The following is a 144179-nucleotide window of genomic DNA, read 5'->3' as shown; positions in this document are numbered from 1 at the left end:
CGAGTTATCTCCTTTAAGCTGTATAAGATGAGAAGGTTAATTGGTCTCCCAATCCATTTCCCTTCCCCTCCATCGTACACCCTATTTCTCTCTTCCCCATTTTTTCTCATTTTTCCTCTCCCATCTTCCCATCTTTCCTTTCCTCTCTCTTCCCCCTCTTTATTCTTCCATCCTCTCCTTCACCCCCTCCCGTCTCCATTTTTTTTCTCTCCTCTCAGTTGCTCTCCTCTCCTCTCCTCTTTCCCTTTCCTTTTCTTCCCCTCTCCAATATTCCCTTATCCTCTTTTTCTCCTCATACCTTTACCTAATTTTCCCATCCCTTGCCGTTCCTTCCCATCCCTCTTTTCCCTTCTCCTCTCCTCCGTTCCCATCCCTCCCTTCTGTATGACGTCTGCATTATTCTCCGAAGGAAGGAAGTTCATCTGACGCCTTTGATTACAGACCAATAGCTATCACATCTCTTGCTAAAGTATTTGAGATAGTAATAAATAAGCACATAATTAAACATCTTGAATCTATCAACTTAGTGATGGACAGTATGGAGTGATGGACAGTATGGCTTTCACCACGAAAGATCCACTGTTGATATACTCACTCTCCTGACTCATACCATCCATCAGTCAATTGACCAACATGAAGAAACCCTTGATATTTCTAAAGCTTTTGACAGCGTGTGGGACCGTCCCCTGCTATCCAAATTCTTTGCTATGGGCTATCATATTTTGTTCCTCCGATTTCCCCACATCTCAGCGACAGAAAGATAAGAGTAAAAGTAGATGATGTATATTCCAATTCCCACTTGATTAATGCCGGCGCGCCACAAGGATCAGCTCTGGTTCCAACTCTGTTCCTACTTCATATTAATGATCTCTTATCTGTCACCCATAATCCCATTCATTCATATACAGTTGACCCAACATTTCATAGTTCATTCACACTTAAACATCCATCACTAAGTTTAATATTTCTAACTCACAACTCAGTACAGCTATCTCCATAAATCAAGACTTATGTAAGATCACTGAATGGGAACAAAATAACATTTTATCATTTAATGCTAGGAAAACCAAATACAGTAAATACAGTTTACTAATAGACAGATATTGCCCAATTCCTATATTACCTTCAATGCTACTAATATTCCTCTCTTTACAGGTACTGAAATTCTAGGTGTTTCACTTAACAATAAATACCCACAGCTGAACCTTCATGCTAGATCACTTGCTAAACCCGAATCAAAGAAACTTAGATAATTGTACAGAGTCATTAACGTCTTCACTGACGAGCAGTTAGCTATATTCTCCAAAAATCATGTGCACTCGCAGATGGAATATTGCTCACCCTCGAGGAATGGATGTGGAGAGGTTGCACTAAAATAACTGGACAAATTTAGAACAAAGCTGTTAGAATTATTAATAACCCTACTATTGCAAATGAATCGTCCTCCCTACAAGTAAGATGGAATGTTGTCTCCCTTGCATTATTTTGCAGATACTTTTATGGCATATGCTTAAACGAAGTTGTATCCATTATGCAACCTCTCCAAGCCTTCCCCTGCTCTACACGGACATCTGGTAGCGCTCATGGCTGGAATGTTACACTGCCATATTGCAGAACTTCTGCCTATCAGAGTTCTTTTATTCCCCGAACTGCATTCTTTGAAAATCGCTTCCCCAGAGTTGTTTCCCCCCAAACTTCAACCTACAGCTGTTCAAGTCCAACTGTTGCAGTTTTTTTTTTTTTTTTTTTGATGAGTGGAGGACACCTATAATCTGGTGAATGGATTATTTTTTTATTCTTTTGTTTTTGCCTCCTCTGTTCTGTTATTATAAAAAGAAAAAAATATACAAAACTATTAAAACACTTTAATCACAGTCTTTGCTAACATTAGTAATTACGTGATGTGCTATGATAATATCACTTGCATATATTGTGTAGATTGTAGCAGACAGTAAAGCCTTTCTTGTTATGAGTAACTCCTGGACGATACTTAATTTGTTTTTGTTTCTTCGATTTTTTTTTTTTTTTTTTTTTTTAAAGAACAGGAAGACCATTCTTACATGTAGTAAAGGTTAGAAGCAATCACCATTAACCTGTTCAGTAGGATGGCATTTTTAGGGTCTATTCTTGCTACCTTCACATGATTTTATACAACTCAGGAGAGACCTCTGGTGGTGAAAGGTTAAAATAACGCTTTACATAAAAACTACATCGGGTCTTATCATACGCCTACTCAGTGTTTGTGCAAATAGTATTCCACATATGGCGATGTGGAGGAAATTAGGAAAGAAAGGTGGCGATCGGAAAGAGTGTAGAGAAAGAAATGTGGCGGTAGGAAAGAAAGTACGTAAAGAAAAGCGGCGATGAGAAGGAAAGTAAGGAAGGAGTATGGAGACGAAGGAAAGTATGGAAGAAAGATGGAGACAAGAAAGAAAGAAATGTTTAGATTACGATAGAGAAGAGAGTACGCAAAAATGGCTACAAGGACGAGAGTAACGGAGGAGAGATTGCAATAGGGAAGAAAACAGGAAAATTATTGATAAGGCAGGAATCAAGGAAGGAAAAATGGCGATAAAGAATAAAAATAAGGAAAAGACAGATGAAGATAGGGAAGAAAGAAAGAAAAGACAGATAATGATAAGGAAGAATGAAATCGTCTGAAAGTAACAGGAATAAATGATGAATGTCAAAGGGTTGATAGGATTAAAGATGGTACGGATTCACAAAACATACAATTGATTTAATGGTGTAAATTTATGTTTGTTTGTCTGTTTTTGCAGGAAGAACTAAAGACAAGGCAAGGCGACCTCCATGCACTCTCCTTTCCTTTTCATTCCTGCAGAAAACAGATATTCTAAACTCGATTATTTTTTTTGCTCTCGTAGCCTGTACTCTTTTCACCTTTTATTGCTTATTTCACGTAACATATTGGCAGAGAAAGACAATAAAACAACTCTACTGTACATCCATTCCATAATACTTCTTGGCTATCATCATATTCTGTATTGATCTTCTGCCACATCCCAGCTTTTACAATGGAAAGATAGCAATTTTAGGCCAGGGTAAAATGAAAAGGGCTTAAGAAATGTGTTTGTAGGAGGAACAGGGGACGTGGGAAGACACTGCACTCTCCTTTCCTCGTCCTTCCTGCTTAAATAACTCATATACTCTTTTTACTTTAACTGGGTCTAAAATTTATCTTTCCACCTTGAATGCTGAGTTGTAACAGGAGTTTAGCATTATAATCGGATGCTAGTCGTAAAGAAGTGCTATGGAAGGGATGTAGATCCGTAGTATTATCTTCTTCCACTGAGCTACATGAAATAAGGTACAAAAGGACTACAGTCTTGGCTGAGGAGAAAGAATATTAGGCTAGTTACACATGGGAAACGGTCACAAGGTCATTCGTGAATTTGGCTCATGGTGATGTATTGACTGTAAATGAATTATAGGACTTTATCATACTGACAAGGATTCATCTCTCTCTCTCTCTCTCTCTCTCTCTCTCTCTCTCTACTGTATATATACTGTATATATATATATATATATATATATATATATATATATATATATATATATATAGAGATATATATATATATATATATATATATATATATATCCCTCCTTTACATCTCTCCTCCCTTCTTCCCTCCCTCCACCTTCCTTATCACGGCGGCCACCCCCCTTCAAAGCCCCCGCTAATAAATCTTGACTAACCCCCTATGGCAGCTCTGTGTGGTAGCGGCCTGATAACACTGATAAGAAGAAGGGGTGGAGGTGTGCTGATAGCTGGGTGAGACGGGGGGAGGGGAGGGTGGGAGGAAGAGGAGGCGGAGGAGGTGGAGGATGAAGGTGAAAATGAGGAAGGGGAGAAGGTTGTCATGATACGGGAGGAGAAAGCTTGCGGATACAATAGGAATCGGTCAGAACAAACACAATAATATGCATTAACCTGATCTTACTGGACCAAAATTGATCCGACTTGACCTGAACCGATAAAAATATATCTTGATGACTGTGCCTGGGTCTGAACGCAACCGTGTACTGAGTGACTTGAACAGACATGGACTGGCGTGAGGTGGCCTGAAGTGACCTGAAACGACTTTGACTGACGGACGTAGACCTGAAATGACGTACTTGGGACCTAACATGAGTCTGATGGGCGTGAGTGAATCTGAACAAGACTGATGTGACCTAAATGAATGAACGAATGTAAGAGTTTATACTGAGGAGAGAGAGAGAGAGAGAGAGAGAGAGAGAGAGAGAGAGAGAGAGAGAGAGAGATTGGCTGACTGACTGACTGACTGGGTGACTAACTGACTGTGGCTGATTGACTGAAACTGACTCTGTGCACGCTTTTGGCATTTTTTTTTTTTCCCCATAATGACTAAGTGCGTTGAGATGTGTTTGTGTGTGATAGACGCCAGGAGGATATAACAAGTACCACTGGCGATGTGTGTTAGCGTCAAAAAACACACACACACACACATACATACATACATACACATACATATACATACATGCACACACATACACGTGCACACATACATACACACAATCGCATCCACATTCACACATAAACATACATACATACATACACACATACACATATACATACACATACATATATACATGCATACATACATGCAGTACATTCACACACACACACACACACACACACACACACACAAGGGCACCGGGAGTCACTAAACATAACCCACACATACGGCTTCGGCACGTGGACAACTAGTCGGACAATACGGGAAAGGGAGGGAGGGAGGCAGGGCAAGGTAGGGAGGAGACCAGGGTGAGGTAGAGAGGAAGATAGAGGCAGGGAGGACGACAGGGTGAGGCAAGGAGAGAGAGAGGTGAGGCAGGGAGGAAGTCAAGGTTAAGCAAGGAGAACAGAGTGAGGCAGAGACGGGAAAGGGTGAGGCAGGGGTGAGGGTGGGTAGGCCATGGCTGCTGCTCACGTGTGGGAGTTCACCACATACAGAGCTTTTAAGCTGGGTGGAATCAAAGGATTTTCGTTTGATCACCTCCCCGCCCCTTACAGAGTCCTCTCTCTCTCTCTCTCTCTCTCTCTCTCTCTCTCTCACTGACCACTGTTCTTTTGAAATCTCTCCCTACATCCATTACACAACGACGCGTGTGTTGCAACACACTCTTATCTCGTTTCTGTCCATCTCTAATGCAAGAGTTAACCGGTACTCTTGTCTTTCTTGGATTCCCTCATGTCTTTCCCGTTGTCTATGACCCCCAGTCATTTAAACGCAGTGTTTTCGGTTAATACGAAAGGATTTTGAATGGGACATTATCATTTTTTTATAACACAGAAGTATGAGTATTGTTAGCCACAAGTTCAATAAAAAATGGATTTGTGTAATGTTTCTCCGCATGTATTGGTATATCTGCTAATTCCGAGTTGTATCTTACCCCTCAAGATCAAAATGTCACTCCTGAGCAGAATAAAATCGCCTGGCAAGAGCAAGAATATAATGGTATAGACACCATCCTCCTGACTGGGTTAGTACCCACATACTCTACTTTTTTATGTGCTAAAATACATCAGCCAGAGAACCTCGTTTTTATTTTATTCTTGACACCTCCAGACGGTTTTATTTTGCTTAGGAGAGGTTTTTCTGACCATGGGGTTTGATATAGCCCTTCATCAACCATGTCGTTTCTAGAGATGCTTCCAAGGCTGAATGAAGTCGTCTGGTGGGTGACTGATTCATTTCAAAATTACCTCATCGAGTTGAAGGGGTTAACAGATGGCACCCGTAAACGACCGTCATATTACATAATTAACCCCTTCACTACGTCGACAATTTTCATTTGTTACTATCTCCAGATGATTTTATCCAGTCAAGGGAAGTTTCTCAAAGTGACAGGGTTGGAAACAGCCTTCATTAATCCCTTCATTACTACGGAATGAATAACTAAACAAACAACTAAAATTCTATACGACCGTCTTGTGGGATCATTAACTACCCCTTCACTACAATTTTGTCTTTCTTATTTCATTCTTGCTACCCCCAGACGGTTTTATTCTGCTTAGGAGTTAAACTTAGCCTTCATTAACTACGTCATTACCAAAGTGTCCTTTTTAAGGTGTACAGATTCGTAGGACAAGAGAGAGAGAGAGAGAGAGAGAGAGAGAGAGAGAGAATGTGGGAGGGAGGGAGCAAGAGAGTGAGGGGGGATGGCAGAGCCAGGCAGAGCGCGAGATAAGATACTGATTGCGAACTGACAGTGAAAAATGAGAGAGAGAGAGAGAGAGAGAGAGAGAGAGAGAGAGAGAGAGAGCACACACACACACACACACACACACACACATACACACAGAGGAGGGTAACAGCTGGCCACCGCATCTAACACGGCCACAAATTAACCACACAACCTCTTGGCTTTGGTCGGCTAATGTTAGTGTGGTTAATTTGGTGGTGTGGTTGATACGGTGGTGGTGGTGTGGCTAATGTGGTGGTGGTGGTCGTGGTGGTGGTGTGGCTAATGTGGTGGTGGTGGTGTGGTTGATATGGCGAAGTGTTGGGTATGTGGTGGTGGTGTGGTTGATCGGTGGTGGTGTGGGGGTATGTGGTTGTGGTGTGGGTAATGTGATAGTGTGGTTGATACGGTGGTGGTGCGGTTAATGTGGTGGTGTGGTTGATGGAGTGGTGTGCAGTTAATGTGGTGGTGTGGTTGACGGAGTGGTGTGCAGTTAATGTGGTGGTGTGGTTGATGGGGTGGAGGTGTGGGTAATGTGGTGGTGTGGTTGATACGGTGGTGGTGCGGGTAACGTGGTGGTGTGGTTGATACGGTGGTGGTGGTGCGGGTAACGTGATGGTGGTGTGGATAATGTAGTAGTGTGATTGAGACGAAGGTGTTGGAGTTCATGCGGTGGCGGTGTGGTTCATGTAGTGGCGCTGTGGCTAATGTGGTGGTGGTGTGTTTGTGGTGGAAGTGGCGTGGTAATCCTGAGTACGATCTTTTTTTCATTTCCATCATTCCTGCCTCCAAACAATTTTATGGGCCACATGGGGTGTGGGTTTGAAAAATACACATTAATCACTTCAATCTGAGTTCTCTCCCGGGCTTATTAAAATCATAAGCCGGTAGCCAGAATAAAACAGTAGACGTCTCCTGAGTTCTTATTCGGCTACCTCTTTCAAACGTAGCGCTCAGTGTTGAATTAGATATAGATTTAAAGTATCAGTATCAGTTTGTCAGATGTCCTAAGATTATGTTAAAACGTCTCTCTTATTAACACAAAATAACTGCCATATAATATTATGTTAAAGGGGTCCGCTTGTTTCAATAGTATTGGATGTCAGGAGTGTCAGTGTCAACAGAAGTAAATACTGTAATGGTATTGAAAGTATCGCGTCAAGTGCAAAAGCTGGTTTTCTTTCCCCTCGAGTGTCAGTATAACTCATGTTTTCACAGACGTTTCCAAGTAAATTTTTTGCCAAGATGGTATCATTCAATGTGGTCATATAACGAAACCGAGATCATACATAAATACTTCAGAATTAATATCCAAACGTCTGAAAAATGTTGCTATATTGAAACTTACAGTTATTAAATATAACTGGTGATTAATGAGAGTATTTTTGATGGTTTGGATTTCGTTACATCTTTTCTTCTCGACAGTGGAATGTTTATGATACACACACACACACACACACACATATATATATATATATATATATATATATATATATATATATATATATATATATATATATATATATTTAACATCCTCTTGTTGTAATACTGATGTTAAGCACAGTATGTCGAACAGATTTCCTGTCAGTGGACGCATAATTATTTCACTCAAGAGTACAATTAATTCATTTCAACTGTGGAGCTTTAGTGTCGCAAAAGGGTTGAAAACTGTCTCGAGTAGCATTTAGAATGCTCGATTTGTCCTTACATGTAAAAAATAATCGGGATTTAGCCTGAATGAAATACCCAGTTGCGTCCATGGTGGCGAAAAGATGTGAAAAGATGTGAAAAGATGGTTGAAAAGATGTGAATGATGTTCAAGAGGCATAATACATAAAGCAAGAAGTGCTGTGCTACACAAAATACAGTTCAAACTATCTTAATAGGAAGATCTGTCAAACTGGCGCCAAAAATGCACCCCATGTGTGTGAAGAAGGCGGGAGTGTCAGAGTTGTGAGAGTAAATATCCATGTCACGCCGCCATGCCCTCCTTCCTTCCCACACCGCCTCACATTCCTCTATACACTCAGTCCTCGCAAGCTTTCCACGTTTTCATTCACTCTCACCTTTTCTGTGTTCTCGTTCTTGTATTATTATTCAATTTTTCTTTCCCTTGTCATTCAGTACCTCAGTTTCTTTTTCTTTCTCCACTTCACTCCTTTCATTCCCTTTCACTCACTCTCTTTCTCCATCTCTCATTCATTCTTCATTTCTGTCTTCCCTCTTTCATTCACTACATGCAAGTCCTCAACTGCTTTCATATATCTCACATTGACTAGTTTCCCATTATTCTTCCCTGTTTCTTTGGCACATTTTTTTTTTTCGTCTTGTACTTCATTTCGTCTCATTCTTTTCGCCTGGTTCTTCCTATATTCCCTTCATACTTCCTTCACTTCCCATCTAGAGGAATAGCTATTTAATACACACACACTTTTTTTTTTTTTTTGGTCTAAGTTCAGATATTAGAGCATTCAAGATAAAATGCATGCATAGTCTTTACCTTTCCTACAAGTCTCTTTATGTTATAGCCCACACAAAGGTAGCCGTTTCCAGTTTTATTATTAAGAAATTTCCTTCTCTTTTTACTGATACATATGGGCTGCCTCAAAACCCCTTCTCTACGGCGACACCTTTCTAAAGATTGCTCTGCCTTTATCCAGATGATTTTTCAGTTTAGGAGAGCCCTTCGTAGTAAAGAAATTCACGATGCCTACAGCCGTAGTATTCTCTCCTAGGCTGACAAAAAAAAAGTCTGGGAGTAGCAGGAATACAATAAAAATATATTATCCAATTGAAGGAGGTAATAATAAACCCCTTCACTACCAAACGCATCCTCTACGATAAACGTAGATTTACAAATAGGTAAGATTAAATCGCTGTCGTACTGAAGCTCGTTTTTCACATCCATTGTGCCACCTTTCCGTGCCTTCCCCCGTGCTTCAGGGGCATCTACTAGCTCTCATAACTGGACTGTTGACTGCCAAATTGCTGAACTTCTGCCTATTAGAGTCCTTTTATTCCACGAACTGATCCTCTTTGGAACTCGATTGCCCAGAATAGCTTCCTCTCAAACTTCAACCTACAGCTCCTCAAGTCCAACTGTTATAGATTTTTTATGAATGGAGGACGCCTATAATCTGCTGTATGGATTATATAATTTAATTTATTTTTCCTTCCTCAGTTCATCTTATTTAAAGAAAAAAAAGAAGGAAGGGCAGGAAGAAAGTGCATTATCATTCCATGTTCCCTGTTCTTCCTGCTGAAAAATGTTAATTACACGAGGAAAGTCATCGTGTTATTTTATACATCTCTGTTCTAGAGAGGTAGGAAGAATTAGAAAATGTGGTCGTGCGAAAGAGGGCAATAGAAACTAAGATCTTCATAGTGAGAGTTTCCCTAATCCAAAGATAATCGTCCGACGATAACAGGAATGCGTGTATAATATATACTGTACATACATACATATATATATATATATATATATATATATATATATATATATATATATATATATATATATATATATAAAGTCCTTTGGCGCCTTCTCCATTCTTCTCACCCTACCATTTATCCCTCCCTCCTTTATTAGCTTTCGTAACATAGCCTTCATAATCTGTTCAATCATTCTTGCTTCCCCTCCTTCCTTCCCTCTCTGCAACTGTTCTTGCTTTCCTCGTTCTTTCTACCCTCCTGCTCTTTCATCCAACTTCCTCCTCCATTCATCTCACCAAAGTCACCATCCCTGCCTGCCGTCCTCCTCTCAGTTTCCCTCGCATACCTTTCACAGCTCTCTCTCTCTCTCTGTCTCACAAGCGCGCGCTCTACTTCCATTTTCTCGTTTTCTTTCGCACATTCTCTCTCTCTCTCTCTCTCTCTCTGTCTCACAAGCGCGCGCTCTACTTCCATTTTCTCGTTTTCTTTCGCACATTCTCTCTCTCTCTCTCTCTCTCTCTCTCTCTCTCTCACAAGCGCGCGCTCTACTTCCATTTTCTCGTTTTCTTTCGCACATTTTCTCTCTCTCTCTCTCTCTCTCTCTCTCTCTCTCTTTCTCTCTCTCTCTCTCTCTCCAAGCACTTGCCCTTGGGTGGTGTTCCCTCCTTCCCTCCCAATTTACCATAGCAGTCACTTCCTTTCCTTTTCTCCGTCTTCCATTCCTTAGTTTATTCTCGGTTTTCTCTTCACTTCTCCTTTTTTATTTTGTCTGTTCTACATAGCTTTGATTTCCCCTCTTCCGTTCCTTTCCCTTCCCTTCTCCCTCATTCCTTAGGGTAATCACAATTTCCTTCGCTTATCCCCGCCCTCCCCCCCCCTCTCTCTCTCTCATTTTTTTTTCCTGCGAAGCTTTTCCCATTCTCATTACCTTGAACCATATTATAAACCACCCTCCATCCCTTACCATTCACCCACTCTTTAGTTTATTATCTCCTTTTGTCTCAGTTGATCGTTACTTTTTCTTAGTTGATCGTCATTTCCTTCTTTATTCTTTACCATTGGAGTTCTCTTACATTTCGTTTTATTTCCTGATGCCAAAGCAGACACTTATCCCATCCTGTCTCCTCAGCGTATTCAATTTTCCTTTCACTTTCCTTCCTTTTCACTCACCATGGACTTGGTTTTCACTTTCTTCATCACTTGACGCCATTTTCTCCTCGGCACTCCACCTCCTTCAAAAACCCATATTTCTCTCCTCAGTCTCCCGTTTCACCGTTTTCCTTCACGTCTTACTCCCCTTCCGCTTCCCTTAGGGCCTCATTTATTTGCCGCTTGTCTCCTATTACCCTTCCGACTCTCACTCTTTGCTCTCCTCCTCCGCCTCCCCTGCATCGCATTTTTCTTCTTTCCCCTTACACGTCGCTCGTTATCATGGGATTTTTTTCTATTTGTACTCTTTCTCTCCCTCTTATTTACTTGTTTTTACCTCCACTTCCTCTAAATCTCTCTTCCCCTTCCTGCATGGCCTCTGAACCGTGTCATGGGAAACAGTCACAAATCAGCAGGGGAAGGAGGCGTGGCACCCACCTCTCCCTCCTTCCACCCTCTTTCCTTGTCTCCCTTCCCTCCTCTCGTGTAAGGATTAAACTCCTATATTTTTGTGGTCTCCTCGTCCCGGTGGGTGTCGGGTGACGGCGGCGGTGGAGGGAGCCTTAGCGAGGTGTGTGTTTACGCCGTCATAGCTTTTCCCGCCCGCCATCTTTTTTTTTTTTTCTTTAGTTCCGTGTTCATCCGTCACAAAAACTAGATCCAAAACATCTCATGTTTATGAGTCATTACAAAACCACTGAAATATGACCGAAGCGGATTTGTTACTGTGGCGCAAGAGGGATCAATTTAGTTTCAAGGGGATTATGGATTAAAACGGTAAGAGTTGCGTGGCGTGTGAACGAAATGTAGTGGGGAATGAGCGGCAGTGATAGCGGTCGGCGTCACCTTTGTCCAGGGCAAGGCAGTGGGGAGGGGGGGGGCACGTCACCCGACCTATTCGCTCACTTCACTCACTTTCACTTCCTTTCTTTATAAACTCACCCACAATTACACTGCACTTTTGAAAAATCTGTCAAAGGAACATAGTGCATTTTCAGGATACTCGAATGCAATATCATAACGCATACCTTGTGAACTGACAAATCTGAGATTGGCTAGAAAAATTCTGGAGACAAAAAGAAAAAAAAAAAAAAAAGTGGAAGTTTAGCTGCCGGGCCGCTACACGACCCTTGTGGCGGCGAGTCTTTTAAAACTCGCCCGAACACGAGACTGCTCCCTCCGTCCGCACCTTTGTAGATGCCGAATTATACACGCAGAGCATAATACCCCCCAAGTCTGTCGTGTCTGCGTGTTGAGCCTAATTCTGACTTTCGGGGCATCTGGGTACGTATTCACAGACTTTCTTGAGATAAAGCTGTGTATAATCTCTTCAGTCTGATGCAACATATTTTTTTTTATACAGTACTTTATAATAACATTCCACGCCAGATGAATTTAGTCAACTTAGGAAGGATCTCTGTCTGGCTATGGAAGGGTTAATGAAGGCTATATCTGACCTATCCCGTATGAAAAGTCTCTCATACACACCATAAAGTTGTCTAGAGGTAGCATCTGCATCATCATCCAGTCCTGCCCCATAAGGAGCGCAGGAGCTCGGGGCCAGGCAAGTTGGTCATAACATTCAAGATGAGAGTGACCAGCCTCACTCATCCCTGAGTGGCATTACGTGAGCAATAAACCCAACCATCCCTTGGATATAAACCTGCACAGGCTCACTCCGACTGGAGCGCCTACGAAACCACCAGGCGCCATAATTCGGTCATATGGGTACCACCCAGCGTAGTACATTAAATAGTTTACTGGTGTAGCCTGCAGGAAACCATTTGGCTTGTCACTCAGTGTAGAGTCACCCATAGGCAGAAGGAAGAGGAAAGAATGAAGTAAAAAAAAAAAAAAAAAGAGGGAATGTACAGTCGCCCGTAGGCATAAGGAAGAGGAAAGAATGAAGCAAAGAAAGAAGAGGACGGAAGGAAGAAAGGAAAGGACAGTCAACCGAGAGCAGCAATATATACAGTAGATGAGTGGATGGTGAGCGCCCCCACCTATAGCAAGGGTTAAAAATATAGATGACATCCTTGTGATGAAAGGGCTGATCTCCAAGCCAATGGCTTGTTTCATATTTTACGACCAGACGATTTCATTCAGTTTGTCTCCCGGTGAACGCCCCTCTAGTAATGTATAGATAGATAGATAGATAGATAGATATAAATAGATAGATATATGCTTATTTATTTATATATAATGGAACCTGTGATTAACTCCTGTAGTTAATATAGTCTCTTCCAAGCCGAATAAAATCGTCCGTAAGTAACAAGAGCAGTGGGAAAAAAAAAAAAAAACCATACTGAGGGAATAAAGACCATGTTCACACTTATCTTTTATAGTCACCAAGCGCTTAACAGCGAAGCTAGAGTAGTGAACATGAGTGAAAAACAATAAACAGTATGATTTTTTGACAACTCCTTTGGAAACTTGCTGGCAACAGGCCTAGTTATGACCCGTTAAGAATACTTCTTAGGGACCTCGCCTTTGCATCCTTTTTTTTTTTTTTTTTTTTTTTTTTGCTCATTTAGTACGATGGTGTGTTTTTGTATATTTTTTTCATCTTTCATACAATTTATTAATCTTAGAAAAGGTTCTATATACTTAATGTAAAAAAAAAAAAAATGTTTAGCGTGATGACATTTACAAGTTTCGGACATTTTATGCATATAAAAGATTAACAGGTGCCCATTATCTGTTTAGTGTATGTCTGCGTCCTTTTTGAGTAATTTACCCCTACTACTCCAAGGCAACTTTTGCTCACCTTGAAAGACTTCATGTAATGTATGGTTTAATAAAGGGGGTTGTGCATGTAGCCAACCAGTCAGGGCTGGGATTCTGACAGACTATTGTCAGTTTCTAGCCGTAACCAGAATATATATATATATATATATATATATATATATATATATATATATATATATATATATATATATATATATTCATGAACAGTCTACAGTATACTTTTTGTCTCTTGTTCTTTCTGCAAAGAAATTAGTAAGAAATGAATAAACATATGAATAATATAAAATAAGTACAAGCAGAAAGTTATCACTAGGTACTTTTGGTCTGTGCAGTCAAAATAAGAAGAGTATTTTCCATTCCTGTTGTTCCGCATGAACATCGAGTTACGAGGGTTGGTCGTGAATCCGGGTCTTGGTCCCTGGCTTCACTGCTGTACTGTACAGTATGCTTGTGGTTTTATATAGCTTATCAACTTTTCTTACCGAATTGGTTTCCTTATTACACTTTTTTTTTTTTTTATTGCTTCTTTTCTATATTGATGTACTGTTCACAAAGTAGTGTTTAACCTTCCTCAGGTAGACCTACAGTTTCGCTTACAATCTAAGTACACCTGGGTCTGTAAGACCCATCTTTTAAAAAAATGCTGTAGTGTCACACATGTTTTATAAAATGAGTTCCTGAATATCCTGCAGTGTATTAGGTCTTATCAGTTACAGAACTATGCGAATAAGTTTTAATTCATTGAACTCCACACATTTTTTTTTACAAAATTTTGAGAAAAATGCCAAACTAATTTTTTTTTTTTTTTTTTTTGTCACCATACACGAAAACAAAGAACACTATGTGCCTAGTACTTGTGTCACAACTTGAGGGATGGAGGACCTTCATTATGAGCATAACATTAAATCAACTTGCAAACTCATAGTGAAAAATTCTCTCCCCTCCTCAGGTACACCTGGGTCTCACAGACCCGACATGCATTTCTGAGTGATAAAGTGCAAAAACATAGAGGGACTCGAAAGTAACTCCCCCTACATCCTGCATGGACACAAAAAGTTGGGAAGCTATAGAGAAGGACAGGGATGCCAGGCATCTATAAGTTACTGAACCATACCATCAAAAAAATTGTCCGGGTCTGTCAGACCCAGGCCTACCTGAGGAGGGATAAAATGCTGTTTACCACGTTTGGTGGTAACCATATAACCAGCTAATGGATGTCCCGTGGCCTTACCAGATATAGCTCATAAGCGTTCAGGTCTGAGGATGAGCTGTGATTTGATGTGTACAAATGTCGCTCAAGAAGCAACTGATGACCCTCGCCTAAATGAAGGGAATGAAATCCATACTCACACGCCTCTACGCTCCTAATGGGGCAATAAAAATTAATCAATGGCTAAGTTAACGTGCCGTATGTAGGAACAAACTGGTTAGGAGGATGTGCGATATTCTGTCCACATTAACTTCGTCTAAATTTCGATCTCTTCATCTTGAATGTTGAGATATATCACGAGATTAACACTAGAATATGATATTAGTCACGAAGTGCTATGGCAAGTATGTATATTGTATTGGTCTGCCACTGAGTTTTAGGAAATAGGAAAAAAACAAACAAACGAAAATCTCTGCCAGGTGAAGGTGGATGAGCTCAAGTCAGCTGACAAGAATACGATCATCGCTGAGTTGAGAGCGCTACATCTGAAGTCAGTTGGGTATCAGAACCTGAGCTGAGATTCACAAAATACTATATATATATATATATTTTTTTTAATCGAGGCGAAGATGCACTTGACAGGTCGATGATGACTTGCTAACATGTCCAAATAACATCGTTGTATTTCAAATAATTACCGGTCATGTGACTCGAAACTTCGTTACGAACCCAAATACAAAGATGCTATTTGGATATATGACATTCAACCAGTCATCACCAACCTGTCAAGTGCATCTTCGCCTCGATGAAAAAAAAAAAAAAAAATTAATACAATAGGCAATCCCACAAGTACCTTTAAGGTCGGATGCCCAGCCTACTCCCCTTACTGGGATTATACGAGTACATTAGCTAATAACTCCCAGAAATGTTGTCATCTGGAGATCCAACATATTCGCCAAGGTCCAAGGAATGAGCGTAGGAAGACTTCAGTTTTTACTCTTCCTCAAGTAGCTCATATTCATTTTTGTAGGAAGAACATCGAGGGACATTGGAAGTTTTTTTTTTTTTTTTTTGGTTGTCTTGTCCTTCTTGAAAGTAAATAAACAATAATTTTATTCACCTCCCTTTGTGTGTGACGGGGATGGTGACTGCAGTTAGTGTACTATGTCCGTCTATATACCTAGGCTTTTCCCCCCGAAGGAGGGTAGCCGAAACAGGACGACAGATTTAGTGTTAGGCGTGATTAATTGGCACTTGAACTGCAGGTGTGTGTGTGTGTGTGTGCGCCTATTGATTCACTATATTTGGTCGTGGTCCTGGGAAACCGTGATGTCAGTAAGTAATGGAGGGTTTATGCATACCATGCAGTATTCTATCCTGACTGATACTTTTAAAATGGTGATCGAGGAGTGGTTTGTTCAGAGCGAGTTTTTTTTTTTTTTTTCTTCTAAATATACGTGCCCTTTTTTTCGTGCTAAATATACGTGCCCCAGCAAATGCAACGACCGTAGTCTATCCATTTCTGTCGGTGCATTGACGGATACCATGTAGAACAACTGCCGTACTCTTTTCACTTTAACTTGGCCTAAATTTGTCATACCTTGTTTGAACGCTGAGTTGTAGCAATAAATTAAGATTAGATTATAGTGCTAGTCACTAAGTGCTACGGAAAAGATGCATCACCACAACATTGTATTTTTCTGCCAAAGCCAACATCCCTTTGAATGTGACGCTGTAACTAAAACTTCACATTACCTCCCCAGCTCCTATCTTTCACTTTAGGCTCTGTGTTGTGCCGCCAAGCTTGCATCTTGCCATCTGTATGCAACAATCACCTTCTTGTCGTGCACCACATCCTTAATAGCTTGTTTAATATGCTCAGTTTCAAGTGATGTGCGTCTGTCTTTAGTCTAACCTACTGCCTATTCCTATAATTTGTTTTTTTCCAGAGACAGAACACATTCTCTGCTTACTTTATCAGAAGTGTCTGTCTTTCCTTTCTTGTCACTGATCCATCTGGTACAGTCTTTCCTGTCTGATGATGGGCAGCCTACACGTCAACCTCATCAGTGCTGCCGCCTTGCACGATCGACTTCCTGTCATCACAGTCATTTTCCTATCAGTACAGTAACATCCATCTTCCTATCGTCACAATTATCTTCCTGTCATCACGAACACTTTCTTATCACCACAGCCATCCCATCCTCCGATCATCACAATCATCACCCTAATACACTTCTGCTCAATCCATCTTCAGTATTTTTTTTCCCCACAGCAAAGTATTGCAAGAAGTGAAATATCCTGAATATAATGTGGTTCTGCCGAATGGGAAGTGCACAAGAAGTACCTTGATAATACATTACGATAACACTCTAAGCTACTAAGACTGACCTAGCTGAATAAAACCGTTTGAAGTTAGAGGGAATTCAATGCTGGAGATGACTTGATCAGAAGCGGGTTAATGATCATAGTAACATTCACAGGTTCCTAACTCAATAAAAAAAAAGTCAATCTCCAGCTGCAGTACAGTACTAGAGTTGTCCTGACCTTGAGTGGTAAAATGACTCTCCCTTTGATATACAGTGAGCGTACCACGGCAGTCATTCCCTTCGGCATGGGAGCATAATATCTTTAATGATATATTTTAATTCGTGATAGTGATAATCCTATAATTGCCATCTGTCCATCTTTAGTGCTAAGCTATAACAACATATTAATACTAAAAGATGATATTAGTCACGCAGAAATGTTTTGGAAAGGATGTAGAGCTGTAGTTTTTTTTTTTTATCTACCACAGCTACGTGAAATTATCTGCAATATGACAAAAATCTGGGCCACTATAAAGTACAAGAGTTTCATTACCTACACCTGCTCCTTTGCTATGTGGAACATGAGGGAAGAAAATCAATATTTAGCCGTCGTCAGCCAGCTTTGTTATTCATTAAAGTGTTAAGAGGATTTCTGTCTCATCCCTCCTACCCTTTTAGCCTTGTAGCTTGAAATTCTTTTTTTTTTTTTTTTCATTCTCCTCTGTTCTGAAGGCTTTGTTGCTTCTGCCTCTGCTAAAACGGAACCCTTTCTCACTTCATCTTACATTCATCTGCTTCTCCATCCAGGCGTATCATCCCAATTATTTCTCTTTTTCCTCTCTACCTTTCCATCCTCTTCTGTCCTCCTCCTCCTCCTCCGTTTGTCCTTTGATTTCATCACTTCTTACTTCACTTCCCTTCTCAGTACACACTCGCTCGCGCTCGTCCCCCCCTCCGCACACACACACACACACACACACACACACACACACACACACACACACACACACACACACAAGGAATCCTTAAGTCAAGGCAAACTGTCTGATATTTGGAAGAAAGCAAACATTGAAAATAGACAGAATCCACCCACCTACCGACAGTATCCCTGACCAGTATTGTAAGCAAGGTACTAGAAAAGCTAAATAAGAAAAATTTGGGTAAACCATCTGGAAAATACAATATGATAACGGAAAGACAGCTCTGTTTTGGAAAAGGAAAATCATGTGTTACAAACCTATTATGCTACTATGATGGAGTTGCAGAAACACTACAGAAAAGAGGGGGAGGTGTGGACAGTATCTATTTAGATTTTAAGAAAGCATTTGACAGAGTACCACACCACTTTTATGGAAAGTAAACCGTCAAGGAGGAATCCAAGGTAATCTGTACTGCTGGATTTAATATTTCAGAAAAAGGGAAATGAGAACAGTGCCAAGGAGTAATTACTCATCATGGAGGGAAGTGACTAGCGGAGTTCCATAGGGCTCAGTGCTGGCGCCAGTTATGTTTTTAGTGTATATAAATGATACAGACAGGAACATTGGAAATGGAAGCTATTTGAATATGTTTGCTGATGATGTAAAAATACATAGGAGAATTACAAACGTAGACTGTTGCAGACAGCTAGAAGGTGAATTAAATAAGCTTCATGAATGGAGCAACGGATGGCAAATGGAATTCAGTATGGACAAATGCCATGCAGTTAAGCTTGGTTAAAGTGGAAAAAGACCAAACTGGGATTATAAACTGTGAAGTTCAACCTTACACACATGTGAAAAGGAGAAGGACCTAGGAGTGATAATCAGAAACAGACTATCTTTGGCTGACCGCATCAGTGGGAAGGTAGGGAACATGTATACACTGCTTGCTAATATGAGAATAGCATTCGCATTTACATACGAAAACATGCTGAGAAAGATCATAACATCATTCATCAGACCAACCCTGGAATATGCATCATTGGTGTGGAATCCTCAACTCAAAAAACACATAGGTAAGACTGAAAAAGTACAAAGGGCAGCTACAAGATGGTACCAAGCTTAAAGGATTTAAGCTGTGAAGAAAGACTAGAAAAACTGAACCTACCAACATTACAAAAGAGAAGGAGAAGAGGAGATATGATTACGCTGTATAACTGCCTGTCAGGGAAAGAGAAAACAGACGTTAATGAGTATATAACCTATGGGGAAGCATCAGCAAGAGGACACTGCAAAAAAACTGCATGAAAAGAGAGGTGACAAAGACGTAAGGAAATTTAGTTTCCAAACTAGGGCAACTGATCAGCGAAATACACTATCGAATGAAATAGTGTATGACAAAACAACTCATAAATTTAAGGGTATGTATGACTCATTCCTGGAAAGATACAATTAGGTAAGAACACACACACACACACACACACACACACACACACACACACACACACACACACACACACACACACACACACACACACAAAACCGCCATCCCATCTCCACATTTACGTTAAGTCCAGTCCAGCCGTGCAGCACAACTACCACAACAACACACACACAATAACCTACCCTCCTACCCACTCATCTTTCTAACTCACACTGACAACAACCACTCACGCCCACCAGCCGTACCATTTCACACACTCACTGTACAAAATGAAGGGGTGAGAAAGGATTTATGTGTGTCCGTGTTAGTAAACGGGTAGGCTACTATACTTATACCCAGAACTGTATGTATGTATGTATGTGTGTATGTATTTACCTATTTGTATTTACCGATTTGTAGTATACAGGAATTGAGCTAAGCTTGTGTTGTCCTGTCTCCATATCTACATTTATCTAGTCTAGTTTTAAACACATGAATGCTCTTTGCCTGCACCACCACCTCGTCTAAGTCATTCCAAATACTTATGTTTCTATTCGGGAAGCTGAACCTTTTAAGATTACTAAGACATCACTTTTCCTCAACTTGAAGTCATGACCTCTTGTTCTTCCATCATCCAACAAAAAAAGATCCTCTCTATCGACTCTTTTCAATTCTCTTACATTTCTAAATATCGTGATCAAGTCACCTCTTTCTCTTCTCTCACGCAGCGTTGGTAACTTCAGTTTTTCCAGTCTCTCCTCGTAGGTGAGTTCCTTTAAACATGGTATCATCCTTGTTGCCATCCGTTGAACCCTCTCTAGTTTATCAGTATGCTTCTTCAAATGAGGTGACCATACCACAGCCGCATACTCTAGCCTTGATCTTTTCATGGTCACTATCAACTCCTTCAGCATGTCCTCATCCATATAATTAAAAGCCACTCTCATATTGGTCAGTAATCCATAAGTTCCTCCAGTGATTTTGTTTATATGTTTTCTGGTGACAAGTCATCCTAAATAGTCACTCCCAAGTCTCTCATCTGTTCTCTTAGAAATTATCTCACTGCCCATTTTATATGTCCAGTGCGGTCTTTTTCATTCATTCCCATTTCTGATACAAGACACTTCTTGGCATTAAAATCCATTTTCGAAGTCTGGCTCCAGCTGTGGAGTTTGTCCAAGTCCTCTTGCAGTTCTTTACAACTATCAATATCTTCAATATGTTTGATGATTTTAGCTTCATCTGCGAACATACTCATGTAACTATTTAAACCCTCAGGTAAATCATTTACATAAATCAGAAACATTACTGGGGCTAAGACAGAGCCCTGGGGTACTCCACTAGTCACGTTTCTCCACTGTGAAACCTTATCTCTTATAACTGTTCTTATCTGCCTTCCTATCAAATAATCTTCCATCCATTTAATAGTTTCCCATGCACCCCTCCAAAGGTCTTCAACTTCCACAGCAGTCTCCTATGGGGCACCCTGTCAAATGCTTTCTTGAGGTCAAGATAGACGCAATCTGCCCATCCCTCTCTCTCTTGTATGACATCTATTACCCTACTGTAGAAACTTAATAGGTTAGTAACACATGATCGTCCTTCCCTAAAACCAAATTGTCTTGGTGTTATCACTTCATTTTCTTCTAAATACTTTATCCATCTTTTTCTAATAATTTTCTCGCAGATTTTACAAACAATACTAGTAAGTGATACAGGTCTATAAATGAGTGGATCTTCCCTATCTGCTCCCTTGAAGATTGGCACAATACTTGATCTTTTCCAGTCTTTAGGTATCTGTCCATTTTCCAGAGAAGTCTTAATGATGACATAAACAGGTCACATTAACTGGTCTGCACATTCCTTCAGGATCCATCCAGACACACCATCTGGTCCCACTGCTTTTCTTCAATCGGTAGAGAGGTGGCCTGCAGTTCTAACAGACCCAGGTTCAAACCCCGGCTGGGACAGGGAACAGTTTAAGGATTTGAATTTCATTAAATCAGGCTTTACTGATCTACCAGTAGACCAGCCAGCATGTCGTAAAAATATCCCCGTTAATACCAATACACCAGTCCCGTATGAGACAGCCCTAGCATGTATTCAATATGGACGGTGGGTGTTAGTGCCGAAGTGGTGACATGTAGAGGTGTATGGTATGTAGGAGGACTGCTGGGCCTTGACAGCAGGCTGTGAAGCCTATGCCCAGAGTCGAACACACACACACACACACACACACACACACACAAAATTCACATCCACTGTCATTTCTGCCATTCCCGTCACCCTGGGTTCTATTTCAGGTTCCCTAAATTCCTCTTCCAGCACATACTGTAGACTGACTGCAGTTTGTTGTTCATTATTTCACACAATTCTTCTTCTCTTTCATAGGTTGCATCTCCATCCCTCAGTCGTATTATACTGTCCTTAACTTTCATTTTACCATTCACAAACCTATAAAATAATTCGGTTCCTTTTTACATTTAGTTACAATATCTTTTTTTTACATTTCCTTTCTTCTTCTCTCCACACCCTTACATATTCATTTCTTACCTGCTTGTACTCCTCCCAAGCCCTTTCACTATACCTTCTCACTTTATTCCATGCTCTTTTTCTTGCCTCATGTGCCACTCTACATCTGTTGTTAAACCATTCTTTCTTCCTTTCCATAGCTGCGGAAAAATTTGGGACATATTTACTAACTTCTGTTTTATACACTTCTATAAGAAACTCATATTTCTCGTCAACATTTGTGTTCGTATTCATGTTATTCCAGTCTACATTTTGGAAAAAGTTCCTCAGGGAAGGAAAGTCTGCCTTCCCGTAATTGCATCTATTCTTCCCGTGTTTTTCATCCCTTTCTCCTTCCCTTACTCCTACCACTTCCATCTCAATAACCAGATGATCACTTTTACCAAAGGGGCATTGATAGGTTATGTTCCTCACATCATTTGGATCCTTTGTGAATACTAAGTATATATGTATGTATGTATATGTGTAAGACTATGTATGTATGTATGTGTTATGCTGGGTGTTTTTAGGTTGACTTCTCGTCCTAAAGACGCCAGCTACAGAGCGGGGTCCTCTTTCTAGACCGGAACTAGAACACCTTAACAGAGGAACAGGGCATAAAAACTCGGCAGGCTCCCTTAACACATGTATTGCCTTAATTCAACTCCCTTACAATATACATACAATAGTATACAATACAGGGTTTGTGTACAGGGACAGGCTTACTAGTGACAGCATTTACATTAGATTACACATACAATGGGATCACCATTAGTCCGTCACATATATCAATAATACACAGGTTTGGGGAACACAGTCCATAGAGTCGTTTTCCTCTCAGTCCTGCATATTATTCTTAGTTTCTGAACTTAGGTAAATCACACAGTATGACCGGATATTCAGTTTGTAGCCACAGTCACTATTAGCTCTCACTGTATCACTGTTCGGGTTTTAATATATTATATGGGTAGGGTCAGTCTCTGTTTCCCGGGGTAACTTTAACTTACACTAGAGAGTTTCTTGGGCTGCTGAAACCTTGGTCTAGTAGAGACGGCGCCCGGGCTTAGTGCGATGGCCCAAGGGCGTGCCCTCGCGTAGGAGGCATGGAACCACAGTCGGGGGCGTCGTGGCCCGGGCGCAGTCTTGGTCAGGGGTGCAGGGAGGCTCCCTCCTGGCGGAGCCTCGACCTACAGTGAGTGGCCCTCGGGACTAGGGCCAAATAGGATCAGGAGTCGTTGCTGATGCCTCCTGCTCCGGGTGGAGGGCTGGTGTCGGGTGGAGCCTGAGAGGTCCCGCCCTGGGGTCCGGGGGATGTCCCTGTAAGGCTGGGGACTGCGGTCGCCACGAGACCGGGGTCCTGTTAGGGGTTGGCTGCGGTTTCCCCTCCAGGTGGTGTCCATCAAGTCTGGGTGTCGACCAGGGGCGATCCGTAGGGCGTGGATCCCCTCCTCAGCAATTAGGCCCTGCCACCACTCCTCAAACGGCAGCTCCTCCTTGGAACCACACCTGGGGAGAGAGTGGAGAGAACGTTCCGTGCGGCCTCTGGGTGGAGGGCTGGCCGTGCCAGGGACTACCTCCGACGGGGAGGCCCTAGAGGCTGTGGATGAAAGGCGTACAGTGGCCGACCCTTCCTCGACACGCTCGCGGTTCAACAGACCTCAAGGGCAGCAGCAGAAGGGGGTACAGTGGCCGACCCTTCCCCGACATGGACAGTGGCCCATGTCGCAGTTCCGCCTCCCTCTGGTACACAGCCGACGTGTGTATGATGGCCGACACGTCCAACCCGGGGCGTATGGTGGCCGCCACCGCGGGGCTGGTTCCAGATGTGGTTGCAGCGGTGCTGCAGGGGGCACCAGCAGAAGGACGTACGGTGGCAGAGCCTTCCTTGACACGGACGGTGGCTGATGTCGCGGTGCTGCCTGGAACTGTACATAGACAAGTCCCACCCCGATCCTGGCGAAGGCTTGCCCGGCCGAGAAGTCGTTGCCCATTCCTGCGAGGGTGATGTTGGTCGTGTTGGGGGCAAGAGGGACGTAGGGCAGTGACGTCCGGGGCCCGTCTCGCTCTGACCTATGCCCCACCGTGGTGTCTTCCTGGGTTAGACGGAGGGTGGCGGCTCCGTCCTGGTAAGGGGAACTTTGCGGGACTTTCCGCGGGAGTGTGTATCTCAGTATTCATGTACGTATGTATATATGCATGTATGTATGTGTGTATGTATATATATGTATGTATGCAAGTATGTATTTATGTATATGTATGTGTATGTATGTATGTGTACGAGTATGTATGTATGTGTGTATGTATGTATGTACTGTATATGTATGTAGGTAAGCATATATATATATATATATATATATATATATATATATATATATATATATATATATATATATATATATATATGTGTGTATGTATGAATGTGTGTGTACGAGTATGTATGTATGTATGTATGCATTGTAGCTGCAGGCTTTATTAAGTGTGGTTAACTGATTCTTTGTAAAATCATCTGAGGGTAGAAAAACTAGGAAGGAATCATTGTGTAATTTAAGTCTGTTTCATTAGTTCAAATAGTAATCATTAGATTAGGTCGGCCTTTCATATGTCTGGATTTAAATAATGCTACCTTCATGTGAAAAGTTTGTACCTACGAGTACAGGTATTTGGTACATATTACAGCAATTCTTTATCAACTTTTTGTATAAATCTGGCAGTTTTAAGAACGAATTTGGTCTTCGTGATGTACAGAAATATATAAATTCAATTCAGAGCTTACTAAACTGCTGGAAAAACCTTTTCCTCCCCTCCCCCCCCCCCAAAAAAAAAGTAAACTGTGACACTCTCTCTCACTACAGTAAATGCTGTCTTCCCTAAAGCCTTGGTGTACAGTAGCCTACTTCCTCCATCATGCTTTTATGTCAGCGTAAGAGCGATGTGAAAAGCTAATGTGGAGGAATAGGCTACCTAGAGGAGAAGGACGGCTGGGACTGGCAAGGAGGGATTGCTATAGGGAGTGGGGATAGAAGCATTTTTTTTTTTTTTTTTTTTGTCGCGGACATTGAGGATAAATTTATGTGATCGGGATTATGACAATAAAAAAATGGGTAAATAAGTAAACGCGCAGCCACACATCATGTATTCACTTCCATGCTTCACCTGGCTCGAAAGTGTGCTAAGTCTTCAGTCTAGTTCACTGAAGTTTTTTGGCACACCAGATTATCAGTTTGATTTGTGTGGGCATTATCGTCGTAGCCATGTTCACATATTTGTACTGTAAATGTGGGACCCGGGACAAAGTATGGTTCTTTGGTCTCACTGGAGACTCATTATAGAAGACAAGCCTGTGTAATCAGCTCTTCCTTGTGCTATTGCTTACCCTGTACTTATTTACAACTGAAAAACCTGAATACGAAGTTGTATGGTGGGACCAAGAACGTAAAACGAAAATGGTATAATAAAAAAAAAAAACTAAGAATAATGAAGATATCTAAAAATCTAACAAGGAAGAAAAGTGGCTGGCGCTATTATTTTTTTATAGTAGGCCACATCCGCTGAGCTCTATAGTACGGAGAGGCTATCTCCGCCGCGAGCGTGTGATTTTGGCCGCCATATTGAAACACCTACACTCGTCGCATATAATACAAAAACATGTATGGACTGTGACCTTTTTTTCGGCCTAGTTCAACGAATTATATGGGGTACATTTAGGCAATGAGTATAAAACAACGCCATAGGTTGCTGCAGTGCAGAATTTACCCTTTACGGCGCTGAGGCAGAGAAAGGTAATGGCAGAGAGGGAAAAGATAGTGTGGTATTAACGTTGAAATGATAGTGATGTTGAAGCTGTTTTACGTCGAGGTACTGGTGTTGAAATTGTGTGGGAAGGCCTTAGACTATCTATGTCATGAAACCAAATGTCCACATTGATAAAGGCCGGGAGAAACATGGAAATATCTACGAGAGAGTGTGAACAGAAGAGAAGAGGATATGGGGAGAAAGACTGGAGATAAATGGGCCCTTTTTAGTGGCCTCATTCATGCAGGGATACTGGGAAAGAATCTTCCCGCCCTACCCAAGGGGACAGTAACGTTGTAGAATTATCAACAATATATATTTCTTGTCAAATGTAACGCCATCTCTCTTCGATGAATTCCTGTGCCCATTTTTGTATCCGTAAGCTGCATAGTGGACCATGGCACTATATATTTTCCGGAATCATCAGCTGCTTTCAAAAACCCACAGAGCAGCTCAGTACAAAAACGAGGGCATCAGGCGTGGTGTAACACGGCTGCTGCTACACCAGCGCCGCCCTGGCGGCGGCTACTTAAATTACGCAGTGCTACCCATGAGAAAGCCTCTCCCTGCTTTAGAGCTCAGTGAGCCACATCACGGAACAGAAAACTGGGTACAGAGGTTGCAAGAGGCGTGAGTTAGTTTAGATTCGTCCATCTGTGTTCAACAGCATGGACATGGGCAGAATAAAGCCCGTCAAGGTGGAATGCGAGCTGAGTCTGGAGGGGGGGGGGGATGGTTATCGAGGGGGAGCTTAAGTGGATGCAGCATCAAGGATGGCTGAGGTGGAGGATAGGGCCACGATCTCGGCGGCTGTATCCGAGGCGGACGTTCTTCTTATGAGTCTGCCTCGTAGGGCAGAGCGAAGGGTTGCAGTGGCGGGATAGTGCAGCAAATAGTGGTTTAGAGGCCACTCCTCGAGTTTGTGACACTGGGGGCAGGGTTCGGGATTTCTCTCTGCTATTTGCGAGAAGCAGGGGTAACCCATCCTCAGCCGACGTAGGAGCACGATGAGGGAGTTGGGTGTGCAAGGTGGGGTGGAGAAGGGCTCATAGTTGGTAGCCCTTGTGTACCATGTTGTAGAGCATAAGCCCTCTGCAACTCGCTCCTCGTGCTCAGATCGGCTGAGCCTGGAGATGCTGGCCCTTGCGAGGGAGCCCGGTCTTGACTCTTGAAGGGGAAAGTTATTTCAGGTAGGGTGGTCGCTGAACGAGCAGCGGCGTCAACTTGCTTGTTACCTGTTGGCGTGAGACATTGCTTGGGCACGTGTATGGAGAGAGTGATAATGTAATTTGAATATATTTTGTTTGTAGACTGGATAGAGTAAGAAATGTAGATTCGTGAAATATGTGGAGTGGTGAATCTACTGATTAAAACGTAGGAAACTGTGGTTGGAAAGTGTAATGCTAGGTGTTTTGGGGTCGGCCTCCCGTCCCTAGAACACCTAGTGAGTAGCTGGGTTCACTTTCTAGACCGGAGCTTAGACAAATAAGAGAGAGGCAGGACACAAAAACTCAAGGCAACACCTTACATATGTCTTACTAAATCTTACACAAGAACGAGCAGATGTCACAAATACAAACAGGCTGGACAATTATAATTCTTGGGCTGCAGATATGGAATACTAGTATCACGCAAGATCCAAATTGGTTAGGGGGAACGACACTTGAGCTCACGGCTGGATTAAGGATGTGGGAGGCCCGGGGCGCGCTTGGAAGGGAGGCCCCCTTTCCAACTCCCCCAATGGCATACACCACAGACTGGTAACCTAAATCCTAATATATAAATAGGACACTTTTAGTTAGGAAATACTGAACGGGGACTATTCATCCAATGCTGTAATATGTAATGCATAAACACGAAATGAAATGAACACAAGTTGCTCTGGTGGGAGGCCCCCTCTTGGTGGGTGGCCCAGGGCCCGGGCCCCTTGGGCCCCTCCCTTAATCCGGCGGTGCTTGAGCTAGACACTTATGTTGGTGGGGAAGTTTAGATTTCCTTGGCCGGTGGTGGTGGTTGTCTCGATTTCCAAGGGTAGCGTTAATATTTGACTTTGGGCCTAAGCGTGACCTGATCGAGACGTTCCGTCACTGTTGCATAGTGTGTTCACTGCACCCTGGCCCATAGATCACTTTTACATTACTATATACCTCCCTTTCCTTGGGGGAAGCAGCCTAGGTATATAAATAGATATACCTGGGTGGAGCTGGCGGTACCGGAACTTCAACTCAGGGGTCTAGGTATGATCTTCACTGTCTTACGGCGGCACTGTACTGTACACCAAGGTAGGCCCCTCCTTCATTGTCTTACTATTGCACTATCCTTTCCACCACTTTCTTTTATGCTTTGACCACCGGCCCACTTTACTCTGTCACTCCTACACTGTCTGTATGCTGCGTGTGTTCACTTTTACTCACTGTCAGGTTGGACGTGTCACAGTCAGGCGCAGGGGCGGCGGCGGAGTCTCAGCCTCCCTACTGACGGGGCTGGGATCCGCCAGGGGCAGCTAGGTCCCGGGGGCGGGGGACAGCACGTATAGGGCGTCCCCTCTCGTCCAGGGCTGCTGGGGGTGTAGGGGCCTGAGGCTTCTGGGCTCGGGGTGGGAGTCCGGCCCTCAGGGCTGGGGCTGAACAGTTGCCTGAACTTCTGAGTCAGGCACCTGATGGAGGATGAGGATCTCCGGCGTCTGGGTGCAGGAAGATCCCGCCTGGGAGTCTGAGGGGCAGCTGGGAGGCTGTGGTCCCCGCAGATCGGGGACGCCGTCAGGAGTGAGCTATGGCGTCAGCCGGCGTCGGTGTCCGTCAGGGGCGTCTCCACCAGCTGTAGGAAGTAGAGCCTGGTGGCGGTCACAGGGCCTCTCCAATACTCCTCCAGGCTGGGGGCTCCCTCCAAGTCGTGGGTAGGTGGACTGGGCTCAGCACCTGACGAAGGAGCGGCTTTAGGCCGTCTCTGTCGGTAGAGCCCGGCTACTGGCCGTGGCTGTCTCGGGACACCTTCAGGGTGGCTACCGGCCGCCTCCTGCAGGCCATCTCTCCGGGGGCACCTTCAGAGCAGCTTCCGGCCGTCTCCTGACGAAGGTGGGAGCGGCTTCCGGCCGTCTCCTGATTGACCTCCAGAGCGGCATCAGGCCGTCTCCTGTAGGAGGGTGAGCGGCTACCGGCCATCTCTCCAGGGGCACCTTCAGAGCGGCTTTCGGCCGTCTCCTGATGAAAGCGGGAGCGGCTGCCGGCTGTCTTCTGATTGGCCTCCAGAGCGGCTTCAGGCCATCTCCTGTAGGAGGGTGAGTGGCTGTAGGCCGTCTCCGAGGGGCACCTTCCGAGCGGCTTCAGGCCGTCTCCTGAAGAAGGCAGGAGCAGCTTCAGGCCGTCTCCTCTTTTCCTCCAGAGTGGCTTCAGGATGTCTCCTGTAGGAGGGCGAGTGGCTGCAGGTCACTTTAATGCATTTATTCAAATATGTATACAACTTATTTAAAATGTAATATTACTGAATAATCACTATTTACTATGAATAATATATGTATACAATATTCATACAATTATGTTACTTTACAATATTATGTATTTCACTTAATTAGCTTATAAGTTCATTATAATGTGTATGTAGTATGTATTAATATGTTATAACTATTAAATGTCGATGGTACGCCATTTTCGCGCGGCCGAGCAAATGTAGGACTACATAATAGATAGATAGAGAGACAGATAGAAGCAGGAAGTCAAATGATGAGAAGGTGTTGTGTCTGCGAGAATCGAGCAGTGCTAAACATGCTTACACACTCTTAACACTGAGGAAAGCTGACGACAGCGGCCAGTAAGGAGATGATGCAGTTAGCTGTCAGCAGTCCTCTCGTGAACAAAGATCCACGAGGAACACACGTGACACACCCCTGCTACACCAGATTTTAGGAAAGAGAGAGTAGAAGGAGACAAGCGACCCTAGAGAGAGGTCGAGACGGAGATTAGCCTTAGAACAGAGAGAGAGAGAGAGATAGTGAGACAGGGAGGTAGCTACCCGGGACTTATACTCTTCCCATGGGAGAGACCTGTTTAATATTTCCAAGACAAATAAAAATAGTCCCATACTATTCTTTACCTCTCCCGTCACTACATGACATCTGGTGGGGAAACTACTACAAGATATAAAAGCCGCTCGACCACAAGTCTAAAATATACTTCTCTACAAGTAACTACAAAGTTTTTATGACAGGCCATCTCTCCGAGGGGCACCTTCTGAGTGGCTTCAGGCCATCTAGTTTCCTCCAGAGTGGCTTCCAGCCGGCTCCTGTAGAAGGGTGAGTGGCTATCGGCCATCTCAGGGGTGCTGTTAGGAACTGGAGAAACAGTTCCACCCCGGTCCCCGGCAGGTCGTCTTGTATTCCTGCTATGGTGGCGGCGGCCGAGTTCCGTGTCATGTGGGCGCGCGGCCCGGGTGGACTTAAGCCGTTTCCACCCGGACTCCGGAGCTCATTCGCGCCGTGTAGGCTACACACCTCTGTGGGCTCCTGGTGGCTCGTTGCAGTCTGTTTTGATGTCCTGCTGCATTTTAGAAAGTATGGTCAGAGCAAGAATGAATTTGACAAAGGAAGAATGTTCTGAAAACAAGGTGTGGTTTAATAGTTTGAAGGTATGAGGAAGCGTGGAAGGCCATACGATTGGTCTACCTGTTATGCTAGGTGTTTTTAAGCATGCTCCTCATCCTAGAAACACTAGTGTAGAGCCGGGGTTCTCTTTCGAGACCGGAGCTAGAACACACAACGAGAAGAGCAGGACATAAAAACTTTGGACAACAACCTTACACGTATACACTATGAATGTAACACACAAAAAAATATTCAGTTTCAGATACGCTAGGCAGACTAGAGAGCTCCGACTGGACTGTGGTGTATCAGTATCACGCAGGATACCATCCAGTTGCAAGGACACTAGACGGACATTGCACACAAGGTGGATGTAAGCAAGCAAAAGAGAATATAAGGTAGTTTCACACCGGCGTGGCGGGGAGCAAAAACGTGTCTCGGTCTGCGCATGACGTCACAGATAATCCAGACTGAGGATCACAGTGTAGAGACTGTGCTGAGGATCTCCGCTTGATAGTGAGGCCAGTAGTTCACCTACCTGCCCTGTGATATGAGCTCCCTGACCTATATGGATTACTTTTATTTGCATCCTAAAATGCATGCAGAGCAATGAAAAGGTTAATGCTATGTTTTTGAGAAATTATAAAATATGTCTTCAAAAGGAACTATCTGTTTTCAGAGAAAAGAGGAATGTCGTTTACAGAGTCATACAGACACAGATCCGACATGACAGGAGCCTGTAAGCAAACTGATTATGAGAAAAACAACTGAAAATATTCACAGAGATCACTGGTTGAGAGTATAGCAACACTAAACACCTACCAATTGATCCGGAAATAGTCAGTTTACATTGGTATACCATTACATTCGTTTTCTTTCATGCTCCCATTCTCTCTCTCTTTTCGTATCCTTGACGTCACACTCCCTGCACGAGCCGGAAACGGTGAATCTACCTATCATATTCCCTTTACTGAAATGTCCGTGCGGCGAGGTGAGCCGGACATCATCACCCCAGGAGGAGAGTATGGGGGGGCAATACCCACCCCAATAGGAGATGACAGGGAGGATGGTTTACCTGTCACGTCTTCCAATCGAGAGCGTCAAATCTCCCTCGCGCCCCGATGCCCCTCTTCTGTGCAGCCAGACCACACGGCAGTGTGCAGGAAAAGCACACTACATTCCTGCAGAGGGAACGCTCGTCAGAATTGGGGTGGACTTGTACTAACAAGCTCCCAAGCAGACCCTCGGACGCCGAGTCCCCTGGATTGGCCTCCTGTTTGAAAGAGGACTCAGGAGCCTCAAGGGCTGCTATCCCCACTAAGGAGCAGTGGATGTGCCGTCGCCGTCCACCAGAGTTGTCTCTAGGGCAGGAGCCCCAGACCCAAAGGCAAGAGAGCAGTTTCTGTTGGCACTGTGGCAATAGCCAGGTGTATCCATCGGGCGCCTTCTCCCTGCCCTTGAAATGACGGTTGGAGAGCAGTCTCCGTCGGCACTGTGGCAATAGCCGGGCATATCCATCGGGCGCCTTCTCCCCGTCGTCAGGGTCTGTAGTAGCAGGCGGGTCAGCTCCAGGTTGCTCTCCCCATGCCCATAACCAGGCTCCTGCAGAAGGTGGCACCTCCCGCCCCAACCACTACCTTGGTGGTGAAGTGAGGTGCCCCTCAGTATCCGAGGGCATCTCTTGCTCCTTTTCAGGGGAGCCTCCAGAGACCAGAGCGGGCGAGACATCCCCGAGAGCCAGTGTCCTGTCAGTGCAGCCCCAGGTGTTGTCGGACTCTCCCAGGACGAGAGGCCGCAAGTCACCCCTGACAGCCTCCTCCTGATAGCAAGACCGCAACTCCCAGAGACAGCAGGCCTCCCCCAGTGTCCGTCGCAGCAGCCGAGCCTCCCCCAGTGTCCGTTGCAGCAGCCGAGCCTCCCCAGACGTTGGCGGCCGCAGCCCCTTCCTGACGGCTGCCCCTGAGGAGTGTGATAGCTGTACATCCAGGGCACCGCCCCCTCCATGCCCGATCCCAGCCCCGGGCCTCCCCAGGTCCTCTCCCAGAACCCCGACAATGACGAAGGGCCAGCGCCAAGCTGCGCTCCTGTCGGCCCTGTTTGGCCCCAGCCCCGAGAGCCCGGCCCCCTGTCGAGCCATAATGGCTAGGGAGCCGCCCCACACACCACCGGCCCATTCTTCCCAGACTCGTGGCCACCTGACAGACCACCAGCCTCTATACTACCCACCGGGCGGCCCTCTTCCTACGCCAGGCCGCCACTTGGAACTCCCGTCGTAGCGGACCCTGTCCTGCCCTCCGTCAGAGACTGTGAGTAATAGATCCTCCCCGTACATCACCCCCCCACAGTGTGACCATCCCCACTCCCCAGTGGACCCTCCCCATGGCCCCTCCCCAAAGGACGTGTAACTCTTCCCCAGTATGCTCACCCTCCCCTTGTGAATTCTAGTGTACCATATTATTGAAAGTACTATTAAGCAGAGTGCTCGACATACCCGCACGGGCTAGTTCCTTCCCCCCCTACCCTGACCGATATCTCCCCAGTTTCACCTTCCCCTCAGAATAAAAGACGTCAGTGTAACCCGCACCAGTGGACTCCCACTAACTCCCCTCCCTCTCTTCATCCCCACGAAAGTATACCCACCCTAGCCACAATAAATCCCCCATTGTAATTGCCAGTGTGAGACCATATATATATATATATATATATATATATATATATATATATATAATGTGTGTGTGTGTGTGTGTGTGTGTATTGCCACCTCTATTGTGTTGGAGACATTGAGCTCTGTTGTGTACATCACCATCGAACAGCAGACCTCAGTGTAACCCACACCCGTGGACTCCCACTAGCCCCCCTCTCCCTCTCTCCATTCCCATGAGATCTCATTAGATCTCCCCCCCCCCCGGGACTGCCAGTGCGAGACCACATATATATATATTCCCTTATATGCGACACGATACGGACGAAGTTAGCTAGGTCTTCGTCTATGTGACGCAAATATCTTGTATCAGCTAGGCCTTCGTCTCTGTGACGTGGACACCTAGGCTTAAGGTTGAGTATATTATACAGTCACCTTTATTGTGCTGGAGACACTCAATTCTGTTGTGTACGTATGGTCACATGTCCTGTGCCTGAACATTTCTGTGGAATATTCATTGTGATACTGTAGGGACATATTGTAAACTTACACAGGTGTGATCCTATATTAGACGAGCTGAACTAGGAATTGAGAGTGAACTTTGCAACTGCTATATTGTACCACTGTATCCATCTGGCTTTGATCACGGAATAGTGTGTGTATGTATTCTTAGTTAATATATAAGTGTACTGTGTGACCCAAGGTGTTCGTGTTTTGCCCTTCCTGGCTGACCCTGACCCGGTCTGGAATAAAGAACCCCACACTTCACCGTACCCTGGACCGAGAGGTTGGGACCTAGAATACGCTGCATAACATTTACCTTGGATGTGCTGCAGGAGTCTGGTGGCCCCCAGGTGTCGGCCAGGTGTTGGAGGGGTCCCGTCAGGTATTCCTTCCTGTAAAGGCCACGGGACAACCCTCAGGGGAGACGTCGTCTTCTGTGGGCTGCTGCTGGGTGTGGTGAGAGGCCCTCCGTTCGTGGGGCCTTGCTGAGTGGTCTGGTCTTCGGGGCTCGGGCCAAATAGAGTGAGTAGGCGCGATTGTCTGTGCCCACCCATTGGAGGAGGTCGCCGTTGTATAGGGCTGGGGAGGTTGAGCCCCGGAGTTAAAGGGGTGCCTCAGGGAGTCCGGTGTCTGTGGTCTCCCTCCCGTTGGGCTGCTGTCAGGGTTGAGCTGTGGCGTCGCCTCCGGTGGGAGTCTGTCAGCTGGTCATCTCCCCCGGACGCCAGCTGCACTGCACACGCTCCTGGGGACAGCACTGGGCCTTGCCAAACCTCCCTCAGACAGGAAAGCTCCACCTGGGGGCTGCCTCTGTGGGGAGAAACGGAGTGTCCCGCTTGGCTACAGGAGGGGTGAGCCAAGCAAGGGTCATCCTCCACAGGGGAAGTCTCAGTGAGTAAGAGACTTTTGTTGGGGAGTCTCTCCCTGGAGTGGCTGAAGGCCATCGCCGAGGTCCTGTGGGCAACAGGAGGAGGACGGCTGAAGGCCGTCACTGGGGCCTTACTTCCAGGCAGGACCGTGGGCGAGGTGCGGCTGAAGGTCGTCACCTGTCCACAGTTGCGGCTGGAGGCCATCACCAGTGTCCTGCACGGGGAGTGGCTGGCAGTCAAGGTGCGGCTAAAGGCCGTCACAGGAGTCTGACTCCCGAAAGCAGCTGCAGAAGGAGAGGGGGCATTACCGTCTCTCCCCGAGTGTGACTGAAGGCAGTCACCGGTTTCTGCAGGGGAGGGAGGGTTGCAGCAGTTGACCAGCTTAAGGCTGTCTCAGTATTTGTGTGGCTAAAGGCCGTCACTTGGTAAGTTGGTTGGTGCGGCTACAGGCCGTCATCGTTTTTGTGCGGCTAAAGGCCGTCACTTGGGTGCTGCTTGGGACTGAGTATTTAGCCCCACCCCGAACCTGTCAAGGGCTGGTCCAGTTGAAGAATAATGTTCTCAGACTACGACGTTCCCGCTGGGTCTGTTCCGGGGAATAAGGGCGCAAGGTTGTCGGGGACATAAATCCATACTGCCTGGGCAAAACATGCGCCCTCAGAGCCCCTCCGTGGTCTCCTCCTGGGTGGTGGTGTCGCCATGTCCCAGTGGTGCTTGGTTGCCACGGTAGGTATGTCGCCATCTAAAAAATAAATAGATGAGTAAATAAATAAAATATTAAAAAAACATGAGCAAGTTATTTTAAGAGAGCTGTCATGCATAGAATTTAAAACTGTTTTATTCTCAATAAACTGCCGTAATTATCATTATGATAGCTTTAAAATCTCGCAGAAATGTGCAATTTTGAAGATCTATCTTTATCTACCAAACTATATCCAGACTTCTTCATCCCAAAGGGGTGGCCTCAAACGCGCGTGTCGCCCTGTCCCCTATCTTTTCAGGCTGACAGTTTCACCGCACCATTGCTCGAACATGACTCAGACATTGAAGACTATATGTTCGAGACAACAGTGTATTTAATATGTGTTTGTGACATTGTTTTGACGTTTACAACGCCACGCGTCTACGAAAACTCGAATATGCGAAATCGACTGGTTGGAATCCTGTCGCAACAGCTTGAGTTCACCAAAGTTCCTTTTGTAATGCAAGGTGTTTTAGGGTCGGCTTTCCGTCCCTCTAACGCCTAGTGTGTAGCTGGGTTCCCTTTTCTAGACTGGGGCTTAGACAAATAAGAGAGAGGCATGACACAAAAACTCAAGGCAACAACCTTACGTGAATTGCTAAATTCTACAAGTGGAACGGGTAGATGTCACAAGAGTAATTATACTGAACAATTATAAACCTTAGGCCTAGATTGTTGGTGTTAGTATTACGCAGGATACTATTCGGGACAAGATTGGGTAAAGTGAATACCACTATAATCAGGAGTCCTAGGGCAGTGGGGCTAAATAGTAAATACTATCACTCAGGGGAAGTCAAGGTTTTATCTATCGGGTGGAGTTCTGTTCACTAGGTCCGTGGCACTATTATCACTGTTGGCAGTCTAACTTGTTTGTCCGTCGTGTCGTTAATTATTGTTCTTGGACTGGAGCCTCCGCATGAACTTGGAGTAAGGCTGTATCACTAGAGGGTAGCGTGTTCACTCAGACAGACACTTATTCCACTGCCCTGCCATATTCATTGTCTCACTGTTACTTTATTTATTCCAACTTTATTTTACACTAACACTGATGCTTTTAATTCTCTGACTTCCCATATTCTGATATTTCACTGTTCTTCCCTTGCTTCACTTTATCACTTTCACGATGCTTTCACTGTCACTCACTTTCGGGACTGGGCATTATGGCGGTCAGGTACAGTACAAGGGCGACGGGAACAACTCAGCCAAACTATTGACAGGGCTGAGTTCCGCCGGGGGCCTCCGTATTCAGGGGCTACGGGATCACGCGAAGGGGGGCGTCCTCTCTCGTCCAGGGCTGCTGGTGGCGAAGGGTCCTGCGCTCTCGGGGCTCGGGGCTGGAGTCTGGCCCTCTGGTCTGGGGTCGAACAGCTGCCTGAACCTCTCGCTTAGGTGCCTGACGGAGGATGAGGGTCTCCGGCGTCGGGATGTAGGGATGTCCCGCCCGGGGATCCTGGGGACGGTCTGGAGGTCCCGTGGGCTGCGGTCGCCGGTGGTCGGGGACTCCGTCAGGAGTGGGCTGCGGCGTCGGCCTCCGTCAGGGTACGTCAGGTGAGTCCTATCAGGAACTGGCTGCAGTAGGAAGAGCCTGGTGGTGGTTATGGGGCCTCTCCAGCAGTACTCCAGGCTGGGGCCTCCCTTTGGGTCGTAGTCTCGTGTAGGGGAGTCAGCACCTGACGGAGGAGCGGCTACCAGCCGTCTCCTGCTGTAGGGCCCGGCTACTGGCCGTGGCCTTCTAGGGACGCGGCTACCAGCCATTGAAAAGGCTTAGCTGCTGGCCGTGGCCTGGGGGAGGGAGCGGCTACAGGCCGACTCGAGGGAACCTTCGGAGCAGCTCCTGACAAAGGCAGGAGTGGCTACCGACCGTCTCCTGCAGGAGGGTCAAGTGGCTACAGGCCATCTCTGTCAGGGCACCTTTGGAGCGGCTACCGGCCATCTCCTGACGAAGGCGGGAGCAGCTACCGGCTGCCTCCATATTACCTCCAGAGCAGCTACCAGTCGTCTCCTGTAGGAAGGTCGAGCAGCTATTGGCCGTCTCTGTTAGGTCACCTTCAGAACGGCTACCGGCTGTCTCCTTATTACCTCCAGAGCGGCTACCGGCCGTCTCCTGTAGGAGGGTCGAGCGGCTACAGGCCATCTCTTTAAGGGCACCTTCAGAGCGGCTTCTGGCCGTCTCCTGATGAAGGCGGGAGCAGCTACCGGCCGTCTCTTTATTATCTCCAGAGTGGCTGCAGGCCGTCTCCTATAGGAGGGTTGAATGGCTACCGGTCGTCTCAGGGGTGCTGATTGGAGCTAGAGTAGTAGCTCCACCCCGTGGTTGTCGGTGGTTGGCTCGCCCGGAAGGTAGTCTCGCTTTCCTGATCTGGTGGCGGCAGGCAAGCTCCGGGTCATAGGGGAGGGCGGCCTGGGCGGACTTATGTCCCTGTCGTCCGGAATCAGGTCGCGCTCTATTTGCCCCTCCATAGGCCCCTTCTGGGGGTGTTGGGCTGTCCTCCGTGTGACTATACTGCATTTTACCTTTGTTGCTTTTATTTCTAATCATGAAATTATTGATGGAAATAGTACTACTTGATTACAACTTTCATTTACTAAATGTTTTCTTCACCAAAATATCTAGGTACGATCTCGACATGAGTGCTTGTGTGCTGTTGTAGTATTTTAGTGTTTAAAAGTAGTATTGAACAGTCTTAAGTGCACAGCATACCTATGTTCGATTTGCAGATAGATGTGATGCTTCAGAATTACAAAGTATTTTTACTCTTCCACTGTGTATATCTTTACAATAATTTTCAGTCCCATATTCAAGACTGTTTAAGAAATGTGGGCGGACCTTAGTTGTAAACAGGGGTGTTATTTCCCTCTCGGTGTTTCATGTTTATGGTCCTGCAGTCGATACGATGATCTCTACGGAAACTAAGCCACGGTCAGGCAGTGCCAGAGAAGGACACGTAAGTTAACCTAAGTGACCTTGCAGAAACTTGAAGGGTTATAATGAAGCTGCAGTTAGGGATGCTCCAGTTTTTGCCAACCAACAAATGTATGTTGATAGAATAACTTGTGGACAAACTGCAGGAGAGCTTCCATTAACAAATGATGAAAATTTAATGAAGGTTTTTCATCCGTAAATTCATTTATGACCTACAGATTTTTCAAAAATATCATTTCTTACTAAAGATGGTAAACATTTACTTTATTTGAAGCAGTAGAAGCACCTTACCAAATCAGTTCTTCTTCTTCTTGATAGTCTTATATTTTTCTGATAATTTCAGGGCGGTAAATGTTTCATGCAAAATCTGTTTTCTCATTGTTTTTAGCTTTCGTATGTTGCACTGTCAACTCATTTACCTGGTCAGGGTAATGGCAGAAGCACTGACCAGGCCTAAGTGTTTAACTAAACCTATCCTAACCTAGTTCAGCTGTACCTAATAATTTAATCTAACTTAACCAACCCAGCCTAACATCCAGTTGGGAAACGAAAACCACCTTTGCGCACATTGAGTAAGACAGACAATCATAGGTATTGCATAAGAAACGTGATGATGCAGTGGAAGAAATTTCAGGAGGAAAAGGTAGTTTACCATCCTGAAAACAGTCAGAAAAATACAGAAAACAAACTGGAGGAATATGAATTGAATTGGTAAGATCCTTCTACTGCTTCAAGTAAAGCATACATTTACCCCAAGAATTGTTTATTTCATTCATAGCACCCAAATTCTGCAATATTACCTGTAACTCGAGAGCATGAAGTTAGGTTTGTCGACATTGGCAGTGATGTCATACTTAGGGCAAAGGGTTGGTTTGGACCTGAAACTCATTCTGCCTCAGTTTGTTCAGATCAGGTTAAATTAAGTTAGGCTTGGTTGAATTAGGATAGATTGTTATGATAGGTTAATACAGGCAGACAATTAGTGACTGACTTTGGAGCCAAATCAACCTAAAAATTTTACTTGGTGGGCTTCCACTTGCCGTGATTTGTGTTTAGAATTGGTGGTTTTACACTTGTCAGGAAATAATTTAATATGCCGGATGGTGACCACATAACCAACCCATACATGTTCCATATGTGTCAACAAGTGGGTGAGTGGGGGGTTAGTGCCCCTCCCCGGAAAACAACCAACTAAAAAGAAACAAAATGCCTTGGACCCGGACAGACCTACAGGTGGCAACCAAGGTCTGAACAAAGGGCATGTTGAGAAGGGCTAAATGGAATGCGAGGGGTGCAAATGATGAGGTGAAAGACATTGTACAGTTGCATTAGGATGCAAAAGTGGACATACTTGGATTGACTGAGACCAAAAAGAGAGGTGAGAAAGTGAGAGTATGGATTGGGTATATGTGCGAGAGTAGGTGAGAATGAGAGGGCAAAGGAGGGTCTAGCAAAGTATTGTTGTGTGTAAGAGATCTGTCTCTGTTTATCTATAGCCAGATGCCATAATCGTGTAAGAGGTGGCATTTTGAGTTAGCTGTTTTAAGGTAAGGGGCTCTGACCCTCTGCCAACCCCCTTGTTGACACGTAGGGAGCACATATGAGTTGGTTAAATGGGTACTACCCAGCATTGTAAATGGTCTTCTGGTGTGCAGGAAACCTTTAGGCTTGTCACTCAATGCAAATCTGCCTGAAAAGAATGAAGAGTAATAAAAAGTGACAGGAAAGATGGGAGAAATAGGAAGGGAGGAGGGCAGACACAGAAAAAGAAAGATAAAGGTGAAGGAAGAAGTAGGCAGCACTACATCATTGAGTGGATGGTTGCCACCATCTACCTGGAAGGAGAATACATGTATAAGACAGTATGGATCTGTTGGTTTAAGGATTGTGTGGCTATGATTGAAAGTAGGAATACAAGCATGGGCAATTTTGTGAGTATATGCGTCGACAGAAGACCATGCAGGCAGATTGAAAGAAGAGTTCTGGGCAAATGTGGAAGCATGCAGGAAAGTTTCAGAAAGTGTTTTTGATTGGAGATACCAATTGAAAGGTAGGGAATGTGGAGTTGGATGGAGTAGTTGACGAGTGGGGAGTGCCTGCAGAAATGAATGAGAAAGATAGCGCTCTGGTGGACATATGTGTGGGAGAGGATTGGTGATAGATAATATCCCCTTTAGGCACAAAATGATCCACAGGTATACATGGCAAGTGATGAGAAGGTTGGGTGGTGAGCTGAATGAACAGAAGGCGTTGATTGATTGATTGATTGTGTAATGTGTATGGATGAGAGAATGAGAAGATTATATGCTGGATGCAAAAGCATACAGAGGTTGGGGGAGTGGACTTTTTGACCACCACTTGGTAGTGGTGAGAGCCAAGGTACAAATGCGTTGGATGAATTGGAGAGAAATGCAGACGGAAACAGTCCATACAAAGATGGTAGCAAAGTTGCAAGATGATGAAGAGAAGGCAGAATATAAGAGAGAAGTGAAGGAGCAATTGAGTAAATATTATATGGAACAGATGGGGAAGGTGGAAGGTGTGTGCAAGGTATTCACAGAAGAAGTCTGTGCAGCATGTGAGGTGGTGTGTGGGGTGAAGAGAAAACAAAAGAGGGTGCCAACAGCATAGTAGAATGAAGAGGTGAGACAAGCTGTGGCACAAAAGAAGAAAACATATAGTGAGTGGATGGGAAGCAGAGGCATGGGGAAGTTGAGAGAGGGAATAAAGAGATCTGTATAGAGAAGAGGAGAGAGGTAAAGTGATTTGTAAGTGAGAGTAAGAAAAGAGTGACTAAGGATTTTGGGAGTAATTTGAATGTAAAGTGGTGGGAATGTAAGAAAATGTTCTGGAGAGAGGTTAAGAAAGTGGAACAGGGTGATAAAGAAGGTAGCAGGGGAGTGAAAGATGTAAATGGCAACTTCCAGGTGGAGAAGGGAGAAAAATCGAGCAGATGGAGAGAACACTTTAATGTCAAATTCTTTCGTTTTCCTGTGGTTCCTCTACTCAGAACCTTATATTCTCATGGGTTCCCATTGTTGAAGGGGGAGAGGTGTAGAGGACTGCAGAACAGAGCATTTGTTACAGGAATAAACATCAGAATCAATCAAACCACATTAAAAAATAAAAGAATTAGAAAAATTTTCATTCACAAAACTCATGACTGTCAGAAACAGCAAAACTTCCCTGTAAGCTGCTGAGTATTTACTTGCAGATGTTGCTGACCGTAGTGATGGTGTTTTCAATCAATAGGTAGATGTGCGGGAGGATGAGGACCAAGGAGTTAAGTTGAATGAGATTGTGGAGTTGCTGGTGGCTGCAGGGTACTTCAGGGCACGCATAAAGGGTCTCTCTCCTTTTGATAAGGTTAGGATTCTGAGCACAGTTTTAACTGTTTATGCCTTGAAATAGTTTTATGGCAAATCTGTGATCATGACTGCTTATAATGCAGATGAAGACCTATCTCAGGTATCCAAATATGTATTAGAACCATATCTTTAAGTTTATCAGATACAATAACTTATTATTTATTTTTTTGGAACTCCATCCTGCAATGTTTCTGCACCTGCCTCGTCTTACGCTACCCCTGGACTGTCACTGTATAGTACAAATCATATACTGTAATACAGAGAGGAAAGATTTAGGAAGTGGAGAGATGGTATGGAGCACAAGGACTTAAGAGTAAATGCAGGTAAGACAAAAGTGATGATATTTAGGGTTGATGGTGGTACCGTCAAAGAAGAGGGAGAGTGGCCTTGTGCATTTTGCCACATAGACATGGGAAGTAATTCCATCTTGTGCAGTGTTTGTGATAAGTGGGTGATGTAGTGGTGTTAGAGGTAGACTGCGAGATAATGCTGATTTTATGTGTGTGGTGTGTTGGGGAGAGCAGGTGGAGATTGTCAGGCGTGAAAGGATTGAACTTGCAGGTGAGTCTCTTGAGTGTGTGGAAGGGTTTTGTTGTTTGGGAGATATGTTATGTGTTGGAGGTGGGGCTGGAGCTAGTTCTGTGGCTAGGGTGAGAGGTGGTTGGAAGAAGTTCAGGGAGCTGTTGCCTCTCCTGAGGTTGAGAGGGCTTTCCATATGTTCTAAGGGATCTTTGTATGCAGCATATGTTAGGAGTGTAAAACTGTATGGTAGTGAGACCTGGGCAATGAAGGAAGAGGATTCTCGTAGGATCAGAAGTACAGAAATGACAATGATTAGGTGGATGTGCAGTGCGCCCCTGAGTGCAAGGACTGGGGGGGGCTGGGTTATTGGTGTTGTGATCAGGAGAGGTCGATTGAGGTGGTTTGGGCATGTGGAGAAGATGGGGGTGCAGAAAGTGAGAAGCGTTAATATTTGGGTTGGGGTTGTGAGGTGTAGACCAAGAAAGACTTGGAATGAGGTCATTAAGTGTGACCTCAGGGTTAAGGGACTGAACAGAGAGGCTGCCATAGATTGAACAGCATGGAGAGCCGCCATTAAGTGACCAAGGCCAACGCATGCAAGGATGTTGGAGCCTTCAAAAATGAAACAAAATGAAACAGGAAGAAACAGGCAGCACTACATCAAGTGAGTGGATGATGGTTGCCACCACCCACCACCATACTGAAGACTTACAACATGAAATCATGTACTGTACTGAAAATTGGAACCATGTAAAGGCAACACTTGCATTCTATAAACAAATACAGTAAATACTCTATCATTTAATGATGGGCATGGTGGCTCAGTGGTAGAGCACCTGACTCAAGACCAAAGAATTGTGAGTTTGCGCTGCACATGGGTAAGTTGCCCTGCCGGGAGAGGTAGTGCACTCCTGTCACCTAGCTGGATGTAGGAGCCGTGGCTCAGTGGGTTAGAGCGCTCTGACCGAAGGGTTGAAGGTTTGAGTCCACTCAAGGGTCATTGGTAGACATCAGGAGGGACATCTGGTCATAAAGTGCTACATGCTCCAAAACCAAAGTCCTCCACCCAGGGGCAATGCCCTAGCCCTTATTGAGAAAAGGGGACATGGCATAAAACTCCCCCCCCCAAAAAAAAAAAAAAAAAAAAAAGAAAAAAAAAAAAAAAAAAACAGTACAGTAGTTCCAGTATTCTTGGTATTACACTGTTTCATTGTTCCATCAGCTCAGTTAACCCCCATCAACTTGAGTTCTTTCTTAAGTAGTATAATATCATCAGATGTTAACTAGGATTATAATGCAAAGCATGTCCTTGGATTGAAGTTCTTATCAGACTAAAGGGCCATCCTCTACTTGTGCATTCTGAGGCCCTTTTTGGTGTTGACAGATTGTTGGAGGGATGACCTGGTGTATTGAGACCTGCAACTTTGACCTGGATATCGACCTTCTCTTTCATGAGAACTTGACAATTGGACAAAAGATGTGAGTGACATTTTACTTTGCATTGTGAGAGAATGGAATGCCATGCTAAACTTATTATACCATGTTGTTGAGTGGATTACTTTCATCACATTGTTTTTTAGGGTATTTATGAGTGATTTTGTCATACATTTTAATGCTTATTTTATCTTTTACTACAACTGATGGGTGTTACTTCATGTTTTTTTTTTATTTCGGGTTAAGCTTTGTGATATATAGTGAGAGTATTCGTTTTGTTTTTATTATTATTATTTTATTTTTTTGTAACAGTGACATAAAAGACAAATGCTAGTACAGTAAACTCTCAGTTATCTGTTGTCTCAGTATCTGGCCCAATGCAGTATCTGATGCTTTTTGCTCGACTCAGTTAGAAGAATATCCTGTGAAAGTATGCGATATCTGGCTCAGAAATGGGAAGCAATCGATGGTATTATGCATTTTCCGGCGGTGAGGTGTATCATCTGGCTCAGACGAAGGACCTACTTGACGCGCAGGCAGACCCTGCTACGCACCAGCCAATCACAGTGCACTGAGGGAGCATCCCACCCAGTGTGCTGAGTCTGCCATCGGTGTCTCCCATGGTTGCTGTACAGTAAGGTTGTATCTGTGTGCTCTGCTTTTGTGACCCTCGCTTATGCTTGATTTTAATCCTTTGCGCGTGGGTAATATTGTAGGAAAGTTTTTAGGATAGAGGGTTGAGATGGATAGCGACACATTATCCTGCTTGACGCTGAATGGGTAGCTGATTGGGGATACCTATGCATTATCCAACGTTTTGCAGTATCCAGCATGGGGGTTGGCTGAATTACGGCGGATAATTGAGAGTTTACTGTACAGTACAGGCAGTCCTTATTGTAAGTCAGGGATGTGATCCAGACTATCACACCATTGTCCATACAGAAGGTGCTGTAAAGTGGGAAACTCCGGTCTGTAAGCTTTACCAGTAGCATTGGAACACGTGTTTTTTTTTTTTTTTTTTTTTTTTTTAAGCTTACTATGTGCATAAAAAAGGCTGTATATATTGCGACTTTATGTTTTTGTCACACTGCAACTTTATATTATATTTTAACAGTGCCCTGACAGAGAAGATTGTGCATGTGGTGAGATCAATGAGCTGTCCTCACCGCCTTGAGCCTCATCAGATACAGGGCCTTGACGCCATACACATTTTCCCCGTTATCCAGGTATAGTATTACCCTGCCATTGTCTGTTGGCCACAACGGATACCGAATTAAAGATGAAATTGCAGAGGGAAAAATAAGTTCCCAATACTTGACATTCATTTAATGGATGCTTATGATCATTAGATTCTATTAGTCTGCGTCCCCCTTTAGACTGCAGTCAGGTATGATACAGAGTAACTAAACAGGTTCTGTTTTTGTCAGGTGCATTGGAAATTGTCAAAAATTGAGAGTTGCCTTACCCTTTGTCTATAGTAATGGTATTCTTATGTCAAAATTTTGGGGTTCCTCAGCTACTAAGTTTGCAGTTTCTCTATGTTTTGAGTTGAAAACACTGATACTGTGCATGGATCTGTTTCAAGCTGTACCCACAGTTAAAAATTATCTTACAGCTAATTTGTTTACTGACCATGAATGTTAGAATTATATTTTCAACGATTTATCAAGGTCAGAGAGGCAACAAAAGAGCCTTTACTGGTACATTTTTCTATCCATATACAGCAACAACTACTCCTCCAGTGGCATGGCACTGTATCTTCATTCATATACCCTGTACCTCATTTTCTTGAGTCTGTATTCATTTCTTGGCATACCTCTTCTGCCAGCCAGTCCATACTAATAAACCCTCCAATCATTCACACACCCTCCCTTCATTCCATTGGTCTGCTCTGATCAGAGTACTTTCTGTTTTCCCCCACATTCATCCCCATTCTGCATATATCACATAAGCTTTCATTCATCCACCTATCTTCCTAGTTCATTCCACATACATGTCTGAAGTACAGTAGCTGGTTGCTATTGCCCTCACTTCATACATCTCAAGTCCTGCCCAAGCTTCACCATTTGATATGAAGGTTGAACTGGTATTTTGTCATATAGACCTCTTTTTGCTCCTTCATCCAATGTTTTGTTTCTTTGTTATTGCTCAAAGAACTGCTATAACTCACTGGTCTTATTGTACCCTTTCATAAAATTAGTCTCTTTGCTGCTGTCTGAAGTACTCCCTGAATACTTTGTATTCTGCACTGCCATACCATTAGTCTTAGATCCCAGCTTATGTCCTTATTCCATTTAAAACAAACACCTTGCTCTTCATTCATTTAATTTTCACTTTTATTGCTAATTTGGAACTTAAACCAAATATTGCATCATTCATCCACTCATCAGTGTCATCATTTTCACCCTATGACTTATATAGGCCTATTTATTAACTACTTCAGTACGATAGCTTTTTTTTTTTTTCCCCATTGCCAAACTGTTTGAAAACCCCCCCTGGGGGTAGGGTTTTTTTTCAAGAATACTCCTCCAGTATCCCTGCTTGTTGTAAAAGGCGACTAAAAGGGTTGGCGAAGGGTTAGTGCCCCTCCCTGGAAAACAACTAACTAAAAAAACAAACAAGAAGCCTCGGACAAGGACTGACCAAACGATGATGACCCAGGACCGGACAAAGGACTTGGTAATGGGTACATGGAATGTAAGAGGAGTGAATGATGAGGTGAAAGAGAGAAAGATTGTCCAGGTGCTTGAGGGTGTGAAAGTGGATGTATGTGGAATAACTGAAACAAAATGGAGAGGAGAAAGTGTGAGAGAATGGGAGTATGGATGGGGTATATGTGCAGGAGTAGGTGAGAATGAGAGGGCAAAGGAAGGAGTATGTATAGTTGTGAGTAAAAGATGGAAGAAGAGCATAAGACAGTATGGATCAGTTGGGTCAAGGATTGTGTGGGTAAAGTTGAAAGCTGGAATACAAATGTGGGCGATCGTGTGTGTGTATGCACCAACGCAAGATCGTGCTAGAAGAGTGAGAGAAAAGTTCTGGACAAATGTGGAAGTGTGCATGGAAAAGTTTGGAAGGAATGAGAGAGTGTTTTTGATCGGTGATATGAATGGTAAAGTTGGGAATGTGAAGGTGGATGGAATAGTTGGTGGGTGGGGAGTGCCTGCTGAGATAGATGAGAATGGGAGTGCGTTAGTGGACATTTGTGCTGGGAGGGGGTTGGTGATAGCCAATACCCTCTTCAGGCATAAAATGATCCACAGGTATACATGGCGAGTGATGAGAAGGGTGGGTGGTGAACTGAATGAAAGGAAGGCAATGATTGATTATGTGTGTGTGGATGAAAGGATGTGAAGATGTGTAATGGATGCAAGAGCTTATACAGGTTGGGGTAGTGGACTTTCTGACCACTACTTGGTGGTGGTCAGAATTAGGATTCAAGTAAGATGGAGGAATAGAAGAAGGGAAAGACGAGAGGAAGGAGTAGTTGCAAGGAGAGTGGAAAGGTTACAAGAGGATGAGAAAAAGGTAGAGTATAAGAGAGAAGTGGAGGAACGATTGGGCAAATATGAATCGGAGTAGATGGGAGACGCGGAAGGTGTGTGTAGGATATTTACAGAAGAAATATGTGCAGCATGTGATGTGGTGTGTGGAAGGAAGAGAAGACGGAGGGGGGTGCAAGGAACAGCGTGGTGGACTGAAGAGGTGAGACAGGCTGTGGCACAAAAGAAGAAAGAATACAATGAATGGATGAGAAATAGGGGTGTGGAAGAAATTGAGAGGCGGAAGAGAGAGTTTTATGTAGAAAGAAAGAGAGAGGTGAAAAGATTAGTAAGAGAGAGTAAGAAGAGAGTGGATGAGGAATTTGGAAGGAATTTGAGTGTAAAGTGGAGGGACTGTAAGAAAATGTTCTGGAAAGAGGTGAAAAGAGTAAGACAGGTTGGAAGTGAAGTTAGCAGGGGAGTGAAAGATAAAAATGGTAGATTACTAGTGGAGAAGGGAGAAAAAGTGAGCAGATGGAGAGAACACTTTAAGGAATTGTTGAACATAGAGGATGAAGTAATGAGAGTATAAGTGGCTGGGGAATGGCTGGGAGAAGGAGGGAGGTGAGAAGACAGGAAGAAATCAGTAGGATGGAAGTTGTGGAAGCAATGAAGAAAGTTAAATCGGGGAAAGACCCAGGAATTGATGGAGTGTGTGGTGAAATGCTGAAGCATGGGGGAGAGATAGTAGTAGAATGGATGTGGAAGATGTGCAGATTGGCCTGGGAGGAAGGTAGAGTCCCGGAGGATTGGAAGTCAGGTATAATTATTCCCTTGTACAAAGGAAAAGGGGAAATAGAAGTGTGTGGTAATCATAGGGGCATTTGTCTTCTTAGTATAATAGGAAAAGTGTATGGTAGGATACTTATTGACAGAGTTAGAGAAAGAACAGAGAAATTAGTTGGAGAAGAACAGGGAGGCTTTAGGAAGGGAAGAGGTTGTGTAGATCAGATATTCATTCTTAGATCTTTAGCGGAAAAGTATCTAGAGATGGGAAAGAAGTTGTATGCGGCTTTCATGGATTTGGAGAAAGCATATGACAGGGTGGATAGACAAGGATTGTGGAAAGTATTAAGAATTTATGAAGTAGATGGGAAGTTGTTGAATGCTGTGAAGAGTGTGTATGATGGTGCGAAGGCTGCAGTGCGTGTGGATGGTGAACTAAGTGAATTTTTCTCTTTGAAAGTTGGGTTGAAACAGGGATGTGTCATGTCTCCATGGTTGTTCAATCTGTACATGGATGGGGTAATAAAAGAGGTACAAGGTAGGGTACTGGATGTTGGATTGGCCCTGGTGAGAGAGGATAGTGTTTGGAAACTCCCTGTACTGTTGTTTGTAGATGATACTGTGTTGTTGAGTGAAGACGAAGGGGAGCTGCAAGGCTTGGTGGATGAGTTTGGGAGAGTGTGTAAGAAACGGAATCTAAAGGTGAATGTAGGGAAGAGTAAAGTGATGGTCTTTGAGAGAGGTGAAGTTAGTGAATGTACAGCGAGGTTGGATGGTGAGGAATTGGAAAATGTGAGTACGTTTAAGTACTTGGGTAGTGTGATGAGTAAGTATGGAGTTTTGGAGGGTGAAATGCTTGAAAGGGTACAGCAGGGAAGAAAGGTTGAAGAAAGGTTGCTGGTTCTTTGAAAGCAGTGATAAGAAACAGGGAAGTGTGCATGGAAGTGAAAAAGTTACTACATGACAGTATTGTGATACCAACTCTAACGTATGGAAGTGAAGCTTGGACGTTGTTGGAAGGACACAAGTCAAGAGTGAGAGCAGTGGAAATGAGTTATTTAAGAGGAGCCTGTGGAGTCACATGGAGAGACAGGCTGACGAATGAGAATATAAAGGAGCGTTGTGGTGTGGTTGTGGATGTAATAGGAAGTGTTATGAGGAACACACTGAGGTGGTTTGGCCATGTGGAGAGGATGGAGGGTGAAAGACTGACGAAGAGAGTGTATGTGAGTGAGGTGGAGGGGGAAAGAGGGAGGGGGAGGCCGAGGATGAGATGGAGGGATGGGGTGGAGAGGTATGAGAGAGGGGGGTGTGAGTTGGGAGCAGGGCAGTAAAATGGTGGGGGACAGGGCGACTTGGAGGCGATTTGTTTGTGGCCACCCCAAACGGGATTGAGGCGTCTGGCAATAGATAGATAGATAGACAGACTGTTTTATTCAATTGGGGGAAGACCTTTCTTAGTGGATGTTGAATATTGTATTCATCCATTTTGAAAAGTTTCTCTTAACCTGGAAAAATTGCTTAGTAACTTCAAGTCAGACAAAAAATAAAAAGTCACTATAGTGATATGGAAGTATGATACTGCCCTTTTGCCGCTGTGAATTGAATTTGAAGCACTGTACTCTGCTGTTCTTGCCAAAGAAAAAGAATAATTAAAGAAGGTAGGTGGGGCACTCACCATCCTTTCCTCTCCTCCATCCTTCTTTCCTTCCATCCTCTTCAGTCTTTCTTTCCTTCATTCTTTCCTCATCCTTCTGTCTACAGGTGACTTTACACTTCTCTTCTGTCTTTCTTTCCATCATTGTTTCGTCTTCCTTCTGCCTGTGGGTGACTCTACACTGAGTGACAAGCCAAATGGTTTCCTGTACACCAGGAAACCATTTACTACCCTGGATGGTAACCATATAACCAAACTTTGGCGCCTGGTGGTTTAATGATTAATTGTGGCACTCCAATCGGATTGAGTCAGTGAAGGTTTATTGCTCATGTAATGCCACTCAGGGATGAGTGAGGCTGGTTACTCTCATCTTAAATGTCAGGACCAACTTGCCTAGCCATGGGCTTCTAAGCACCTCATGGGACAATGTAGGAGTGGATGATGAATGAATGAATTATATCAAGATGACATCTTAATCTTTGTACTGTGTCAGTGGCTGGTGAAGAAGGCCCTGGAGACCCGTGAGGAGTTTGGTGATCAGACCCGTAAGCTGTCCCTTCTGGAGTACCGTCGTCACACAGCTGACCCTCAGCACCAACGCCTTGCACCTACTCTGCCCACAGCTACAAAGACTATAGCTGCTTTGCAGGTTTGTGTTTGTGTTTCCCTGCATTTTGCTTACTATTTATGTAGCCATAAGTATGGTACACTGAAACACAGTTCAGACTGAATCACATGCACATACACTTCATACATATTCTTACTGCCACTTCTTTGTTGTGAGGATACCAGGTATCCTTCAAGCTGGAAAGACTACTACTTGTATACAGTATTCCCAGCACATTGTGAAAGCACCTGAAAGGGATGGTGATAGGTGGCATTTGCCATCATCTACTCATTTGATGTAGTGTTGTGTAGTTCTTCCTTCACCCTTATCATCCATTTCTTGTGTCTGCCCTCCTCTCTGCCAGTTTCTCCCATCCTTCCTTTCTCTTTTTATAACTCTTCTTTCCACATCAGGTGACTTTGCAGTGAGTGACAATTTTCCTCTTACTCAGGAAACTATATCCAGTGCTCGCTGAAAACCATATAACCAAGTAACAGGGTCATGTGGAACCTGCTGTTGTGCCCATTAACTGGGTGGAGAGACACAGATGTGGCAATCATCTGGGAACCAAACTTCCACACTCTTCCCTGTGTCGAGATTCTGTCAACCGCAACAGAACATAATGCATGGGACTTCCCTGCAAGGGCAGTAGCTAGTTGTTGATGGATCTACTTGGTCAGACAGACTAGGGTTACTCAAAAACAGCAGTCTGAAAGGGATGGTTGGTGTAAAATGGGAATGCTCATACCCTCAGAACAGGTACCCTAAATTAGAAAAATGTAAATTATGATGGGCGAATCCTAATAAATGGAAGTGCAGTAAGGAGCAGATGAAGAGATTGTTGTGAAAAGATGATGAATAGGAATGGCAAAAGCAGGGTAATGGTAAGTAGGACCAGGGTGGGTGGTCACAAGCAAGAAATATGGCACACCAGAATGCAATAGTGGCAGAAAAAGAATGCTCTGTAAACGTTGAAGAATAGGAAGGCAGAAAGTGTTGATGAGCCATGCATAAATGATAAAGCATTTTGGACAGAGTGCAATGAGCTGTTTGTGGGACATATGCCCAAATGTTTGGATGAGTGAGTAGAAGAAGGCTGTGACCGTGCCATTGTACAGAAGTAAATGAAATAAAGTGAGTGTTAAGGTAAACATGATTGGTTTTGGTGGCAAAGGATGAGAAAACTGGCAGAAGTGAAGATTCCTCTGAAAAGATTGAATATAATATTATAGAATAAGTCTTCTGTGTTGTGGAGAATGTATATGAGTGAACAGTAATAGAAAAGATAAGGCTAATGTTGGAATATTTGGTGAGTAAGGAGAAGGGTACTTTCTGGAGTAGTATGGGATTTGTAACTTAGATATTCATAGTAAGGCAGATAGTGGAATAAGCATGTGAGAAACATCTAGGTTAAGTATATGGTAGAATGGTAATGGGTATAGGAAAAATTGTGGAAAGCGTTATGTATGTGTGGTATGTGGAAACCTGGAAGGTAGTTGCTGAATGCTGTACAGCTGCCTTAGCGTAAGTACTGACACAATATTGAGGTGAGACAGGGCCTTGTGATGATCTCATTTTTGTCCTCATGATGCTGTGATGTAGAGTACTTTGGAGTTTATGAATGTTTGCCCCTAGTAGATCTGAAGGTAATTGTAAGTAGAGTTAGCAGTGGTTGTTGAGGAAGAAGGTGATGCAGTGTAATGTTACTGAATGGAGATTTAGACCTAAGGAAGGCCAGACCTAGTTCCCATATTCACATTGCATCCCCAGAATCAATTAGCTCTGCCACTGAGGGACCCAGTGTACTTTGATTTATGAAGATCCTTGTAGTTACCCTCTGCATTAACACTATTCTGAGGATGAGTGATATTGATGTAATTTGGGAGGTAACAGATTGCACCTAGATGACTATTATTGATATAATCTGGGAGGTAACTGATTGTACCCACATCTTCCTCCTAGAGTTATTTTTCCTCTTCTTCATCTTCACCCTGTGGTTATATAACAATTGCAGATTGTGTCCTAGGGAAAGATTTGAACATACCAAAAATTGGTTGTCTACTTTAATAATCCCTTTTCTAAGCAGCAGCCACCTTTATTTTGCCAAACCTGAAATGCTTGACAACCCCACCCCCAGTCAGCGTATGGCCCTAAGCGTCGATGGCGGAGGAAAGCCGGAGTATCTGAAGATGAGTCAAAGAGTGTCAGAGTGCAGACCACACTCTTGGAATATGGACAACAGTATATGGATGCTGCTGGTGGAGGAAAGGTGAATATTGTTATAACATGGGGTACTTCGTTTAACCTTTTCAGTATGATGTCTTGTTACCCCTGGATGATTTTATTTAACCTAGTAGAAATTTCTCATACTGAAGGGGTTAATGAAGACTGTCTTCAACTCTCCAGTTCAGAAAATCTCTCCTAAGCCAAGAGGTTGCAAGAATAAATCAAGAAAAATGTCATCATAGTGAGGGAATGGTCATATATGTTTGTATTTTTGTATTACAGTACATCATCTCTGTAATGTCTCTCTGTAATTTTTTCATCCTGTATTCTGGTTAATCCTGTATTTATTTAGGTGTCATTCCGTCATTTTGAGAAAACGGTTCAGGGCTGAATGATGAAGTTGAAGGTGATCCAGGGTGGAATGTGATGGAGTAAAAGGACGGTGGGACCTTTCTTTACACAGGCGTGGCATACGCTAATCACCTTTTACACAGCACGCCTAATCTCTGCCCTTATACCCTTTATGCTGGCCTTTTCTTGGTTTATGTGGGAAGATTGCAGCTACGAACCCTGCCTTGAACATTGAGAATACCCACTGTCACAGGATGCTGACGTCATGGCCATAATGCATGTGCACGTGATATTCAGGGCATCATTCTCTTGCCCCATGCTGGCCATGTGTTATTTCCTACCTTGACCAATGAACATGTCAGAATCTCTTGTAATCTGCAGTCAGTTTAATACTTACCCTGTATTACTTGAACCATGATGCCCCACAAGCACCAGAAAAGCCCTCATTGTGGTAACAGGGGCAGATGGGTGCTGCTTTCTATTATTATTTACTTTTTAAAAAAGTAGGACATTCTCAAGCACAGATGCTGGTTAATGAATGGACTGTGCACTTATACGTGACTAAGGTGGAGGCAGCTGCCAGGTTGGGTAGGCTGTTTGATTAATTGAAATGTTGTAAAAGCATAGTGTTACAGTGATCGTGGGTGTGGTCATGGAGCTAGTGTGCATGCGCGCGAGCACACACACACACACACACACACACACACACACACACACACACAGTCTGACAGACCTGTCATACAGAGAAAGGCTGGAAAAACTGGATTTGCCTTCCTCAGAGGAAAGGAGAAAGAGGGGAGACATGATTGCAGTGTTCAGGACCATGGTGGGAGTAGATAAAATTGACAAAGAAGATCTGTTTGTATGGGATAAGAGAGCAACAAGAGGACACGGAATGAAATTGAAAAAGTCAAGCTGCTTGAAGGATATCAAGAAATATAGCTTTCCTTACAGAAGTATAGACCTATGGAATAGCCTGGACAAAGAGATCGTCCAGTCTAAAAACTTAAACGAGTTTAAAGCTAAATTTGACTTACTGAGAAACAGCGACGGAAACCCACGAGCATAGTACATTCCGTGTATATCACAATTAGGTATATTAGGTAAATACTTAAATATTTGGAACGACTTAGACAAAGAGGTGGTGCATGAGAAAAACATTCATGTGTGTAAAGGTAGACTTGATAAATGTGGATATGGAGACAGGACAACACGAGCATTGCTCATTTCCTGTATACTACAAATAGGTAAATACAAATAGGTAAATACACACAGCAGGTACTGTCTCTTCTGTTGAAAGTGCTGTTTTCTCGTTTCTTTTGAATTATTCAATGAATATGTCACTTGCAGTGGCGATGATGGTGGAAGTAACTGTGGATACATTTTAGAAATGAATATTTTATGTAAATAGTGTCAGCTGATCTGAGTGCTTACAGTGGTTGGCTGATCAGAGACTACAGTGTTTTTGTGGGGCCACTGAGCCTTAAACCAAAGAGCAAAACATGGCTTAAGGCTCGAGCCTTGCAGAAATACAGCGTTAGTCACATCTGCTACTGTGTTGAGTTTAAATCCTACCGTTACTACCATTGTTTTTGTACAGTCTGTATTTTTTATGCCTAATGATGATCAGTGTGTGTTTATGCTTGTGTGTGTGTGTTTTTTTTTTTTTTTTTTATAAATAACAGAACGGAGGAAGGAAAAACAAATGAGTAAAAAAAAAATAATCCATACACCAGATTACTGGTGTCCTCTGTTCATAAAATATCTGTAACAATTAGACTTGAACAGTTGTGGGTTGAAATTTGGAGGGAAACAACTCTGGGGAAGCGAGTTCCAGAGAGATGCAGTTCGGGGAATGAAATAATTCTGATAGGCAGAAGTTCTGCAATATGGCTGAGTGACATTCCAGTCATGAGCTCTACCAGATGCCCGTGTAGCACAAGGGAAGGCATAGAGAGGTGGCACCATGGACGCAACTTTGTCTGAGCATTTGCCAAAAAAGTATCTGTAAAATAATGCAAGGGAGGCAACATTCCTTCTTGCAGAGGAGGTAGTTTATTTGTAATGGCAGGGTTGTTAATGATTCTAACAGCTTTGTTCTGAATTTTGTCTAGTTGTCTTAATGCAACCTCTCCACAACCATTCCACAAGGGTGAGCAATATTCAAGCTGAGAGCACACATGACTCTTATAAATTATAGCTAAGTGCTCATCGGCGAAGAAGTTACGGACTCTGTACAATAATCCAAGTTTCTTTGAGGCGGTTTTAGCAAGTGATCTGACATGAGAGGTCCAGATGAGAGCACTGTTAGGTGAGACACCAAGAATTTCAATACTTTTGGAGATGGGAATATTAGTAGCACTGAAGGTAATGTACGAATCAGGCAATATCTGTCTGTTAGTAAACTGTATATATTTAGTTTTACTAGCATTAAAAGAGACAAGGTTGTTTTGTCCCCATTCACTGATTGTAGATAGATCTTGATTTATGGAGGTGGCTGTACTGAGTTGAGAGGTGGAGATATTAGACTTTGTAAATGGATGTCTGAGTGTGAATGAACTATGTAGTGTTGAGTCATCTCCATATGAGTGAATGGGATTGTGGGTGACAGATCAGAGATCATTAATATGAACCAGAAGTAGGGTTGGCGCCAGAACTGATCCCTGCGGCACACCGGCGTTAATTGAGTGGAAATTGGAATATACATCATCTACTTTTACTCTTATTTTCCTGTCACTAAGATCTGAAGAAATCAAAGGAACAAAAGACGTTAGTCCATAGCAAGGGAGTTTGGACAGCAGGGAACGGTGCCATACTCTGTCGAAAGCTTTAGAGATATCAAGAGCTACTGCATTAGTTTCTCCAAAAAGATCAATTGATTGATGAATGGTATGAGTTAAGAGATTGAATATGTCAATGGTGGATCTTTCGTGGCGAAAACCATATTGTCTATCACTAATTAAGTTGTTGGATTCAAGATGTTTAACAATGTACTTATTAATTAAAGTTTCAAATACCTTACCAAGAGAAGATGTGACAGCTATTGGTCTGTAATTGGAGGGGTCAGATGAACTTCCTTTCTTCGGAACTGGGTGGATATTGGCTTCTTTCCATGAATTTGGGAATAAAGAAGTACGTATGCATAGTCTGAATAATTTAGCTAGGACAGAGGCAAGTTCAGGGGAACACTTTTTCAAAACAATTGGCGGAATTCTTTCTGGGCCTGGAACTTTGTTGGTGGGGTATGGCCTCCAGTAGTGCCATAATAAGGATCTCTTAAATTTTTGGCAGTGTTCCTCCACATTAGCTATAAAACAATCATTCTTATGGAAATGTTTATGGGGAATCTTGTACACGGGGACAGTACCCCCTCATTACCCATGTAAAACAAGGGCCCCACTGCATTGTTTAAGATCATGTCTTTGAAAAACAATTGGGAAGTTTGATAAAGAAGCCAAGTGTTCAGTTTTGTTTATACAGTACCCCAGTACTGCCTTTTAAACTCAGTCTTGTTAAACACAGGGTGTCCAGGTATCTCAAGATGAACAGATCTTGAATTTGACTCCTTTTTTTGGGGGGGGGGGGGAACAATTTGCAGGCTTTTAGCCATTGGGTCCTCCTTTGCATTAAAAACAAAAAAGTATGTAGTACTGTAATGATTTGATGCAGTTCTGTTCTCATCGGTTGTGCTTATGATGAAATTGTCTTAAATACAGTGTGTCACAGTTTGAGCTTTTCATTCAGTGTGTTTCTTTCCCCATAGATAGCCATTGTATTTAGTACTGTAATTTTTTGCCTGTTATTTTATAACTGCCATTTCTTGCAAGGGGCTAGCACAGTGCTCGACCTGTTTTGTGTATCTCATCTCATAATTCTCTTTACTGTATCTGCTTTCAGCGCGGAGGGAAGGATGAAGTTGATGGTACGGATAACGAGGTGAGACCAGTTGAGAAAACAGGAGTGTGCCTTTGTCTTGTGATATTATTGTTTTCAAGTACTGTAAGTCATCATTATACTCATACATTATGCTATTGTATTATTATTATTTTTTTTTCAGTAAGGTAGAAAGAGATTGCCAGTTAAAGTCCATAGTTACCTTTTAAACTGATATACTAATTTCCTCTGATTTACCATACTAATTGTATAAAAAAAAATTTATTTTAGAATGTGTCCTTAACAAAGAAAGATGCAGATTGAGGAAGTCTGTGGACACCACAATTCAAAGAGAGTGTACTAAGATGGTTTGGTCATGTGGAGAGAACGGATGACAATAGAGTGATGAAAAAGATATATCTGAGTGAATTTGAAGGAGGGAGGAAGCAAGATAGGCCAAGAAGGTGGAGGGATATGGTGGATGAGTGTGTGAGGAAGAGAGATATGGAAGTTGGTGAGGCTAAGGGACTGACAAGAGACCTAGCTGGCTGGATGAATTTTGTGCAGAGAAGCACATAACCAGGGATTTGTTACCCCTTTTTAATGTGACAGTGTTCGGATAGACTGTCAGATAGGTGCAGGTATCCCCTGATTTAATGATGCAGTTAGTTAAGTAAAAAGTGATCGCTAGGCGGAGTATCGTGTCTCGGGGTAGATTTAACATGTAAAGTATAGGGATGCGTTTTTGAGCCATGGGTTTTCCCCCCAACCAAGTCCTAAACCCACCCAAATGAGTCCAAAAACATGTTTCTAGCTAACCTAAACCCCCAAATAGCTTTAAAACAAGCTAAACTAAGCCTATAAGAAGTTTATAACTCACTCAAACCCCAAAAATAAAATCTGAAAATCATCAAAACTAAGTCTGGAAAAAGTCAAACTTAGTAAACTGTACCCCAAATGACACTCTGCCTATAACTAAAACACATTAATCTAAGTCTAAAAACAGTTTATAAATCAACCTAAACACAAAATTTAAGTCTAAAATATCATCAAAATCAGTGTTAAAAAATCAAAACCCATTGCCAAACCAGGGTTAGGCGATCGTTGGGTGGGGTATGGTGGTATTTCTACCCCCGTCGCTAAGCTGGGGTATCGTAACACGGGGTATGCCTGTACAGGTATATGTGAAGCTACTGAGCAGGGTGAAATTTTGGGGGGCTATCTGATGGAGCCAGGATTCCATGGGCGTGAATGATGAGTGAATGGAAACATTGTCCATTGAACTGGGCGAACTTAGGCTGTCTGGACGTTGCTACTTCTCACCCAGCCCTAGGGTGGGAAAGGAGGTCCAGATGATGATGATGGTCCTTAACATAAAACAGTGACTTCCAGTATTAGGTTCTCAATATTTCCTGTAGTTTGCCTTCACGATAGTCTAGATTTGTGGGCCAACAATTAACATGTATTAGAGTTTGTGTTAGTGTTGATCAAGGTTAATAATACTGAGTGTCATTATCTAACTGATTTATACAGTACAGCATTTGTTTAGTGAATGATTATGCTCTCATATATTGCTTGGTGTGTTTAATTACTGTATTCCCTTAGAATCTTGTAACGAACTTTCTGTCAAAGCAGATTTCATTTAGGTCATGCAATTACACCTAATGACATTACAGGACAAGTCATCAGTCCATTTTGATAATACAATCAGGAAATTGAATATCTTCCTGAAGTCTGATTGATTAATTCATTCATTCATCATCTAATCCTCTGTTGCCCCATGAAGAGCATAGGAGCCTGGGGCTAGGCAAGTTGGTCCTGACATTTAACATGAGAGCGACCAGCCTCACTCATCCCTGAGTGGCATCATGCAAGCAATAAACCCTAACCAACCCTTAAGTATGGAAAAATTGAACCATCCAAAACATATACTGTATTTTTCTAGTTGTATTCTGTTTGTTTTCTGTTTTCAGTAATCTACAGATAAAATTTGATTTCCCCACTGTAAACTGTTCAACATTTCCTCTTATAACACTGTAGCAGATTGTGTTCACATTAACTCTTCCCTTGGTTGTGTGTTATGTCTGTGTATACTTAAACTAAACTGCATGTCATAGCAGGTGGCGCAGGTTGAGGCATTAATGAAGACACTGGATGTGGCAGAAGTTATTGAGGTAAGATTGTATTTCTTGTTGTTTAGGAAATAATATTTAGGGACTTGATTACATCTTCACACTGTTTCATTAGTATGGCCAGGAGTGTTGGTCTTACATATTTTCTGCTGCTGTGAATTACTGTATAGTCTTGGTACAGTACTAAGATGAGTTCTGCATTATAATCTGTTCTCTAATTCTGTCTGTGTTGAACCTGTATAGGGCCGGCTGAGTGCACAGCAAGTGGGCAGCATTGTCAGCTCTCGTGTGCAGGAGATCGCAGCAACATCTGAACACTATTCTCAGCTTCAGCAGCAGATTACAGTAAGCATTACCATCCCACTCTTGATGTTATGGGTAACAGGTGTTGTCTGTTGCCTTATTGCCATTAACTTATCCTCTTCAGCATTTTTGACACGCTTAAAAAAACATTTTTATACTTGATCAATCCCATCAGGAGGAGGTGCTGGGAGACACGGCATCCTCTCAGGCCCGACTCTTAGCCACCCTAGAGACCCAGTGTGCAGCCCTGGCCTCCCAGCTGTCTGAAGCAGAGGCGGGGCGGGCTAAGGCAGCAGCGAGGGCACAGGAGGCCCGTGTCAGGCTGAAGGAGGTGCAGGAGGAGCGGCAGAGACTTGACTTGGAGATACAGAGCCTGGGGGTAGTAGACTCAGCAGAGAATAAAAAGTTAGTGACATTGATGTTGAAAATGAACTGCAAGTACTCTTCATTATAAATCAAGGATATGTTTTAGAATATAACAACACGGTCCATACAATTCGCAGTTAGGTAGAAGTAACTTACAAAGCAGCCCTTTAGGTAGCATTTGTATTTTAAAAGGCAGTTGTTTGTAAATTACCTTGCACTTAGTAAGGGAAGTACATCATTTTAAAATTGCACCATATATGGTAATGAGAACTTCCTCTATATCATTAACACTTTCAGTCAAGTGATGTATACTTCATTTTAATCAGTCCACCACCAGACAGTTTTATTCGGCCTTGGAAAAATCTTTACCAGTGAAAGGGTTAATGAAAGCTAAATTGATCTAGTCCATTTGGGAAAGTTTAGTCTGAACTGATTAAAATATCTTGAATGTAGCTGGAATAAAATACTAGTAATTCCTCTGCCTGAAAGGATTAATTATTTGTTGGATTGGTGTGTTGTGGTGATGGGGTTTATGAATGATGCCAAAGTTGTAGATGAATACTGCAGTGGATTTCAAACATCTGAACCATTATTTGTTTTCCAGGTCCTGTTATCAGCTCAGTTGTAGTGCTTTTCTGGCAGAGTATGGATTAAAAGTTAACATCATCATCATCATCCAATCCTGTGGCTCCCTGTGAGGAGCATAAGAGCCCAGGGCTAGGCAAGTTGGTCCTGACATTTAAGATGAGAGTGACCAGCCTCACTCATCCCTGAATGGCATTATGTAAACAATAAACCCTAACCATCCCTTGGATATAAACCTGCACAGGCTCAATCTGATTTGGAGCACCTTAATTACCCACTGAACCACCAGGCGCCATAATTTGGTTATATGGTTACCACCCAGCATAGTAAATGGTTTCCTGGTGTACAGGAAATCATTTGTCTTGTCACTTAATGTAGAGTCACCCGCAGGCAGAAGGAAGAGGAAAGAATGAAAGGAAAAAAAGACGGAAGAGGGAGTGTAAAGTCAAAAGGAGGAGGAAAGAATGAAGGAAATAAAGGCAGGACAGGAAGGAAGGACAAAAGAAATGAAGAGAGGAAAGGACAGACACCTGAGAACAGCACTACATCGTCAGTATTTGTGTTTTTATTTTTATTTTTTCTATATCCGCATGATGATTTTTTTTTTTTTTTTAGCTTAGGAGATATCTCAAACTGGAGGTTTTTCCTTCTATTTTATTGTTCTCCTCCTGTGTTTGCCCTTCTCTCTTCCTGTCTCCTATCCTTCCTGTTACTTTTTATTGCTCGTCTTTCCACCTCAAGTGGCTCTACACTTAGTGACAAGAGTAATGGTTCCCATAACCCAGGAAACCATTTACAGTGCTGGATGGTAAACATATAACCAAATAATGGGGTGGTGTGAAGCCTGTTATGGTGCCCATTAACTGGGTCTAGACACCCAGTCATGGCTTCCGTCAGGGAACCAAATGATTCTTCTCCACAACGGAACACCGGTTTATCATGCAGTATGGCCCTGCAGGAGCTGTTCCTTTTGTCCAGTTGATGGGTGTGCTTGGCCATACAGAGTGGGGTTACTGAGCAACAACAACCCTTCACGACGTTGGTATATTTTGTGTTTTATTTGCACTACAGTACCACAATATGTCATGAATTTAGGAAGAATCTTTAATAATGAGGGGGTTAACTAAGGCAATTTCCAGTTCAGTGTCTCCCTAGGCTGAAGATAATCATGTGGTGATAGCGAGAATAAACTTAAACGTTATTGGATTCTATCTATCTATCTATTGCCAGACACCTCAATCCCGTTCGGGGTGGCCACAAACAAATCGCCTCCACGTCGCCCTGTCCCCCGCCATTTCACTGCCCCGCTCCCAACTCACCCCCCCCCCTCTCATATACCTCTCTACCCCATCCCTCCATCTCATCCTTGGCCTCCCCCTCCCTCTCCCCCCTCCACCTCACTCACATACACTCTCTTCGTCAGTCTGTCACCCTCCATCCCCTCCACATGGCCAAACCACTTCAGTGTATTCCTCCTAACGCTTCCTGTCACATCCACATCCACACCACAATGCTCCTTTATATTCTCATTTGTCAGCCTGTCTCTCCATGTGACTCCACATGCTCCTCTTAAATAACTCATTTCCACTGCTCTCACTCTTGACTTGTGTCCTTCCAGCAACGTCCAAGCTTCACTTCCATACGTTAGAGTTGGTATCACAATACTGTCATGTAGTAACTTTTTCACTTCCATGCTCACTTCCCTGCTTCTTATCACTGCTTTCAAGGAACCAGCAACCTTTCTTCCCTTCTGTACCCTTTCAATCACTTCACTCTCCAAACCTCCATCCTTACTGATCACACTACCCAAGTACTTAAATGTACTCACATTTTCCAGTTCCTCACCATCCAGCCTCGCTGTACATTCACTGACTTCACCTATCTCAAAGACCATCACTTTACTCTTCCCTACATTCACCTTTAGATTCCTTTTCTTACACACTCTCCCAAACTCATCCACCAAGCCTTGCAGCTCTCCTTCGTCTTCGCTCAACAACACAGTATCATCTGCGAACAACAGTACAGGAAGTTTCCAAACACTACCCTCTCTCACCAGGGCCACTCCAACATCCACAACCCTACCTTGTACCTCATTACCCCATCCATGTACAGATTGAACAGCCATGGAGACATGACACATCCCTGTTTCAACCCAACCTTCAAAGAGAAAAATTCACCCAGTTCACCATCCACATGCACTGCAGCCTTAACACCATCATACATACTCTTCACAGCATTCAACAACTTCCCATCTACTCCAAATATTCTTAATACTTTCCACAATCCTTGTCTATCCACCCTGTCATATGCTTTCTCCAAATCCATGAAAGCCTCATACAACTTCTTTCTCTTCTCTAGAAACTTTTCCACTAAAGATCTAAGAATGAATGTCTGATCTACACAACCTCTTCCCTTCCTAAAGCCTCCCTGTTCTTCTCCAACTAATTCCTCTGTCCTTTCTCTAACTCTGTCAGTAAGTATCCTGCCATACACTTTTCCTATTATACCAAGAAGACAGATGCCCTTATGATTACCACACACTTCTTTTTCCCCTTTTCCTTTGTACAAGGGAATAATTATACCTGACTTCCAATCCTCCGGGACTCTACCTTCCTCCCAGGCCAATCTGCATATTTTCCATATCCATTCTACTACTATCTCTCCCCCATACTTCAGCACTGAGGGGGCAAATTAATCCCATTGTCACAGGGAGATGTAAATTTAAGAATTAAAGCTGATATTAATCTAAGGTAAACACAAAGAATTGGCTTGCGAAATAAAGTAGTAAGTTTTACATTATACTGGCTTACATTGCCGATTCTCTAAGGACGAGAATTTTATAAACTTTCTCAACAGTACACAGCAGAGACTATCTACTCATGAATGCTGTATCATTAGTACTGTTAGCCTTTGAGAAAGTGTGATCTTTACCCCCTGACAGTCAGTAATTAATAATAATAATGAACAAGTTCTTGCTGATGCTTAACTCCTGGCTGGCACAACAGATTTAAGTTTTGATACAAAAGAACTGGCCTAAATATCATTTGTGATTAATATAAGAAGTTTGTGCTAACTGGGAGTAGCAAAGTAAATTAAGCTCAATATGAAGAAATTAAACACCGTTACTACATTACATTAAGCCCAAAGAAAAGGACTGTAAATTTATTGATTACAATAAATAAATTTACATTACATAAATCTCAAAAATGAATTCAAAGGGGGAATTCACCATCACAGGGGGATTTCTGAATTCAAATAACAAAGGAAATACACTCACTGATTCAAAAGCTAATCAGACATGAGGCTAAGAAAACGAACGAAAATTCTGGTCAGTGAAGGGAACGGAGCTGAAGCTACACAAGACTGGGCGTTTCTGCTAGGACAGGCTGCTGCTTGTTGGCTATGCTTACTGCAACCGCTTACCAAATTCAGCGAGGAAATATGGAGAATCGTTGAACTCTGGAGACTAGGCGCTAGAAGACCTCCTCTCTCAGCTCTTGCACAACGAACCTCCTCCTGTGGCTGCTCGACACCGACTGACTCATGTAAGCAGCTGGGCACGGCCCAACGGTCGAGAGGCAATGTGAAAACGACAACTAAACAAAAATTTTCGCTCAGTGAAACGCATTGTGTATACAGAAAGACAGTCATTTATGAAACAATGGTAAGGGTTATGAAATTCATTACGATCTGAGTACAAAAGCGAGGCAGTTAATGGTCTGAGCGAAACTTTACGCATTTCCATGAAATTCAGACGTTCCCTTATACAATACTAATACAATGTCGCGACTTAGTTCGTGACACCCTTCTCTGATAAAGATCCTTTGTAAGGTGAATATGATAGGTTGGAGACAGTCACAGTGAAATAAAATAAGTCACTGGATTCAAGAGATTAATCAGAACTACAGGTACTTAACCCATTCACATCGGGTGGCACATTAACGTGCCACCAAGTAATTGTCTCTAGCCATCGGGTGGCACATATATGTGTTCTGAACTTTTTATATTTGTTCGCCAGTACTGGGGGCCCAATAGTGGTTCAGTATTAGGAGGTGGCAAGACTGAGGATTTGCCATCACGGGAGGATTGTTTTAATGTGTATTATTTTCTCCACGTACGAGAAGTATGTTGAGGCATGTGGTATGAGATGATTTGCTGCCTTGGCAGCTTACTTGGATCTGATGGAAGTGATGTCTGATGACTCAGATTATATTGTTAGATGAAAATGAAAGTGCTACTATAAAAAAAAAGAAAAAAGAACAGCTTTGGATTCATCATTATATTGAATGGCATACGTCTGGCAGTGGAGGAGCTCCAACACTGCAGGTTTTGACAGGTCACCACACAGGTAATTATTATTATTATTATTTTTTTACATCATGTTAGACATCATTTGACTCAGGAAATTATGGTCTATTATTTGGCATGGAATATTTTATCAGAACAGTTATATTTATGTATCTCAAAACCCACATGTGTGGGACATCCAGCCAAAAAATACCACCTGAAGTGAAAGGGCTCACAGCAGTATGGTACTAACTTGAAACTTATTTATTGTACAGTGAGTATTCTTGATACATTTCCTTTTTTAATGTTCATTTTTTTTTTTTTTTACATTAGGTCTAGAGTGATTGCCAATTAAAGTTTGATTTCTGTCTATGATGCTGATTTGGGAGTTCTTCAGGTTTACATTGCCAGTTGTATGGAAAACGTTGAATTATTTGAAACACATCTTTGACCAAGAATAATAAGTGTCTATAAACATGGTAAAAAAATATTGTAATTTTTAAACTTCAACTACTATTTTGCCATCTTGAATAATTATATGAAGGAAGAGATTATCATTATCATTAGAATGTGGAGCTAATTACAAAGTGCCATGGAAATGGCATGAAGCAGTAAAATTGTTTTACTGTGTGAGTTGAGGTATGTGAAATAAACTGCAAAAGAACAAAAATGATGCCAAGTTAGGTGGATGGACTGGTAGATTGTATACCAGCATGAGATGAGATTTAATAAAAATGTCTACTTTGAGTGTCTGCCCTGTCCTCTCTTCCTTCCTCTTTTGTCTTTCATTCCTTCATTCTTTCCTCTTCTTTCTGCCTATTGGCAACTTTACACTCCCACTTCTGTCTTTCTTTCTCCACTCTTTCCTCTTCCTTCTGCCTATGGATGACTCAATACTGAGTGACAAGCCAAGTGGTTTCCTGAACACCATGAAACCATTTACTACGCTGGGTGGTAACCATATAACCAAATTATGGGACCTGGTGGTTTAGTGAGTAATTAAAGCACTTCAGTCGGATTGAGCTGGTGCAGGTTTATATCCAAGGGATGATTGGGGTTTATTGCTCATGTAATGCCACTCAGGGATGAGTGAGGCTGGTCAGTCTCATCTTCAGTGTCAGGACCAACTTGCCTAGCCCTGGGTTTTTACACTCCTCATGGGGCAACATAGGATTGGATGATGGATGGATGAATGGATGGAAAGCACAAAAGTAGATGATAGAAGTTAAGGTTTTCCTTTCCTGTATGTCAGAATACTGTTTTGTTGTTTTGGCAAGAGGGAGAGAGAGGGAGACCTTCTAAGCATTTTTTTTTTTTTTTTTTTTTTTTTTTGAGGGGATGGGTGCAACCTTAATAAATCCCTTTCAGATAAGAGGCTTTTCCTAAACTGAATAAAGTAATTTGGCAGCAGCAAGAGTAAACTTAATGGATGTCACAGGCATTAAGGGGGTTAATGTATTGTGTAGCAGATAATGGAATATGAACCAGGTGATCAAACTATTGGCTAATGACTATTTTATTGATAATTCATACTTCCAGACTCCTGACACAGCTGTCAAAGCTGGTGGAAGAAAATGAGGCAGCCAGGAAGAAGGAGTCAGAATTCAAGGATGCATGTCGCAAGGAGTCAGAGAAGATGAAGAAGGAGATAAGGTAGAAGAGTAAACTTTTTCGTTTCCCTTTTATTTTGCATTGACCTGATGCTTTAGTAGTTGGAGCACCCCAGTTGGAGTGATGGCTATGCATAGGTTCAGTCCCCAAGAAATGACTGGAGGTTTTTTGATCATGTAGTGCCACCAAGGGGAGTAGACAAGTCATCTGTCCATAACCTATAAAGGGTCGGCTGCCTGTACAGTGTACCCTCACACAATGCAAGTTTATGGGCGGCAGAAACCCTGGCATTCTGCGATTTAGCATTGTGTGAACCACAGAACGTATGGGAAAAATGGTATATGGTGGACTGCTCACCAGGGCTTGGTCTTCAGGTCCCCTTCCAGCCTATTCTATCCTGCTAACACTTTGTCTAATATTACTTCTAGTTGGACCAACAAATAAAACAACAATAGAACACCATGCACCTTTATTTAAGTGACTTCTGGGCTTGTTAAAAAGGGAGGGGGTGGGTATCCGAGGCTGGGGGCATCTACTCTTGCCCCGCCACGGGGCGGGGTGCCCTGTTGTCACTTTCACTGGTGCTGCTGAGGTCTCCTGGAGGTGTCATAAAGCCTTCAAGGCCAACAGCTGAGACCATGATGAACAGCTGAGTACTGCTATGATGCTAAAACAGATCACAGGATGCGAGGTACACCATGTGTTCTCTCGGCAATATGAAGAAGTGTCTGTTTACCCAGGAAAGGCAGTAGAAGGCATGCAGATAGCTGGCCAGCTGCCTGCCATTTTGAATCTGGCTCATTGCCAATCACCTGCCTTTGTGTGACTGACTCGCATTGTCCAGCCTGACACTCGTAGTAATGGCGGGAAGTCAATTTTTGCCTTGGAATCATACAGCTGATTCGCATGTTGGGAAGTTCGATTCGCAGCTTTCGCATTCAATAAAAGTAAGTATTTTCTGGGTTGACCTCGCATTGTAGGTGAATCGCACTGTGTGAGTTTACATTGTGTGGGGGTGCACTTTATCAGTAAGAGATGTTGGGATTAGTGGCCAGAAAGGTGTACTTTGGCCCAAGAAACAAGAAAAACTTAACAATTAGATATGTCCAAACCATTTTGAGGCACCCACACCATATAGAATGTAATGTGACCTTGGCAGCAGACAGCTTGTACTGTACCTATACGAAATGTCACAGGGTTGGCATTTTCGATGATAGGTTCATTGTTTAAAAAAGGTGAGGTTCATTGTTTAAAAAAGGTGTATTTTGGCCGAAGAAGTCATCATCATCATCATCATCATCATCATCATCATCATCATCATCATCATCATCATCTGGAGTTCCTTTCCCACCCAAGGGCAGGTTGAGGAGTAGCAATGTCCAGACAGCCTAAGTTTGCCCAATCTTGTAGGCCACGCTTCCATTCGCTCATCATTCAAGCCCCCGGAATCCTGGCTGTATCTGATATGCCTAAAAACTTTCGCCACATTCTGTAGCTTCACGTAAATGTATTCAGTAGAGGCAATCTGAATGCTGTCACATTAAAAAGGGATGCCAAATCCCAGATCAAGCACAACTTTCATCCAGCCAGCTTAATCTCTTGTCAGTTCCTTAGCCTCACCGACTTCCATACCTCACACACTCATCCACCATAACTCTCCACCTTCTTGTCCTACCTCACCTCCTCCCTCCATCAAATTCACTCAGATGTATCTTTTTCACAACTCTATTGTTATCCATTCTCTCCATATAATCATACCATCTCAGTACACTCTCTTCGATTCTGGCATCCACAGACTTCCTCACTCCACATCTTTTACGAATCACATTATTTTGTATCCTATCCTCTCTGTGTACACCACGTACATTCCTCAGAAGTTCCATCTCCACTGCTCTTACTCTTGACTTTTCATTTTCATGCCATTCCATAGTCTCACACGCATAATGTTAAAGTTGGTACTAACACTCCTTCATGTAAGCCTCACGCAGCTTCATCACTCAAGCCTCTGTTTCTTATCAAGGCTTTCATAGCACCAGCTACTGTACTTCCTTATGTCACTCTACTTTCCACTTCTTTTGCACATTTTCTGCTTTTTTCTGTCATTGTACCCAGGTATTTGAACTCTCACCTATTCCAGTCTCTCTCCATTCACTGTAACATCACACTGAGAGTCACCTTCTCTCTCTCTCGATTACCATCACTTTGCTCTTTTCCACATTTACTGTCAAGGCACAATGCTTACAGACATCAGGAAAACTCTGCAATTGTATACCAAGTTCTTGTCTGGTGTTTGCAAGTAGCACTGCATCATCATCATTTAACAGATTTGAGATATTCCATTCATTACCAATGCCACCCCTGTCATCATTACTCGTGTTTTTATTTTTCTCATCACCCCATCCATAAATATATTGGACAGCCACAGGGACATCACACAACCTGTAGTAAAAAAAGAAAAAATATACATACCAGTTTAGAGTTCCTGTGTTGTTTAGATGGTTATTTGACCTTGGCAGCTTTACGTTAAGATGACGAATATTAATGATACTAAGAATAAATTAGAATCCCTAATGTTCAGTATTAAGATCTGCTTGCAGAGAGGAGACAAATTGAATCATGGTAAAACAGAAATTGTTATTGGGTGAAACAGAAGGCAAGGTGACACTGATAATGCCGAGACTCTGAAGATTGGAGAGTCACAACTTTGTTGTTTGAAATGTGGATTTACATTTCAGTTCAATACTAAATTATAAAGAGCATATCAGTCAAGTTGTCAGAAGTTGTAACCTGCATATCAGAAATCTATATTCTATAAAATAGTTTCTAAATAATGATCCCTTTTAACATTAGTCCATACAATAGTTTTGTTTCATGTTGATTACCGCAACTCATTATGGATTGGTCATCCAAATAATCTGTTAAAGAAGGTTCAGCTTTTCTTGAACAGGGTAGCAAGGCTTATCTTTGGCCCTCCTCCGAGAATCCCAACTACCTTATCTTGTAGATAGTTTACACTGGTTGTGAGTAAAGGTTAGAACAGAATTTAAACTGTCTTACTATTTCCAAGGTTCTTAAGTTTTGTGAGCCAAAGTGTCTTTGAATTGTGGAAACTTTCACCAGTGCACTTAGGTATGATGCTACAAAGTGAGGTTCATCACTTTTTCTGTGAATGTAGAGCTGTTCTCCAGTCACTACCTTTGAACAATCTTTTTCCTATACTTCCCCTTGGTTATATAATAAATTTCCATATTCCATGAGGCTGTTGGCTTCTGTTGAATTATTAAGGGGCAACTCAAACCTTTCCTATACTTCCCCTTGGTTATAAAATAAATTTCCATTACCCATGAGGCAGTTGGCTGCTGTTGAATTATTAAGGGGTAACTCAAACCTTTCTCTTTTCAAAGAGCTATGATCTGGGGAGAGACGTTGTGGCGGATGATTATAGGGTTTAAATTGCTATTTCTGTTGACTAAACCTGTATATGAGTGATAGTAGTTATTTTTTATATTGTAAAAGTGTTCAAGTGTGTCAAGTGCCAGTTAATTCCTTGTTGAAAGAACTGGCACTTTTAAAAAACAAGAGATCAAGCTAATGTAATTGATGTTGTCGTCATTATTATTATTGTTGTTATTATTAGTACTACTATTATCTAAGTTGAGGAGCTGATTTTCAAAGAAATGGCAGAAGAATACAGGGCCAAAGTAATGGGGGAGTTAGAATCAGTGAACTGGAATGAAATGGATCTGGACAGCATGTAGAATGCATATAGGGTTAGCTTAGTTAGGAATGTTAGAGCGGTGTGTGGTGTGGCAAGAATAACAACAAAGAAGAAAGGTATAGCATGGTGGAAAAAAAGGTTAAGAGAGCAGGAGAGGAAAAGAGGAAGAAGTGGCTAGAGTGGATACAGGACAGGGGTTCATTTGAAATAAGAACTGAATATATTGAGAGCAAGAAGCACATAAAGAAACTAGTGAAGAGGAAAAACAAGAAGGCAAATAATGATCTTGGAAGAAAAATGAATGCAAACTACTCTAAAAATAGGAAGTCATTCTGGAAGGAGGTAGAGAAATGTAAAAGTGACAGTGGAAAGAAATGTGAAAGTGTGAAGGATGTAAGTGATAGATCATTAACCCATGGGGATGAAGTAAGGACCAGATGGAAAGAATATTTTGAATTTTTGATGAATGGGAATGGAGAGAGCAAAGTGACTGTTAACATGATTGGTTTTGGGGGGGTATAGGGAAGGAATGCAGTGCAAAGAAACTTGATACTTGCAGAGGTGAAGAATGCTGTGAAGCGGCTAAAAAATGGGAAAGCAAGTGGGGTTGATAAGGTGTATGCAGAGATGTTTAACCCACAGATTGTGAGCCACAACTCAGGCTGGGTAGCGTCGCATTGCGAGCCACAGCTCAGGCTGTGCTGGCTGTGTATCACTGCTAACTACTCCACCCGTACTCGAACTTACATGTGGCACCACACAAAGAAGGAGAGAGAGAGATTTTTTTCTTTTCACCAGATGATGCCCTGAATGTTTTTCTTCAAGTTTATGATAAACAGAAATGAAATTTTTTTTTGTCTTTTTAATCATTTTTTCACCACTCCCCTACGTAAATTTACACATGGCCGTAGCTACACAAAGATGGCGAGAGAGAGAGAGATTGTTTTTTTTTTTTTTTCACCAGATGATGCCCTGGATGTTTATCTTCAAGTTGATAAGAAACAAAAACTCAAAAAAACATTTTTGCACACCTTGGGGTGGGATAAAGAAGGTAATTGTGCAGTCCACAGGTTAAGTGTAGTAAGTTATTCTGGAAAGAGGTCCGGAAGCCTAGAAGTGACAGTGGAAGGAAAGTGTGAAAGATGAAGGATGAAGGATCCCATGGGGATGAAGTAAGGACCAGATGGAAAGAATATTTTGAAAATCTGATGAATGGGAATGGAGAGAGCAAAGCGACTGTTAACATGACTGATTTTGGGGGTGTACGGAGAGGGAATGCAGTGTAAGGAAATGTGACACTTGCAGAGGTGAAGAATGTTATGAAGCAACTGAAAAATGGGAAAGCAACTGGGGTTGATAAGGTGTATGCAGAGCTGTTTAACCTGCGGCGTCCCGTCGACGTGAATTAACGTCCACACATTTTGTCACTGCCAATCCCGTTGACGTACATAAATGCGAATCAATTGCAAGGTCCCTAATTTGCACAATTTTCAGTTTTCGCGAGTGATTTTTGGTACGTATACACGGGACACCTTCCTCTACAAGATGCCTGGCAGGGACAATGCCTTACCCAGCATGACCTCCCCCCCCCCAATGCCATTGTCTTGGCAATTCACCTGTTACCAGTGACCTGACCAGTAAAGACATGTCGTGCCACGGTTTGAAATTCAGGGCCAGAGTGACTCCCCAATCGATGACAATGTGGAGGACAAACTTTAAATTGCATTAGAGGAAGAAACAGTCAGAAATGATGATCAGGTAATGTCGCCAAAAAAGGTCAGGTATGTTGATGTGTTTCGTGAGTGAAACAGTGCTTATATTGCCTATATTACTGTGTGAAAACCAATATACTCTCGTACTGCATATAAATTCGTACCAAATAAATAAATAAATACCGTTTATGACTGGTGTGGAATGGTTACCCTCCCATAGAACTCATTTTCTCTTGAGCCAGCCTGATAGAAAACACAGTAAGGTGAGGAGGTACTGCTACCTGTATTGAGTATTTTAAACCTTAGGTGAGTGATGTCTCCATGAATTTTCGATGTTTCTCACCAAAAGCGGAGGTTTGAGCCAAAAAATATTTTTTTCCAAAAATGGTCGGGATTGGGGGGAGTCAGTGGTGGAAAAGTGGTCGGAATGGGGCGTGTTAAGTGTAGTGATGAGAATGGAATGAAGTGCTTGTTGGAGATATGTAAGAAGGTATGGATGAGTGAAACTGCCAGTAGAGTGGAAAAAAGCAGTGATTGTACCCCTGTACAAAAATAAAGGTGAGTTAAGTGAGTGCAAGAATTCATTCATTCATTGCCAGACGCCATGTATCCCAAACGGGGTGGCCAAAGGCTTAGAGTTAATTGTTTTACAGGGAGGGGCACTAATCCTCCACCAACCCCACTTAACACGTAGGGATTGTGGCATAATTATGTTGAGTGTTGTAGGGAAGGTATATGGAAGAATTATTATAGAGAAAGTATGAGAGATCAGAAGACCTAGTGAGTGACGAACAAGGTGGATTTAGGAGCGGCAGAGATGTGTGGATCAAATATTTGCAGTAAGACAGGTAGTGGAGAACGCTTGTGAGAAGGACTATAAGGTGATTATGGCATTCATGGATCTGGAAAAAGCATACAACAAAGTAGACAGAGAAGGATTGTGGAAGGTTTTGCGCATATACGGTGTAGATGGTAAGCTGCTAGGTGCTGTCGAGTTTTTATGATTGTAATGAGGCATGTGCAAGGGTAAATGGGATGATTGTAATGAGGCATGTGCAAGGGTAAATGGGCATCTAAGTGAATGGTTCACGATCAGTGTGGGCATGCAACAAGATTAAGTGATGTCCCCATGGTTGTTCAGTATATATATGGACGGGGTGATGAAAGAAATAAAAACGTGAGTAATGGAGAGAGGGATGGCCTTAGTTATGAATGGTGATGGATGGAATATCTCAAATTTGTTGTATGCTGATGATGCGGTGCTACTCGTAAATACCGGACAAGAGCTTGGTAGACTAGTGCAGAGTTTTGTAGATGTCTGTGAGCATCATGCCTTGAGAGTAAATATACAAACGAGTAAAGTGATGGTTACTGAGAGAGAAGGTGACTCCCAGTGTGATGTTACAGTGAATGGAGAGAGACTGAAATTGGTGAGAGAGTTCATATGCCTGGGTACAGTGATAAAAAAGAGGGGAAAATGTGGAAAGTAGAGTGACACAAGGAAGGAAAGTAGCTGGTGCTATGAGGGCCTTGATAAGAAACAGTCTTGAGTGTTGCAGCTGCATGAGCCGTACATGAAGGAGTGTTAGTGCCAACTTTAACATGTGGATGTGAGACTATGGTGTGGCATAAAAGTGAAAAGTCAAGAGTAAGAGCAGTGGAGATGGGACTGCTGGGAAATGTATGTAGAGTACAGAGAGTGGATAGGATATGGAATAATGTGATTCATGAAAGTTGTGGAGTGAGGAAGTCTGTGGACACCAGAATCAGAGAGAATGTACTGAGATGGTATGGTCATGTGGAGAGAATGAATGACAATAGAGTAGTGAAAAAGGTATATCTGAGCGAATTTAAAGGAGGGAGGAGGTAAGGTAGGCCAAGAAGATGATACAGGGATATGGTGGATGAGTGTGTGAGGAAGAGAGGTATGGAAGTTGGTGAGGCTAAGGGACTGAAGAGATCAAGCTGGCTGGATGAATTTTTTTGCGGAGACCAGGGATTTGGCACTCCTTTTAAACGTGACACTTTTGGATTGGCTGTATCAAATAGGTATATGTGCAGCTACAGAATGTGATGAATTTTTTATTGTCCTAGCTGATGGATCTAGGATTTTGAGGGCTTGAATGATGAGTGAATGGAAGTGTGGCCCATTGAACAGGGCAAACTTTGGCTGTCTGGACGCTGCTACTTCTCACCCTGCCTTTGGGTGGGAAAGAAGGTTCGGATGATGATGATGATGATGATTATTATTATCATATGAATTCTGCATGTGGGTGACTCTATACTGAGTGACAAGCCATGTGGTTTCCTGTACACCAGGAAACCATTTACTATCTGGATGGTAACCATATAACCAAATTTTGGTGTCTGTTGGTTTATTGGGTAATTACGGCATTCCAGTTGGATTGAGCCAGTGAAGGTTTATATCCAAGGGGTGATTGGGGTTTATTGCTCACATAATGCCACTCAGGGATGAGTGAGGCTGGTCACTTTCATCTTAAATGTCAGGACCAACTTGCCTAGCACCGGGCTGTTACGCTTCTCATGGGGCAGTGTAGGATTGGATGATGAAAGAATGAGTGAATCATTATTATCATTGTTATTATTATTAGTGGTATGTGAGGACACTCACCATCCACGCACTGAATATAGTGGTGCACTCCGGTGCCTACTCTTTCCTCTTTTGTTTCCTTCCTCTTCTGTCTTTCTTTCTTTCATTCCTTCTTCTTCCTTCTGTCTGTGGGTGACTCTGCACTGAGTGAAAAGCCAAATGGTTTCCTGTACACCAGGAAACCATTTACCATGCTGGGTGGTAACCATATAACCAAATTATGGTGCCCGTTGGTTTTGTGGGTAATTAAGATGTTCCAATTGGATTGAGCTGGTGCAGATTTATATCCAAGGGGTGGTTGGGGTTTATTGCTCACATAATGCCACTCAGGGATGATTGAGACTGGTCACTCTCATCTTAAATGTTAGGACCGACTTGCTTAGCCCTGTGCTTCTACGATCATCACGGGGCAACAATGCATTAGATGATGAATGGATGAATGAATTATTATTAATTCATTCCTCTTCCATCTATCTATTGGTAACTCAGCACTAAGTGACAACCAAATAGTTTTCTGAACACCGAGAAACCATTTACCGGTACTACAGTATGTCGGGTGGTAAGCTTATAACCAAATTATGGCCCCTGGTGGTTTAGTGAGTAATTAAGGTGCTCCAATCAGATTGAGCCAGTGCAGGTTTATATCCAAGGGGTGGTTAGGGTTTATTGCACATGTATTGCCACTCAGATGAGTGAGGCTGGTCACTCTCTTAAATGTCAGGACCAGCTTGCCTAGCCCCGGGCTCCTATGCTTCTTGTGGGGTGACACACAATTGGATGTTGTTGATGATGATGATGAACCTGTGGATTGCGCAATTACCTTTGTTTATCCCACCCCGTGGTGCACAAAAAAAGAAGGGATAAAAAAGATTTTCTAGTTTTTGTATATTATAAACTTGAAGCTAACCATCCAGGGCATCATCTGGTGAAAAAGAAAATAATCTCTCTCTCTCTCTTTCCGTCTTTGTGTAGGGCCATGCATAAGTTTACGTACGGGAGTAGTGAAAAAATTGGAAAAAAAAAAAAAAAAAAAAAAAAATTTTTTGGTTTTGTTTATTATAAACTTGAAGATAAACATCCAGGGCATCATCTGGTGAAAAGAAAGAAATCTCCCTCTCTCCATCTTTGCGTAGCACCGTGCGTAAGTTTGCGTAGGGGCTGAGTTGTTTACAGTGATGCATGGCCAGCACAGCCTGAGCTGTGGCTTGCAGTGTGACGCTACCCAGCCTGAGCTGTGGCTCGTAATCCACGGGACAAGCAAACAAGTCATCATAGTGAAGGGGCAAAGTGAATTAGCTATACTTGATGTTTTGTCCACTTGGCAGCCAGCTTGAGATGCAGTTGTCAGAGGTTGAGGCAGGAGATGAGGTGAGCCAGCGCTGTGCAGTGGAACGTGAGAAGTATGCACGGATGCGGCGGCAGCTGGCCAAGAAGACAAGGCAGGTGGAGACACTGCGGCGGTACATTGACGATGTACCAGGCCGTGCTGAGCTGTCACAGTACCAACGCAGGTTCATTGAGCTTTACAACCAAAGTGAGCCATGGAATGTTAGCATTGGTGTTTAAACAGCCAGTCAGAATGATGCCATAAATCCTCCTAAGAACTTTTGTACAGCAGGAGTTTTCTTTGAGCCATGGAGTGTTATCATTGTTATTTAGTCACTCAGTGAAAACATGCATAAGCAGCCTGTGCTCATTTGGTTCATCATCTTTTGTTTATTTTTTGGAACTTTGAAATAAATTAAACATTTATGAATAAGCTAGTATGTGGTAAGATTAAAAGAAAATAGACATGGCTTAACAAACATAAAGGGGTAACTAATAATTGTGTGTGTGTGTGTGTGTGTGTGTGTGTGTATGTGTGTGTACAGTAGGTTCGCACAGTGCACGTCATCACAGTGCGCGATTCGCATTGTGCGCGAGTGACCAAAAATCATAACCAGAAACCCTTGAATGCGCGAGTTTACCGCACAGAACGCGAGGCAGAGGCAAGGAGTGGCTCAAAAATGCCATTTTCTATTAGTGTGCGACCACCCCTCACGCAGCGCGTCGTGTGTCGTCTGCTCCTGTTCCTGTTGAGGATGAAGAGGATGCAATGTCAGAAGTGTCAGCATTGGACTTTGAAGGGTGTATGGCCGAAGTGAGTGACTTTGATGCTCCTGGGGAAGGTGCTCAAGAGGAGTCTGTGGAGGGAAGTGTTGGTGCGGTGGGGAGTGCGGCGCTGTAAGTGTTGCTGCGCCTCAGAACCCCTTTTATTTAAGGTCATCAGGCCTGTTGTCTACTGTTGTTAAGGTGACTACCCATATTTTTGTTATTGTAGCTATAGCTTTAGTACAGTGTCTGAAAAATATGACCTTTATTATGTCTCTAAGGGCCAAAAAATGTCCAGGTATGAGGGGGTACCACCCATATGTAATTATTCCCCTAAGATTATGTATTCCCAGTACGCGAATTCCCAGTGCGCGAGGTCGTGGACTGCCCAATCTCTCACGCACTGTGCGAGCCTACTGTATATATATATATTTATATATATATATAATCCAGTTTTGAAACAAAAAAAAGTTTATTTGATACTTCAGGCTCAAGGGATTGTTCCTGCAAAATTTCATCAAAATCAGTCCATGCATCTAGGAGTAGCAACTGGATAAACCCTTGTACAGACAGATAGACAGATGATGCTACACTTCCTCTTCAGAGACTTTGTTTAGTTGAAATTTTGTATTGTCCTAATGCTTAACCCCTACAGTCCATGGACATCTTACCTAAGCTGAAGAAAATTGTGTGGCACTAACCAAATAAAACAGAAAAGATATCTAGGCTGAAATGGTTTTTGAAATAGTTTCTAGCCCATATGCCCAGGAATGTCTCATCCAAGTTGATTACAGTCATCTGATAGTAACTGCCATTAGGGGAAAAAAAAAAAAAAAGTCTCCGGTTAAGGTTTTAACTGAGGGTATTGTTAATTACTTGATGGCAGCCCTCCGTGTGCTGCAGTCCCGGCCTATTTACCTACTGATCCCCAATCCCAGATGTCTCCACACAGGACTGTTCCCCTGGGGAGGTGTGGAAAGAATACATCCCCAGTATCCCTGCTTGTAAGGAGTGACTTAAAGAGACCTTTTTGTTTCCTGCCCTCATCTTCTCTCCACACACCCTTATAAATACAGTATTTGTGTTTCTTCTGGCCTTTTTTTCCCTCTACTTGTATCAGGTTGGACATTTGCTTTCATGGCATGGCAAGTTTAAGGACTTTCCACAACAGTTTTGCACTACATCATTTAGACTTCAGAACAGCTTCAACGTCACTGTCACTTCAACATCAAGACCTTTGTCTCTTCCGTTTCTGCCATCACCTTTCTCTGCCTTAGTGCCATATGGCCATTATTGCCTGGTGATAGAATATTCAGTCATTCAGTTGATCCTTCATCTAGTCTAAAATCTCCCCTTTAGTTTGTAATTATGCTCTGCTGTGTCCTCCTTACTCCTTACTATACCTTCAAATCATAACAGAGTGGCATATGATCTTTGCTATCTGGCACTTGGATTTCATTCTCTCAGTCACTCCACACAGGACTAGGATATTGTCATGGCATTAGCCTTATAGTCATTAGCAAACTATCAGTTAGTTATTCTGTAATTATTATCCTCTTATGGCCTCCCTGTTATGGTTGCTTCCTTATAAAGTGAACACAGTTTAAAAGAACTAATGAAAGAACTGGATGTATAGAGTTTGTATTGAGATGTGCCCGAAAAGATTCTGTGTCTTTGCCTAGCTTGGCAAATACTTAGGCCAAATGGCTTTTCCTCATGAGTGTTGTGAGAGCAGTTTGATGATTAAATTTAGTTTTTGGTGTAGTGTTGATTGTGGGGTGGATCACAAGAGTTTTGAAGGCTTGAGTGATGAGTGAATGGATGTATGTTCTGTATCACTAAAAGCATTATCAGTAGTTTCTACTTCTGTGTTTTCCATTACCCTCCTCCTGAATCTTGTCTTCCTCATGTATGTCTATCTTTGTGTCTATCACCACAAACCTTATCTGCCGGGGGTTCCCCGCCATCGCCCCCTCCTCCTTACGGGGAATATCCAAGATTATGGAACAAATACCTAAACTTCAAATCCTCATATCTGCCAAACTATTATAGCTGGAGAAAAAGTTTGTATACATAAGAATCACCAACTCTTCCTCTTTCAAATGAAAGTATCCCGAGGTCTCCAGGTGGTCCCATCAATGAGTAAGGATAAGTTAAAGATGACTGGTTTTCCGTGTTTTGGCGGGCTAATCCAGGTGCGCATCACTGTCAGTGACCTTGGACTTGCTGGCTAGCATTGGCATCACTGACTGGAGTGGTGATTGTAACACTGCCTGGCCTGTTGGAATATTCCACTCATTCTTTCAACTTTTCCTTACTCACCGTCATAAGGATGAGCTATTACCATGTCCATGTGGCTCCCCATAGGGTTTTCCTCCTGTTTCATAGTGCCACTATGCCCCGTAGATGTGTGGGAAAAGAATACCGGTAGCTCTTTATTTTCTGTACTCACTTCTTGCATCAGTTATAATAATTTCCCCCTGCTACGGCACTTATATTTGCACTTGATATCATGATTACGGGTACTCGCACTTTGAGAAGCACAGTAAATGCTCTGGCTGTTTCACGCAGTATGGTTGAGTATTAGATAATTACTTGTACAGAAATTGTGACTAATTTGTACTGATCAGGGGTATCATGAAAATATTACTGATGTTATACACAACATACATTTTTTGTACTTCACATCACAAATACGCTAATGCTGACATGTTCACCAATAGTTTCTCAGTAACGAGGGAAAAAATTTAGTCAGCCAACCAGGTAATTTTTTCTCTCTCCCATGCACTTGTGGTTTTCTTTCATTTTACTAGATAAAGTTACTCAAGGTATTTCCAGTCATTGTTTCACAATAACCATAAACAGTAACGCTTATTGCAATGCACTTGTAAAACTTATGATAAAACACTTATAACACTTACTAGATATAACATCTTACATTTCACATATGTATAAAAAAACAGTTGTGCATATCTGTTTACTGTTTACAGTTTCCCACACACCTGCTCAGTCATTGAGCCCTTTCCCTGGTGGTAAGGGCAGAACTTTCATGGGGGTTGATAATGCAGTCGCCCCCGTGCATGGAGGGACGGAATCGGACGAGGAGGATAAGGAAGACATCACTCTACACTCTACCAGTGCCATGTACAGACTGAGCCATGCATCAATGGGGTACCTTGGGTACCTTCCTACCCTATGGTTGTCATAGAAAATGGTCGCAAGTTCAAAGGGTGGCGGGAAGGTGCTTGTGGCATATCCCGTCAGCCGGTGGCACTTCGCGCCCTGAATCGTGACGGCTATACACTTCAGCCAGCTCAAAAGGGTTAATCCCATAAGGGGTGACCACAAACAACTCGCCTCCATGTTGCCCTGACCCCTGCCATTTCACAGTCCTGTCCCCAGCCCACATCCCCCCTCTCTCTCTACTCCATCTCTCCGTCTCATCTTTGGCCTCCCCCTCCCTCTACCCCCTCCACCTTACTCACTACACTCTCCTCATTAGTCTCACGCTGTACACCCTCTCTACATAGCAAAACCACCTCAATGTATTTCTAATCCTTTCTAGCACATCCACATCAACCCACAGCACTCCTTCTCTTCCTCATGTCTCTCCATGTAACTCCGTATGCATCTCTCATATAACTTATATCCATTGCTCTCACTCTTGACTTGTGTCCTTCCAACAGTGTCCAAGCTTCTCTTTCATACAGTAGAGTTGGTATCTCAATACTATCATGTAGCAACTTCTTTACTTCCATGCACACTTCCCTATTTTTTATGACAGTTCTCATTTATGAAAGTGTGACAGTGGGGTGAGAAATGCTTAAGCATCTGGATGCTTGTAATTCTTGGTGTGTAAGCTAACTTTGAACAGTACTTCCAAATATGTCCTTATATTGACAGTTGCAGCAACCCATCGAGAGACACAACAGTTCTACCATATGTACAACACTCTGGCTGACACCAAGAGCTACATGGAGAAGGAACTGTCTCTCCTCAACTCCATCCTTGACAATATGGCTATGTGAGTTAAAGAATTATTTAAAGTTTTCTGAAACAACTTGTTACTTCTATTTCTATCCATTTCCATTAGAGGAAGGTTGGCTGCAGCAGCACCCAAAGCCAAGTTCCCAGAGAATACAGTCTTTATTTTTTTCATTTAGTGAGTCTGCAGTTACTTATGCCTTCCAGTCCCTTTTACTCCTGGCCAGTGACAAAGACTAACCCTGGTCCATGTACAAAAACTTGTCCAACATGTAAAACATATGAGGCATTTTGAGGAAGAAGGGGTAACCAGCCAAAAATGGTGGAATAGACCTACCTGGTACAGGTTCCATCATGTTCCCCAGACTTACATTGCATGATTTTACCCCCAAAGAAACAAATATTGGCCCTTTTTAGCTCAGTTGAGAATCCATAGTCTGGACCCCAAGCATTGGACCCTCTTGCATTCAGTTGGCCAAATGGACAGTGCTCTCACAAGAAGGATGATTGGCCAGATTCCTCCTAGCCAATGAAGCACTTTTTGGCCTGTGAGTTTGACAGCTGATGCCTAATGCCTGTCAGTTTTATTGCATAATTTACATATACAACTGCTGTAATGGTGCCCCAAACTGGCACCTTTTTATGTATTTATTAATGTAATTTATTTTATTTTTCTTGGGGGGGAGGGGGGAAAGGAGGCCTCAAGTATTATATATCAGTAGTCTTGTCATTTCATAACCTTCAAAATGGGGTGGGTTTTTGCATTGCAACATAGAAGAATAGGTGCCATCACCCACAGACCTCCCATTTATCATATTATAAATAGTTACCAGCATGATTATAAATGTGTTTACCAGTTATAATGTGAAAGCTTATTTGCAGATTTTTTGGTGGTTAAGAAAGAAAATTGGAGTGGCCATTACTGAGATACTAACTTTCAAATCTTTGAACGCATTTTTCTCCCAAACCTTGTTTTTGGTTGATTAAGTGACCCTTCTTCTGTGAAATGCCTCAAGTGTTATACATACAGTAGAGTGTGGTTAGTCAAGTGCGACGGATACATTGAGGTTATTGCATCTTTTCTGTACCAGTGTTCCAGTACATGTACTTTACACCTGACAGTGCACAAGGAACATGCCAAAAACGAGAGAGAGAGAGAGAGAGAGAGAGAGAGAGAAACACACCACAGTTCAGGCAGTTAAATATAAATGAAATTAAAACAAAAGACCACAGAATTGACAATTTCCACAGCACACACACAACATCAACATTGCACTATTGGGAGAGGTCAACAGATAAATCCAACACTCCATATATCACCAACTACATTTCTAAACAAGACAGAACAAATAGTAGAGAGGGCATATTTGCACATTCACATCATAATTCTCTTCATAAACACCACACAGCAAACAAATCATCATCATTGTCATTGTCTTAATCAACTTTTTTGTACCAAAAGATGGGGAAAGACATTAAAAAAAAAAAGAAAAAAAAAAAAAAAAAAAAAAGGGAAGAGAGAGTATGAAAGTTGGAGAGCTATCAACAGCATGCCCAGTGAAATCGTCCACTGAATCATTCACAAATCATTCAAGTCCACAGAATCTTGGTTTAACCTCACAGCCACATATTTGGGGGAGTACTTTTCTTGAAAGATACCAGTCAGATAAAATAAATCTAGTGACTATCTAAATGAAAAATGGGAATCACACCTGTCAAGTACTTCTCTGTATATACTTTGTCCGACCAGCTTGATCCCGTCAAATGCTCTGCATTCTTACAGCATTTTTTTACACAGTCATTTACCATATCTTTCCACCTTCTTAGCCAACCTTTTCTCCTGCTGACTTCAGCTCAGTCATAGGCAGTACAATATACCCATTTTCCAACAACAAGTACCCTGTCTACATGCATTATCTCTGTTTAACCATGCTTTCTAAGCGTAATCTTGTGCCACATTAGCAGACCTCCTTACTCCACATCTTTAATGATAAACATAATTTTTTATCATCTGTGTAGAGAGAGAAAAGTATTAATTATTGAAAGCATTAAAGGGACTATAGTCAGTTTTTTTTCACATGACAGCTTGAACAGTAGTAGTAGTAGTAGAGTAACTCCAGTCTGTCTGACTGAGCAGACCCATCAACAGTAGGCAAGCCATCACTCCACCAGGGCCATCCCATGCAGTGAACTCATGTTCATTTGTGGTGGACTGTGCCTTGCCACAGTGAAGCACAAGGAAGGGTATGGAGGTTTGGTTCCTGGGTAGACATTGCATTTACCTCTCTCCACTCATTTAACAGGAGCACCACAGTAGGCTCCACATCACCCTATTACTTAGTTGTATGGTTACTGCCCAGGATTGTAAATAGTTTCCTAGGTTATAGGAAAGCATTAGGCTTGTCATTCAGTGTAATCACCATACAAAGAATCAGGCAGCACCACATCAAGCGAATGGGTGAAGGTCGCCACCACCTAACGTCACTTGAACAGTCAGTTGGAGTGAAAATTTATGAACCTTAGTTAAGAGGTAGGAATGAATCTCCTTGGTTTTAGGGCAGCTCAGCCCTCCTCCAGTTTGATTACATTTGGCCATCAGCTAGCTGACAGGAAGTGAATGGATTAGGGATCTTTGTCAGGTTAAAACAAACACACTGTAATGTATATTTTGTTAAGTAAAATGTTGTCTTTTGTATTTTCCTGTATCAGGGCACTGGGCAGTTCAGCCAACATGGATGAATACCTGCAGCAGCTGGAGACAATCCTGGAGGGCATTAGACAGAACAAGATGAAGGTGTGTACTTATACTACTCTGTTTATAGAAAAACAGATATCTTAAACATTTTACCCTTATATGTGGGGAAGTTCCCAGTCACAGATATATCATGTGACATCAGTCAAAGGATGAAAACAGCTTAGTAAATGGTATGACTTTTGTAGAGATTTTCTTCTTCTTCTTCTTCTTCCCACTTCATTAGCTGTATGTCATAACAACAGGAACATCACAGTACTGTATAAATAACAATAAATTGAGATTACTCAGTTACTTGTATCATCCCTACATACATGGGAGAAAATGTCACCCATGAAGTCAGTGTTTGTTGTTAAAGGTGCAGAAAGAATGAGGTTTGCAAATTACTCTTGTATGGACAAGATGTCATTGTTTTATACTGTCTTTTCTGACACTTTTTTTCTCTTTTAAGTACACAGTATAAAATTGAATATCAGAGTGCTGTTTCTGTCCTACATATTTTTGTTGTTGATCAGCCCCAGTCTGTCTGGTCAAGCAGACCTATCATCCATAGGCAAGCAGCCGCCTTTACAGGGCCATCCTATGCAGTGAACCACTGTTCCTTTCCACTTGGTGCAGGGAAGAATGTGGAGGTTCGGTTCCCAGATGGATGCCGCATTTGCATCATTCCACTCAGTTAACAGGATTGCCATAGCAGCCTCCACATCATCCTATTATCTGGATATATGGTTACCACCCAGTGTTGTAAATGTTTCTTGGATTACAAGAAACCATTTGACTTGTCACTGAGTGAAGAGCTGCCTGAAAGGGAAAGAAAAGTAATAAAAAGTGACTGGTAGGAAATGGAGAAATAGGAAGAGAGGAGGGAAGACACAGAGATAGAGTGATAAAAGTGAGGGGAGAAGTAAGCAGCAGTGCATTGAGTGGATGATGGTTGACACCACTGTCCTACATATAAAACTAATTTGCTTATGTACAGTACTGGTTGTAAACTAAAATTGTGATATTTAGAAGACATCCCAGACATAATGAGGAACTGCTGTGCTTTTGGGATATGGCAACTCTGCAACCCAGTACATGTGTTGCAAGCAGGCATGTAATCAGTCTCATACCTCTTGGTACCTAGGAATGGAGGAAAATTATGTATTTGCCAATACCTGTGTGTTCACATTTTTATGCAGTACTTGCCCCTTCAGTACAGTGACAGTAGTTTATTCTTGCTGCCTTGAAACAATATTATTCAGTATTGGGAATGCATTTTAAGTGGGAGGAGTTTGATACAGCCTTCAATAACCCCTTCACTATTCAAGATCCTAACTTATGAGTAAAATCACACACACACACACACACACACACACACACACACACACATATATATATGAAAAGATAGGACAAATATGCCACATCCAATGGAGTTCAGTTTGGTAGGAATAATTTGTTCTTGTCATAGTCAATTAAGTTGCACCCAGTTGAGTCTAAAATGATAGGTATAATTGGTTGTTGTAATTGAGAGGAATAGTTTGTTGTTATTATAGTCAATTAAGTTGCATTCAGTTGAGTCCAAATTGGTAGGTATAATTGGTTTTTGTTATAGTCGATTTTAATCTGCTGCAGAGGCAGGAGGGGATCCCGTGAGCACTCTGCCCATCGAAGGCCCTGGGATACTATTGTATCCATAGCAGTATCAAATATTTCTCTTGTAAGACTGTGTATTTCTCCTTTCAGATGTTTGAAGGAGTTGTAGTTTTGATACGTTTTCTTTTATGTTTTACGCAATTCTGTTTTGAAAAATCCGTGACAGAAATTTTTTTGTGATCTGTTGGATTCTTATAATAAAGTTTTCCAAACTTGTACTTGCCTCTGCGACCCGTAGCAATTGAGACGTATACACCGTATGCTGGAACTCTAGGTATGTTTGCCGATAAATTTGGATATGATACAGTTTCAAAATTATAATCTCTTTTATCATATAGTTTTGTTGATATGATTTTGTTATCTGTTTTGATATTAATTTCCAAAAAGCTTGCCAGGCAGTTGTCGGTGTTTTCTTTATTTAATACTAATGCTTCAGGATATATTACTTTTATCCTTTCATTCATTTCTCCATTATAGTTTAAGGATATTAAATCGTCAATGAATCCTTTAGTTTTGTTAAATTTTATCGCTACTGAATATTGAACTTTTGACATTCGTTCCATCCATTTGAATTCATAACAGTATAAGTATAAATTAGCCATGAACGGGGCTGGGGATGTTCCCATGGGTATTCCTATGCACTGTTTGAAAAAATATTTCCTCAAGTAATGAAGCAGTTTTCTACTAGATAATTTGTCATACTGAATATTCAGTATTTCTATCTATCTATCTATCTATCTATATATATAGATATATATGGTAGGTATATGGAAGAATTATTATAGAGAAAGTAAGAGAGATATTGGAAGTCCTAGTGAGTGATGAACAGGGTGGCTTTAGGAGTGGCAGAGAATATGTGGATGAAATATTTGCAGTGAGACAGATAACAGAGAAGGCTTGTGAGAAGGACCATAAGGTGTTTATGGCATTCGTGGATCTGGAAAAGGCATACGACAAAGAGGACAGAGAGGGACTGTGTAAAGTTTTGCGCATGCATGGTGTAGATAGTATGCTGCTAGGTGCCGTCAAGAGTTTTTATGATGGTAGTGAAGCATGTGCAAGGGTTAATGGGCGTCTAAGTGAATGGTTCACGATTGGTGTGGGCGTGCGACGAGGTTGTGTGGTGTCCCCATGGTTGTTCAATACATACATGGATGGGGTGATGAGAGAAGTAAAAACACGAGTAATGGAGAGAGGGATGGCGTTGGTAATGAATGGTGATGGATGGAATATCTGAAATTTATTGTATGCTGATGATGCAGTACTGCTTGCAAATACCGGACAGGAACTTGGTAGGCTACGGCAGAGTTTTGCTGATGTCTGTGAGCGTCATGCCCTAAGAGTAAATGTAGAAAAGAGTAGAGTGATGGTTATTTAGAGAGGTGACTCCCAGTTCGATGTTACAGTGAATGGAGAGACTGGAATTGGTGAGAGAGTTCAAATACTTGGGTACAATGATAGAAATGAGATGGAAATATGGAAAAAAAGTTGAAAGTAGAGTGACACAAAGAAGAAAGGTAGCTGGTGCAATGGATGCCTTGATAAGAAACAGGCTTGAATGTTGCAGCTGCACAAGGCTTCATGAAGGAGTGTTAGTGCCAACTTTAACATATGGGTGTGAGACTATGGTATGGCATGAAAATGAAAAGTAAAGAGTAAGAGCAGTGGGGATGGGACTGCTGAGGAATGTATGTGGAGTACAGAGGGTGGATAGGATACGAAATAATGTGATTTGTGAAAGATGTGGAGTGAGGAAATTTGTGGACACCAGAATCGAAGAGAGTGTACTGAGATGGTATGGTCATGTGGAAAGAATGGATAACAACAGAGTTGTGAAAAAGGTATATCTGAACGAATTTGAAGGAGGGAGGAGGCAAGGTAGGCCAGGGAGAATGTGGAGAGATATGGTGGATGAGTGTGTGAGGAAGAGAGGTTTGGAAGTCGGTGAGACTAGGGAACTGACAAGATCGAGCTGGCTGGATGAATGTTGTGAGGAGAAGTGCATGATCAGGGATTTGGCACCCCTTTTTAACATGGCAGCGTCCAGACTGACTCTATCAGATACATTTATGTGAAGCTACAAAACGTAGTGAATGTTTTTGGCATATCCGATAGGGCCAGGATTCTGGGGGCTTGAATGATGAGTGAATGGCCCATTGGATTGGGCAGATTTGGGCTGTCTGGACATTGCTACTCCTTACCTTGCCCTAGGGTGGGGAAGGAGGTTTGGATGATGATATATATATATATATATATATCATCCATCCATCTATCATCCAATCCCATGCTGTCCCATGAGGAGCTAGGCAAGTTGGTCCTGGGATTTAAGATATGAATGACCAGCCTCACTCATCCCTGAGTGGCATTACATGAGCAATAAACCCCAACCACCCCTTGGATATAAACCTTCACTGGCTCAATCCGATTGGAGCACTGTTATTACCCACTAAACCACCAAGTGCCAAAATTTGGTTATATTAATTATCATAATACCTTGAAATAAGAGAAATACAAACATAACATATTTAAATAACACCAAAATGCATAAAATGTGTGTTTGTATGTATGTATGTATGGTTACCACCCAGCTTAGTAAATGGTTTCCAGGTGTACAAGAAACCATTTGGCTTATCACTCAGTGTAGAGTCACCCACAGGCAGAAGGAAGAGGAAAGAATGAAGGAAAGAAAGACACAAGAGGGAGTATAAAGTCACCTGCAGGCAGAAGAAAGAGGAAAAAATGAAGGAAAGACAGAAGAGGATGGATGGAATGATGGATGGAGGAGAGGAAAGGGCAGACACCCGAGAGCAGCACTACATCAAGTGAGTGGATGGTGAGCACCCCCCACCTTCCACACTATATATATCCCATTGGAACCCAGTGTCCTCAGCATTGGACAGAACTGGGAATTTTCAAATCTTAATAAAGTGGGGAACCCCCGGGTAGGGACCTATGAGCTTCGCGACTATGATCTGACAGGCGGAGGACGGTACGCTTAGTACCCTCCCAGTGCAATGCCTCGCCCAGCAACTCTGGGATCCAATGGGATATAGTGGTAGGTGGGGGCACTCACCATCCACTCACTCGATGTAATGCTGCTCTTGGGTGACTGCCCTTTCCTCTCCTCCTTCCTTCCTCTTCTGTCTTTCATTCCTTCATTCCTTACTCATCCTTCTGTCAACGGGTGGCTCTACACTGAGTGACAAGCCAAATGGTTTTGTATACACCAGGAAACCATTTACTATGCTAGGTGGTAACCATATAAACAAATTAGGGCTCCTGGTGGTGTAATGGATAATTAAGGTGCTCCAATCGGATTGTTACTGTGCAGTTTATATTCAGGGGGTGATTGGGGTTTATTGCTCATGTGATGCCATTCAGGGGTGAGTGAGGTTGGTCACTCTCATCTTAAATGTCATGGCCAACTTACCTAGCCCCGGGCTCCTATGCTTCTCATGAGGCAACACAGGATTAGATGAATAAATGAATGAATATATATATATATATATATATATATATATATATATATATATATATATATATATATATATATATGAGGACCTCCCTAAAACACTGATGTAAGTGCCACTTAAAAAAAAAAAAAGAGGAAAACGCAATTTAAAGTTTTCCAAACTACGCCCTTCAATAACTCAATGCCTGCATGTCCATATTACAAGATTTTTTTTCTGAATAGAGCCCAGACATCCCTTTACAATATAAATGAAAATTTATGAATTTATATTTTCATTTTTTTTTTTTTTTTTTAACCACAGAAAGCTATGGAGTATACCTTGTAGCATCACCACATTAATATCATAATACCTTGAAATAAAAGAAATACAAACATAACATATTTAAATAACACCAAAATGCATAAAATGTGTGTTTGTATGTATGTATGTATGAATGTATGCATGTATGTATGTATATTATTTTTACGTATACAAACATCAAATGTTGATTATCCCCCAAAATGCCTAATTATGTGTGTTTGTAAGTATGTATGTATGTTTGTATGTATGTATGTATGTGTGTATGCATGTATGCTTGTACTGGTATGTATACAAAATGTTACAATAACCCCAAAATCCATTGTGTAATTAAAATAACATGTTGAAGTAACCCAAAAATGGATTAGGTGTGTTTGTATGTATGTATGGATGCTTGTAAGTATGTATGTATACATAATGTTTCGAGCGGGGTAGCGGCATATGAGCCATTGGAGAAAACTAGAGTGGTTGAGGACCATATGGCAGCAAAAAACAGGATTTCGAGTAGACTGGTCGATACGTCGTTGCTTTACAGAGCTCCTCATATATATATATATACATATATATATATATATATGTTTACTGTATACATATGTACAGTAGATGCTCAGTGTATTGAACTAATTCAGCCAACCCCTATTCTGTTTTCTTGAATTTTCCACTGTCAAGTTCCATAACCAAGGTGATATGTAAAGCAAATTTTTCTGGTATTTAAGGAACTTTCCATTCAGTCCTTGAAGTCAGTGGTCAGGCCGAGTTCCTGACAATGCATACCCAGACCTAGCAGACTGTGCTAACCCTCAATGCTACACACAGCAGTAAGAACCCATAGTTAAATACCGACACTTAAATGCATTATTGTGTACATGTTAACAGTGATACACAGTACTTACTTAGAAATAAAATAAGCACATATAAAGAGTAAGGTGAGGATAGTAGTGTATCCAATACAGGGATAGTAGTGTACCAAATACAGTACTGTTGTATAGTAAAAAGGGATAGTAAAATACAGTAAGGTTACCTCCAAAAGTAGGGGTTCTGCACTTGTCTGATACAGGTAGCTATACTCCCCCCCCCCCAAATATTTTAGATTTTTCACTACCACCAACACCCACCACTGGTTTCAATTTCAAATTCTTGATTTTGTCCCTGAGTTTGAGTAGGCCATACACTTGGGTTTTCTTTACCCCATACTCCTTCATCACTGTCCCTGGGCTGATTCTGCATTCCATCTTCTCAATTATTTCCAGTTTCTGGGCAAGAGAAAGCCCCACCCTCTCCTTCTTCTCCTGAACCTTAGGCATGGTGCACAAAAGTTTTAGTTCACTGAAAAAAACACAAATAAGGCCACAATACCAAGGCAAAGCCACACACACGCAGAGTTATTGCTAATAGTAGGGTGGTCACGTGAATACTGTACTGTATGGGCTGCGCAACATCACTGAGTCCCTGCCATTGCCACTACCCAGGCGGGTTAGTGGGGACGTATAGCATCCTTGCACACCACTGGCCAGGGGACCAGTCCTTTTTGGGTTCGATGACGCACTCAATTTACGGAGATTTTTCTGGAAATTCGTTAGTTTTCAGAATGGAATTTCCTTTACAGAATTATACTCAGTTTTACTGATATTTTCCCTTAAATGGGAGAGAAAAACAATGGGAAAAAAATTCTTCCACTAAATTGGTGTCTGTTAAATCAAGCATCTACTGTATATCATCATCATCATCATCATCATCATCATCATCATCATCATCATCATCATCATCAGCCTTTACAAGTCCACTGCTGAACAAAGGCCTCCCCCAGCCTTCTCCATGAATTCCTTGACTGAGCCAATCTTTCCCACGTTTTCCCTGCAAATTTCTTTATCTCATCTCTCGACCTCCTATCTGGCCTTTTTCTGCTACGCTTACGATTTCTTGGTGTCCAGTCAGTCAACTTTTTGCTTCATCGATTATCCCTTATTCTTGCTACATGGCCTGCCCACCTGCATTTCTGTTCTTTTATAACTTTTATATCTTTGACTTTTAGTCTGCTCTCTCACCCATGTTGATCTTTTCCAGTCTCTTAAAGATATTCCCAGCATTGACCTTTCCATTGCTCTGTCAGAATGAATGAATTTATTTTCCATTGATTTTGTCAGTGTCCAAGTCTCACAACCATGTCATAGCTGGAATTATACGTTCGTTATATACTTTTCGTTTCATACAAACTGGCAAGCTCCTTTTCATAATGTCTCTGTGTTTACCGAAAGCTTTCCATCCAATTGTAATGCGTCTTTTTGTTTTGCCATCATTATCTTTCATTAATATTAGTATTTGTCCCAAGTAATTGTACTCCTTGACATCTTAAAGAATTTCTTTGCTTATTCTGATGATGCTCTTTGGTGTTTGTGGATTAAACATTAGTTTTACTCCGGTTCATCTTTAGCCCTACTTTGAGACTTTCTCTGTTCAGGTCATTTAACATTACTTGCAATGTCTCTGCAGTTTCTGAGATTAGGACAATGTCATCTGCAAATCTTAAATGGTTTAGCTTTTCTCCATCTATGTTCACTCCTTTGTTTTCCTAGTCTAGCTTTCTGAAAATATTCTCTAGGCATGCTGTAAATAACTTTGGTGAAACTGTATCTCCCTGACTCACACCCTTCTCAGTCTTAAATTTCTCTGAGTCCTTATGTAATTTAACTGTAGCAATTCCCTCTTTATATATGTTTTCGAACCATTTTACAATGTTCTCATTCACTCCTTGTTCTCGCAATGAATTTATAATTGCTATGTGCAACACTGAGTCGAAAGCATTTTTGTAATCAACGAAACCTAAGCACAGTGGTTTATTATATTCTGTAGTTTTCTCAGTTAGCTGATTCATTGTGTGTAGATGATCAGTAGTCGAATACCTGCTTTGGAATCCTGCCTGTTCACGAGGTTGATTTTCCTCCAAATTTGTAGTTATTCTGTTTGTAAGGACTTTAGTGAAGAGTTTGTATATGACTGATAGTAAGCTAATGGGTTGATAGTTACTAAGATCTTTTGAGTCACTGTTTTTGTAAAGTAAAATAACATGCATTATACCATGTTTTGGGACTTTTCTTTTTTATACATTGAGTAAATAAGTGAGCAAGCCTATTTTGTACTTTACTCCAGCATCCAGCAGTAAATCTGCTACTATTCCATCTTCTTCCGGAGCTTTCCCTCTTCTCATATTTTTAAGAGAAATATTTACTTCGTCTGGTGTTACCTCAGGTATTTCATTTGTGTCAGCTGAAAAGTTAGCTATTGGTACTACGGTCTTTGATACATACAGTTCCTTGTAAAATTCTTCAACTCTTTTCAGCATCTTATCTCTGCATTTAATGACTTCACTGTTTTTATCTTTCAGTTTGTTGCTTTCCAAGTGCCATTTTACTTCAGACCTGTTTCAGACTTTTTCCTTTTTTGATGGTTTCTTTGATCTGATCCATGTTTCTCTCTTTTTTCATCTCTGTCTTTTGTTGATAAGCTTATTTAATTCCACTGTATACAAAGTTAGTCGATGAATCACGACCATCTGACTTATGACCATTTCACACTTGCAATGAAGGCCCCATTGAGCCTTCACAAGTACTTTTGAGTTGTAACTGATGGTGTTCGTAGTCCCAAGTGGCAAGCCAAGCAGGCTGAGGCAGCAGTTCTGAGGCTTGCATACATAACAAACGCTGCCAGCGATATGAATAATGGTCATGAATATCAAATTTATAATACTTTACAGCTATAATAAAAACTGTTCTTGATATATGAATGTACTGTTTATTGTTAAATGTTATTGTTTACAGTTTCTCTTTACTGCAAAAATACTGTATGAACATCACATTGTATGATAGTTTGCAACCAAGGATGCACTCATTTCATCTCGAACCCAAGCCCACAGCCTGCTTTCTTTTTGCAGTCCAAAAGAAACATGTGGGCCCTGTTTGTGATGTCCAGTTTAATGCTAGCCATGGCTGGTTTATGCAGTTTAAAAACTGTTCTTCCCTTCCTAATGTCAGGGTGAGTGGTGAGGCTGTTAGTGTCGATGTGATGGCAGCTGAGACATTTGTGTGTGTGTGTGTGTGTGTGTGTGTGTGTGTGTGTGTGTGTGTGTTTTACTGTTCAACGGTTTATGAAATATTTTCTATATTTTGAGTAACAGTTATGTCTAGTATTTATTTATATCATTAACTTTAAAAGTCTGCCACGATTTAGTGATTTTAGATAGGGGAATCTGTGGGACATTTAACCTGGCCAAAACTCCCAGTTACATGGTTACCACCCAGCATAGTACTGTAAATGGTTTCCTGGGTACAGGAAACCATTTGGCTTGTCAAACAGTGTAGAGACCATTAGGCAACACAACACTGAGTGAGTGGATGATGGGCACCCCCACCTGCCAACTAGAAAAGGGAGGAAAATGTGCAAAAGAAGTGGAAAGTAGAGTGACACAAGGAAGGAAAGTAGCTGGTGCTATGGAAGCCTTGATAAGAAAGAGGGTCTTGAGTGTTGCAGCTGGACGTGACTTACATGAAGGAGTGTTAGTGCCAACTTTAACATATGGGTGTGAGACTACAGTGTGGCATGAAAATGAAAAGTCAAGAGTAAGAGCAGTGCTGAGGAATGTATGTGGAGTAGAGAATGGATAGGATACAGAATAATGTAATTCATGAAAGATGGGAGTGAGGAAATCTGTGGACACCAGAACTGAAGAGAGAGTACTGAGATGGTATGGACGTGTGGAGAGAATGGATGACAATAGAGTGGTGAAAAAGTTATATCTGAGCGAATATGAAGGAGGGAGGAGGTGAGTTAGGCCAAGAAGAAGGTGGAGGGATATGGTGGATTAGTGTGTGAGGAAGAGGAATGGCAGTTGGTGAGGCTAAGGGACTGACAAGAGATCGAGCTGGCTGGATGAATTTTATGCATGACGACAGATTTGGCACCCCGTTTTAACGTGACAGCATTCGAATTGGCTCTATCAGATACATATATGTGAAGCTACAGAACGTGGTGAAAGTTTATTGGCCTATCAGATGGAGCCTGGATTTCGAGGGCTTGAATAATAAGTGATTGGAAGCGTGGCCCATTGAACTAGGCAAACTGTCTGTTTGAAGGTTGCTACCCCTCACCCTGCCCTAGGATGGGAATGGAGGTGCGGATGATGATGATGAACTTTAAAAGTGTTTGGATATATTTGTGCCTTAATAATGTGTACTGTATGTCTGCCTTTTGACATTACCGTACTGTATTTTTTATATATTTTCGACTTAAAACCAAATCAACTTAAAGAAGGATCCATCGGAACATAACCCTGTCGTAAGTTGAGGACCCTCTGTATAGTAGATGCTGTACACATATATTATCTAGTGTAAAGTAAAAGCATTGTTAGGATAATCAGTGAAGATGATTCAAGACTATAGTGAGGCTCCACTAATGGTAGCATTTCTACAGCTTGAGCGTCGGTACAGTGAAGAGCGACAACATCGAAGCAGCTTGAGTGAAGAGCTGGCAAGACTGCAAGAGCTTCATCGGCAGTATGCACGCACTGTCCATGCCCTCGGACAGGAGATCACCAAAAATGAGATCCTGCAGCAGAAGTTAGCTGCTCATACTGCTCAGTAGCTTATTCACTCACATGTTCACTTGGTTGCCAACTCAGGGTAGTCTATTTTCCTACAAATTTGCCTATGATTTTGTGGTTTTGTGGGAAGGAACAGCAGTATACTGTTGTGCTCATATTATTGGAAATTTTTTTCTCATGCGGTGATTCTCTGTTTTTCTTCAGTGTTGGTTATGAGCATTTGATGTAGCATACATACTTGACTGAAAATTTTAATCTTAAATTTTGATTAGATGATTTTTGAGTTCTTAAGATGCTACATCTTAGTAAACTCAGATTCAATGCAGAGACCCTTATTACCCCCACCGAGATGTAGGGACCTGAGACTAGGCAACTTAAGTCCATCACATTTAAGGGTAGATGATCAGCAAGCTTCTCTTGATGGTATTATTTGATTGACTAAATGCCTCTTATGTGCCAAACATAGATTAACGACTGGTACTACAACTAGTCACACCTCACATTCCCCTAGCCCAGTCACAACATGGCTTTAGGCCTCTACACTCTACAAATACCCTTCTTACAGATCTTACAGACCTCACCATCCAACCTCAGTGTACATGCACTGACTTCACCTCTCTCAAAGACCATCACTTTACTCTTCCCTACATTCACCTTTAGATTCCGTTTCTTACACACTATCCCAAACTCATTCACCAAGCCTTGCAGCTCCCCTTCGTCTTCATTCAACAACACAGTATCATCTACAAACAACAGTACAGGGAGTTTCCAAACACTACTCTCTCTCACCAGGGCCACTCCAACATCCACTACCCTACCTTGTACCTCTTTTATTACCCCATCCATGTACAGATTGAACAGCCATTCAGACATGACACATCCCTGTTTCAACCCAACCTTCAAAGAGAAAAATTCACTCAGTTCACCATCCACACGCACTGCACCCTTAGCACCATCATACATACTCTTCACAGCATTCAACAACTTCCCATCTACTCCATATATTAATACTTTCCACAATCCTTGTCTATCCACTCTGTCATATGCTTTCTCCAAATCCATGAAAGCCCCATATAACTTCTTTCTCTTCTCTAAAAACTTTTCCACTAAAGATCTAAGAATGAATATCTGATCTACACAACCTCTTCCCTGCCTAAAGCCTCCCTGTTCTTCTCCAACTAAGTCCTCTGTTCTTTCCCTAACTCTGTCAATAAGTATCCTACCATACACTTTTCCTATTACACTAAGAAGACAAATGCCACTATGATTACCACACTCTTCTTTTTCCCCTTTTCCTTTGTACAAGAGAATAATTATACCTGACATCCAATCCTCCGTGACTCTACCTTCCTCCCAGGCCAATCTGCACGTGTTCCACATCCATTCTACTACTATGCTTCAGCATTTCACCACACACTCCATCAATACCTGGGTCTTTCCTCAATTTGACTTTCTTCCTTGCTTTCACAGCTTCTATCCTACTGATTTCTTCCTGTCTTCTCACCTCCCTCCTACTCCCAGCCATTCCCCAACCACTTATACTCACATTACTTCCATCCTCTATGTTCAGCAATTCCTTAAAGTGGTACAATCGCTTAAAAAAATGGCCGAATATCAATCGAAAGTAATCCGCATCCTGGGAGGCCTTCAACTTGCAGGAGTGCTGAAAATATGAAGAAAGTTTGCAATTTGTTTATGGGAAACCGTCGGCTGACTGTCTGAGAAATTGATAATGAAATTGGAATCAGCGATGGATCAACACACAAAATTTTAATGGATAACTTGGACATGCGAAGAGTTGCTGCCGTGTTCATTCTGAAGCTCCTTTCACATGAACAAAAAGCTCTGCGGATGAACGTTGCTCAAGACATGTTGGAGTGTGTAAATCGTGATCCAGACTTTCTATACTGTTATCACTGGAGATGAGACTTGGGTGTATGGGTACAACCCAGTAACCAGAGCACAGTTGTCCCATTGGAAGCATGCAGGATCGCCTCGACCAAAAAAAGCATGACAGGTCCACAGGAAGGTGAAATGCATGTTGACAGTTTTTTCAACTACTGTGGTGTTGTGCATCACAAATATGCACCAGAAAGCCAGACTGTCAACAAAAATTATTACTGTGCCTCGATGTTATCCATTGTCTTCGTGACGCAGTTCAGAAGAGACCAGACCTTTGGAAAGTGGCAAGTTGGAAGCAGCACCATGACAATGCCCCTGCCCATTCTTCTCAGCTGATTCAGGAATATTTGGCAAGGCACCTTCTTTCCTTCTATCCTCTTTTGTCTTTCTTTTCTTCATTCTTTCCTCTTCCTTATGCCTACAGGTGACTCTACATTCCCTCTTCTGTCTTTTTTTTCCTTCATTCTTTCCTTTGCCTTCTGCCTATGGGTAACTCTACACTGAGCGACAAGCCAAATGGTTTCCTGTACACCAAGAAACCATTTACGGCGCTGAGTGGTAACCGTATAACCAAATTATCGCACCTGGTGGTTTAGTCAGTAATTAAGGTGCTCCAATCGAATTGAGCCTGTGTAGGTTTATATCCAAGGGGTGGTTGGAGTTTATTGCTCACATAATGCCACTCAGGAATGAGTAAGGCTGATCACCCTCATCTTTAATGTCAGGACCAACTTGCCTAGTTCCGGGCTCCTACGCTTCTCATTGGGCAACGTAGGATTGGATGGACGGATGGACTGTATTTGACACAAAAGTGCTACCACCACCTAAAGTTGCACAGTGCACTGTTTATTATGCACTTGCACTGTTACTTGGCAACACCAGTGTTGTTTCAATAACCTTTCACGCACAAAATGGGATGAAAGGCAGATCACAACGCATAGAGACAATGGGCGACCATCTTGACTCAATCAGCTGACAGAGCCATCGTTCTAGTGAATTCACGATCATTTTGCCAACACTAGTTTGAAAACGGGTCGCACTTTTTGTTCAGCATTATAGTGATTTATTGCATGCGAACAATCTTATAACGAGACCTGACTGTATTCAATTAAATTATTTGTTAGATGAGATAATGAAAGTGTTCTGCCACGGTTTTGTGTGGTACTGCTGAGTGTAAAGTCTAGCATCCAAGCCCATGCAAAGACCACTGGCTGACATCAGGAATGGAATCTGATTGCAAAGACCCAAATGAGATTAAAAAAAAAAAAAGTTTAAAGCCAATCTAAATGGCCTAACAGCTGTAAAAGAAGCTAACCTAAGCCTGAAACCAGTGCCCGTCTCACTTGTACCCAGTCAAGGTCACTAAAGAATGCGACCTGCGACTCGTATTCAAACTCAGCAGAGAAGAAGCAGCAGCAGTGTATAAAATCCCACCATCAAACGGTCCCGGGACAATTAAATAAACATCCGTTTCAATAATAATAATGTATGAATGACGCAGAATCATCCAAGGTGCAAACAGACCTTTTCCAGTGATGTCACAGAAATTACGTGGTTTTGTTTACGACTCCATATTGGACGGCAAACTCCTCACAGTAATGGCTGTTCAGACAGGGCTGTCAGAGGTTGAACTGTTTAATACATACAGAAATCTGGATCAACACCACCAAGATCTGTACAGGAACAAGATAAAGTGTTTGAGGCTGGATGCTCACACCATATCTAGGGAGAAAATTACTCGTTTCAAGTACGGGAGACCGAAACCAGATCTCAGATATGACGATCTCTATCACCATTTGGTGAACACCCCGTGAAAGTTCACCGGGGCATCCCTTAAGGTAACTATGTGTAATATATCTCGCTGGAATTGACATACAGAACTTGTAAATCGTCTTGGTATTCAGTAAATTATTGACGTGGGGTCAAGGGGGGAGGGATTGTATACACTGACTGGGAATCGAGTAGTTGATGAATGAGTGGAGGGTGGGGACGTGGAAGTGGGGGAAGGAGGTGGAGGGAGGGTGGGGGGGTTTGAATGGCAGTGGGGGCTGGGGGGTGGGATTAGGGTTGGTTTGGGGAGTGAGGGTGTGGGAGTGGGGTGTGAGGGAGGGTTGGGGATGGTGGTAAGGGGTGGGATGGGTAGGGGGTGGAGGGGAAGGGCGTTGGGTGGTGGTGGGGGGTATTGTGGGGGGCTTGTGGATGAGAGTTGGGGGAATGGGGTGTGGGGGGATGGAGGGTTCAAAAGTGGGGGGTTGGGGGGTGGGAGTGCGGGATGGTGGGGGACAGTGGTGGGGTGGGGGTGGAGGTGGGGGGGTCGGGGTGGCAGCAGGGGAGTTGGGGTGGCAGTGGGAGGGTGATAGAGGTGTGTAGGTGGTGTGTGTGTGTGTGTGTGTGTAAGGTGGTTGGGTGGCAGTGGGGGGGATGGGGGTGGGGTTGGAGGGGGTAGGGGGTGGCTCACCTGATAAGAAATACAGTACCTGCTACAGAGCCGAGTGTAGGCCATTGGCTGCCAGTTCTCCCTCTTCATGGCAGCTATCCACTGCTGTTGCCTTTCCTCATTGGCTGGAAACCGGGAGAAGTTTACTCCACTTCCACTTTTCTGCCATGTCTTACAGCTCAAGGCACAACAGTGGAATATCATTGTGAAATCTGCAATTCTCTCTCTCTGGATGTCCGACAATTTGCCGTCCAGTATGGTATTATAAACACCATACTGAACGTCCATTGTTGTGATGGAGAATCGTTGATGTTTTGATGGGGAAATCTCTTGACGGGGAATGCGATCGATGATGCGATTGGGACAGTCTTTTCAAAGGCCCCTCTTTATGTCGTTTTAGTTACTTGTCTGGTTGCTGAGCTCCTTTATTTTCTTCTCTTATTTTCCAAAATTTATTCAGAATTCCTTTTGTATTTTCAGAGTGTTTTTCCTTGAACAGCCAGAATGTAAACACATGATTTATTGATGTCACAGTTTTCATCAATGCATGAAATATTTACAGTACATCTAAGGTTTTCATAATTGTTAATATTTATTTAAAATTATTATTATGTATTCCATGATAAGTTAGATGACAGTTCAGTGGTCAGACACGAAATATTCTTTGAGTCACCTAGTTGTCCACACTGTTTAGTACCTCGTCCGATGGGCAAGAATCTACCCCAGACGACAGTGTTCACTCCACCTATGACTAAAACACATTAATCTAAGTCTAAAAACAGTTTATGAATCAACCTAAACACAAAATTTATGTCTAAAATATCATCAAAATCAGTTTTTAAAAATACCCAAACTCATTGCAAAACCAGGGGTAGGCCTACGACAGGTGGGGTAGGGTGGTTTTTCTACCCCCATCACAATTCCAGGGTATTGCATCTAGGGGTATCGTAAATCGGGGTTTGCCTCTGTGTTATTCAGAGTTCTCTTCACTCTTTATTTATAGGATATCCTTCCTAAGATGTGAAAATACAGTCTGGGGTTGTGGAAATAATGCAGAAATGTTTGCATATTTGTAAAGAAGCTCTTTCTAACCTTCTCACTATGAGGCACTTCTTAAACTGGAAGTAATTGTTTGGGGATGGTAGGGGTAAAACAGATGTGTCCATTAGTAAAGCTTATGATTACAGCATCTTTTGCTTGACAAGGACTGTGTTGAAGTTGAAATGCCTATGCTTAAACCTCTGGTAGTTGGTCTGGCCACGGATATACATATCTGGAATGTCAGCAACCAGCAGGGCCTCTGTATTCTTCATTGATGGCCTGTAATGTAGATAGATGGGTAAAATACATGAAGGAAATTGATATGATGATAGGTATGCAGCATCATTGGTACAGGAAGATATTAACTAGCTACTAGTCATATAACAAAACCAGGTTTCAGAGAGTTAAAGAAATAATTCCAAAACTTTTGACCAGTGAACCATGTGTTTAATATTTTGCTGTGCAGTATTCAGAAATTAATAATGATAATAAAGTAAATTATTTGATTTTCTAGAGTAATAAACTACCTCTACTGTAAACCAGTTCTGGCTACTATGGTAGCCAAACCTCAAGTCCATACACTTAAAATGGAATGATTCACTATTATGATATTTCAGTTATTTCTGTTAAGAAACTTTGGTGGCTGATCAGTCTGGGAGTTATGATTACTCACGAGAATGGAGAATACGGGATGCCCATAAGGAGGATACGTATATTACGGAGAGTCAGCTGAAATACACCTTCAAAGTAACCCACTGCTGATGGTAAATCCAACCCAAAACACTGTAGAACAATACAAGTATATTACTGTAGTATAACCACTGTTATTTATATATTCAATATATATATATATATATATATATATATATATATATATATATATATATATACAGTATATAATCTTTCAGTACTGCATTACCATTAACACCTTCAGAGATACTATACAACACTAGTACTGTACTGAACAATTAACCCTACGTGACAACTGACCTTCATAAAGTGGTGGAAAGTAAAATCATCAGCATAATTCTCCATCTTGATGTAGATGATGTAAATGGATGAGTTCTGAAAGCAAAGGCACTGTGAGATGTCCATTATATAACTTTAGAATGAAATCAAATCAGATCAAATGATCATTCATTCATTCATTCATCATCTAATCCAGTGTTGTCCCATGAGGACCATAGAAGCCCAGGGCATGGCAAGTTGGTCCTGACATTTAAGATGAGAGTGGCCAGCCTCACTCATCCCTTAGTGGCATAATGAATATAAAAATCACAACTTTGTCCATATGAGCCTCAAGACACAATAACAAGTTGCAATTACTACTGCCTTCTTAAACCCTTTCAGTACGATGATTTCAATTTTATTTTACTCCTAATCCCCTTCAGTAAGATAATGTCCATTTTCTTTTATTCTTGCTACTGCCAGATGACTTTGGCCATGTAAGACCCATTGTAGTGAAGGAGGTAAGGGCTTTACTGATACCCCTGTACCATAATACATTTGTCAAACTGAGAATCTACATTGGCAATACATATAGCAATAGAAATACAGATGATGGACTTCCATACGGTTACTATTTGGTTGCAACTACTGACCATGATTTCCGGGAAAAAATTTGGGTCAGAGCAGTTGAGGACCTTGGTACCCAGAGGTTCTGCAGCTTCCACCACCTTGATTAAGTCCTGGCTGTACTCATGGTGCAGCAGTCTAGAAGAGAAAAGTGGTCATCTTACTGTGGGGAAATTTAGTAGTCTGTTGGTGAGAGAAGGAAGAGAAAAACGAGTCCCAGGAAAAGCAGGGACTACAGAATCTAAAGGAGATTCTGTCATGGCCATCCCTTGTTGTGGGGATGGGGGATAGGGCATAGGAGGTTCCCAAGAGAGAGCACGGCATCAGGAATGATGACAAAAGCTGATGCATTCACCTTCTTTCTTGCATCACAGTGTCTGTCTAGCCTATCTATAGCCAGACACCATAATCCCATAATGAGTGGCCATTTGTCTTCGAGTTAGCTGTTTTACAGGGAGGGGCACTAGCCCTCCACCAACCCACTTGTTGATACGTAGGGAACATGTATGGGTTGGTTATATGGTTACCACCCAACACTGTAAATGGTTTCCTGGCATACTGGAAACCATTGGCCTGTTACTCAATGTATAGCAATCTGAAAAGGAAAGAAGAGTAATAAAAGTGATAGGAGAGATGGGAGAAATAGAAGAGCGGAAGGCAGACGCAGAAAAAGTTATAATGGTGAAGGAAGAAGCACTACATCAAGTGAGTGGATTATGGTCACAACCACCTACCAGTGACATGAAATTATTATATTTTATTGGTGGTACTGTATTTTTCCAATTATTCTGAATTACCCTAATTCCACGAGTACAGAAAAGGAATGTAGAATAACAGACAAGAAATCAACATTTTAAACATACAGTACTGTACAGTCGTGGTCTTAAATAATCACGTATCCTCCGGTACCCCATGACTCAGGCTGGCTCCTTTGTGCGCGGCATGTCTGTCATGAATCAAATTCGCGACATTTTCCTGTTGTGAGAAACCACGAACCGTTATTGGAAAACTCACTGTGTATCGTTCAGTTAACCGTTTCTCTCTTCATTTCGATGGTATACTTTTTTCAAAACATTCGTCACTGTTTCAAAAGTGACCGTTCTAATGCACGTCATTAAGTGCTCTACGGAGCGATATTATTGTTTCTATATTGTTCGCCCCTGCTTGCCTCAACCGTTGGCCACGCCTTCTTCCGGCTGGCCTGTGCATCCTTACCACATGCATCGTATTTGAAGGAGACTTTTGTCTGTCGCGACGGAGTGTGGTTCCATGCTCCAGTAGTGAGAGTGAGAGAGGTCTTCTAGCACCCAGACTCCACTAGACTACAGTTCTCCAGGCTCCCACCCTTCCTTGGTGATAAGCTACATTGACCAGTATTTCTTTATTTTTTTTTCTTAGTTTTAACATAATTCTTTTAGCTAGTTTTGTGAAAGAGTGAGTGAGTGCATTCCGTTTAATATTTGAATTCATTTTGCTCTATGTAACGTAAATTTATTTATTGTAATCAATAAATTTACAGTTCTTTCCTTTGAGCTTAATTGTTGTTCGTGTTTTATTTCACCACGAGCTTCTTTAGTCTGCTTATCTTAGCTCGCACAACTTACTTATTTTTCATAACTGTACTTAAAGCAGTTCTTTCATAATAATTCTGAAATCCGTTGTGCTAGCTAGGGGTTAAGCTTCAGCAAGAACCTGTTATTAATATTAAATATTGATTGTCAGGGGGTAAAAAACTCTCAGGGGCCTGCAGTACCGACTGTACAGCATTTGTGAGTAATTAATCTCCGCTGTGTGCTGTCGAGAGAGACAGCGTTAATTCTCAACTTTTGAGAATCTGCAGTCAGCTGGAATAAAATGGCGATCTACTTGCCATAAATTTATTAGTCGTTGAACTTCCATTAAATTTTGGATCACACGCATTAATAAATTACAAAACCCCGTTGACAAAGTCACAGTGGTTTAAGAGGGACTGAGAGTGAGAGGCCAGAGAGAAATGGGAAGGTGGGTGGGGGGGATGAGTGATGATGCAGGGGTGGAATGAGGGAGGGAAGCATAAGTAGGTAGGGGAGGGAGAATGAAATGCGAAGTGGTGGTCACATTATTTTTTTATTTTCTTTCATTTAGGGCATGATAATAAAAGAGTTAATATTTGGTAGATAATGCCGCATTACACCTTGTATAGTGACATCAGATTAGAAACCTTAGATAGGTGGTGATATTAAGGTCTGGCTCATGAGACACATAGGCCTACTGTGACAGATCAAACATTAGTGCAGAGCCAGAAGTTTCCAGCACAACACACTATTGCCTTGTCCATCAGTTTGTAACTAACTGATTTTTGTCGGAGAAAAATATAATTCTGAAGTGATGAGAGGGTGTTGAGGTTGCCGGACAGTCATTCAAACCCATACCGGCATGGAGTCCAAGCAACAGATTATGACAGGTATTGTTATTATATGCACCCATGTGTATAGACATCAAATTTATTTACTTTTTATGCACAATTATTTTAAATAGCCTTTTCTTATAGGTGCCATAAAGTAGTTGACGTGATGGTGACTGCATAGAGGGAGCGTATACCGAAAGGATGATCATATTTACTGTGGACACAGCCATATCAAGAGTTGCATATGATATTTAGTTCCAACAAGTAATTACATGGAAGGGTAAAGGACGTTTCTTTACACAAACATTACAAGTCAAAGCCATCCAGACTCCATTCTGCATCTGAAGTAAATATATACGGATAAACGCAAATATCTGGGGCATGGTGGCTTAGTGGTAGAGCGACTGACTCAAGACCGAATAGTTGAGTTCGCGCAGCGCCCGGAGAAGTTGACTTGCCGGGAGGGATAGTGCTCTCCTGTCACTTAGCTGGTTGCAGCAGCCGTGGCTCAGCGGGTAAGAGCGCTCTGACCTAAGGGTCGGAGGTTAGAGTCCACCCAAGGGTCAATGGTAGACACCAAGAAGGGCATCCAGTCATAAAATGCTACATTATCAAAAACCAAAGTCCTCTACCCAGGGGCAACACCTTCGCCCTTATTGAGAAAAGCGGTCGCGACGTAAAAGAAAAAAAAAAAAAAGATCTGGCTCCACACTTTTAATGTTTGATCTGTCACGTCAGTATATTTCTCTCACGAGCCAGCCCTTGATATCACCACCTATCTAAAGCTTGTTATCTGATGCCACTATACAAGGCATAATGCAGCATTATCTACTGAATATTGACTCCTTTATATCATGCCCTGAATGAAAGAAAACAGACAAATGATGTGACCACAACGTCACATTTCATTCTCCCTCCTCTACCTACCCTCCCTCCCCTCCCTCACTCCACCCCCCTCCCCTTCACCATCACTCATCCCCCCACCCATCTTCCCTTCTCTCTTTGGCCAAATCCTCTCAGCCCCTCTTACTCCACTGTGACTTGTCGCGCATAAAGGAGCCAGCCTGAGGCACGGGGTACAGGAGGATAGGCGATTATTTATGACCACGACTGTACTATACAATCCTCATGCTACTTCCCACACTGTACCACTGCAGTACAGCCCTCAGCTCCTTCAGCTTTCACAGACACCTAACGTAACTCTTTCAGCTGGGGTTAATGCTAAGAACAATGCTTGGTAAAAACACAGTCAAAACTACCACTGAGGTCATGACATTGCTTTACAACTCAACAACATGTACATTCTCAATGACACCTTACAATTCACACTCACCCCACATCAAGCAAACCGCACCTCTTTCTCCCCACGCGTTACATTCTGATCACCAACACTTACACTCAACACCACCTGAAAAATGGAATCCAAACTCACTACAGATCATCTCCTCATCATTATCACTACAGAAACAATTGAAACCAAAGCAATTATGCATCATATACACAAACTACAAGAAAACAGACTGGACAATTTGCTGAAGAAACACAACAACTCTTCAGCTCACTAAACAATGTATCCATCACCAACATTAGCAGACACACTACAAAGTTCAACATCATACTCAGTATGGACAAGCACCACATTCTTAAGGCAACAGAAGACGGTACAACCCACACTTTACACAGGAAATTGCCTGCCTCACATGACAGTGTAACAGACTTAAACAAACTCACTTCTCCCATAAACAAGACATCATCACAAGGCTTCAGTAACCAAACATTGAAATCAACAAGAAAATTAGTCCAAAGAAAACAGAGAACTGGGAGGCCTTTGTAACAATTTTCTGTTACTCCACAGATCCATCTCGGCTCTACAAAATGGTTAACAGCACCAGTAAATCATGAACATGCACTGCCATAACCCACACCACCATTACCTCCAACACATATCCCTTCCTAGAAAGAACATGCAAACATAAGTTACTTAACACAAACACACACTGAGTCTGAAAAACAACCTTCACAACATAGGCAGTCCTTCTCACTCACCACAGTGCAACCCCCTTCTCTCCAAAACAAACACACAATGTTATCAAGAAAACAAAGAACTCTACAAGCACAGAGTTGGATGGCATCTGAAATATTTAGGACCACAAGACATCCAGAGGCTCACAAACATCAGTAACTACTCATTTGCACACTGTACCATTCCGAGTACTTGGAAACCTGAAACTGTCATCATTATACTCAAACCAAAGAAAGACCCAATACTCCCTTCTTCATACAGACCTGTAATACTGCTTAGCACACCGTCCACAGTAACTGGATGCCCTATTCTTAACAATCGCTCCCCATGTTCCTCTGCTTCTTCACAACAGTGAGTCAGAGGGCTGCACTCTCCAAAACTACACTGACTAATCTCACACAACAAGCATCGGATGGCATCAACTCTACGACACCTGTATAACGCACACTTCTCACAATGATAGATATTAGTAAAAGCCTTCAATGCTCCCCCCCACCCCCCCATGCAAGCTAATCACTAAGATGTATAATACAGTCAGAGAACAACAAATGCTGTCTTGCCATCTATTTGTCTGGTAGGCAGGCACATTACATTCCATGGCAAGTCACAGTGAAAGCTAAACTTCCTAATTGGGGTTCCACAAGGTTCCTTTCTCTCACCCACATTTATATGCATGATGTTCCCACACCCCAACCACCCTCAAATATTGCCTTATACAGTATGTAGATGACATCACACACCATACTGGAGACACGGCCTGCACTGTACAACAGAACTCCCTCAGCACACTGCAGACTTTCATTGTGGACAACAGGCTGACAATATCCCAGTCAGATCCACCCCCAAACTCATCACCACCAGTAAACATGAACACAGGTACTCCTCCCACATCGCATGTAATGTATGTGTGCCACACACACCCTTCACAAAAATCCTTGGAGTGGCAATGGACACTAGGCTCAACCTCCTGGACCATGTACAAGACATCAAGATGCAATGCATCCACAGACTCAGTGCACTCAGGGCAACTACAGGACAAGAGTTTGGACAACAAAAAGGAACTCTCCTTACTCAACACACAGTGCATTAAATCACTGATGTCCTGTGCCTCCCCAGAATGGGTTCCCATTCTATCTGATAATGACTACAATTCCATGCAAATACAGAACATCCTATGCATTGCCACTGGCTGCACCAAAACCACTCCCATAGCTCATACTCTGAAACTAAAGTCCTCCCTGTCAGAAACTATCTTGATTATCTTGATACGAGAGGAACATAATTCTGTGCAGGAGCCTGTGCCAGTACACAACACCTGTCATTATATGACAGACACACAACACATTTAGACACACACACAAAAAGTCACCACAAATATTATCAAACCCTCTACATCAGTATCCACCTCCAGGCATTCCAACACTAGCAGTACAGAAACACCTTCATACTCACTTTACGTGCAGGACAATATAATACCTTTATCACAACACCATACTACAAGTCTCTTCCCCTGATATTCATCTATTGAAGGTGTCCTTAAATAGAGATGATTAAGTTCATCTAGCTATGCTTAGAGCAGGACATCACCCAGCCCTCCTCAGCTACCACCTTATACAGTATTTGAGTTGGGTGGAATCACAGATGACATGTGGCCAACTTGTAGAACAAGGCCATACAATATTACTTATAAATAGAACATCACAGCATATTCCACACTAAGACACAGACACAACATCAGTGATGAAGGAAACCTACAGGACAACCCCATAGGCACGGTTGTTTATCTGCGGTCGACAGGTCTGCTTGATCAAATGGACCAGCGTCGAGCAATAACAACAACAAAGAATGGGAAAGATGCTGTTAGTTAAAATCCAGCCACAGAATAAGCTAGTTGTTTCATAATCATCAATACCAATACCTTTGCTCCCCATGGTAAACCCTATGAAAGAACTGCTTCTAGTCTACTTTGTTCTCTCACTCATCTCTCATTTTCTTAAATACCCCACTTCTTTTACATTCTTTCCTATCTACATACTGTATGTAAGGATTTTTAATAATTCAAGAAGCTGTGACTGCACCAATACCTTTTAGTTTTGAAGATAGTGTCTGTGTGGTTGGAGCAACTAACTGAGAATGATGAGTGGGAGTTACTGCCGCTATCCTGCTCTGTGGTGTGTGTGAGGGGACACACCCTGGGAACGGCCGGCACAATACACGCTCGTCGCTGTCTCTGACTCCACCATGATAGCCAGGTTTCAAGCCAAGCCTGCAGTGTCAAGTGACATTAAGTACTGCACAAGGGAAATATTTGTGTTCAGTAAATGTAATACTGTATGTAATATAGAAAAACTGAACTCCTTCAATATAGTGATGCCATTTTACGTTTATCTTCCTACCTCCAGATGATTACATTCAGCCTGGGAAGGATCCTGCTTGTTGAACAGGTTAATGAAGGCTATATCAACTTTTCCAGTTTGAAAAGTTTTTTTAAGCTGTATTAAATCATCTGAAGGTTGCAAGAACAATGTGAATAATCCATCATCTATATGACTTGGTCATTTCATGGGATTTGCAGATCAACAAGGTTCCAAAGTGAAAGTTTACAAGTCGGTCATTTATGACTGCCATCATACAGTACAGTACATGACATTATCTGCAGTTTCTGTGAACTTGTGACTGTTCATACATAATACTTCGTCCCCTGTTAGCGATCAGTCTCAGAGCTTTAATAACTCCAGGCAGTTCATAATTATGTTTTGTTTGATTTGCTTTTTGTGGGAGGTGATGATGTTTCAGTCTTATTGTCCTCTTGAAATATGAATTTTATTGGAGAATAAACATTAAAGACAGCAAGAAGTTATGATTTTGCAATGATATTGTTGCTTTCTGTATGTTTATTATCAATACGGAGATCAGTTGCAGGTACGGGACGTTGTCATTGTTACTTCTGATTTTTTTTTTTAATTATGCCATTTGAAATTGTCATCCTTGAGTAATCCTTTGTATTCCACAAGCCCTAGCAAAAGTATTTGGTAGTTTACCAAAAATGTGTTCCTCACTAAAATAGTGGAATCCAAATGTTGCTTGGAGTGTATGCTTATGCTGTACTGGGGACAAATGTACACTGTTTAAGAATGACAAGAGATTAATGTCACCATCAGCACAAGTGCACCCATCTGAAGCATAGCATAATATATTTCATGAACATTTCAAGTGCAAACATGTTTCTTTTTATTTATATCGAGCATTTTACACAGAAAGCTCTTATTTTACAATCGACTATTTTGTGATCATTTGCTTATGTACCATAATCTGAAGATTTATCCACCATTTTTTGATGAATGATCACCATTTTCACTTAAGGTATATGATTGCTATGACTACCTCCAGTGTTCAGTATGTAACTGCCATTTTTGCTTATATGATTGCTACAGTCCTCTACAAAGCTTCATCAGCTACCGACATGCAAGCCTACAGTCATTTGTCCGTTCCAAGATGGCCAAGATATATCTGAGCAGAACATCATTTTGTGTAGTGTTCTCTCTTGCCTCCATTCAGCTATTGCAGCTGTTTCTGCGCGGTGTCAGTGATTGAGCAACAGTTTGGTGTTGCAGTTAAACAAGCAAATGATGTGCAGTGAAGTGGAATAACTGTTAAAAAAAAAAAGTGTAGCTGAACTGGAAACTTATTTTTAGACATATAGGACATATGTTTGGTAACTGACCCTTGGCCAAAAATGCATCCCCATTGAACCCATATTATGATGTGCTTAATATACAACGGATCATTATCCAGTTGGTTGTCGAGCAACATAACCCAAATGTAAAACAAGGGATTCCTGTACCGATAATTTTCCTTCACCAGCTGAACGATATTTGAAGATACTATTTCATTACTAAGACTTAAATAACAACACACCATTGCTGACTTCTGCTTCTCCGAAGCTGCTGTCTCCTTGTAGACCACAAAGTTGTGAATAACCTCATTCATGACCTTCACTGGAATGAGCGAGGCAGTTGCGACAAAATGATCGTATCGCAAGAGGTGAGTGTGGTCTAGTATGGGGTACTGCGATTCATTTACAGGGTGGAATGAAGTCTGGGTAGAATGAGCCAGAGCCAGAGGGTTGTAGGCTGAGATGCAGTAGACTGAGGGGTCTTTCTGAGTGGCGTGCAGTGTCTGGTTCAGGTATCTGTTGGAGATGAGACAAATTTATTATGGCTGGTTTACATAGCTTCCATAGGCTCTAAGTCCACTTAGGCCATTAAGTTTATAAGGTTGAGTAAATACTATACTGTATATGCCAAAAACCAGTATTTAAGATTATAGTTTGTGTTCATGAAACTTTTTGTATCATCATATAATTCTAATTATTTTAGTGTCAGTAGATGAAGAAATTCATATACAGTAAACCTTCAGTATACTGAACCCTCTTTTAACGAATTTCGGTTTTAACGACTGCCTTGAGCTGGCTGAACGTTATGTACATTTAATGAATTTTCGTTCGGTAAAAGAATGGACACACGGGAAACACCGACCAGCATGGCGTCCCTACACACACACATACACACACACACAAGTATATAAATGATGTAGACAGTAACACTGGAAATGAAAGCTATCTAAATATGTTTGCAGATGATCCAAAAATACAAAGGAGAATTACTAACACAGACTCTTGTAAAGAGCTACAAGAAAATTAAATAAATGAACGGAGTAATACATGGCAAATGGAATTCAATGTGGACAAGTGTCATGTAATCAAGTTTGGTAAAAGTGGAAAAAGACCTGATTGGGATTATACGTTAGGAAATAAAACCCTACACACATCAGAAAGAGAGAAGGACCTAGGTGTGATTATCAATAACAGACTATCTCCGGCTGACCACATCAGTGAGAAGGTACGGAACATGTATACACTGCTTGCAAATATATGAGAATAGCATTCACATACATAAATGAAGACATGCTAAGAAGGATAATAACATCATTCATCAGACCAACCCTGGAGTATGCATCAATAGTCTGGAGTCCTCATCTCAAAAAACACATAGACAAGATTGAAAAAGTTCAAAGGGCCGCTACAAGATGGATAGGCTACCAAGCTTAAGGGTTCTAAGCTACGAAGAAAGACTAAATAAACTGAATCTACCAACACTACAGGAGAGAAGGAAAAGAGGTGACATGATAATGCTATATAAATGCATATCAGGGAAGGAGAAAATAGACATAAATGATTACTTAACATATGGGGAAGCATCAGCAAGAGGACACTGCAAAAAACTACATAAGAAGAGAGGTGATAAAGACGTGAGGATATTCAGTTTCCCAAACAGAGCAATTGATCAGTGGAATGCACTACCGAATGAAATAGTGTGTACCAAAACAATTCACAAATTTAAGGATATGTACGATAAATATGGTTTAAGACACGGGACAGTACGAGCTTGACTCATTCCTGTAAAGATACAATTAGGTAAGAACACACACACACACACACGAACAGCCGGAGAGAGAGGTCGTCTCAGGCATCGCTCCTAACCTTGAGTAGTTTCAGGAATTTTGTCTGTCCTGTCTCCTAGGGTCTTTCTTTAAATTTAAAATAATGAAAGTTGGTAGACTACCAAAAATGTAAAGATTTGTTGGCATTAGTATACATGAATGTTTGTGGCTTATTCGGTAACAGCTGTTTAGGTACTTTACCGGTACGTTAAACATGGCCGAAAATGTAAACAATGAGGGAATGGAATTTCAAGGATTTGATGCTAATACTAATGTCATGGACCTGGTGAAAACATTAATTATGAGGATTAGTGAACTCGAAAAAAAAGTAGAGAATCTAGTGATAAAGGATGTGTCAGGAAATACGGAAACCACCATACAGAGTCTAATCCAGTCCATCGAAACAGCCAATGAAGAGATTAAGAAATTGAAGAGGGAAAATGTTGAACTGAGGAGGAAACTTGAAGAGAGTACTAATAAAACGGAGAAGGTGAGTAATGTACTAGAAGAACACAAGGCAAAGTGGGCACACGTAGAAGAACAGAAAGAAGTGGTCAGCTTAAGAGAGATCATCCAGGAAGAAAGGGAAATGAACAAGAAAGAAATGGAAGAAAATGTAGTGAAAATACTGAAGAAAAAAGAGAAAATAGTGAGAGAAACTGTAGAAAGGAACATATGTGTGGTAGTATTTGGAAACAGGGAAGAGGAAGAAAAGGTTAGGTTCGCAAGACTCGAGAGAGACACGAACATGGTGAGAGGAATATTAGGCAAGATTGACCCCGAAGGAGACAAGTGGGTAAAAGAAATTGAGGAAGTAAGGAGGATAGGGCCTTATAAGAAAGGGGAAACAAGACCAATGAGAGTCAAGTTTACATCAGAAAGTGTAATAAATGAGATACTTAAAGTGACCTGGAAATTAAGCAAAGAGGCGGGGATGGAAAATATTATAATAAGAAAAGATCTGAATGAAGAAGAAAGAGAAGTTTTAAAATCATTAAAGGAAGAAGTAAAGGAAAAAAATGATAAGAGGACAGAGGAAGAACGTAATACTTTTTTTTTGGAGAGTATTGGATATGAAAGTAAGGAAATGGTATTTAAGGAAATAGAAGTGAAGGAAACTAGGGGGATGGTTGTGAAAGATCAGAAGTTGAGGAAGTGGTACGGACAGAGAGTAGGAGAGAAGAGGGTATTAATAATGTCAAAAATAATTTGAAGGTGATATATACTAATGTTGATGGTTTCATATCGACAAGGATCGAAATTAATGATTTCTTGAGAGAACATGAACCTGATGTCATGTGCTTTGTAGAGACCAAATTAAGAGAAGATATTGATGTTCATTTGGGAGATGGTAAATACAAACTGTGGAGAAAAGACAGAAAAGAAAAAAAGGGAGGAGGAGTGATGATAGCAGTGAAGAACAATATAAATGTAGATACTGTGGAAATGGGAGAAGGCAGGGCTGAAGTGATATATATGAAATTAGAAACTGGAGAGAATGTTAAGGGAGATATGGCGGTAGTGTATGTTCCCCCAAAGACGAGAGCATGGAAGGATGACGAATACCATGAGATGATGTCAGATATGGCTAGCTACTTGCAAAAAATAATTGAGAAAAGCAATAATATAATTTTGGTGGGTGACTTTAATTGTAAAGAGGTGAACTGGGAGGAATGGTACTCGGGAGGCGGCGAGGATTCGTGGGGTACTATGTTATTAAATATTCATCATTCATTGCCAGACGCCATGTATCCCAAACGGGGTGGTCAAAGGCTTAGAGTTAATTGTTTTACAGGGAGGGGCACTAATCCTCCACCAACCCCACTTGACACGTAGGGATGCCAACAGCATCTGGTGTTCCCAGGCGGTCACCCATCCAAGTACTAACCAGACCCAAAGCAACGTTATTAAATATAATAATGAATAATGTGATGACGCAGTGGGTCAAAGAAGAGACACGGTTTCGAGGTGAGGACACACCAGCAAGGTTAGATTTACTGTTCACCAAAGAACCCGATGTAATAGAATCATTGGAATATCTCTGTCCTTTGGGAAAAAGTGATCACGTGGTCATTGAGTTCCAGATGTTAATAGGAAACGTCGAGCCAAGAGACGAGCTTCATAGACAGGGAAGATACAACTTTGGCAAAGCAAATTTTACAGGATTGAGAAACTTTTTTGAAAATGCGGATAGGAGAAAATTCAGAGAAACAAGAGAGATACAGAGGAAGTGGGATATCTTTCTAGACCTCTATAATTTGGGAGTGGAAAAATTTGTACCAAGAGTAAGAGGGAAAGAAAACAGGAAAAAGGAGTGGTTTAATAGAAGGTGTATGATAGCCAAAAAGGAGAGAGATAAGGCGTGGAACAATTGGAGAAAGAGAGGTAACGACAGAACAAAGGAAGAATATAAAAGAACAAGAAACGAATACACAAGAATACGTAGGGAAGAAGAAAGGAATTTTGAAAAAGGTATAATTGACAAATGCAAGGATGAACCCAAACTGTTTTATAGATTTGTTAATGGCAAACTGAAACAAAAGGAAGGAATCACCAAGCTGAAAGTAGATGGAGAGGTCTTTAAGGATGCGGCAATGCAAGCAGAAATAATGAACAAACGTTTCCAGTCAGTTTTCACTAAAGAAAAGGAGCTTGTGGAAGGGGAGGGAGTGATTAGAAATGTTCCGGTGATGAGAGATATAAAAGTGGAGGTGCAGGAAGTGTATAAATTACTGGAAACTCAAGATGTAAGGAAAGCCCCAGGACCTGATGGAATTTCTAATTGGGTACTGAAGGAATGCAGAGAACAACTGGCGGATAAAATTCACAGCTTAATTGTATGCTCACTGGAAGAGGGGAAAGTGCCAAAAGAATGGAAGAGGGCAAATGTGGTACCAATTTACAAGGGAGGAAACAGGGAAGAACCCCTGAATTATAGACCAGTGTCTCTAACCAGCATGGTCGCAAAATTGTGTGAGAGAATCCTGAAAGACAGATGGATAAAATATCTGGAAGAGATGAATATTTTGGCTGAATGTCAGTTTGGATTCAGAAGTGGAAGGTCATGTGTTTCAAACTTGTTGAGCTTTTACTCAAGAGCGATTGATGTGGTACAGGAGAGAGATGGTTGGGTGGATTGTGTGTACTTAGACTTAGAGAAGGCCTTTGACAAGGTACCTCATAAGAGACTAATGTGGAAACTAGAATATATAGGAGGACTAAAGGGGAAACTTGTGGAATGGATGAGAGACTTTTTGAGAGACAGACAAATGAGGACAGTAATAAAGGACAAGATGTCTGGATGGAGGGAAGTAACAAGTGGAGTCCCTCAAGGCTCAGTGTTGGCGCCAGTAATGTTCCTGATTTACGTAAATGATATGGTAGATGGAGTGAACAGTTATGCGAGTCTGTTTGCTGATGATGTAAAGATCTTGAGGAAGATAGAGGTTGAGGAGGATTGTAAAATACTGCAGGAGGATTTGGATAGGATACACAATTGGAGCCGGACGTGGGAAATGAAATTTAATGTAAAGAAATGTAAAATATTGGAAATGGGTAAAAGTACCAGGAGACCATCACTGAATTATTTTTTGGGTAATGAATTAATCACAAAAAGGAGAGAAGAGAAAGATTTGGGAGTGCTGGTCCAAGATAGTTTGTCACCAGAAAAGCACATTAACAAGATAGTTGGAGAGACTTATAAGCTCTTGACTAACATAAGAGTAGCATTTCATTATATGGATGAGGAAATGATGAAAAAATTGATAGTGGCCATGATCCGCCCCAGGTTAGAATATGCAGCGGTAGTGTGGTGCCCACACAAAAAGAAACATATAAACAAGATTGAGAGAATACAAAGAACAGCAATCAAGATGGTCCCCAGTCTGACAGACCTGTCATACAGAGAGAGGCTGGAAAAACTGGATTTGCCTTCGTTAGAGGAAAGGAGAAAGAGGGGAGACATGATTGCGGTGTTCAGGACCATGGTGGGAGTAGATAAAATTGACAAAGAAGATCTGTTTGTATGGGATAAGAGAGCAACAAGAGGACATGGTATGAAATTGAAAAAGTCAAGCTGCTTGAAGGATATCAAGAAATATAGCTTTCCTTACAGAAGTATAGACTTATGGAATAGCCTGGACAAAGAGATCGTCCAGTCTAAAAACTTAAACGAGTTTAAAGTTAAATTTGACTTATTGAGAAACAGCGACGGAAACCCACGAGCATAGTACATTCCGTGTATATCACAATTAGGTATATTCTTAAATATTTGGAACGACTTAGACAAAGAGGTGGTGCATGAGAAAAACATTCATGTGTGTAAAGGTAGACTTGATAAATGTGGATATGGAGACAGGACAACACGAGCATTGCTCAATTCCTGTATACTACAAATAGGTAAATACACACACACACGAATCTGCAATCAATGAAATAAAAGAGCTCAAGAGGGAGAATAAGAGGTTGGAAGAATAAAGGGACAAGATGAAAAGTAATTTAGATGAGTATGACTCTAAGTCAAGCATGCAAGATGAGCACATTAAGGAAATCAAGGAACAACATAAGGGGTGGAAAAAAATTCAGGTAGAGGGAAACGTTAATTTGAAAGAGATTATAGAACAACAAAGTAAGGAAAGGGTGGAGAAGGAAGTGGTTAGGGTACTGAGAAGTAGAGAAGCGTTAGTCAGGGATATAGCAGAGAAGAAATGTGTAATAATTTCAGGAGTAAAAGAAAAACGTATGACAGTAAGATCAGAAAGAGAAAAAGATGAACTGAGTAAGGTTAAAGAAATAATATCAGTAGTTATGGAGGATAACAACGAAGCTCAAGAAGAGATTGAAGAAGTGTTTAGGTTTGGAAAGTACGAGGAAGGAGGGACGAGGCCATTGAAGGTAAAGTTTAAGTCCCAGGTCATGGTAAATGAAATCATCAATAGAACTTCGTAATTATCAGACAAAGAGGGGTTCAAAAATGTTTGGATAAGGAGAGATGCAAATGAGGAAGAAAGAGCTAAAATAAAGGAGTTAGTAAAGGAAGCAAAGGCAAAAAACGAACAGAGAACGGAGGAAGAGAAGACAGTGTTTTTATTGGAGAGTTATGAATCAGAAATTGAGGAAGTGGTACCGACGGAGAGAAGAGGATATAAAAAACAACAAAAATTTGAAAGTGGCGTATACTAATGTTGATGGTTTAATATCGGCTAGGTTGGAAATCATTGACTTCTTGAGGGTTCATGAACATGGTGTTATGTGCTTTGTAGAGACTAAGTTAAGAGAGGATGCTGATGTCCATATGGGAGATGGAAAATACAAACTGTGGAGAAGAGACTATCTATCTAACTATATAGGCTACCTACTGTAGCCTGCTTCCCCCAAGGAAAGGGAGGTAGCCGAGACAGGACGACATACTCCCCATTTACTCATCCATTCAAACACATTCATTCGCATCTTAGCCCCAAAGGGGAGAAGGGACAGATCCTCACCGCATCACACCGCACGAGGGTCAACTGCGCAGTGCAATCAGTGACATCCGCAGCAGGGCCCGACAGCATTTACCCTTGCCACATCATAATAGACCCATCCCCTTACCCGCACCTGACCTGACTAGCTGATCAGACCAAATGCGGGAGAATATCCCCTCAGGGCTGCATCATCATTTGTTCATTCACAGTGGAAGTACAGGAAGTGTATAAATTACTGGAAACTCAGGATGTAAGGAAAGCCCCAGGACCAGATGGAATCTCTAATTGGATACTGAAGGAATGTAGAGAACAACTGGCGGATAAGCTTCACAGTTTAATTGTGTGTTCTCTGGAAGAGGGGAAAGTGCCTCAAGAATGGGAGAGGGCAAATGTGGTACCAATTTATAAGGGAGGAGACAAGGAAGAACCGTTGAATTATAGACTAGTGTCCCTGACCAGCATGGTCTCAAAATTGTGCGAGAGAATCCTGAAAAATAGATGGATAAAATATTTGGAAGAGATGAATATTTTGGCTGATAGTTTGGATTCAGAAGTGGAAGGTCATGTGTTTCCAACTTGTTGAGCTTTAGAGCTTTTACTCAAGAGCAATTGACGTGCTACAGGAGAGAGATGGTTGGGTGGATTGTGTGTATTTAGATTTGGAAAAGGCCTTCGACAAGGTCCCCCATAAGAGACTATTGTGGAAACTAGAGCATATAGGAGGACTTGAAGGGAAACCTCCTGGAATGGATGAGAGACTTTCTGAGAGACAGACAAATGAGGACAGTAATAAAGGACAGGCTGTCTGGATGGAGAGAAGTAACAAGTGGAGTCCCCCAGGGGTCTGTGTTGGCGCCTGTAATGTTCCTGATTTACGTTAATGAAATGGTAGAGGGAGTGAACAGTTATGTAAGTCTGTTTGCTGATGATGCAAAGATGCTGAGGAAGATAGAGGCAGAAGAGGACTAAAATGCTGCAGGAGGATCTGGATAGGATACATGATTGGAGCCAGAAGTGGGAAATGAAATTCAATGCAAAGAAGTGTAAAATATTGGAAATGGGTAAAAGTACGAAGAGGCCTTCACTGAATTATATGATGGGTAATGAACCTGTCACAAAAGCGAGAGAAGAGAAAGACTTGGGAGTGCTGGTCCAGGATAGTTTGTCTCCTGAAAAACATATTAACAAGTTAGAGAGACGTATAAACTTCTGATTAACATAAGAGTAGCATTTCATTACATGGATGAGGATATGATGAAAAAATTAATAGTGGCCATGATCCGCCCCAGATCAGAATATGCAGCAGTACTGTGGTCCCCACACAAAAAGAAATATAAACAAGATTGAAAGAATACAAAGAACAGCAACTAAGATGGTCCCCAGTCTGGCAGATCTGTCGTACAGAGAGAGGCTGGAAAAGCTGGATTTGCCTTCCCTAGAGGAAAGGGGAGACAGGGGCGACATGATTGCAGTGTTCAGGACCATGATGGGAGTAGATAATATTGACAAGAGAAGATCTGTTTTTATAGGATAAGAGAGTAACAAGAGGACACGGAATGAAACTGAAGAAGCCAAGCTGCTCGAAGGATATCAAGAAATATAGTTTTCCTTATAGATGTATAGACCCGTGGAATAACCTGGACAGAGATCTGAGAAACAGAGACGGGACCTCGCGAGCGTAGCTCATTTCCTGTATATCACAACTAGGTAAATACACACACACACACACACACAAGTGTTCCTCCCCATCCTGCAAAACACCGCATAAGTCTCTGGGTGACTAACATCATGAGAGGAACCATAAATATAGCATGTATTGAGAAAAAAAAAAAAAATAGATAGCTGTGTGTTACTGTGTACGGCTGTATGGCCGAATGACGCTCTATATTTAACGATCTTTGTCCAGTAAAAGCCACAACGCCTGGAAAATTATTGAACAGCACAGCGTTTGGCTTTAACATCAAGGGTCTGGTACTAACTATGCATATTTATATGAATGAAATTCCGAAATGTTAAACCTTAGAGCCTGAAGATGCTGTTACAACACAAATAAAAAAATCTACATGGCCAGTGTTATTCTGTGTATGAACACTGCATCTCTTCCAAAAGCCAGACTACAGTGCAATATATCCTACTGTATACTGTACTTCTTGTTTGATATCACTATACAGGGACCTTGGGACTCACCTTACAAAGTCTGGAGCAAGAACATACCCCGTCTCCATCAGCACCAAATACTGCAGCTCAGGGAAGGAGTCCTTGATGAACTGGAGTGCTTCTTTCAATTCTTGGCTTTTTTGACAGACTGCTTGTCCATCACTGTTGCCTTCCTTAATGCTTCCTATTCTATCTTTTCCAGCACTTCCCTTATAATCTTCCCCTGATTTTTCCTTCTGCTCCTGCTCACTGTTGATGGTGGCCCTGCGATACATTGGGTTGTAGGGGTGCTCCATGTAAGGGGTTCCTCGCTCATGGTTTTTTATTTCTCCCAAGGTAAATCTGTAACTTGATGTATGGGAAAAGTTTGCCCCAGTGGTCAGTATTCCTATCTCAGGACTTAATTCATCTTTTGTACACACATCATTGTCAGTGAAGATCCGGAGGATGCTGGAGAAGCTACTGACAGCAGAGAATCTTGGAACTACTTGTTTCAGGAGGAACTTGAATTGATCAGGCCTGAGAGATTATTAAATAGTTATTATTAAAAATTATACAAGTGTATGAATGAAGGAATTTTAAATCAGCAAACATATAAAAGTACACAAAGTTTGTGGATCCCATTAACACCTATAGACATGACACTGAAACAACAGACCTTGAGAAAATGTCATGTGTGGAAGAAGTGGGAGCAATATGAGTCCTGATGGGGTACTCCTGCAGAAGAGTCAGGAGTGAAGGTGATGTTGATGACACAGACACAACTAGCTGGAGGCCACTCCCAGCTGTCTCTTGTAGTACACTCTCTATGGACCTGGGGATGAAGATTCAGATGCCTGTTCAGTACTGCAAGCTTCCCGAATTCTGCAGAAAAATGAGCTAATTACTGTACTGTCCTCTACAGGGTGTAGTGCCTGAAGCCACAAAACCCACACTAAGCCACTGAAAGGCCTTGTGTAATGTATTTTGCTTGTCAGAGAAACTATTTGATGAAAAACAACGGCTAGGCGCATAGCTACAACATTTGCGAATCTCCACAACGTATATGGAGCTCCACAGAGTTTACCATAGCTCACATCTAGTGCACTTTGTTTTCATTCTTTGATGGGCACCATGTGTTTCTTGACAACCTACTTAATACTTCTACGTTTTTATTTACTACATTTATTTATTTTTCTCACTCTTCCTACTTGTCTCCCAACCTTCAGGGACAGGGTGATTTTCTGTTCTGGCTTTGTTTAGCCTTCTCTGTGGTCTATAGTTGGCATTCATTCCTTTGTAGTGTGGCTTTCCAAGGGCCACTTGGTTTGCAACCTAAGGCAGGCTAGAGAAAGGTTACCCAACAGATTTCTCCCTTTTTAGGGGCATGTCTTGTCCAGATGTCCTTGGCAGCTTTGACCCCACTTTTCCTTTTCTTACTGGCTCACACCGGGTAGGAGATGAGACCCCTTTCAGACATTTTTCCCTTGTTTGAGGGCACATCCCACTTGGCTATCTCATGGAGTTTCAGTCACCCTTGTCTCAACCCTGTCTAGAGAGAATTATTCTTACAGGCCTTCCCCTGCAGGGGTCACTCAGCTTCTTTTTCAACATCTTGACCATTTTCACTAAGGTAAAATGTAATGCATCAGTTCCTTTATAGTACATCATGTTGTGTCATCCCTGCTGGCCACAGACGTCCTTCTCATGTCCCTGGCAGGATTCTCCTTGTAGGCCTAGTTTATCATTCTTGGGTGTCAGTCTATGTAGGAAGCTAAATCACACTATTTACAGGACACCGTCCTCTTTTCCCGGGTTTGCTGTGTGGTACGATGTGGCACTCCACATCCAGTTGCCACGTAGTGTGACATTGGGCATATCACGCTTGTTCTGTTGTCCCTGAGACTTTGTACACCCCACCCCAACTCCTGGAGTAATATCCCTTGCAGGGTGATAAATACATACGGTACATATCTGGTACATCATCTAATCCTGTGTTGTGTTGCCCCATGAGGAGCATAGGAGCCTGGGGCTAGGCAAGTTGGTTCTGACATTTAAGACGAAAGTGACCAGCCTTACTCATCCCTGAATGGCATTATGTGATCAATAAACCCCAACCACCCCTTGGATATGAACCGACACAGGCTCAATCCAGTGTCACATGCACAGAGTGACTTATGCTGGAAGTTACTGTTCCCTTCTCTTTTTAGCCTAAATTAACCTAACCTGACACCTGTCCCATGCACGGAGTGACTTATGCTGAAAGTTACCGTACCCTTCTCAATTTAGCTTAAATTAACCTAACCTAACCTAAACTAACCTTAACCTAACCTTATCCAAGATCAACCTAAACTAATTAAACCTATACTAAACTAACCTTAATTTACGAAATGACTGATTTCCCTACGTGTCAATTGGGGTTGTTGGAGGATTAGTGCCCCTCCCCGTAAAACAATTAACTCTAAGCCCTTGGCCACCCCGTCTGGAATACATGGCGTCTGGCAATGAATGAATGAATGATGACTGATTTCACAATCTGTCTGAAAAACACATTCATTTATAAATGTCTGTACATCGACCTAGAGTTACCTATAGGTCGATATGACATCAAACTATCTTCCTGACACATGTATTTCATAAAATGTTGTTGATAAATGGCACAATACAGTAAACCCTCGGTATAACGAACTAATTGGGGGGAGGGGTGGGTCGTTATATCCAAAAGTTCGCCATATCTGATGGTCGTTCTTAACTGAGGGATTACCGACCCAAGGTCGCTATATCTGTGGAGTTGTTCGGTCCTGCATGCACAACCACAACTCACTCTATGAAGTTTCACATGGAGAATTCAATGGTTTATGTAGTTATACAGTACATGTACAGTGAATACTATCCTGTATGAACTTGTACATATAAATACAGTGCCTATAATGTAATACTGTTACAGTACACTTACTATGCCAGGGAGCGAACTTCCGCCAGATGTAGTGACCAAAGGTTACTATATCCGGCAGAAGTTCGCTCTGGAATGGTGGGTCATTATATCCAAAGTTCGCTATAAAAGGGTTCATTATATCGAGGGTTTACTGTACTTGAGATAACATACGTATTATGCTAGGTGTTCTTAGGTTGACTTCACGTCCTAAGAACACTAGCTGCTAAGCCAGGGTTCTCTTGTGAGACCGGAACTAGAATACACTACTAGAGGAACAGGGCATAAAAACTCCAATCAACCAACCTTACACATGTAATATCTTATATTCGTACACCACTGAATACAATGTGGATAAAATCTGGGCACAATACACTATACAGGTTCAAAAGTCACTAGCTGGATAAGAGGACTCTGACAGGGCTGCTGAAGTCCCGGGTTGCCTATAGGTGTCGGCCAAGTGTGGGAGGGGTCCCGCCAGGTGTCTTCCCTTAGAGGGCACAGGACTACTCTCAGGGGCCGCATCATCTGGAGTGTGCTGCTGGGCGGCGTGAAGGGCCCTTCCCTAGTGGGGTGTTGGTGGGGAGTTCAGTCCTCAGGGCTGGGACCAAATAGGGAGAGTAGGTGCACTTGCCTGTGTCCACTCTAGGGAGGAGGTCATCATCCAATGGGGCTGGGGAGGTCACGCCCCAGGATCCTGGGGGCGCCTCGGTAAGTCCAGGGACTGCAGTCTCCCTCGAATCAGGTCGCTGTCAGGAGTGGTCTGCAGCGTCCTCTCCTTCGCAAGTCTGGCAGCAGGTGGTCTCGCCTGGGTGTCGGCTGCACTGCTCAAATCCCCAGGGTGACGATGGGGTCTTGCCAGACTTCTCCAGGCATAGCTCTTCCTGGGGGCTGCCTAAACAGGAGGGGTGTCCCACTCGGCTGCAGGAGGGGTGGGCCAAGCAAGGGACATCCTCCTTAGAGGAAGTCACAGGGGGCAAGAGACAAGTGATGTCCGTTCCCTCCCTGGTGTGGCTAGTGACCGTCAACAAGGTCCCGAGGGCAGCAGGGGTCGAGCAGCTAGTGACTGTCCCTCTCCTGCCAATGCTGATAGTGGCCGTCATTGGGACCCGACTTCTTGGCAGGACTGTGTGAGAGATGCAGCTAATGGCCATCACCTGTCCACTGGTGTCGTTAGTGGCTGTCACAGGAGTCCTATTGGGCGAGGGGCAGCTAGTGACCATCACCTGTCCCCCAGTGCAGCTAGTGGCTGTCACCTGTCCCCCGGTGCAGCTAGTGGCCATCGCCGGGGCCATGTTCCCCGAGTGGATTGTGGGCTGGGTGCAACTAGTGGCCATCACTTGTTCGCAGGTGCGGCTAGTGGCCATCACCAATGTGAGGGAAGGGGACATCAGATGAAGTGCGGATAGTTGCCGTCGCCTGCCTACTGGTGCGGCTTGTGGCCGTCACCGAGGTCCAGCTCCCAGAGGCAGCTGCAGAAGGAAAGCAGGTGATGGCTGTCTCACTCCTAATGCAGCTAGTGGCTGTCACTGGTTTCTGCAGAGGGGGGGATGCAGCTATGGAGCAGTTAGTGGCTGTCTCCTGCCTAGTGCAGCTATGGAGCAGTTAGTGGCTATCTCCTGCCTAGTGCAGCTAGTGGCTGTCACTCAGGTGCTGTCTGGGACTGAGATATCAGCCCCACCCCGCACCTGGCGAGGTCTGGTCTGGCTGGAGAATAGTGCACCAGCACTGTGTAGTCCTCGTCCAGTCCATTGAGGGGAAGAGGGGTGCAAGGTAGTAGAGAATATAGGCCCGTCCTGCCTGGGCCTTATGCGCGCCCTAAGTGCCTCTCCATGGTCTTCCCCTGGGGTGGGTGTCGCAACATCCCACTCATGGTGTTTTGTCGTGGTGGGCATTCCACCACTGTCTTGGGGGGGAAAGTCACGTTCCCGTGGCTGGAGGTAGTAGGTGTCCGTGGTGGTGGTACTGTGGGCTGGTGTGAGGTGATGGAGGAGGGTGGTCCAGTGGGGGGTGGCTATGTCTGGTTTTCGGTGGCGTGCGTATGTGATGTATAGGTTGGAGATCTGGGATGTTTCCTGAAGGAGTTGGAGCATCCCATGGATGCACCGTTTCTTCTTGTGGGCTGGGGCCCTGGTGACATGACATACCTTCATGGATGGTGGTGGTAAGTGACTGGTGTCTCCTGGTTGAATACTGGCGACTGGTGAGGTGGTCTGGGTTTTATGTGGTTACCAAGGGTAGGTGCAGCTCTTCTCCCTGGGGAGTGCAGCTGGCGGGAGTTTCCATCGGGCCTGGTGTAATTGCAGTGTTATGGGAGATGTGTTGGGTGTGTGGGGACAAGGGTGGGCTGTCCTGGTGGTGTGGGTGATATTGGGGGACTGGGTGGGGGTTTGGTTAAGTATCTGGCTGGAAGGTCCGAGAGGCAGCCGGATCTGGTTGTGGTGGTAGTGAGGGTGGGTGTGGGTGGCGAGGGGGGAGTGTGGCCTTGTGGTGTGGTGGTTGGGTGTGCTGGTGTGGTCCGGGTGTTTGGTGGCAGGGCGGCGGGGGTGGTGGTTGGGGGATGGGCTTGTGGTGTGGGGTGGGCTGTGGGTGTGGAGCGAGGAGGGAGAGGGGGAGGAGACGGTGCAAGTGTAGAGGTGGTGGCATGTGGTGGTGGGGACGTGGTGGGATGGCCAGGTGTATGAGTCCGACGGGGAGTCTGGAGTGGTGAGTGGTGGTGAAGTGGTGTCACAGGCGGGGGTAGGGAGGTGGTATCATCGGGAGATGTCGGTTGGGAATGGGCGTACGTGACGGTTACGATAAGTGCATGGGGTATTACGGTAGTTGATGGTGAATTGGTAAGGGTTGGGGACATGGGTAATGGTGTAACGTCCCACAAACCATGGTGAGACTTTGTTGGGTGTTGGTAGTTTGGCCACGACTACCGAGTCACCTGGTTTGTAGGGGTTGGATGGGGCGACATCCAATTGCAGGTCCTGATGCTTCTGCAAGTGGTGCAGTCATCTCTTGAGGTGTTGAAGGGGGTCGGACGTAGGGACGTGGAGGGGGCCGGAGGTGCTGTCGCAATGGTAGGAGAAGGGGGGTCTCCCTGGATACCCATTCGTGTGGGGAGATTCCGTCGTTCCAGGGGCAGGAATTCATCCCCCACTGCACGGTCTTGACGTGAGCCAGCCAGTCCTCATCCTTGGTCTCTTCTATTCGAGCCTGCACCTGGTTGAGGAGGGTGCAATGGCTCCTTTCACATATTCTGTTCCATTGGGTCCAGTAGGGAGAGGAGTGTGAGATGCGGTAGCTGAAGATGGTGGCAAGTTCTTGCCATATTGTGCTGGTGAACTCTGGGACATTGTCTGAGTGCAGGGCTTGGGGAATACCAAAGTACGGGAAGACGTGGCGGACAAGGGCATCAGCCATGGTGACAGTGTGGCATTCCTTGGCTGGACAGACGATGGGGAATTTCGAGTACGTATCCACAAAGGTGATGATATATTTGTAGCTGGCTTTAGGCTAGTAGAGGGCCTACTACGTCCATGGACAACAGTTGCCATGGTTTGTGGGTGGTGATGCTTCCCGACGGGCCAGGTGTGCAGGTGATGTCCCTGCCTAGCATGCAGACCCAGCAGGCCTTGGTGAATTGCTTGGCCAGGCGTCCAGTAGGTATCGTTGAATACTTGCAAAAGTTTCTTAGTGCCGAGATGAATCTCGTTGTCCAAGTGGAGGTGGTTCATTGCGTTGAGGGCAGTTTTGGGGTCGAGCACTATATGTCCCAACTGGGTGAACAGGTAATCGCCCTGCTGGTGGGGCTTAGAGAATACCTGTGGTGGTATCCAGTGGGGGTGATCCTTGTTGTGCCACTGCTGCAAGAGATTGGGCTCATGTGGACAGAGTTAATCGGTAGTCGGGACAGGGCATCAGCGCTGGTGTGTAGTTTGCCGGGGTGATAGGATATCTAGTAGTTAAACTCCTCGAGAGTTTCCTTCCACCTGATGAGTTGGGCGTTGTGGGTGCTGGACTGGCGTAACCATTGGAGCGATTGATGGTCAGTGATGATGGTAATGTGTGTACCTGAGAGGTAGGCTCGAAAGTGCTCCAGTGCCCATACAATGCCTAGGCATTCTCGTCTGGTGGTGGCGTAGTTTCTCTCAGCTTGGTTGAGGGTGCGGCTGGTTCTGTCGATGATGTGCTCCCTCTCTTCTTGCACCTGGGTGAGGACGGCTCCGATCGCTACTAGAGACACGTCTGTGTATAGGGGGAATGGCAGAGTATGGTCGGGGAATACAACGGTCTGGGCAGTGATAAGCCTGGTTTGTAGGGAGTGGAATGCCACACTCCACTCATCAGTCCAGGTGAAAGGCTCGCCCATTTTAGTCATATCGTGGATGGGCTTGGCAATGTCAGCAAACCCTTTTACAAAGCGCTAGTAGTAAGAGGTGAGCCTCAGGAAGGCACGGACTTCATGGATATCTCAGGGTAGGGGGAGATCCGCGATGGCACGCAGCTTGTCATGGTCAGGTGCCATTCCTTCCTTTGAAATACTGTGCCCCAGGAAGGAGATGGTTCGTGCAGCCAGGACGCATTTCGATGGTTTGAGTTTGAGTCCAGCCTGGCAAATGCTCAGGAAGACCTTTTTGAGGAATTGGAGGTGGTCTGCCCATGTCTGGCTGAAAATGATTATGTTGTCCAGGTATGCCAGGCAGATTTCCCAGGTGAGCCCACTGAGGACTGACTCCATTAATCTGGAAAACGTAGCATGGGAGTTGCAGAGTCCGAATGAGAGAACGCTGAATTCATAGTGTTTTCCATTACTGGTTGTGAAAGTTTTTTTCCCCCTGTCCTTGGGGAGTACGGCGACTTGTCAGTATCATGATTGTAGGTCCAAGGTGAAGAACCAGGATGCTCCGTATAGGGAGTCGAGGGAGTTGTCTATCCTGGGTAGAGGGATGGCATCCTTAGTGGTCACATCATTCAGCCATCTATAATCCACACAGAAACGCATGGTGCCATCTTTCTTCTTGACCAGAACGACGTTAGAGGACCACGGACTGGTGGAAGGTGATATGACACCGGCATCAAGCATTTCCTGGACCTGCCATTCTTCCTTAACTCGTTGTTTGGGATTTTATTGCCTTGATGGTTGGTGAATAGGTGGTCCGGTGGTGTGGATTTCATGTGTCAGGTACGTGGTGTGGCCAATGTCTGCAGGTCCTGACGCAAAGAGGTCTTGAAAGTCCAGGAGGAGGTGGCAGAGGCTGTCTGCTTGGTGAGGTGAGATGTTCAGGTAGAGGGGGTAGGGTGGCAGGAGGGGAGAAAGGGTGCACAAGGCTTGGACTCCTCCATTTTACCCACCACTAATCCTTTGGGCAGGGTGAGGGGGCGTGGTGGAGACATTTGCAATGCATACTGCCCTGATGTGGGGGAGGAGGAAGGTGGGGGACAGCAGGCAGGATGAGAGGGTTCTGAGTGGTAGATTGGGGGAGAACAGGGCTGAGGCTCCAGTGGGCCTGTCCAGCTGTAGCCAGGCCTCATGCTGAGGGGGGATCATCAGGGCAGAGGCAATGGCTGCTGGGAAGGTGGGGTGTGGGCGAGTGGCGGGAGGGTAGGGGGCAGGATGGAGGACATGGGGGGGCAAGGGTGTGCACGTACAGAGTAGCTGCGGGAAGGGGTCTGGAGGCTCCTGGAACTGGAGACGTCACTTGTGACAGTCGATGTTTGTATGTAGCTTCTGCAGGAGGTCCAGCCCTAGTTAACCATCATATGCACGGCAGGTCGAGTAAAAAATGATGAACTTGTGTTGGGCAGAGACTTGCTGGTGGGTGTCGGTGCGCAGAGCCAGAGTGTCCCCACATACGGGCAGGGGTCCGTCCCCCACATCTGCAAGATGAGCTGAGGTAAAGCGGGCTGAAACCCGATTTGTAACGGGAGTAGAAGTGGCTGTAAAGGCAGGACCTGGCCCCTCCCGTGTCAACCAGTAGCCTTGCCTTCACCCCATTCAGTCTCATCTTATCGTAGACTGGGGGGTGGTATTTCTGTGAGGTGGCCACCGCCACTGCGGGGAGGTGCTGGGGCAGGCCTAAAAATCCAGCTGCTGCGGGATCTCGTCTTCCTCCGGTTCCATTTCCCCAGGGTCTGCACATTCGGCTGACAAGGCGTCGTCCTCGGTGCCCTCGTTATCCAGGGAAGAGACCTTTCGGCTCCCCTGGGTGGCTGCCCTGCACCAGGCAGCTTTTAGGTGCGCTCGGATATCATGGAGGGGACATCTGTGGCTACAGGCAGAGTATTCCCACGGGTTGATGGAAATGAAGTTTGTATTTTCCTTGGGGGTGGGGTGCCTTTTGGTGGGGTGTGCCCTGGGTAAGTTGGACGTTGGTGGAGGGCTTGCGTGGGCTGGAGGCGTCTGTGGTTTGTGGTGTGGTGCCGTCTTTTGAGTGGGGAATTTACTCATGGCGCCGATGTGCTGTGGGGTGGAGTGGGCAGCTAGGAGACGTCGCACCAGTTGGATATCTCTATCTAGGTCTCCTGTTGGGTCATGTATTGTAAAGTGTTCTCTAATGACATTGGGGAGGATCCTTAAGAGTGTGTTAAACATGTGTTGTTCCCGGGTTGCTGCATCGGTTTCCGGGTACGTGACGGTAACAAGCCACCTGGCCTGGATGAGTGTATGATCCAGGTTACCATTATAAGTTAGTGTCGAGCTGTGATAATGCTATGACTTTTCCCAAGGATGGCGTGATGGCTTGGGTCACGATTTGGGTGAAATTTGGCCATGTCAATTCCGGGACGATCCTGGGTGCAATACTTGCCACTGCTTTGCCCAGGTGAGGCAGGGTAACTGCTATCTTCTGCCTGTCATCTTCAAATCCTATGTCCAGGAGTGGTTTGACCATGGATAGGTGTGTTAATATCACATTGCTTGGGGTCAAATTTGGGTAATTGCACGTGGGGTTTGGTCGCCATTTTGTTAAACTTCCCTGTTTTCCTCCTACCTGTGTTCTGATCAGGTCAAGAACCACCACTGGCCACCAGTGTTATGCTAGGTGTTTTTAGCTTCTCGTCCTAAGAACACTAGCCACTGAGCCGGGGTTCTCTTTCGAGACCGGAACTAGAATACACTACAAGAGGAACAGGGCATAAAAACTCTGATCAACCAACCTTACATGTGTATTATCTTACATTCGTACACCACTGAATACAATGTGAATACAATCTGGGCACAATACACTATACAGGTTCAAAAGTCGCTAGCTGGACAGGAGGACTCTGACAGGGCTGCTGAAGTCTCGGGTTGCCTATAGGTGTCGGCCAGGTGTGGGAGGGGTCCCATCAGGTGTGCCTTCCCTTAGAAGGCACGGGACTACTCTCGGGGGCCGCATCGTCTGGAGTGGGCTGCTGGGTGGCATGGAGAGGGGCTCTTCCCTAGTGGGGCGTTGGTGGGGAGTTCAGTCCTCAGGGCTGGGACCAAATACAGAGAGTAGGCACACTTGCCTGCGCCCACTCTGGGGAGAAGGTCGTCGTCCAGTGGGGCTGGGGACGTCACGCCTCGGGGAGTCCGGGGACTGTGGTCTCCCTCCGGTCGGGTCGCTATCAGGGGTGGTCTGTGGCGTCCTCTCCTTCAGAAGTTTAGCAGCGAGTGGTCTTGCCTGAGCACCGGCTGCACTACTTGAACCCCCGGGGTCACGATAGGGCCTTGCCAGACCTCCTCCAGGCGTAGCTCCTCCTGGGGGCTGCCTCTGTGGGGAGAACAGGAGGGGTGTCCTGCTCAGCCACAGGAAGTTTCTGCAGAGGGAGGGATGCAGCCATGGAGCGGTTAGTGGCCATCTCCTGCCTAGTGCAGCTAGTGACCGTCATTCACGTGCTGTCTGGGACTGAGATATCAATCCCACCCCGAACCTGGCGAGGGCTGGTCTGGCTGGAGAGTAATGCACCAGCACTGTGTAGTTCTCGTGGGGTCTGTTGAGGGGAAGAGGAGCGCAAGATAGTAGGGGACATAGGCCCTTCCTGCCTGGGCCTTACACGCACCCTAAGCACCTCTCTGTGGTCTCCCCCTGGGGTGGGTGTCGCGACATCCCTCTCGTTATTTTTCGTCTTGGTGGGCATTTAAATACGGATACTTTCAGCATAGCAGTTAAAAGGGCACTCAGCGCATGCGCACTGAGCTGAACAGTAACTTTCAGCGTAAGTCACTCCTTGCATACAACAACTGTTGGAGTGCCTTATTTACCCACTAAACCACCAGGTGCCATAGTTTCGTTGTATGGTTACCACCCTGCATAGTAAATGGTTCCCTGGTGTACAGGAAACCATTTGGCTTGTCACTCAGTGTAGTGGTCACCCATAGGCAGAAGGAAGAGGAAAGAATGAACCTTCCCATGTTTTGATAAAGCGTAGCTCCCCCCCGCCCCCAACCTCCTCTGGTGCTGCCATTATTGAGATGTTGCTGCTCCTGCACTTTCTTCTTCAGCATCTAAGTAGAATCCTTCGATGTCCAGGGATGAAACAATGAAGTTGACCTTGTCATCGGAGGTGATGAACCCCGATGTAAGCCGGCCAGTCGTGGCGAGTCTGGTGGGTGTCGTCACCACCAGCGACTTTCACCAGGCGCCAGCTGACACTTCCTGCGCTCAAGATTTTCCACGTTGATTATAACATGTTGCATTATGCTGACCGTGTTAGAAGGAAAAAGCGTTACTCGACTGCATGTTAATCAAGGATTGACCTTACTGCATTATATTCAAAAGAATCCTAACATTTGTAAACTACAGTACTGTACTATACTGTATTAATACATGCCTTCGTATTACTGTGAAATCCTCAGTGGTCACCAACATCAGTATAGGGATGCCTAACAGAACACCAGACATCAGCTGGAAAGAGAAATAAAAACGAGTTATTAAACAGGACAGTTATAGTAAACACACACACACACACACACACACACACACACACACACACATGTAAACACCGCTCGCTGGTGCAGTGGTAACGTTCTCACTTGCCAACTGGTGGACGGGAGTTCGCGCCTCGCTCAGGTTGCGAAAAGTTTCACTGACGAAGTGGGTGGTTACTGTCCCCCTTGAGCAAGGGGACGGGTGTGTGTGTGTGTGAAGGTCACAGCCTTGCCCTTAGATCGGACTATATGAGCTCTCAGCTCCCTTCCGGGAGGGTAAAAGCTGACGATCACGACCATCATGTGATCCTGACTGACCCGTACCCGGTGAATTACACACACACACACACACACACACACACACACACACACACCAGAAAAAAAGGAACAGAAGACCCCTCATTATTAGATCTTATATTTACAAGGCAAGAAAGTGAAACTGACAGTATAATCTATCACCCCCCATTCGGCAAAAGCGACTATGCAGTATTAGAGTACAATTTCGGGATAGCATATGATATAGAGATAATGTAAATTACGAAAAGGGGCTTGAAATACCGGCCGTGGTAACCCAGGTCGCCACCACATCCCCAGGACGATACTACAGAGGGGTAGACAGAGTGCACGGCATGTCCAGTCTATATGGACATAAGTTCACCCAGGCTGCGTACCCCTGTTCCCCGGAATGTGCTCGACGAGACCACCCCAGTCCGAGTGCACTACCTCTCTGGTGAGCTAGCCCTCACCAGGATCGGGATGGAGCTGACCCTACAGCTCCAGGCAGCACCCCAGTGACGGCCCAAAGCCGTGCAAATAAAGAGATGGCCCATAGACGCTCTGCTAACAAGGAGACAGCCCATAGCCAATGGGCCACGGCCTATAGCCAGGCCCCACTGACGGCCAAAAGCCGGACACAAAAAAGGCCACGGCTTATAGCCAGGCCGCTAACAAGGAGACGGCCCATAGCCACTCTGCCAGGTGCTGCCCACTTCCCCTGCAGAACCAGCGATGGCCCATAGCCGCACCAGGAGACACAAGTATGCCCCCTCTCCTTCTGCAGTTGCCTCGGAGGGCACGACACAGGCAATGGCCCATAGCTGCGCCCGCAGGCAGGAGACAGCCCATAGCCACTCCTCTCTTGCACATCGCCCTCCATACAGGACTTCGGTGACGGCCCACTGCTGCGCAGACAGGCAAGTATTGGCCCATAGCTGCTCTTCATCTGCGTTCCTGTCAGGGAGTCGGGTCCCGGTGATGGCCCAAAGCCGCACTGACGGCGAAGGGACGGCTCATAGCCGCCCTCCGTCTGTTGCCCAAGGGAACCCAGTGACGGCCCATAGCCGCGCCTCTGAGGGACACCAAAGCCCCTCACCCCCTGTGACTCCATGACACAAGGGTGACCTGCGGTCAGCCCAGCTTACCGGCAGGAGTGCAGGGCTCCCCTCTGTTCTCCCTGACTGAGGCAACCTCCAGGAGGAGGACTTCTGCCCCAAGGACTGGTGGAGAGCCCTGGTGTTATCTCCGGGGCTCTTCTCCATCCAGTAGGCCCCCAAGGAGGACCTCCACCTTACGGACTCTGGGTGGGAATGATGCCGCAGCCCCAACCTGAAGGCGCCGCCACGAGAAGATCACAGTCTACAGACCTCTGAGGGCGCCCCCAGGACCCCGGGGCAAGACCTTACCCCTCCTCGATGAAGGTGACGCTCTTCCTCCACCAGGCGCCTGAGGGAGCGCTTCCAAGACCTATTTGGCCCAAGTCCCAATGGCCAAACCCCAGTCCCCAGCCCCGACAGTGAGGGGCGCTTTACCACGCCCAGCCCAAACCCTCGACAAGAGACGACGCCCCTGAGAGTGGTTCCGTGGCCACGGGACGAAGGGACTCCTGAAGGGACTCCTCCTACCTCAGGCAGACGACTGTGAGTCTCCAGGCCGCCCCCCTTCCCCCTCGCCCGATCAGTGACATTCCCCAACAGTGACAGTGATATATGGCTCTTACAGACTGACAGCGAGAGGCCAAGACTGTAATATAAGTGAGAAGTGTGATTCAGTGAAGTAAGGAAAAACACCCAAAACAGTGTATACCTATTTTGTAACAGACGAGAGGCAGTCACTAAGTACCACTATTAAAATGCAGTATAGTGCCCCTGAAAGTGCCTAGACACCCCCACAAGGAGCCCACAGAGGAGCAATGACAGCGCAGTGGGACTTGGAGTGACAACGGCATAAGTCCACCTGGGCCGTGCGCCCCTATGACCCAGAACCCACCTGCCGCCACCATAGCAGGAATACTGGACTACCTTCTGGACGAGCTATTCCCCAACCAGCTAAGGGGTGGAGCTGCCTATCCAGCTCCTGCCAGCACCCCAGAGATGGCCTGTAGCCACTCACCCCTCACTAAGGAGACGGCCTGTAGCCGCTCTGAGGATTTTAAGGAGACGGCCTGTAGCCGCTATGAGGATTTTAAGGAGACGGCCTGTAGCCGCTCCCACCTTCATCAGGAGATGGCCTGTAGTTGCTCTGAAGGTGTCTTCCTTGAGATGGCCTGTAGCCGCTCGCCCCTCGCTAAGGAGACGGCCTGTAGCCGCTCTGAGGGTAATAAGGAGATGGCCTGTAGCCGTTCCCGCCTTTGTCAGGAGACGGCCTGTAGCCGCTCCGAAGGTGTTCTTCCTGAGACGGCCTGTAGCCGCTCCGAAGGTGTTCTTCCTGAGACGGCCTGTAGCCGCTCCGAAGGTGTTCTTCCTGAGACAGCCTGTAGCCGCTCCGAAGGTGTTCTTCCTGAGACGGCCTGTAGCCGCTCGCCCCTCGCTAAGGAGACGGCCTGTAGCCGCTCTGAGGGTAATAAGGAGATGACCTGTAGCCGTTCCCGCCTTTGTCAGGAGACGGCCTGTAGCCGCTCCGAAGGTGTTCTTCCTGAGACGGCCTGTAGCCGCTCCGAAGGTGTTCTTCCTGAGACGGCCTGTAGCCGCTCCGAAGGTGTTCTTCCTGAGACAGCCTGTAGCCGCTCCGAAGGTGTTCTTCCTGAGACGGCCTGTAGCCGCTCCGAAGGTGTTCTTCCTGAGACGGCCTGTAGCCACTCAACCCCCCCCCCTTCCTGAAGGAGACGGCCTGTAGCCACTCCCGTCTTCGTCAGGAGATGGTCTGCAGCTGCTCCGAAGGTGTTCTCCCTGAGACGGCCTGTTGCCGCTCACCCATCCTGAAGGAGACAGCCTGTAGCCACTCTGAGGGTAATAAGGAGATGGCCTGTAGCTGCTCCCGCCTTCATCAGGAGACAGCCTGTAGCCGCTCCAAAGGTGTTCCCCCTGAGACGGCCTGTAGCCGCTCAACCCCCCTGAAGGAGATGGCCTGTAGCCACTCCGAAGGTGCCCTCCCTGAGACAGCCTGTAGCCACTCACCCCTCCTGAAGGAGACTGTCTGTAGCTGCTCTGAGGGTAATAGGGAGACGGCCTGTAGCTGCTTCGAAGGTGTTCCCCCTGAGACGGTCTGTAGCCACTCAACCCGCCTGAAGGAGACGGCCTGTAGCCACTCCCGCCTTCGTCAGGAGACGGCCTGTAGCCGCTCCAAAGGTGTCTTTGGGTCTGCTGGCAGCTACCCACTCTCCCAGGTCACGGCCAGTAGCCAGGCCTTGGTGACGGCCTGTAGCCACGCCCCCAGGAAGCCACGGCCAGCAGCCGGGCCCTAAGGCAAGAGACGGCCTGTAGCCGCTCCTCCATCTGGAACTGATGCCCGTTCCCCGACCCATGACACAGAGGGAGTCTCGGGCCTAGAAGAGTATTGGAGAGGCCCCGTAATCTCTCCAGGCCTCTGCTCCCTACAACTGGCTCTGGAGGAGACCCACCTGACGGACCCCGAGGCAGACCAGTGCTGCAGCCCCTTCCTGATGGCACCGCCAAGCCCTGGGGACCTCAGCCCTCAGGAGCCCCAGACCGCCCCCAGGACTCCCAGGCGGGAACTCCCCACACCTCAACGTCGGAGATCCTCATCCTCCGTCAGGAGCCTGAATGACCGATTCAGGCAATCGTTTGGCCCCATCCCTGAGGGCTGCACTCCTGTCCCCAGCCCTGAGAGCGTGGGATCCTTTGTCATCCACAGCCCCGGACGAGAACGGACGTCCCTGCGCGTGATCCCGTGGCCTCTGGATACAGAGGCCCCCGGTGGTGCCTAGCCTCGTCAGTAGCGGAGCTGTGACACCCCTGCGCCCATGCAACTGACCGCCACGACGCCAAATTCGACAGGAGTGACAGTAATAGTGCAGTGTCAGTGATCAAATTATGCAAAGGCAGAATAGTGAGCTAACCCTCTAATGGAAGTCAGTAATAATATCAAAGAAGTGAAGTGAATAATAACTACAGTGAACAATGTATGTGACCAAGGGGTATAAAAGACGGAACAGTGAGCTACCCCTCCGATCAGAGTCAATGATAATACCAAAGAGGTGGAGTGAGTGACAATAACAGTTTAAACACAAACACTTCCATCCAGTGCGAATCGAGTCTAACGGGGTAAATACGCTACCATCAGAAAATATCTCATGATATCAGACCATAATCAGACCCGTGCCAAAAGTAACACTCCCTAGTGAGGAATAATCTTAGTAACTCCACGAGTATAGAAAACCTGGACTTCCTCTAATTAAGGACACTCTGCCTCAAGTGCTATTCACCATAACCCAAACAGTATCCTGCGTGATACTGGTAACCATATTTAGACAAGAGTTTATAACTGCCCAGTGTACTTGTGCCTGTAACATCTACTCGTTCCCCTGTCCAACTAAGTAATACACGTGTAAGATTGTTGCCTGGAGTTTTTGTGTCCTACCTCTCTCTTATTTGTATAATCCCTGGTCTCGAAAGAGAGCCGTGCTATACGCTAGGCGTTTACGGGACGGGAAGCTGAACCTAAAACACCTAGCATTACAACTATTATAACTCTGTGTCAGTGTCCAGCCACCTTGTGTAAGTCCAGAACCAGAAAACATTGACATAGCTCTTGTAACTATCATAAAAACTAGAACCAGAGTCAGTGCCAAAACAAATTCCCCTGAACTCGTAAAACCTGTGTTTTGCCTCCTTTGAGGAAAAGAGCCTCTCGTGCAGAGACACTAAAAGTTTATATTGCCCAGACCCGAATTAAGACTCCTGTGCATCTACTATCCTGCATGATACTCCAAACCCACCTACCAGTCTATGCATAATTTTGATTAGCATATTGTGTACAGATCTTCCTGTTCCACAGTAGAGAATTTGTCAATACACGTGTAAGGTTATTGCCCTGTGTTTTTATGCCCTGTTCCTCTCTTACTGTGTCTAAGCTCCGGTCTAGAAAAGGAACCCAGCTACACTCTGGGCGTTCTGGGGACGGGAAGCCGACCCTTAAAAGCCTAGCATACCAAGGCTAAACCACAAAAAGGGCAACTATCGTGACCTAAAGAAATACTTTATGGATGTAGATTAGGAAGTGGAGCTAAGAGGACAAGATATAAATGTTGATTATAAAAAAAACTGTGAATTTTACGAAACAGGAGTCCGGAATCATGTTCCACAGCACAAAGAAGCAGAAATAAGGATAAAGTATTGCTTTAATACTGATTGTAAAAATGTGAAAGAGAAAAGAGATTTGCTGTGGATCAGATACAGACAACATTAAAGTGAGAGAGCATATAACAACTACAAACTGGCAAAAATGTTTATACAAGGATAAGGAGACAAGTTCAAAGGCAGTTTGAGAAAGACATTACAGTATAAATAAAAGTACTAATAAAAGCTGAAGTTGTTTTTACTGCTTCATAAGAAGCAAAACAAAAGTCAAAGATAGAATAGTCAACCATGGATGAGGGGAAAATCTATATCAATCAAGAAGACATCTGCAAAGTACTAAACAAAAATTCTTAATCTGTTTTCAGTAAAGAAAGCAGACTTGCGAGAGATGAAAATGAACAAGCATGCCCACCCATATTAACAATATATGTGTATCGAAACAAGAGGTCCAGAAAGAGATGAGGAAATTACAGTAGACAAGGGAAAAACTAATGGTCCTGACGAGATTTCGTGTTGGGTATTAAAATGCCGGGAATAGCCACCGGCTGCAGCACAATACCCGCGGAAGGAGCCTACACAGGGGCAGACAGAGCACGAGCCGACCCCGGGTGACAGGGACATAAGTCCGCCTAGGCCGCGTGCCCCTGTGACCCAGAACTCGCCCGTCACCACCATAGCAGGAAACGGAGAATACCTTGTGGGCGAGCTGACCCTGAACAGGATTGGGGTGGAGCTACTTCCTTAGCTCCAAGCAGCACCCCAGCCACGGCCAGCAGCCGCGCCCTTTATGAGACGGCCAATAACCACTCAGACCTTCAGGAGATGGCCGGTAGCCACTCAGAAGGCTTCCCAGAGACGGCCTGCAGCCGCTCTGCCCCGCTGGAGACGGCCAGTAGCCGCTCCCCCCTAAGAGCCACGGCCCGTAGCTGGGCTCAGGGGACAGCCGATAGCTGCGCTCTTAAAAGGCCATGACCTGTAGCCGGGCCACACGGCAGGAGATGGCAGGTAGCCGCTCCCCCATCAGGTGCTGCTGTACCCCCCTACAGGAACAAGCGATGGCCGGTAGCCACGCTGGGGAGAGAAAGGTACGTCCCCTCTCCTCCTGTAGTTGCCTCAGAGGACAGGACACAGGTGACAGCTGGTAGCCGTGCCTGTCGGCAGGAGATGGCCTGCAGCCGCTCCTCGTCAGCACATCGTCCTCATATGGGGCTCAGGCGACAGCCGGTAGCCACGCCAACAGGCAAGTGATGGCCGGTAGCCACACTTTGCCTGCATCCCCGTCAGGGAGTATGGCCCAGGCGACGGCTGGTAGCTGTGCCTACGATGAAGGGACGGCCAGTAGCCGCCCTCGTTTCATTGCCCACGGGAACCCAGCGACGGCCGGCAGTCGTGCCGGGGAGGAGCACCAAAGCCCCTCGCCCTCTGTGACTCCACTATGAGAGGGCGTTCTACCATCAGACCTGCCGACTGGCGGGGGCGCAGACGACCCTACTGTCCACCACCAGCGAGGCAATCTTCAGAAGGAAGGCCTGAGCCTGGAGGATCCGTGGAGAGGCCCTGTACTATCTCCAGGGCTATTCTCCACACAGCCAGCTCTAGAGGGACCCTACCTGACGGACTCCTATGGAGGCTGACGCAAGAGTCCACGCCTGATGGCATCCTCGACAGCAGGAGACCGTAGCCAATGGGCCCCTGAGGCCACCCCCAGGACCCCTGGGCGAGGCCTCTCCCCACCCTGATGCAGACAACACTCGTCCTTCGTCAGGCACCTGAGTGAGCCTTCAGGAAACTCTTCAGCCCCAGTCCCGAGGGCCGGACCCAAGTTCCCAGCCCCGATAGCGTGCAGCCCTTCACCGCATGCAGCCCCGGATGAGAAAGGATGCCCCCACGAGTGATCCCGTGGTCGCAGGACACGGAGGCCCCTGGCAGAGCTCAGCCCCCTTCAGGAGCCGGGCTGTGAGTTCTCTCGCCACCCACTGCCAACGCCGCCAAACTACCCAGTCCCGACAGTGAGTGACAGTGGAAGTGCAGTGGCAGTGAAACTGACTTAGACATCGGGCAGTGTGTTGAAATACTAGAAGGAAACTAAGCCCAAATTATATCAGTGTCACAAGACCGGGAGCATAAACTAACTGAAACAGTGACAGGGCGAGAGAAGCCGAGCAGTGATTACAGTGACCTGAGTGAATGTGTATCTCGGCTCTAGTAATATTATTCTTCCGCAACTTAAGACCTATAGCCAAGCTGCCTATTCCAACCACAGTGTAAATTTTCCTCAAAGTGACAGTGACCGAATCCCCTGCCCAACACCTTAAGTGCTGTTCATTGTACTATTCACTTTTATCCTGAACTATTGTCCCGACAGTATCCTGCGACTTACTGCTACTCCCGATCTCAGTACATGCTATATAATTGCCTAGATTCCTGTTTGTGACATCTACCTGTTCCACATTTAGAATTTACCAATAGACGTGTAAGTTTGTCGCCCTGAGTTTTGTGCCCTGTGTCTCTCTTAGTTTCCTTAGCTCCGGTCTAGAAAGGGAACCCAGCTGCAGAATAGGCGTTCAAGGGACGGGAAGCCGACCCTTAAACACCTAGCATAACAGGTATTACAGGAATGTGCAAAAGAGCTAAGCAGTCCATTGCATTTAATATTCAGAGAATCCCAAAGACAAGGTAAACTACCTGATATTTGGAAGAAAGCAAATACTGTGTCCCTTTTAACGAAAGGAAATTGACAAAATCCACCTAACTACCGACCAGTATCGCTGACCAGTGTCGTAAGCAAGATTTTAGAAAAACTGATACAAAGAATTAGGGTAAATCACATGGAAAAACACAATGTGATTTGGTTTTAGAAAGAGAAAATCATGTGTTACTAACCTATTAAGCTAGTATGGTAGTGAGCTACTATGATAGAATTGTAGAAATCTATCTATCCATATACCTAGGCTGCTTCCTCCAGGGAAAGGGAGGTAGCCGAGACAGGACGACACACTCCCAATTTAATCATCCACTCAAACACATTCATTCGCATCCTAGCCCCAGGGGGTGAAGGGACAGATCCTCACCGCACCACACTGCACGAGGGTCAACTGCACAGTGCAGTCAGTGACATCCGCAGCATGAACCGACAACGGAGCTGGTTTACCTGTGCCACATCATAATGGACCCATCCCCTTACCCGCACCTGAACTGGTCAGCTGATCAGACCAAGTACGGGAGAAAATCCCCTCAGGGCTGTATCATCATTCACAATTTCTCTCCAGTCATTTCTATCATGCACAGTCACTCTTCCTTGCTCAACAGACATCCCTCTTGCATCCAGCACTCTCTTCACACTGTCCATCCATCCTATTCGTGGTCTTCCTCTCAACCTTACACCTCTCACATCAGATCTAGTTATTTTTTTTCACCAATCGCTCATTATCCATTCTCTCCATGTGCCCAAACCATCGCAACACCCTCTGCTCAACTCCATCAGCCATCTCCCGCAGAACCCCAGTTCTCCTTCACACTTATTCATTTCTCACTCGCTCCATATGCTTCACTCCACACATACTCCTCGGACACCTCATCCCCATTACATTCAAACTTTTCCTTTCTGCTGCACCCATATTCCATGTTTAAGCCCATATAACGCAGTTGGTACCTCAACACCCTCATACAGCCTTCTCTTTACATACATTCTAAGCAAGCGACATCTAAACACCTTTTTCATTCCTCCCAGCGCCTTTCCTATTTCATTCATTCTATACTTCACTTCTACACCTATTCTTCCTTCCACAGCCACAGGTGACCCTAAAAAAACACTCCACCTACTCAAGCAACTCACCATTCAAAACTATATTCATCCTTCTACCATCCACCAACCTTGTACACTTGATCACTTTACTCTTATTCTCATTTACTTTCAATTTCCTTCTTTCACACACCCTTCCAAGCTCCTCTACCAACTGTCTCAGCCGCTCCTCTGAATCAGCCACCAGTGCAGTATCATCTGCAAACCGCAGCTTCTTCAGATTCCACTCTCTACCATCAACATTAACCAGACTTAGACCTCCACCTAACACTCTTGCATTCACCTCCCTTACAACGCCATCCATATAAGTATTAAACAACCAAGGCGACATCACACATCCCTGCCGCAGCCCCACTCTCACGGGAAACCAATCACTCACAGTATTTCCCACTCTTACACACCCTCTACTGTTTACATAAAAACTTTCCACTCCTTTTAGCAACCTACCATCCAGTCCATACAATCCTAAAACAGTCCACAAAGCCTCCCTATCAATTCTATCATACGCTTTCTCTAAATCCATGAACACCCAAAACACATCCTTACCTTTCGCTAAATACTTTTCATACACCTGTCTCATGGCAAACACCTGATCCACGTATCCCTTCCCTCTCCTAAAGCCACACTGCTCATCACCAATCACTCCCTCTGTACCCTCTCTAACTCTCTTAATTAACACTCCACCATACACCTTACCTAGAACACTCAACAGACTTTTACCCCTAAAGCTAGTACATTCATACTTATCATCCTTACCTTTATACAACGGGACCACACAAGCACTTGCCCAAGCAACTGGCACCATACCTCTCACAAAACACACATTCAACATTCTTACTAACCAGTCAACAATAGTCGCTCCACCACCTTTCAGGCATTCCACAGCACACCCATCTATACCTACAGCTTTCCCTGTTTTCATCTCCTTTACTGCCTCCTGCACTTCCTCCATCGTGATCAAAGAATCATTCGACTCTCCCAACATACTGTATTTATTCCTTGCACCCTTCCATCTACCACAATCTCAGCCTCCCGTTCCTCCTCTGCATTTAACAATCTTTCAAAATACTCCGCCCAGCTCTTCCTTACTCCATCCATCTCAGTTAACATCCTTCCATCCTCTGCTTCTACTTGCTTTTACTTTCCAGACTCTCCGTTTCACCTCTTTCCAAAATATTTTCTTATTCTGTTGAAAATTCTTAGTCAACCGCCTTCCCCACCTCATCACTCATAGCCCTCCTCGCCCTATTCCTCTTTTCCTTATACCTCTCATATGACACCTCGTCCTTCATCTGCAGCCACACTTCATATGCACATCTCTTCTCAGCCACAGCCATTCTTTCTCGCACCACCATTCACTTCCCTTTCTTACCGGTCCACCACCCACTCGTCTCACCAACACCTCTTCTGCATGCCCCACCACAGCACTCTTAAACAACTGCCATTCGTCCTCCACACTGCCATTCTCCTGATCTTTCACTGCGTTCCACACATCTTTCAATTTCTCCTGATACTCTATCATTTTCTGTCTTTTATCCAACTCACTCTCTTTCAAAACCTCCCTGCCACACCTAACTCTCCTAGTTCTCACCCATCTCTTACCTACTCTCAACTTTCCCTCCACCAGGTAGTGGTCAGACATACCTTCATCCTCCCCTCTCAAAACTCTCACATCCAACAATCTTCCTATTACACTCCTGAACACAACCACATCGTCCATCAATGCTCTGACAACACTTCCACCTTCCTGTCTCACCCATGTATAGGCTTACTATCTTTCTTCTCAAAAAAGGTATTTCCAATCACCATCTCTCCCAACGCACATCCTCATCATTCGTTTCCCATTTTTATTTCTTCCAGGCACACCATGCGTACCGACCACACCTTCAACTGCTTCATTTCCCATTCTAGCATTCATATCTCCCATCATTACCACATTCACATTCGCTCCAAAACTCTGCAGACACTTATCAACATCATTCCAGAAAGAGTCTCTCTCTTCTGCATCCCTTTCGCTACCAGGCCCATATGCACTCACAAATACCCACAAGTCACGTTCAAATTTCGCTTTCATCCACATCATTCTCGATGACACCTCCTCCCATTCAATCACACAATGCTGCACTTCCGGGCTCACTAACAAGGCCACACCTCTTCTTGCCCTTCCTCTATCAACACCTGACAATCCTCCATTCACACTTCCAAACTTAGACTCACCTTTCCCTTTCATCTTTGTTTCACTCAGAGCTAACACATCCAACTTTCTTCTCACAAACATTCTCCCAATCTCCTCCCTTTTAGCCTCAATCGTACTAAATCCACGCACATTCATAGACCCAGTCTTCAGGGTACGGGGATAACTCAATCTCCCATCCCTTTCTACGACCTGTCTCTTTTTAGGAACTAAAAGAAAAAGAAAAAAAAAAAAAGAGGAGGGGGTCCCTAGTCCCATCACTCCGCCCCTTTCAATCGCATTTTACGACACGCAGGGAATACGATGGCAGAATTCTTCCTAACAACCTGGCCGCAGAGTAGTAGTACCACCCCATTGTGTGGCCAGATTTTGTTCCCCCATAGGGGGGGACACAGAAAAGAGATGGCTTGGTAGACAGCATATATTTGGTTTTCAAGAAGGCATTTGACAGTACCACACCAAAGACTTTTATGGAAACTACCAGCAAGGAGAAATCCAAGGTAATCCGTACGATTGGATGCAAGATTTTCTCAATAAAAAGGAAATGAGAACAGTGCCAAGGGGAAATTACTCATCATGGAGAGCAGTGACAAGTGGAATTCCACAGGTCTCGGTGCTGGCACAAATTATGTTTTAGTATATATATAAATGACATAGAAAGCAACTTTGGAAATGGAAACTACCTAAATATGTTTGCTGATGATAAAAAATACAAAGGAAAATTACAGTCACAGACTCTTGCATAAAGCTACAAGGGGAATTAAATACGCTTCATGAATGAAGTAACAGATGGCAAATGGAATTTAATGTAGACAAATGTCATGTAATAAAATTTGGTAAAAAAAAAAAAAAAAAAAAAAAAAAAAAAGACCAGACTGGGACTATAAGTTTGGAAGTTCAACCCTACACATATCAGTAAAGGAAAAGGATTTAGGAGTGATTATCAATAACAGACCATCACCGGCTGAACACACAAATGGAAAAGCAAGGAACATGTACACACTGCTTGCTTATTTGAGGGTAGCACTCATGTATATGAATGAAGACATGCTGAGAAAGATAATAATATGATTCATCAGACCAATTCTGTAGTATGCATCAGTGGTCTGGAATCCACATCTCAAAAAACACTTAGATAAGACTGAAAAGATACAAAGGGCCTCTACGAGATGGGCACCAAGCTTAAGAGATCTAAGCTATGAAGAAAGACTCGAAAAACTAAACCTACCAACATTACAGGAGAGAAGGAAAAGAGGAAACATGATTATGTTATACAAATGCTTCACAGGAAAACAGAAAATAGACATAAATGAGTACTGTATATAACCTATGGGAAAGCAACATCAAGAGGACACTGCAGAAAACTGTACGAAAAGAGAGGTGATAAGACGTAAGGAAATTCATTTTTCCAATAGAGTAATTGATCATCGGAATGCACTACCGAATGATATAGTGTGCTAAAACTATTCATAAATTTAAAGACATGTATGATAATAATGGTTCAAAGTACGGGACAATACAAGCTTGACTCATTGCTGTAAAGAATAATTAGGTAAGAACACATACACACACACACTGCTCTTTTCACTTTAACTTTCCCTAATATTGTAAAATTTCCATTCTGAATGCTGATCTGTAACAAAAGATCGACACTCGATTATAATGACACTAAAAAGCGCTGTGAAAATAATGCCGAACCATTGTTTTATTCTGTCAGAGAACTATGTGGAATCAGCTGCAAAAGGACGAATATATGGCCAAGTTAAGATGAAAATACTATAAGTACCATTCATAATGTATCAAGGGTGTTCCAGGAGTACTGAATACAGGAATTCCTCAAGTAGTACATATAACTGCCACTGGTCATTGCGTAAAACAGGCATATCGCCTAGGCAGCAGTGAACTTAATAAAACTGTTCTAGCTTTAAAGGTGTCTTTTATAAAGGAAAACCGAGTTACATAGGTAAAAAAAAAAAAAAAAAATAGCAAACAACAGATTAGCGGACTATCAAATTATTGATTCGCCAAGTTAACGTTTTGAAAAACTGGCGGATTAACGGATTAACGGTTAATTTCCGTTAATTTAACAGCGGATTAACTTTAACGGAGCTACTTGACGGATGAACAGTTAACGAAGCTGACGTTTTCCATTAACTTGCCCACCATTTAGTCAGAGTGGGGAGCAAGGCCTTGCTGGGGAGAGCCTCAGGAACTGATGAGCATGTGGCGATATGTTGAGGCACGGGAGAGAGATGGTAGTAGAACAGGTATGGAAAATGTGCAGATTGGCCTGGGAGGAAGGTAGAGTCTTGGAGGTTGGAAGTCGGGTATAATTATTTCCCTGTACAAAGGAAAGGGAGAAAAAGAAGTGTGTGGTAATCAAGGGGCATTTGTCGATCTTGTTAGTGTAACAGGAAAGTGTATGGGAGGACACTAATTGACAGAGTTGGAAATAACAGAGGTATTAATTGGAGAAGAACAGGGAGGTTTCAGGAAGGGATGAGATTGTGTTGATCAGATAATCATCCTTAGGTGCTTAGTGGAAAGTTTCTAGAGAGGGGAAGGAAGTTGTATGCAGCCATCATGGATTTGGAGAAAGCATATGACTGAGTGGATAGATCAGGAATGTGGAAAATATTAAAAACATATGGAGTAAATGGGAAGCTGTTGAATGCCGTGAAGAGTATGTTTGAGGCCGTTAGGGCTGGAGTGCATGTGGATGGGGAGCAGTGAATTTTTCTGTCTGATTGTTGGATTGAAAACGGTGTATCATGCTTCCATGGTTGTGCAGTTTGTATATAGATGGAGTTTTAACAGAGATACAAGGTAGAGCAGTGGATGCTGGAGTGGCCTTAAAGAGGGAGGGCAGCATTTGGAAATTTCCTGCACTGTCGTTTGTAGATGATACTGTCTTGTTAAGTGAAGACGAGGGTGAGCTGCAAGGCTTGGTGAATGAGTCTGGAAGAGTATGTAAGAAACGGAATCTAAATGTGAATGTTGGGAGA

At 43.6% G+C, this 144179-nt stretch overlaps 1 protein-coding gene across 2 annotated transcripts; it reads left to right on the top strand.

The window, feature by feature from the left end:
- Window positions 1-37827: 37827 nt before the first annotated feature.
- fidipidine (coiled-coil domain-containing protein 93) lies at window positions 37828-93769 on the top strand. Of its 2 annotated transcripts, none has more exons than XM_080276600.1 (15): window positions 37828-37933; window positions 41164-41277; window positions 43186-43280; window positions 44350-44461; window positions 49654-49809; window positions 51905-52036; window positions 56242-56280; window positions 58338-58391; window positions 58593-58694; window positions 58828-59057; window positions 65430-65543; window positions 74868-75076; window positions 79537-79657; window positions 82327-82411; window positions 93238-93769. In XM_080276600.1, exons 1-15 carry the CDS (start codon window positions 37883-37885, stop codon window positions 93406-93408), a joined length of 1785 nt encoding a protein of 594 aa, XP_080132726.1. In that variant the 5' UTR covers window positions 37828-37882; the 3' UTR covers window positions 93409-93769. The 2 variants fall into 2 exon arrangements, with proteins under 2 accessions (XP_080132726.1, XP_080132725.1); XM_080276599.1 differs by having other exon boundaries at window positions 58335-58391.
- The last annotated feature ends 50410 nt before the right edge of the window (window positions 93770-144179 follow it).

The sequence above is a fragment of the Coenobita brevimanus genome, chromosome 65 (assembly GCF_032717465.1).
Source record: "Coenobita brevimanus isolate Jiangsu-jjx chromosome 65, ASM3271746v2, whole genome shotgun sequence".
NCBI lineage: Eukaryota > Metazoa > Arthropoda > Malacostraca > Decapoda > Coenobitidae > Coenobita > Coenobita brevimanus.
Note: the sequence above shows the minus strand (reverse complement) of the source record. Positions and strands in the feature narration are given on the sequence as shown.

Bases quoted from the DNA above. Each gene is read 5' to 3' on its own strand.
- fidipidine (XM_080276599.1), top strand. From the start codon at position 37,883: ATGATCTCTACGGAAACTAAGCCACGGTCAGGCAGTGCCAGAGAAGGA. The intron at 56,281-58,334 runs GTGAGACCAGTT...TGCATGTCATAG, and splicing joins TTGATGGTACGGATAACGAG to CAGGTGGCGCAGGTTGAGGC. The intron at 58,695-58,827 runs GTAAGCATTACC...CAATCCCATCAG, and splicing joins AGCTTCAGCAGCAGATTACA to GAGGAGGTGCTGGGAGACAC.